General features: G+C 41.5%; 2 protein-coding genes, 2 long non-coding RNA genes and 2 other non-coding genes across 13 annotated transcripts in view; 3 read left to right on the forward strand and 3 right to left on the reverse strand.

Annotated features, from left to right (window-relative positions):
• The window catches only part of NDUFS7 (NADH:ubiquinone oxidoreductase core subunit S7), a 15117-nt gene extending 7720 nt beyond the window's left edge, over positions 1–7397 (reverse strand). The window contains exons 1-5 of one of the 3 annotated variants that reach the window (XM_007489352.3): positions 7089–7397; positions 5799–5835; positions 5091–5150; positions 4454–4571; positions 1–129 (exon numbers count right to left, since the gene is read on the reverse strand). The exon at positions 1–129 is cut by the window's left edge and continues 51 nt beyond it. In XM_007489352.3, the coding sequence (XP_007489414.1) occupies positions 1–129; positions 4454–4571; positions 5091–5150; positions 5799–5835; positions 7089–7107 (363 nt within the window). In that variant the 5' untranslated portion in view covers positions 7108–7397. Of the gene's footprint in view, positions 130–4453; positions 4572–5090; positions 5151–5798; positions 5836–6769; positions 6949–7088 lie in introns of those variants that run through there. The other 2 variants (XM_056822244.1, XM_007489351.3) reach the window with 2 other exon arrangements.
• A 229-nt stretch (positions 7398–7626) lies between these two features.
• TRNAN-GUU (transfer RNA asparagine (anticodon GUU)) lies at positions 7627–7700 on the reverse strand. Its single transcript has one exon. It is a non-coding gene; the product is annotated as a tRNA-Asn (tRNA).
• A 674-nt stretch (positions 7701–8374) lies between these two features.
• Positions 8375–8447, forward strand: TRNAF-GAA (transfer RNA phenylalanine (anticodon GAA)). Its single transcript has one exon. It is a non-coding gene; the product is annotated as a tRNA-Phe (tRNA).
• Positions 8448–12819: 4372 nt separating this feature from the next.
• On the reverse strand, positions 12820–42529 carry PWWP3A (PWWP domain containing 3A, DNA repair factor). Of its 5 annotated transcripts, none has more exons than XM_056822243.1 (15): positions 42449–42529; positions 41093–41156; positions 40610–40722; positions 40083–40174; positions 38482–38552; positions 35620–36570; positions 29760–29864; positions 28668–28738; positions 25621–25697; positions 24203–24263; positions 21361–21436; positions 20551–20601; positions 18480–18916; positions 16709–16797; positions 12820–12999 (listed from the first exon to the last, which is right to left on the reverse strand). In XM_056822243.1, the coding sequence occupies exons 3-15, from the start codon at positions 40664–40666 to the stop codon at positions 12933–12935; spliced, it is 2205 nt and encodes a 734-aa protein (XP_056678221.1). In that variant the 5' UTR covers positions 40667–40722; positions 41093–41156; positions 42449–42529; the 3' UTR covers positions 12820–12932. The 5 variants fall into 5 exon arrangements, with proteins under 5 accessions (XP_056678221.1, XP_016287726.1, XP_016287727.1 ...); XM_016432240.2 differs by lacking the exon at positions 42449–42529 and adding an exon at positions 41696–42128; XM_016432241.2 differs by lacking the exon at positions 42449–42529 and adding an exon at positions 41364–41812.
• A 97-nt stretch (positions 42530–42626) lies between these two features.
• On the forward strand, positions 42627–91777 carry LOC103103333 (uncharacterized). Of its 2 annotated transcripts, XR_465825.3 has the most exons (6): positions 42627–44028; positions 44597–44683; positions 60627–60724; positions 73706–73868; positions 86862–87036; positions 90333–91777. It is a non-coding gene; the product is annotated as an uncharacterized LOC103103333 (long non-coding RNA). The 2 variants fall into 2 exon arrangements; XR_008917369.1 differs by having other exon boundaries at positions 86862–91777.
• A 15-nt stretch (positions 91778–91792) lies between these two features.
• LOC130458259 (uncharacterized) lies at positions 91793–92676 on the forward strand. The gene is made up of 2 exons (XR_008917370.1): positions 91793–92012; positions 92120–92676. It is a non-coding gene; the product is annotated as an uncharacterized LOC130458259 (long non-coding RNA).
• The last annotated feature ends 51503 nt before the right edge of the window (positions 92677–144179 follow it).

Below are 144179 nucleotides of genomic sequence, written 5' to 3' on the forward strand. Positions count from 1 at the left end.
AACATCTGACTGACGAGGGCTGGCCCGGAATACCACCCCAAATCTGTCCATGTCATATCGGGGAGCTGCCATATGCATCATCTCTACAGCACAGCATGCTAATCCAAAGGTCATGGGCCACAAGGAACTCTAAAGAGAAAAAGTTCGCTGAGTTTAATGATAGCCTTAACTGAGGCAGTGACTGCTTTGTGGAACAGTCAAGTTAACAAGACACATGCTAATGAGATGGGAAAAGAAGGCACAGAAAGGGGAATGTTTTGTTTTCCAAGTGAATTAGATATTCTGCATTTAGGATCACTTAGGAGTCTGGGGAACAGTTATACTCTGTTACAGGGGCAGGCTTCTCCTCATTCTAAGAAAGAAATTCCTAAGAATTAGAGCTGTCTGAAAAGAAAAGGTGGTACAGTGGTTGGAGAGGCAGGTCTGTAATTAGGAAGACCCAAGTTCAAATCTGGTCCCAGACACTTTGTATCTCTGTGACCCTGGGTAAGTCGTTTAACTCTGGTTGCCTCAATTTCCCCATCTGTAAAACGAACTGGAGAAGGAAATGGCAAACCACTACAGTATCTCTGCCAAGAAAACCCCAAATGGGGTTATCACAGTCAGACATGACCAATCAAACAACAAATGAAAAAAAAAAGATGATGATGTGATCCCACATGTTCCCTATAGAGGGGATTCTTGCCTAAGCGAGGGAGCAGAGCTAGACCTTGGAGTTCTCTTCCCATTTTAGGCTGGTATAATTCTAGCACATATAGAAGATATGAGGAAAGCAGGATTTCCTTTTTCTGAAGGATCCTCTGCCAAGAAGAAGAGGTACTGGAATTCCATGCAAACTAAAATCTTGGTCAGCAAAAATTAATGGGAATATTTTAATTAACTGGATTCTCAAATTTAACTCAGGAATAAGCAAAACATTCTATCTCTTAACAAAAGTTCATCTAAAATAGTGTGCTCTTTTCAATAAGTAAAGGAGCAAGGGCCCAACATTTTACTGTGACTAAGATAGCCAATAAGAAGCAGCAGTCAGAATTTGAAGCCAAGTCTGCTGATTCCAAGTTCCCTGCTTTTTCCACTGACAAAACCTGGTAAATCCAACTGAGTCTCCTGAAGGTCTTCAGGGTCACTGTTCTGAACACTAAAAAAAAAAAGTTCAAAAGTTTAAAATATCGCTATAGTTTCCCCATATACTATCTCTTCCAGGGAGCCATCCAATATAACAAATGGTATTTTTGTAGACAAAAAAAAGAGGAAAAAAGTCAATGTAACTGATCAACATATTGAAAAAGTCTAAAAAGTACAATATATAGCCTTTCTTGATTTTCACATTGGCAAAGAGATGGGTAGAAGGGTCCTCATATCTATTCTTTAAACACTCATTTTCTTTGGAAAGGACTATCAATTCACTGATTCACAGAATAGCATTAGAAGGGATCTCAGAAAGAATTTATATCAATTCCCTCATTTTACTGATGTAGAAGCTGAGGCTTAGAAGGGAACTTCCTCAAGTTCCCATGAGAAGTTGGAGGAAGATCTGAGATCAGAAGCCAGGTCTCCACAGATTCAAAGTACAGCCACGGGGCACAAGGTTAAACCTTGGCTCTCTGAGCAAAAGTATATCAACGGAATTTCATGTTCAGATTCTCTACTTTGCAAGAGGTAAAGGGGAATGGAATAAGAGAATTGGGGATACAGGGTAGCTTGGGTAGGATTTCAGTGGCAGAAATGAATGGGCAATGAGACCCTAACTCGAAGAGAGCAAACTCAAAGGTTTGGCTTAAGACCCTGAATGTTGTGGGCTGAAATGGAGGGCTGGACTTGGAATTAGGAAGAAGGGGATTCAAATCCTGCCTCTGAGATGCTTGTGTTACTATACACAAATCAATGAACTTATTTTCTTTTTGGTTTCCTCATTTGTAGTATGAGTATAAGAGGAACCCCTATATCTCAGGATTAGGAGGAACTTTAGAGTTAGCAAATATGAATTAGAGCTCTGCAGTATAATGCTAGTTAACATTATTAGCAATAAGGTGTGTTCTTAAAAAGAAATTTAAGAATTTGAGGAGGGGAGCATGATATACAAAATAGTACATTGAGATAGAAATAGAAGCCTGATTGGAACACCTCCAGAGGAGTTCAGGAACTGGAACCCTAGCCAGGACCCAAAAAGATCCTACAAGAGGGATGAGACTTTTAATGTTCCTAGCCTCAATTAGAGCAATCCTCTCTTTACTGGGCACCTTCACAACTTGCCCAAATGATGATTTCATCCTTCAAAAGGAGGAAGCACCAAAGCAGAGAACATCTATCATGGATCTGGCTGTCTCCAACAAGGTAGAAAATAGGCTCTAGGGTAGAAATGTTGGGAATGCTGCAGGGAAGTGACTGATCCATCTTAAAATGTGGAAGAAAGGAAAGTAGCAGGTGACATGTGCCCTAGGTTGGGGAGAGCAGACTTCAAAGGACTCAGGGAAATGGTAAGGGAAGGCTACATGGATTTAAATGCTATAGGCAAAGTCAGCCAAGAAAGGATGAGAAAAGTCTAAAAAAGTGAAATTCAGAAGACATGAAGTAGAAATTCTGATAAGCAAGGAAAGGGGTAGTTGTCTAAAGAGACCGATGTGGGGAAGACCAAAAGACCCAACTTGGACTTTTGGAAGTCACATATAGAAAATAGAAACAAAGGCAGGCAAGCAACAAATGATGAATAAAAAATCATGGCATAGTCCTGTAAGAATATCATCAGGAGGAAAAAAGAATAATATTTGGAGATGAGCTGATTCTTTCAAGGGAGACCAAGAACAAAAAAAAAGTTTTATTTTTAAAACTGAACTGGGGAAAAGGAGAAAAAATAAAGGACAGGACTGTTGCTTGGAGGGATCGATTAATCAATCAGTCAGCCAACAAGCGTGTACTAAGCCCTGCTATATGGCAGGCTCTGTGGGGAGCCTTGGGGACACAAGTCCAAAGAATGAAACAATCTCCACTCACAAGGACCTTACACTCTAATGGGGAGGGGAAGACAAGTACATATAAAGTAGCTAAGTTTAAGTAGATAAAAGTGATTAAATCCCAGGGACCCTGGGAGGGGGAGAGAGAGAGAGAGAGAGAGAGCACTAGCAACTGGGAGATTCAGGAAGGACAAAAGATAGACTTGAGTTTCAGATAAACAGAAAAGGATGGCTTTGGAGGTCTGAGGATAGATGGCCTGATCAACAGTGACAGAGAGTAGGAGAATAAAGCACCTGGTTTTTATTTTCTTTGTTTCCTCTGCAAAGAAGACCAATTCTCAGACTGAAAAGGACAGAACAAGAATGACTGATATGAGAATGGATACCTAAAAGGAATGGCAAGAGGGAGAGAGGATCTAGCTATCTGTGATGATGTCAAGTCTGACAGGCAGTAGAGAACAAGTACCATGGGAGGAACAATGGCTCTGGAGTCAAAGGGCCTGGGTTCAAATTTCACCTCTGAAGCTGTCTGTATGACTTTAGGCAAGTCACTTAACATCTTGGAGTCAGTTTCTTCACTGGTAAAAGGAGGAATTGAACTAGATGGCTTCTGAGGTCCCTTCCAGGTCAACATCTGTGATACTGCAAGAGATAGCATAGGACTAGAGAGAAGCAATATCCTGATTTTCCAAAAAGGCAAGAGAACAGAATCTTCAAACAACAGGACAAAAAGCTTGACTTCAATTCCTGGCAAAATTCTAGTACATGTTATTAAAGAGATGTTAGTGAACATCTAAAAAAGGAAGTCATGATTACAAGAGTCAGTATGGCTTCAATAAGAAAAGATGAACAATATTTTCTTTTTTTGGGGGGAGGAGGGGGAACAGGATTATTAGTTTGACAGATCAAAGGAATCCTGTAGCTGTTTGACAAAGTCTTACATATTCTTCTTATGGGTAAAATGGAGAGATGTGGGTTAGACTATTGTTATAGTTAGATCCAAAGAGTCTGAATGGCTGGACTCCAAAAGGCAAACTAATGGTTTGATGACAGGGTGTCTCCTATGGAAACAGGAAACTGCTGGTAAATTTTCATCAATTAATTGGATAAAGACAGGGTTGGCTGGCTTCTCACACCTGTTACCATGAAAGAAGCATAGTCTCTATGCTGAATATGGGCACATGCTTGCTTGCACAGTGTTTTGCATATGAAATCTCATATAAGTTTTATTATACTCATTTTATAGATACAGAACTGAAGCTAAGAGAGGTTCTAAGTAATTTGCCCACAGCACACAGCTAGTAAATATCTGAGGCAGGACTGGAATTCTGGTCTTCCAGAAGTCAAGTCATTTGCTCTACTTGCCTCAGTTAAACAAGCAAAAGACAGATCCCTCTGGCACAGTGATCTAGGTGGAGATTCCCCTGTTCCATGTTCCCATGTGCCTTGTCTATGAAGATTCAGGCCTTTAAGAAAGAAAGATTGGTGTGGTAGTGACTTACCCGCCGGGCCCAGTTGATAAGGTCATCTAGTTTGGTGATCACATATTCTCCCTTGCTGCTTGGGAGTGAGGAGGATTTGGGGACAACTGCCCCACTCTTTTTTCCCTCTGGAACAGGACTGAGAAAGGGGAATAGAAAAGCAAATTGAAATGAGAAACATCAATGACATTGCAGAAAAGGGGAACACTTGAAGCTAGCATATCTTGCTAGCATGACTAGCAAGTAGATTAGTGTCTAGTGGGAACCAGACCAAAGTCATTTGTTTCATCCTTGGCTGTTTCATCCTTGGCCTACTAAGCTCTCAACCCAGTTTGTGGTCCAACTTTGGCTCTATCCTGAGAGCCCTCCAACCCCAGATGGAGTATCCCAACATGGACCTCTGGCAGAGAACTGACTATAGTCAGCTGACTTGTGAATTAATAATTCTGATCAAAAGGGGGACTGGGAGAGATGAATGGTTTAATGCAAATCTATTTCATTCCTTTCCCCTATCCAACTCCCACTGGGTCTTATCCTTCCTTTCACAACAGTCCTGGGGCACTACAATAGAGAGAGAACCTGTGATGTTCCTAGGTTAACTCCTGGAAAAGAAAAAGAGAAAGAATTAATAGACCTCTCCTAAGAAGCTACCTTTTACCTGCTTGTCTCTGTCACCGAACTCTGATGGAGCAGTTGAACCTGAAGGGCTGTGCTGGGTCTGTTCAAAGGAATAGTCAAGTATCAGGAGAGAATTAAACATTACATCCACCAAGGCAAACATGAACAGGTTAAGTTCAATATTCTCTCAGTTCATCTCTAGTCTAATTCAATTTTGGATTGTCACAGGACCATAGACTTAGGAGTAGAAGGGCTCTCTTTCAGCTAGTCTAATCCTCTCACTATATAGGTGAGGAAACTGAGGCCGTCCAAAAAGGAGAAACAACTGGCCTGAGCCTATGGCTTTCTAAAGCTCAGCTTTAATAACATTCACTGTCCTGCTCAAAAACCTTCAACAGCTTCCCACTGCCCAGACTGATCCTGACCTCTTTCTCTGGTCTTACTTCCCATTTCTCCCCTAGAGCTACCAGCTACCATTAGCTTTAGCCCAATAGTACTTCTTGCTCACCCCCTCAGCATGGTCTGAATCCTCTTATCTCCATATCTCTCCTGGAGCCAGGATGACTGCCATTAATTTGTAATGTGATACTGGACAAGCAATTTCTCTCAGACCTCAAGTCCTTATACAGGTTGGACCACAAGATTGCTAAATTCTCTTTGATATCTAAAATCCTGATTCTTTCTCTCTATTCCCATCAAAATGTTACACTGTTCTGTTGGATAAAAGATCAGTAACTACAGAACTCACCGAAAACTAAACAATCCATACCGGGCCAGGCGGGGAACTGCAGGCAGAAACCACAGGAAAATAGAAATTTAATAGCATGCCAATTTAATTACTGCAAGTGAGGCAAAAACTAATTACAATATTATAATTATCATCAATGCCCAAATTGTTTAAAAAAACCCATAGAGAAAGGCCTTCAGCACATGAATAGATGATCTATGGAAGATTTATGAGGGGACAAGGACAGAACTAAAACTGCAAAGAGACTTTCTTCAAGGTTCAGCTCCTGCGGTACCTCCTAAGGGAAGCCTTTTCTGATTCCCTAATGTGAATACTCTTCTCCTCCTACTCTACATTTATCTGGAGTGTTCTGATTTTCATACAGTCTTTACTATTAGAATCTAAGCTTCAAGAAGGCAGAGGCTGTTTTGTATCTAGAATTCACTTAATATAAAACAATCATAAAAAAAGATTGTTGATTTAAGGCACAACCAAATGGCAAAAGATTAAACTCTGGTTCTCCAAGCAAAAGTTTGCAAAGGGAATTTTATGCTCAGACTTGCCCCTTTGTAGGAGGTGGGAAGGAGTAACAGAAAAGAGATATGGGATAACTTGTGGAGAGTCTGTGCTTTCGGCCTAGTACCCGGTACAGGTAAATGGAGGATCAGAGATTAAGAGCACGAAGAGGTTTGCCTGCAGATGCTCCAGGCTTCAACTGTTAATTCTTTTACCAATTTAAAACATAAACCCTTACCTTCCGTCTTAGAATCAATACTATGTATTGGTTCCAAGGCAATAGAATGGTAAGGACTAGGCGGGTGGTGGTGGAGTTAAGTGACTTGCCCAGGGTCACACACCTAGAAAGTGTCTTTAGTCATTTGAACCCAGGACCTCCTACATCTCCAGGCCTGGCTCCAAGCACTGGGTGACCTAGCTGCCCTGACCCCTCAGTAGTTAACTATTCTTAATAATTCAATTCTCCCTCCATTTACAGATCCACGTAGGGCAAACAAGCATAGCCTGAGCACCGCTGCCTGAAAGATCCGTCTTGGGCCCCAAGGTCGCCTGGTATCCCTGGTCAGCAAGGGCAGAGGCTGGGTCGCGCGCATGCGCCGCGGGCTCCCCCTGGGGTCCGCCCCCGCGGCGTTCCACCTCGAGGGCCCCGAGCTGATCTCAGCCCACCCACGAGGCAAGGGGTTGGGGGCCCTATCTACAGTTACCCGCCGGGCTTTGGCGAACGCTATTAGCCGGGGGTCTCTGCCGCCTCTCCCGCCCCGCGACGCCCCAGCTCCGGGGTCTCGCTCCGCTCACCCGCCAACGCCGCCGCCATCTTGTACACAGCCTTCAGACGACCTCCCCGGGTCCTCCGCTCTAACCGTTCCGGGTTGGGGGGGGATGGGCGGCGGAAGTGTGTTTGGCTATATGTTCCTTGAGGGTGGAAAGGGGGCGGAAGGCATGGGGTAGGGTGGGGTGGGGTGGGGTGGGGAATGAGTGCACCACCCAAAGAGGTCCGGCACCTAGGAGTGGCCACCGGAGCCCAGCGACTCCGAGTTCCGCCGCCTTCTGCTCTGCCTCCCTAGCGGGACCCAGATGAACCCCCACTTGCTGGCTGATGGAACTGCCCATAGGCGTAGGAATTCAGGTGATGCGGCCCGCTCAATTTATTTGGAAAAATGGGTTCAGATAACTTTAAACAGCTCCCGTATTCCGAGTCGATTCCTTCCGCAGTTCCTTCGTTACCAGCCCTTATAACCTAGTCCTGTCCGAAAAGGAGCCGTCAGTCTCACGGTCCTTAGCTCGTAAATTAAGGCCTTCTGAGAAATATTTCCTGCTAAGAAAAATACTCTTACGTCCCTGGGTGGGCTCGAACCACCAACCTTTCGGTTAACAGCCGAACGCGCTAACCGATTGCGCCACAGAGACAGAGTTAGAAACCTTGTCTCCACAGCCCCTAGTCATGGATGTGCTAAGGGTGTTGCCCTGAAGGTCCGACGACTATAAAGTGGCAGAGTTTGTGGCATAGGACTGAGAATGGTAGAGCTGAGAATCTCAAAGATTCTTAGAACCTTAGGACAGAGGACAATAGAACAGGGAGGGCGCTTAGAACCCAAAATGACATCTGGCAGGACCCTTAGAACCGGGAATATTGGAGAGGTGGCACCCTTAGAACAGCATGTTAGCTAGAAGAGAATCTTTGAATCTAGGATATCAGAACTGGTAGAGCTCTGAAAACATGCATGGGATGTCAGGAAGGACCTCAGAATACTTTGTCAGCACTGGGAGAGCCCTTGGAACTTGGAATGTTACAGTTCTAGGGGCCTTAGAACTCAAGACGATCTAAGTTGGAAGACTCTTAGAACAAAGAATGTCAGAGTTGGTAGGGAGATATTCCAATTGGAAAGGACCCGATCTTTAGATCATCTCCTAAAATCGTCTTTGTCTTTATTCTGAGTTTCTAGTACTTTCGACTTAATGGAGGAAGGGGGGTAATATTTGTAGAGCTTCTTCCGCTAGACCCACCAAAAATAAAACTAGGGGAATAGCCCGGAAGTGTTGGCTTTCACTGAATGAGGATAGTGAGTCTGCTGTTTTACGCAGCCGAAATAGCTCAGTTGGGAGAGCGTTAGACTGAAGATCTAAAGGTCCCTGGTTCGATCCCGGGTTTCGGCAGATATTTTGCTCGTGTCTCGATAACTGAATTCCTTTTACCTGTAAAAGGAGACCCTTAGATGGGATTGGGATTGGGATTGGGTTCGGGACCCCGTCTTTTATTCATCCCTCCCGAGTTTTCGTCTGCCTCTCTCTCAAATCCTCTTCTCCGGCTCTCAGTTTATGGCAGTTAGCTGAGGACTCAATTTGGAATGGAACGTAAGAGTACCTCCTCGAGAGATAAAGGATGGTTCCATGGAGAGACACCAATCAACAGATTCACAGAGCATTTATTAACGAGTGGAAAGATTAACAAAAGGCAGTTTCTACCTGCCTTCAAGCGACCCTCGTTAGACCCAAATTCCTGCCCGGGCAATAAAATCACTGTCGGCAGGTGAATTAGGCTCTCCCAGGCTTTCTTCACCCTGTGCAAAGGTAACAGAAGTGTTTGAACCATCTGCCCTACGAGGTTGCTATGAGGAATGCCTTTCCCTTCTGGAGCAGGGTATATGGATGTCGACAGGAGCATTTTAAAACCTCTCCTCCAAAAAGTCTTCCCAGACTACTTCTAGTGCTGCACTCCTGCGCATGTGGCTGTCTGGTGTTTCCTGGGTCAAGGTCTGAATTTGGAGTCGGTGGACCTTGCACAGATGCCCCAGTTGCTTCCTTCTTGCTTCTGTGGCAAGTCCAGTCTTTCCCAATCTGCCTTCAGCCAGACCAACCTTTTGGGCTTGACTTGACCATGACTCCGACATGCAAACTGTCCAGGTCGAGGTCCCCTGTGCCTGGTACCCCGGCACAGGTCCCTGGCTTTGCCCCTACTGCCCAGCTCCCTTGCCTCTGCCTCCTAGGATTTCTGGCTTCCCTCAGGGTGTAATTCACACATTTCCTCAAACAGGAAGGAAGCTGGTGCTGATCTCTCAGCTGTAAGTGCCCTTACTTTGCCAATTATTTTGAATTTATTGTTGTGTGTTAGCCTCCTCATAAAATGCAAGGTCCTCGATGGCGGTGACAGTCATTTAACGTGCCTTAGCAAAAAGCTTACCTAGCTGCTTGTTCAGTAGGAAAAGATCAGGAATTCGTGGGTTTGGGTTTGAATACCAGTTTTGCCTGCTACTACCTCTGTAACCACGGCCAAGTCACTCACTGTTCTGTCTAGACTATTTCCTCATCTCTAAAATGAGGCATTGGACTATTAAACACAACCATTGTCAAAACAGTTTCTAGCCAACTGAAGGACACTACTTAGCTAAATGATTATGTTTGTGTGTTTAAAATTAAGCTTCCTTGAAAAAATACATTTCTCAACTATGTACCTACTGGCTTCATGTCTATAAAATGGGAACACTACTTGCAATATGGACCTCAGAGTTATGGGATTCAAATGAAGATAATATGCGAAGTTATGGCCATATAAATGCCAACTATTGTCAATGATCTCTGACATTCTTCTCAATTAAAACTGCCAACAGGCTTTGCCTACTCCCTCCCACTATGACCTTCTCCCTTTCCCACCAAAAAAGTCCACAACAAACTGTATCAATTATCTTTTAATTTTACACGGGGAGAATAAGAACTCATACTTGAGAGCAGTAGAGACAATTATTTTGCACTTTTAAAATGTCATACAAAAATACTTTAGAAAAAATGACCAGAATTTTTTCATTCTGATGAATCCCTTAAAAACTAACTCTCTCTCTCTCTCTCTCTCTCTCTCTCTCTCTCTCTCTCTCTCTCTCTCTCTCTCTCTCACTCCATATTTGACCTTGTTTTCTAATGGTTTTAGCATAGCATTAAAGATAGTTATGGTACCACCTCCAAGGTCAGTGATGTTTTTATCAGTACAAGGTGAACACTATTGAATTTTACCAATTTGGATTAGAAATGATTAATTTTAAAAATACGGTATCATGGACCTAAATTGTCTTGGGCTTCTTCCATAAGGAGGGGTCATAGCTTTGACATAAAGACAAGTGCCCCTGCTGCAAAACCACTGTGGGAAACACGGAAAGGTTATTCTCTTGACACAAGAAATCTCTCTCTCTCTCCCCCATCATCCCATTTCTTCCTGTGTTTGGTTTTGGGATGAAGAGGGCTTTTTTTTTTTTGGTTAACGGATGAGCTGTGATACACAATTTCAAACACTGTTGAGAGCAGCACGGCCAGATCCTTTCTGATCTGTAAATGGCTCTGCAGCTGTGTATCCAGACTAGTTACAGATTCACATTCCCTGGGAATATTAAGATGGAGACCGAGGAGAAAATGTATTTCTTTATGCTTGAGGAAGAGGAGACTGATGAGAGGATGTGGAGAAAAGTCAAAAAGATGAAGGACAGTGGTTGCTGACTCTGAGACCTCCGACTATTCCAATTCCAGGAATGTATTTAGTAGTACCATAAGCACTAAAAATACTTAAAGCAATTCATCTGGATTAAATGGCAAAGGAAAGCGAAGTAATAAAAGAAAAAGCCTCTATTGCTTAAAAATGGGATTTCTTTTTAGATTTCTTTGATTTTACTCAAGGGTATTAAAGAAAGAGACTATTTACAAGCACAAATATTCCCTGGGTTGTGGAAAGAGAACAGCACTGAAATTAACTCACATTTCTTTTTTTACTTTTTATACTTAAAAATTCACTTTGAAAATGATTAGAGTCTATTATAAGTTATCATTGGCTTATAATGATCTTGGTGTGACTCAGGCATGTGCAAATTATGTCCTCTCTCAAAAAAGAAACAATAACTTAGTGACAAATTTTTAGTGCAATTACCCAATTAGAATTACATTCACATATACTTATGAACACAAGATTCGAAAGCCATACTGAGACTGAGAAAACAGATAAGTCTACCCTATTCCCAAATCCAAAAATACAATCTTTAAAGATTCCCTAATCATTGTTAAGAGAAAAAAAGACATGTATAGGAATTTCACACACGAATATAAAAAATATACGTACACATGATAACAAATATATGTGTTTATATATGCATAAATATATATATATATACACACACACATATAGCAAGACTGTGCAATTCACTCACACAGGGATATAAAATTATATCATGTCTTTGGGTTTATATCACATTTTAGCATTCATATGTCAAGAATCTGAAAAAAAAATTTAACTTCTTTAATATTTCAAGTTCATAGAAATTAAACTTTCATCTCTATCTGGGTTGAATAACTCATTGGTTTGAGTCTTTTGTTATCAACAAAATGGTCCTTTCTAAATATGAATGGCCAAAACCTATTAGAAGCTGAAGATCCTGCTGCTTCTTTCCAGGGTCTAGTCTTGGTGCCTATTCTTGGTGAGAATGCAGAACGAAGAATGCAATTGTTTCTAATACTAACTTATCCCCCAAACAAATGGTCTAGATAAGCCCTAAAGAGGAGTGTTTGATTTTCCTATAATGCATTACCTAAAAAGCCTGTGGGGATCAAACTAAGATGATCGGGTCAAATGAACCAGTCTGCTGATACAATGAAATCTAGTTGTCACAATGCCTGAGACCAAGGCTTGCCAGGTTAAGATTCAGTCACAGCCAAAAAATGGAGATGCACATGGGAAGGTGAGATAAGTAGTGAGAGAATCTGGCCCGGGGCTATCAAAATGGTTGACAATACAATGTAATTTCATTCAGTCACACATTCTTGAAAAATGCATGATTTGTAAGCATTCATAGATCCATTCTCACTATGGATTACTTGGAAAAGCTCCATTTAAAATAGTTATGATAATATTGCAACTTATACTTTCTTGCACACACAATTGTGGTTATTCTATTAGTAATAAGAAAACATTTCTGACTCAGGTTTCACCTCTTGGAGGTAATTTCTTCCCAAAATGAATATAAAGAAAGTAGCAGCAGGGAAAATAATTAAGAGGAAGCCCAACATATTGAATATCAATGAGGCAATATTTTAAAAAGACGGATGTTTCTGGAGTTACATATCCAAAGCTTGGATTAAAAGAAAAAAGAAAAACAACCAAAAACTAAAAAACACTCTAAAGACTGATACCAGTGTTATTTTTCAATATTTAAAAAAAATCAATGTGTAATATATACTAAAGAGAACGACACAATAGTAATAAAAAAATGCTACCAAAAATGTTGATCTCTTCAGACATTAATTACCCAGCAATCATAAATTAAAAAAGGGATGGGGTAGGAAACTGGCCTGCAGTATGTTATAAAAATAGAAACACATCTTACTGACTACTTTTGTAATGGCCTTTCCAAGGAAAGAATCTCTGAAAATTCATGCAGTGCCACAGAACACATCCAAGGGATATTTACCCCCAAACCAAAAACAAATATATCCAAAATGAGAACCAAAAACACTTCAAAAGCTCCCATTGCCACAAAGTATTTTCAAAATGTAAGAATTAATTTTATACAGAATTTTACTCTTACTAACTATACCTATAAGTTGACTTAGAATACATAGGTTTCCTTTTATGGTTTTGACACATCTAGATACATTTCTGGAGAAGCTGGTTCAGTCTGCATCAGTAAAAGTTCCTTTCTTTTTCTCCAGAAGTTCTTTATTAAATATTTCTCTTTCCCTAAAGGAAACAAACATTAAGTCAGGATTCAGTTATATCAAAGGATATTTTATTTTTAAACTATTATGAATTGTCATCTTTAAAATAATAAAATTCTTCAATGAAAGCATAAACCATTACATATTTGTTAAATTTATTTATTAACTACACCCTTAAAATAATGTCTATAATGATGTCTATATGTCTATAAAATAATGTCTATAATAAAATAATGTCTATAATGTCTATAATGTCAATGAAAGCATAAACCATTACATATTTGTTCAATTTATTTATTAACTACACCCTTAAAATAATGTCTATAATGTCTATAACAAACAAGGTATATATACTTTGGAAATGATTTTCTCCTATTTCATGGAGTGTATCCCAAAGAAAAGAGTTTTGAATCAGAAAATGGGCACCTGACCTCTCCCTCTGCCACTTCCCAGATATGTGACTTTCATAGTCACCTCTTCATTTGCAAAATGAAGCTCGAGCTACTTCACAGGGTAGTAGTAAGGATAGCTTTTAAAGTATGAAAAGTTCTTTGGAACCATAAACTTCTTTATACATTTTATATTGCAGGATCAATAACCAAATTTGGTTTTATGTATGTATATGTATTATATTCAACACAACGAATTTATTGTATATTCATTCCAAGGTATTCTTAGATAAGTACATATCACAAATGTATAGCATAAAACCATCATCTGAATATCAAACTTAATTCTCTTCCCTATTCCTTTACTTTAATAGTTCATTATGGTTACTTCAGACATAATTTAAAGTTAAAAAAAAACTAAATAAACAAACAACCAGCTACCACGTTTTAGCTATAAACAATTTCACTAGAATTTCTATCCCACTTTTTCAAGTTTATATTATTATCCCCATTTTATAAAGGAGGAAACACAGGTATACTATTTATTTACTAAGTTTCTGCATTGTATTTTGTCCTGTGTTTGGTGCTGGGGGAAGAGATGCTCCAAAGGTAACAACAAAATAGCCTATTTTCTTAGCCAGGAAATAGTTGAGGCAGTGCTCACATGGACATCTTCTGAATTTTAAAGTCCCACTGTTTTGTCCACTATGCTGAGCTGTCTCCCTAATTCCTAAAGTCTAGGTCCTGCCAAGTAAGGAAATAATTTCTGGAAAAAAAAAGTTAAATTGTCTAGATGAAGTAATTTGGGGAAAGATTCCAAGTGAAAGAGGGGAATGAATTGGCCAATGTAATGCTGGGACTGGCAGCAGACTAAAGTTAAGAGGGCCTGAGATTTGAGCATAACAAGAGACCTTAGAGGTTCCCAGTCCAATACTCTCATTTTATAAATGTGGGAAATGAAGGCTCAAAAAGTAAGGGGCTGATGGGTAGCTCAGTGGAATAGGAGCCAGGCCTAAACATGGGAGGTCCTAAATTCAAATCTAGCCTCAGATACTTCTCAGCTATGTGACCCTGGGCAAGTCACTTCACCCCCAATGCCTAACCTTTTACTGCTCTTCTACCTTGGAACCAACACACTATTGATTCTAAGACAGAAGGTGGGGGTTAAAAAAAAAAAAGTAAGGGGCTGGAGCCCTAAGAGAATAGCTTCCACTTCAATGCTTTTCCCACAAGTGCATAGCCTGTCTTCAGAAGGAAGTCTTGCAATTATCATCTTACTGTTTGCAATTGTCAGCTTACTACTAGTGTGACCTAGTCCAAGTTTCTCAATGTCCCTAGGCCTCACTTCCAGCACCTATCAAATGTGTGTGAGTGAAGACTGGATTGTTCCTGAGGTCCATTGCCTATTGAGATGTAGGATATTATAACTTGAAGCAAATTGAGAAGCTTTGTGACTCAATTTCATCTGCAATATGAGGGGTTTAGAGAAGATTCCCTTCTAATTTTTTGTTATTCTTCACTAAGATTAACAATCATCTTAAAAAGAAGTCAAATTTAAGTTTTTATTGGGCAGTTTAACATTCAGATCTTAACTTCAAGAAGAGTTTCCAAGAATCACAACACTGGATTGGTTAAATCTGTTTTTCAGTGGGACCTCTTAGCTAATTAACCATCCATAATGGGTAACTAGCTGGCTATTTTCAGAAATTACACAATGAGGCTATGACTATATGATTTCAGAACTTCAAACTCATTTCTTCCCATGAAGTTTGTCCAGAGAAACAACCAATAACCTAATGATCTATGATTCTAACCCACCTGATCAACTTAACACTTTAAAAAGTCTTCTACTTAAGACTGATCAAATTCCGCTTTTGTCTTCAACCTGTCACTTGGCTTGTTAATTATGCACAGTTCACTTGAAAAGCATTGGTGATAGGCTCAAAGATTTGATTAGGCATTGAGTCCTTAGCTCCTAATTAACTATTTGAACTTAAATCCAAGACTAAACACCCTAGTTTTCAACAATGTTTTGAAGAAACATTCTGCCTGACTGATCTGGATCATTAGGAGTTTACCCATAAACAAAAAGAGCATCGCCTGATTTTCTTATTATAAACCAATATATAATGGGGACACAGGTAGGCTGGTAAATATTTAACAACCAGCTCTTAGAGTTGGGAATATATGTGCATTTTACAGTTTAATCTGCATTGTTAACATTTTCTCTTTTACTTAGTCTAGATAATCAAGACGATAACAAATCAAGTCCTGATTAGTAGCATTTGCTGATTTCTGAAGTATAAATGCTCAAATTTAACAATTGGCTCTCAGGAGCTGGCTCCAGCACGTTCCTCAAAGGGACCATTCAATCTCGATATTGTGATACTCTAATAAAAATAAATCCCCATGAAAATGAAAGAGGAGACCAAGTATTTATTAGTCCTGACTTGTTAATTAATATTAAGTATCAGTTCCAAGGCAGAAAAGGGTAAGGGCTAGGGAATTGGGGTTAAGTAACCTGCCCAGGGTCATACAGCTAAGAAGTGTCTAAGGCCATATTTGAACCAGGACTTCCCATCTCCAGGCCTGGTGCTCTATGCTCCCTGACTTTTCTTTAAGGTCCTCAACCCGAATTAATCCTTATTTTCAGAATCATATAACCCATTCTAGGAACTAACCACAGTATATGAACTACAGTATCATAACTGCCTAATGTTAACTTGAATCTATGTCTTCCTTATTCAAAAGGCTGGCTTTCTTTTTTACTACTCCACACAATCCTCTCCTTAATTAGTTAAATTCACAAAATAAATTGCCTCAAAATATTAGCCAGGAGATTGGGGAGGGGGGGAATAGTTGGTAACAATATAATAATCCACACCAAAAGCAAACCAACAAGTGGAGAAGTTAAGGTTGCCAAATTTCAAGTACTACCTCAGATAACAAATGATGGTTACAATGTATTAAGTGAAATACTTGTTGGGACAAGCTTGTGTCTTATACCTTTTATTATTTTTTTCCCATTTGAATTAGGTTATTTAGTCAATTTAGAACATTATTCCTTGGTTACAATAATCACATTATTTCCCTCCCTACCCTCCCTCCACCTTTCCCACAGCCAACGTGCAATTTCATTGGGTATTACTTGGGTCCTTGATCAGAACCTATTTCCATGTTGTTGGTGTTTGTACTAGGATGTTCATTTAGTCTACATCCTCATGCCTTATACCTTTTAGAGAATAAATAGAGATCATTCAAAATTAAATTATAATCATTGATGGAAACAAAAAATTTGGAGATTTCTTTTTAAATGGTCTGAAAATACTACCAGCTTCATACCTTTCACTCAGAGATGGTCCTTTTATGTATTTTTCTTCAGCTTTCTGGTAGTCTATTTGGTCAATCACAGATATTGCATAAATGATTGCCTGAAAAAGATAATGCATAACACTTCACAGTAAAGGGAAAGCATCATGTTTTGTATTAGTTAATCTGTGTCTCTGTGGATGCTTTTAGTTTATCTTTAAATAAGGAATTCAGAAATCCTTCACTTAGGGGAAGACTTCATAACACTGGGAATAAAAAAATCAGTGTTCATCATACTAAGAAAATGAGAGAGTGAGAATTTCAGAAGCTTTGATCATATTTGAAAATGTAAACTTAAAGAAAAAAAATGAGTAATTTGAAATTGACTTTCAAAGGTGGCTTCAGGCTTAGATTCATTTTCTTACTGCTACCCCAACCTCAGCACCCAATTCCTGCCAGCCAGAATCTAAAGATAGAGGTAGCTAGGTGGTATTCCCAGCTGTGTGACCCTGGGCAAGTAACTTAACACCAGTTGCCTAGTCCTTACTGCTCTTTTGCCTTGGAACCAATACTCAGTATTGAGTCTCAGACAGAAGGTGAGGGTTTAAATTAAAAAAAAAAAAAAAGGAATCTGAAGATAATAGAACCATTATATTTTTGCTCAGATGTGGAGTCAGGTCACCCAGCCAGGTATACAGAGTAAACTATATCAGAAAATTACAATGTCAGAACAATACTGTTTACTATACATTAAGAAGTATCTGATAATAAATACTCTGATCATTCCTAGAATTTAGTCCAACCCATTATTGAGAGAAATCTTTTCTACAACAGCCCTGATAAACATTCACCCAGCCTCTGCTTGAATAATCCATTGACAAGGAACCATGCCGAGATAGCCAATTCATATTTAGACCTCTCCAATTTTTGGTTAAGTTCTCCCTTACATTGAACTGAAATCTGCCTCTCTGAGATTCCCACATATTGCTCCATATGAAGCCAAGCAGAACAAATCTAATTTTTTTAACATGTTAACTTGAAAACACTTGAAGACAGGTAATTTCCCACAAAGTCTTCTCTTCTCCAAGTCAAATTTCTTAGTTCTTTTAACCACTTTTGTAGGAGATGGTTTCTAGTTCCCTTAATATCCTTACTCACCACCCTCCATAGCCCAGTACTTTCCCAAAATGTGGCACTCAGAACTGGTTATAATAGAGTAGATGAGGTCCCACTAGGTATGAAGATGGCTGGAATCCCATCTCCCTCATACTGGACAATATGACTGTTATGTTAGCCCATCCAAAGAGCTGCAAGAGCACATACAAGATACACCTGGCTCACTTTACTATGTCATTAAAGGGAAATGTTTAATTATAAATTGGATGTCTATTCAGTCACCAGCTGCAAAATGGCCAAGAGATTTGATATAATGGTGAAAACCCGCTTACACAGTGAAGACTTCTGATGGCACTAGAGAGAAAACAGGTTCTAATCATTGGAAAACTGATTTACAATCTCCAAAATAGATGTTCCATGCTGCCAGCATTCTAAGTTACACGTATAAGCTTTTTGGGTAAGACTGCAGGGACAGCTCAGCAGTGCCTACTTAATTAAAATGTATTTTCAAACATATTTCAGTTTCTACATAAAGAACCTTCAGACTGCTGTGCTGAGCAAAATGGTACAGCACTTAAACTCTTCAGCTCAATCATCACTTAATCCTAGGAGTAGGGGATCTTGCTGGGCCAACGGGCAGGAGAACCCCAAGCCAAAAAATCAGAATCTGATAAAGTCAGCAACTTACTTCAGGCAAAAGAACATCCAGAATAAATTTTATTCTATCGCCATTTATTAGCGTCAGCATTTTGCTGTCTATTTCTTGATAGACTCCTTGTAAATATTTCACCACAAGGTCCAACTGCTCATCATCCTCAAGGTATGTTTCAACACACGTCACATACTGACTTGAATTCAAAAATTCTTTCAGCCACTTGGATTCTTTTCTGCTTTTTAAAATAGCCAAAAGATGGTTCTCTGCCCCTTTTTCATTCACGATATATTCCACTAACTTCTCATTGGCTTTGTCTCTGGCAGCCCTCATTCGATCTGGTAGGACTTTCTTGAAGGGCTGCTTCTTGTTTGTGGGGGTTTCGGGCAGACCATCTTCTGAGTCTTCCTTGTTTGGGATGGGAAACATTGTTTTGTTGGACTCTTGTTGGATTACTTTCCTCACAGGACAACCTAAAAGGTAAACCAGCTTTTAGAGTAAAATAGTTTACCATTCAAACTTATAGCAAAAAATAAAGACATTCAGGAGGTAAACCCTAGTTTTTTCCCCCAGGGGATAAACATGATTTTGTAAACACACTGAGGTTTTCGATTTTCACAGAGAACTGCCAAGAAGGGGAAGACTTCAAGTCCTGTAGGCAGGCTGTTTCAACAGCTTTCAGCTTTTGTACTCTCGAAATGGTCCTCCAAATATCCAATTCTGAGTCATAACAAGAAGGAGCTTCTCCTACATGCAGGGAAATGGCTGTTGGCTGGTCCCTCCATATTAGCTACTACTCACATTTCTATCCTCACTTTCAGATTAGGCAGTGCAGTACTTTACTCATGACTACTCCATGAGATAAGTAGTTTCCTCATTATCTAAATGAGGAAACAGAGGCCTGGAAATTAAATGACTTGCCTGTGATCACACAGCTAATAAATGCTGGACTAGGGCCAAGTGATGAAGCAAGACTGTCAGTATACAAAGCCACTGGACTAGTCCAGATCTCTGCACATCAGCTAGAACTAGGTTTCTTGGCTAATCAGCAAGGGGCTAGCCTCCCACGAGCTCTGCTTCCTATCACCTATAGCTTTTCCAATATTCCTTTCCTCTATTCCACTCCTGCCCAAGGATGTCATGCCTACAGTCCAATGTAATTGGGGGCTGGGGGTGGGAGAATAGATGGAATAAACTCAGCTCTGGATGAATAATTACCAGAGAGACTGATTTTCTTTCTGCCCATAAACACAAAGTCCCAAATCAGCTTTCACCAGCCTGTGGTTCCCTCTAGGGAGGGGGTTGGGCTCTTAGGGAACTGGAGCCAGGTGGCACTGGTCCAACAAATATTCTCTCAGCAGTAGGGGAATCATGCCCCCAGAGAGTCTGGCTAACTTCAGTGAAGCAATTAACAGAGCAAAGTACTGCAACTAATGAAGAACTCTTCTTTTGACAGAATTCCTGATCCTTCATGAGAAGGATCTATCCACTTTTCACATTGCCAAATTAACTTCAGTGGAGTAGGAGAAAGATCCCAACATCTCAAACAACTAAATCACTCAAACTCCTTTTTCATGGCAGGAGGAATGAATGTCACAAATCAATAAGTTAGTAACAAAATTTATACAAACGTATTATGTTTTACATAAGCCCCACTCAAAATCAGGGTAACTATGAAAGATTTCATTAACTTGTTATCAGCAGAGATTTTTCTTTAAACAGTGTCTCCACTGACCACAGAGGTACATTGGGTATTTCTTACCCAGGCCTGTGAACAAGAGCCACAGAAACAGTCCTGGTGGAAGTGGCACTCCCTCCCACCTCAGCTCTGGGCAGCTAGGTTGGGGGATGTGCTGACTTCTGTGGGAATCTAGGAGGAGCCTCCACTGTGCCAAACTCCCAACCCACGCTAGAATGGAAACTGCCCTGAGGGCACCAAATTCAAACTCTGTCCCAGAGGCCAATTTACCCTGAGTAGACATGGGAAAGTCCGCAAGAACACCTGCTATGGTGACTTCTTAGTCTCTAAGAGTCCACTGGATGGCATGAAATACTTCTGTGTTTTTGAAGGATAAGGAAAGAATTAGCAAAGTGTAGTTGTACTTACTAATATCAGCAGAGTAATATTCCAGGAAAGATCCTGTGAAAGAACCACAACCTGTGAAAAAGAAAAAGGTGATGTTTATACAAATGGCTAGTTACTTAGGAAGCATTTTTTCTAAATCAAAATACCTGGTGTTTGAGTATTTGCTATTCTAAGACTGACCCAGACAGCCTTTGTCCAGTCTTAAATGAGAAGGTTGTAATAGAAAACGCTTATTATTTTGGGACTGGGCTAGTCAAAGCAATATTTAGTATTTTTTCCAAGTGTAAGCCTCCCTAGAGGTGAACAGATAGAGCAAAGCTTGGATTCAAACGTCCTCCTTGTGCAGACTTCAAGGAGAAACTAAGCCCTTTGTTTAAACCAGACTCTTCTCTTTTTTTTCAGATGGGAGCTTATGTTATTAATGCACATCCCAGTTCATTTACCTTGTCATAATGTTCTAGAATATACCATATAGTAAAATTCTAGTTACCTGGGAGATACTCTCCTGAGTAGGTCCCATATGTCCTCTAAGGCTTTGGAAAATAAGAAATGTTCACATAAGAAAAATAACCTAGAGGGATCATAAAGTATAACTCCCCACTTTTAGACCTATTTTGTTCTTAATAATTTTTAGAAAAAGGGATCCTACAATCTCCCACACCCTAAAGAGCCCTCAGTTCTCAAGAGATTCTTCTTTTCTCTAAACTAAATGAATCTAAACATACCTCAGAGCTCATTTCCTTCTGTCCTACCCTTTGTGGAGTATTATTAACAAATTTTAAAGGCTTTGATACTCTAATTTTACTAATGGCACTGCTTTCCCCTGCTTACCAATTCGAACTCTGTAGTCAGAAATCAGTGTGATACACCAGTCAACAGCCTGACTGTAATCCTCCTTGGCTTTATCCTGTAATCAAAATCCATCAGTTTAGCATTAATAAAGTCCACAAGTGACTGAGTATCTGAATAAAACACAATAAACATTTGGTATGTATGAAGTGAAAAGTGGAAGAAAAGCTGGAAAAGCTTATTCAGCAAGTGGAGAGTTCCTTTCCAATTTCATCTTCCAACAGAGAAACACAGTCTTATGCCTTGTGAAGGCTGCTTTAGTAAACGATAGCTCTAGCAAGTCTTTAAGGAAAAAAAGTCCTCTCTAAGGGTGAATTAACCCCCTCCCACACTACTCCAGGAGGCCTGCTTGTCCCAACTTGGTAAAGGGCCCCAGCGCAAGATCAATTACTGGCCTGACCCAGCTGCTCCGCACGCTTCCGTTTCCATCAACAACCTTCCTTTCACAATTCACCTAATTTCAGACAGCTTTCTTTTAAGGTTATATGCAATTAAAGCTCATCTTTCTGAGCAGCTGTTGCTAGATAAAAGCAGAGCTTGCAGCCTCAAGAAAAAGGGGTTAATCATTTAAGCTTTGGCACGTTAAGTAGCAGACACCAGAGCTGTACAGAGCAGAGCTGGGTTGCAGACAATTCACAAGGGCTGAAGAAAAGGGCCCCGTTACGGTATGGATTTCTAGAAGCATTTGCCACAGTCTGTTCCTACTGAACCTCAATGCCTACTGAATTTAGTGTGGAGGAAGAATATTGTACTGTACGCTGCAGAACTATGACAAGGACACAAAGACCCAGAAGAATAAATGGATGGAACTTCGAAGAATCAGCCTCCACATTATGTATCTTAAACATTCAGGGTAAAACAGGGTGAGTGAGTAAGTAAGCCACATCTTCAATAATAGTACTTACTTCCTGTTAATTTAACAAAGAAATGCCCCAACATTAATGATGACGTGACACAACTGTGTATCCTTAACTCCCCAACTTTCAAACTGTTGAATATTGTTTCTAAGCATAACCAGATGGCCAAATATTTGTGCCCATTTCATATCATAGTTGATTATATTGAAGAATTGGTTCAGCATACTCTACATTTTCTAGTTGGCCAAGATGTTGTTTTATTCATAGTTTTAAGGGGATAAGCATTCAAATACAGACACGGAATATTAGTGTGTAGTGCTGTCCTGGACGGCACTTCTTGTTTGGGCTGGAACAAGAGTCATATTTTGAGAAGGCAAAAGAAAAAATCAAAAGGGAATGGTACAAAGTTAGATTAATGAAGATATACAAAGTAGATTTGGTGAGGCTTAGCAGCCAAGTGGAGTATTCTGAGAAAAAGGTTACATGTTAATGGATAATTGATTATAGCAAATTAAGCAAGTGCTTTCCATCATTTTGCTTAGATATGGCAAAGATTCCCCATGAGAAAACACTTTCCCTTAGTCCTTCAGGATAGCAATCTCTAGTCTACCCATAGCCTTTTAAAGGTAAGGTCAAGTTCTCTAGAAGTACAACAAAGTAAGACAGGTCTAGAATCCTTATTCCACAATTAGAAAGAACTATATTCTCTTAAAGAGTGATCAGGTGTGCGATAAAGGAATAAGAAAAAAAAAAGTAAAATTGTTACATCCCTGGGCATGGAGATGTATTTTTAAGTAATATTATAATACTCAAGAGCTGAGATTTTTACCAGTGTGGGTATGAAACACATATCAAAGACCCTTCCCCACTTTAGTTAAATCCTTTAGGTTTCTCAAGTTTTGCTGGCCAAAAACCATTTAATTTGGGAGATCAACTTTCTGGTCCCAGACTTCTCTGCACTTAGCTGGGCTAGTCCTCCTATAAAAGATAAAAAGTACAAAGGACTGCACCATTACCTCAGAAGCCACTTTTATATTATAAAAATGAATGGCTCCTTCTACATACCTGTTAAAAAGTCCAAATTTGAAAAGAGATGAACTCCCTCCCTACAGCCAAACCTGGAGAGTCACTGAACACCAGTCATCTACTCCAAGTATGTTTACTGATGGACAAGGATGGGAGTGGAGGGGAGGTCAATCATGAATAGAGCTCAAACCAAGAAATCATTCAGTTTTTAAGGCAAGAAGTAATAGTATTGATAACTGAATTTATATTAAGCACATGATGTTTTATTGCCAGTGTGTGTAAATGGGTACAGACTCCTTTAAAAGAGATCTGGCAGTTAAGGTTGCAGTGGCAGAAGGAGGTTTTGACTGAAGTTACCAAATCTGAAAAGAGTCTGGAATGAAAATGATTTCAACTAATAGATTGTGGATCACCGTCGGCCAACAGCCAGTTGTAAAGAAAATTAATATCTTAAGCCTGGCTAAGAAAAACTGAGTGGTACAGTGGAAAAATCATGAGCTAGATACCTGGATTCTTCATCTTGCTCACACATGGGACCTCATTTGAGTTTGACTGTTTTCTCTGAACCTATTCTATAAAATGAAGGGGCTAGCCTAGTTTTGACTTGATCTAAAAGAATAAAGACCACCCCCTCTACCACAGAAGGATCTTTAAAAATTTTTATTTTATTTTTTACACCAATTACATGTAATAACAAATTCCCACACACGTTTTCCTAAGTTATATGATTGAACTTATCTTCCTCCCTCCTTTCCCTTCCCCCTTCTGGTACTGGCATGCTATTTGACCCAGAAGGATCTTGCCAACTTTCCCAATTCATCAGAGCCAGCCTTGGGGGTCTCATATCTACTTTAGACACTTATTTTATAGAGTTGCATCTTTCAGGTAATATGTTTATAAGGAATAGGAATTTAAAGAAATAAAATCTTTATCCCACCTACCATTAGCTCCTGCTTTTCTTCACAATCAAAGTGCTTTAATCTTCTAAGACCTACTGTAAACCTTGAGGAAACAAAGGCATGAAGGGGTCACAGGAGTGAATTGTTAGACAAACTAGGTAAACAGCATGGTATTTTTCTCCCTCTATTAACATGACAGTCTGAGGTCTTTTAAAATAACATTCAGTGTATTTTGCCTAAGCTATTTTCTTTTTTTCTCTACTCCCCTACTGCCTTCCCCCCTACCTGGTGGTCTTAATTGAGATTGCCTTTGGAATAAGAACCCTGTTTCTTAGAGGTGCAACCCAAAGTACCAAACAAATCACTATTAAAACCTCTTAAAGGCAGCACCAGCTAGATCTAGGCCCCGTACACCAAATTCATGAAAATGTAGTCAACAGAATTATCTAGTCAATAAGGGAGCATAAAAATTTCACATTATTTACACTGTGGCTTTTTAAAAAATGTATTTACTTTCTGGATTTATCTCTTCCCGTAGAAGGAAAGCACTTCTGGTTTTAGTATTTACTGAACTGGCAATATAAAAGTCAGAGCAAGAACAATTCCTCCAGAGATCTATGTGGGACTGCTAAGTCTGAGAGGCTCTGGTTTTTCTGTCTTACAAAGTCATTGAAGCAAGGCTTTTAAAGGCCCAATTGGCTCACAAATTACTTATAACAGCTTCACTGTTTTCTTTACTTTTCTTAGTTGTCTGGTTAAAATAACCATATTTTAAATAGTAATAATAATCAAAAGTAGCACTGATATAGCAAACATTTTGCAGATAAAATCTCATTTTCACCAAGGACTCACATTTATTCAGATGTCAAGTTTTACAAAGTTTTCTCTGATAGCCACACTATAAAAGAGGCAAGCTACTATGATGGAAAGAGCATAAGACCTGGACTGAACCCCAGCTCTGATACCAGCTGGGTGCTCTCTGGCTCTTGTGATGAAAGGGTCTCACCAACCTTAAATGTGAATCATTATTAGCAACATAATACGAACTATCAGCAGCCCCACCATACAAATGAGGACAGTGGGCTCCAAGAGGTTAATGACTTGCCCAAGCAGAGTGGTCATACAACCTAGGGCTTCTGACTTCAAACTCAATGATCAGCTCCACTACATCACAAATAACCTTTCAAAATGTGTTGGCCCTTTGGTTGGTTCTGAGTAGCTCAAAATGGTTTTTCACACCCAGGTGGGGTGCATTTGGCCATTGTAAAATTAGAAAAATTGGGCCATTTGCAGTCTTATCTTCAAATGACCAGATTTTTACACATAGGCCAAAACACATTCTTATTAGTCAGTAGTATAATCCCTGCAGCAACATGCACACAGAAAGCATTTAAGATCCCAAGATTTTTCAAAAGATGTCCCTTCAGGTGACAGCTTCCAAAAGCCATTATTATTTTTACCCTCTCTTTTTTGGATTCATATTTTCTTCGATATATAATATACTTGCTTTCTTATCCTTCCGCATTACACTTTTTACCTGTAGAAGAATTCAAGAAAAAAAGATGCTTTTATTTTTAGAAAATTGCATCATAGAAAATTACATAAGTATTTTCTGTATTATCCTACTGAATGTTATGGACAACCCCATGATATAAAGAAAATATGATTCAAATCTGCCCTCTGACACTTCCTAGCTATGTAACCCTGGGCCAGTCACTTCATCCCCATTGCCTAGCCCTTACTGCTCTTTTGCCTTAGAACCAATACACAGTATTGATTCTAACAGAAGACAGAAGAGTTTGGAGAAAAAAAAAAGAAAATATGACAAGATGCACTGTCTACGGTAAGAATAACCTCATCCACATGATCAGTAAAAAATACATCTGAGGGGGGAAGCTAGTTAAGTAGCTAAGTAGATTGAGAGCCAGGTCCAGAGATGGAAAATCCTAAATTCAAATCTGGTCTCAGCCACTTCCTAGCTGGGTGACCCTGGGCAAGTCACTTAACCCCCATTGCTTAGCCCTTACCACTCTTCTGCCTTGGAGCCAATACACAAAATTCATTCTAAAATACAAAGTAAGGATTTAAAAAAACACACTGAAACATAGTAAGGGAGTTTTACATGTTTCCCCCCTAATTAAAAAGAGATATATAACCTAGTATAACTCCTAGGGTTGGACTCATATCTAAGGAAACAGCTCCTTCACCCCTAAAATATCTTCTTCAACTAGTTTGCCATCCTATCTGAAGTTCCCTAGTCTTCATTCCCCCTGGCTAAGGTACTAAGGGGTATTAAAAAGTATAGTTAAGGGTAATGTGTTAGTCATTAACACAAACATTCCAATTCAATCAGAGATGGTCAGTCCTTTAGCAAAACTTTGGAGAATGAAATGGAATATATACTCAAGTTTTGGTTAGAAGAAGAGGCTCAGGGGCAACAGAGTGGTTCAGTGGATAGCCAGGTCTGGAGATGGGAGGTCCTGGATTCAAATTTGACCTCAGACACTTGCCAACTGTGTAACCTTGGGCAAGTCACTTAGCCCCAAATGCCTAGGCCTCAGCTGATACTTACTTAGCATTGATTCTAAGACAGAAGGTAAGGTTTTAAAAAGAAAAAAGGAAAAGAAGATGAAAGAAAATAAGAAAAAGAGGAAGTTTAAAAGATCTGAAACCTGCCCAGGATCATAGGTCTCTTGGGTCTTCATAGTAGGGGACCTTGGGCATAAGCGAGGACTAGGTGCCTGGAATAATCCTTAGCAACTTCTAAGACTAATGAGAGGTCTGGTTTGTAGAAAAAGCAAGGGCTAACAATGAACAATTCGAGTGTTGCTTCAATATCCTCCACCTAATAAAAAAATCAGAGGAAGACCTACAGAATCTCCATTGTGGAGGATTTGGGGACAAAAATCACAAAAGGTTGAAGTTTTAATGAATTCAGATCAGTAGAGAATGCATTCACATAAAACAAAGTCACAATCTATCAAAGTCAATAGCTAATAAACATTAAACTCCTACTATGGGCTAAGCACTGGGGAATACAAAGAAGAACAAGGTAGTCCCTACTCTCATGAAACTCAGTCTGATGGGGGTAGGCAACATGCAAACAAACAAGACATATACACAAGGTAAATTGGATGAATTGGAAAAAGAATCAAAGTAAGATGCCTTGTAAGGGAAGGGAGAATGCTGAAAAAAAGCCTGGAAGAGAAAAGAGAGCCTAGTGACCAAAACAAACTTTACTTACTTGACAATTGCCTTGACACCCTGAAACCTTCCTGATTTCATGCCATATTAATCAGTCATAATCTTAATAGTTATTTTAGGCTTCTTTCTCTATATTCCCTTAGTCCTTTTGGCCACAGGAAACAAATGTCTTAAGAGAAGCATTTTTTCTTGGTACTTAACAGAGCTAAATTTCCTAGGGAATAAATTTTTATTATTTGGAAGTATTAACCGAGTACTCTGTGAGTTCTTGCTTAATCAAGGTCCTGCTGTATTTTTAAAACAACAAGGTAAGCAGCCTTCAGCAGAGTCTTATGCTGTGAAAAAGCATCTTCTTGAACTGAGCAAGGCTAAACTAAATCTTTTGAGAAGACAAAAAACCAAGTGAGGGTGCTACAAATAGAGGTGATACAAGAGCAGAGGGGAACAAAATGGAGAAATAAATGAAAGTATGTAAAGCTGAGTAAATAGGGTTCATTGATCAATGTGTTGTCTGGCACATTCTAGGAAAAGAGTAACATTTGAATAGGAAAAATGTATCATAGCAAGTGTTTTATGTCTCTGCCTAGAAGTAACAAGAAGCTTAGTTCCTCAAAATCGAAACATTTCACCTACCCATGGCCCGCTGCAGTAATGTTGAACTCTAAGAGTGCAACAAAGTAGCAGGTCTAGAACTTCAGTTTCCACAATTATTTTTACTAGGGGGTTCCTTTAATATTTGAAAGAATAATTAACATAAAGATCGGAAAAATTTTAAGCTATTCAAAAATTTTAAAGTATTTGAAGACACAGCAAAAAAACTACCACGAGCCCTAAAATGACAAAGTGAGAGGAAAAGAGGAGATAAATGAAAGAAGTTCAACCATACAGTAAAAGATATCAATTCTACATTTAATTCAAACTGCAATCAATGATGAATTAACTGATGAGCACATTAACTCAACTCATGTCCTATAAAAGCTAACTGGGACCCACTGGGAGAAAATCCAGTTAAAATTATGCACTATTAAATAAGGTTCAATTTTGTTAAAGTTTTTCCAAGGCAAGCAAGATTCTGCTAGGCTTGCTTTAATCAATACAAAGAATCTGGGATTAGATTCGGCCAGTTAAATGACTCCCTGCAATCCTATTTACAATTTGCTTATAAAATTATCAATAAATACTACGAAAGTAAACTTTTGTGCAAGCCATGTCAGGTTAGCAAAATTCTCTCAGAAGGATGAAGCCCAAATTAATTAAGTTTTATTATACTTTACATTCAAAGGACAGATATGGTTATTCTTACCACTGCTGGCCAATAGGGATATTTTTGATATTTACACCAGACTAACATTCCAGCTTCTATGGAACATGGTTCTGAAGCACAGAAAAATATATGAAAAGGTGTCAGATGTTGGTCTACAAGTATCAGACAAGTGCAAATGAAAAATAGTATGACAAAAACAGTTTTTTAACTAGAAGCTAAAGTGGTTCTCCTACATTTAAAACGAAGTACTTAAAACTATAATGTAAATGGAAAGAACAAAAAAAAAAAGAAATTGAACACTGTCTAATAATATGATCAAGCAGGCTCTCCCCACCACCCCCAAGAGAGAAAGAAAACACTCCTCCCTATTTTTGCAGAGGTGGAAGGGAGCCTATGGAGGTAAAGTATTATATATACTCTCCAATTCCGGTGATGGGTTTTGGCAGTTTTGCTGAGCTACTTCTTTTTCCTCCCTTTCTTTCACTGGATAAAGAAGGAGAAGAGTATATTTGGAGATAAAGGCACTATCAAAACAACTGATACTAATAAAAATTTTAAATAAATATTTAATTATTTAATCACTGTCAATAAATGAAGCCAAAGAACCACCAATGAATGAATGGTTAAAAGAATTTGGTTCTATTTGCTTCTTGTAATCAGTGAACTGGATTAAACCCTCAATTGCTTAATTCCCTTTTGGATTGATGGACTCATCTTTCTGGATGTCTTGATTTTTAGCCATTTTCCATCGCACCGCCTTCCCACCCCCACCCCCCATAAGTTAGAGCTTACTGGACTTATATTATGTATTACATATAAAGAATAAAATCCTAACAGTGAGGGATGAATGAACTACCAATAATGATGGTAGAATTTCTTCCTTGGAGAATTTGAGAGATAAAATTAGTAGTTATTAGATGAAAATCTAAGTGCAGATCTGTATGAAATTTAGAGAACTACTAGATTGACCTTTTAAGATCCTTTACAGTTCTAGGACACTGCTAAGCAAATAAGCTAACAAGTAACGGACACCTGTCTTTAGTTTAAGATGTCAGAAATAGTTTTTTCGATATCACCAAATATACTTTAATGTTCCCAAACTCCCTTTCAATTGATCTAATTATTTCTTACCATGGTATAAAAGTATACTTGGAAGTTCTTCATCTTCGTCCTCTTCATCAACCACAGCAGTGTTAATAGTACTAAACTCCAATGACTCTTCAGAGGACTGAAGTTCTACAAATTAAGTTAGATTCAGATTTCATTTTGCCATTCTAAAAACTGTATTATGGAGATCAGTATTAAGAAAATATTTACAGATCCGTGACTATTCATGAAAAAGGAAAGGCTCTTCACTTTATATTATAGTATTAGCAGCATGGCACTGTGGGAGTGTGCTGAATTGAATCTGGAGAGGTGGGTTCAAATCTCTCAACTTTCCCAGCCAAGTGAACCCTGGAAAATGGCTTTACTCCCTCTAAGCTTTAGTTTCCTCAACTCTAAGACAGGATAATCATACTTACATTACTTATTTCATGTCTTTTATAAGGACAATGTTTTATTCTCACATTCAAACAGGATGAACAATATTAAAAAGTCAACATACTATCCCTTACTTGTACCCCTATCAAAAGGTACTAACAAGTACAAATGAAATTTGTCATTGCAAAGCATTTTCTAGATGTGATATTGAGTCTCCTAGCACCTGCTAGTGAGAGATTTCCTTTTGTGCAGACAGGATGGAATTTCACTGGTGTTGTTGCAGCCACACTATGTGAGGTAACTCTATGCTTATGACTCCTAGTTCTAGATCCATCCAGCACTAGCATTCTTCCTGAATGCCAGCCCCACCCATCTAGTGGACATTTAAAATTGAATAGGCATCTTAAACACATCTAAAATGGAACTCACATTCCCCCCTAAACCCATTCCTCTCTTCCAAACTTTCTTACCACTATCAAGGCACCACCACCCTTTCAGTCACCCAAGTTCATAACTCGGGCTTTATCCTCAACTCTTTCCACTCACTCATCCCATATATCTTTCTAAGCAGTTGCCAAATGCTGTCACTTCTATCTCCACAGGCTTTCCCCCCCTCCATTCATACAGCCACCACTCCAGTTCAGGCCATCACCACCTCTTTATTGGAAGAGGCTTCACAACATAAAGTTTTTTTCCCCAATTCAATCCATACTCCAGAAAACCATGAAAGTGATTTTTCTCTGACCATCTCTCTTACACACACACACACACACACACACACACACTTTTAAAACTCATAACCTGGTACCTTCCTACCTTTCAGGCTGTATTACACAAATTATTCACACAATCCATTGTACAGTCAAGCTAGCCTTCTTCCCATTCCTCATTTTCCATCTAGGCAACTAGGTCTTGAAGTAGAGAGCTAGGCCTGGACTCTCAAAGACCCACCTCAGACACTAATTAGGTGTGTGATCCTGGGAAAGTCACTTAGCCTTTTGACTGACTCAGCTTCCTCATCTGAAAAATGGGGATAATGACAGTACCACCTCCCAGGGATGAAGTGAGGATCAAATGAGATTTTGTAAAGCGCCCAGCACAAAGTAGGTACATAACGAATGCTTGTCCCCTCCCTGCTCATGTCCCTGTGTAGATTTCATTCCCTCCTTCTTTATCTCTCTTAGAATCTCAGGTTTTACACAGTGATCCTGGCCCTGTCCAGAGTAACCCTGTACCTGATGTGTACAGAACCTTAAAAACACATTGCTGCTCCTGTCAGAATGCCACTCCTTAAGGATGGGGCCTTGCCTTCTCCGTGGCATAGAGCAGGTACTTGCTTACTTATTATGGGGGAAACTCCCATTTAAGACAATTCCTTCATTTCCCTAGTCACTTAATAAGTAAACATTTATTCAGCAACAACTATGTGCCAGGAACCGTGCTAAGGACTGAATCCACAAAGACAGAAGAGAAACAGCCTCTACTCTCAGAGACAACATGTACACCACACAAATCCCAGAGGGACAAAATGAACACAAGGAAATCTGGGGGGTGGGGGAAGCCTACTAGTGGTTGGGTGAGAGGAGTCAGAATGAAGGTAGCAGTTGAGCCAAGTTCTGAAGGAAATCAAGGCAGGATGTGGAGGTGAGAGAGAATGGGATTCTAGGCAGAGGGGCCAGCACAGAGGAGCATCACATTGGGTCAGGAACAGCAAGGAGGCTGAACCAGCACTAAGAGCAGCCTTGGGGGAATAATGAGCTTTGCAGCCTGGAGAATCAGAAAGGACCAGGTTATGAAATCAATATGCATTCATTAAATACCAGCTATGGGTCAATACTTAAATGCCAAAGAGTGTAGATATGAACCCAGAGCCAAGAAAATCTGGGTATGAATTCTACCTCTGACCCATCTGGGCTATATGACCCTAGACAAGTCACTTAACTTTTCAGTATTCTAAGCAACCCTCTAAGACTATAAGTTGCACGGAAGGTGCTGATCCTGCATTGATGGAGGGAGTTTTCTCACTTAGGAGTTCCCTATAACAGTGAAATCAAACGAAATCCAGGAAGGAAGTGACAAGGGCTTTAATTAGGGTTGTGGTTACATGACTAGAAAAAGGAGTCTATGAGATGTTGTGAAGAAAGAAATGATAAGATTGTGAGAGTGAGGGAGAACAAGAAGTTGAGGATGGCACTGAGGTTGTGAACTTAAGTCATTACAAGGAGGCTGATGCCCTCACTAGTAATAGGGAAGAGGAGTGGTGGATTCCAGGAAAAGATAATGGGTTCCCTTTTAGACACAGTTACCTAAAAGGCATCCAGTTCAAAATATCTAAAAGTCAACTGGGGAAACTGAGGCTCAGTATTCTTAAATGACTTCACTATGGTCTGAGGTGGAACTTGACCTTCCTAAGTCCAACATATTCTATTCATAATAAAGCAGTAGCACATAAATCAAGTCATGACTAGTCTAGACACACCTTCCACAATTGTCTTCACCAGTATTATTTCACATTTATACATTCTAAGGCCTACCTTACCTTCAAGTTCAATCCATGCCATACACCCTAATTATGCATATGACTCCCAGTTCTAAATAAATCCAATCCTAGTGTTTTTCCTGAGTGCCTTCATCAGCTGATTCCTAGAGACAAATCTAGCTCAATGTAGGGACCCAATTTAAACCTTTGGTCTTCACTTGGATTGCTAAGCATAACAGAGAGATGTTCAGTATTTCAGACACTTAGCCATGTTCTTACCAGTAGCAGCCCCATTCATAACATAAAAGCTATTATATGAACTGTTTCACCTAGTTTTTTTGGGAACATGAAAGAAAAAAATCTTGAGATTTTTAAAACTTTGTAGTTCAATGCCCACAAGTTCAAAGCCCCTGGCCACTCTAATTCTTCCCATCTCAAAGTAGGGGAAAGGGAAATTTGGCTCCTAAACTCTAATCAATTATCTGCTCCCTTTAACACACGACCCTAAGGCTCATTACTTTTTCATGGAATCACATCAATTCAGAAGGGATCTCAAAGATCAGCAAGTCCAAACACCTTACTTTATTGATGAAGAAACTGAAGCCCCAGGAGGTGACAGGTAAGGGTAAGAGGCAGTATTTGTACCCAAGTCTCCTGGCTCAAGAGTCAGGGCTCGTTCCACTCTACTGTGCTACATCTTTTTTTCCCACTGTTCTTTCCTCTGGGGAGACTGAGAAAATCCTCCCCAGATGTAAGAAACAGAGAGGCTATACTGCCCAAAACAATGTCCAAATCATCTGACAATTTTCATCCTAGATAATCATAATATAGAGGTGAGGGAATTTCTGGAGAGGAAAAGATATCCCCCTTTCCAAAATGGTGCTAGATTATTTGTTTCTTATCCTTGATTGAGTTACTCCCTATTTCTGTTGGCTGCTAGTCACAAATTTCATGGGTACCTCTGATAATTTCACACACTAGATCTCCTCTCCTCAGGTCTATTTATTGTATTCAGGTATGCCCAAGTCATGGCCCAACTATTCTCAAGCATCTGTAAAGACATTAAATTTTTTTAGAATCTGAATTTTGGATCTCCAGAAATGCATCGCTATGCTACAAATTTAATTGTCTCCTGAGTTTATTTCACCTAAAGCCATGTTTTCCAAGAATTAATGCATGAACTTTAAATAGGATGTGTCTATAACTATTTACGTGAGAAAATTACTTTGGTCAGGGTATGATTTATCTACTTAATATCTCTGGTACTCTTTGCTGTAGTGAAAATAGCATGACTCTGGAATAAGAGGTTTGGGGTTCAAATTCCACCTCTAATGCTTACAAACTGTGTGACCTTGGGCAAGTCACAACTTCCCTGGCTTAATTTTCTTCCTGTATAACATGAGAGATGTGCTAGAAGACCTATGAGGTCCATTCCAGCTCTAAATATATGATCGCATGGTTCTAGATGTGATACACCAAGTTCCAAAAGGCTTACCTAAAAAGCAATATACAACCATACTGTGGCTCTCTTTGGAAAATGGCAAAATGAATGAAAATAGAAGATGCCTCTCCAATTTGTAAATGTATTACACCTAGGTCAAAGATGTCAAACACAAGGCTCTGAGTGCTGCCCCAACCAGATTAAAATGTAACTGGGAAATATCTAATAAAATAAATAAAAATACAATAAAACATTGGAGACATTACATTTTACAACTAAGACAATATACAGCCTATAGGGATTCTTCTGTATGGATTAATGGCTCCCATTTCTATTTGAACTTGACACCAATGATCTAGAGCAACACCTCTCAAATGCCAGTAAATGGCAAATGTTTCCCAGACTATAAATTACTGTTAAAAAAAAAATTTCTACTTTTCAAAATCTATACACTTAAAAATTTGCCTTCTACTCTGATCTTCCCTGAGCAACCATATAAGAAGTGTAAATGGACTGCAGGAAGGACCTTCAGGATCTCCTAGTCAAAACCCCCTATTTTTAAAAGAGGAGAAAATGGAAGCCCAGAGGGGTTAAATGACTTACCCAAATTTACACAGAGTGAATGGGAGAGCAAAGACTTAAACTCAAATCCTATAACTCCAAATTCCCCTCTCTGCCTCTACTACATCATGTTTCCTTATTATGCTGGAGAACAGCCGAGAATAGAAAATGTAAATATCTTTACAGGTCTACAGTATAGTCTGGGTTGAAAAACACTGGTTCAAAAGAGATGAGCTGGAAAAGCAGCATAATCAGAAATCACCTAGTCTGACCCTTTCATTTTACAGATGCGGAAAATGAGGCCCATTTTTGTCTATCTATAAATAGTTCAACAAAGATAGACTATTAAATGGTATCCCCCCCCCCCCAGCCCTTAACAATATAGTCAGGTGTTATCAGTTATCCCTAGATTCAAGATGAGGATGCCTACCTTAACAAACCAAGACAACACCAGAATCACAGAACCCAATCCATACCTGAAACTACTATTCAAAAATAATCACCTTTTAAGAAGTGGGTAAATCACACCTTAGATCCCAGTTATGCTTAATTGAATTTTTTTAAAAGTCACATTCACTAATGGTAAGGGAAAGGAACAATTCTAAATATGATAAATGCTACATAATGACTATTAAATATAACATCTAATCACAAAGCATACAATCAATAAATCTTGGATTTCCCTCCTCTTCCCTTTTAAATCACATCAAGGTACTTTTCCTCTATTCTTTCCCCCAAAAGAGTATTGGGAAAATATTGTATTTCAAAGTAGAAGCAACATATCCTATTGAACTAAGAACATAATAAAGAATAAAAGAATAAAAATAAACATTGGGTCACTTTTAATGGCCAAAATTAATGGTGCAAATTTCTAAAATGAATGTCTATTAGCAATTAAGAATGGTGTTAGATATAAGAGTTTCTGGTACCCACCCACCTTGCCCCACAGGTACGGATCTTCCTAAAGAAATTATGAACTATTTGCAATCACATTTTTAAGTCAAACCTCCCCAGTCATAAACTTTTACCTTCTTCATCTTCCTTAAAATCTGGAAGCTTAAGGATTCTCGTTTTAGGTGCAACATAGCCTGGGTAATCCAAACTGCAATTAGAGACACCCAGGGGAGTGTGAGATCCACTGTTGCACAGACCTGTCCCTTCTGGCTCCACACAACGGCATTCAGAAACCGCTGATTGTTTAATGCCACCTAAAACTTTGCAGTACTTCTGTGAAGGCATTTTCCCATGTTCATTTTCACACTCTGATTCCACAAAGGAACAATTAGAAGAAAAGTCCAGTGCTTTTTGGACAGGATTTCTTGCTTTTTCTTCCAAAGCTATCAATAGGATGGAGCTACTAGTTGACAAAACTGGACTGATTTCTCCAATTTCAGGACTTCTATCACCATCTTTTTTGGCTTTACAAAGTGATGAATTACTATTTGAGGTCCTTGGCCTCTTCCTGCCTTTTCCCCCAGTCTCCTTTACTTTGAGTTTCTTCGTAAGGTTCAGTTGTGAGTTTTGTGACGAATCATCTTTCTTTTGTTTCCGGTTATTCCAAGTTTTGGATTGTGACTTCAAAATCTCACAATTCTTAGGCTGTGGCTTTTGAGTGTCAAAAATATTTCTAATTGGAGATGCCAAGGGCTCTGTTTTGTTACCATGAATTCTATTAGACCTCTTTAGACCCTTTTTGCATTTATTTTCTTCAGTGGGGGAACTGGACAGTCTCTGTGGTACATTTTCTTTCTTAAAGGGCCCAGACCCTCCTATTACTTCTTCACAGACAAAAGATTCAGAGACAGCATTTTCAGGTCTCATCTGTTTTACTTTGTGAAGTTGGGGTGTAGTTAGTCTTTTGCCCAAAGAATTTATTTGACTGGCATCTGCTTTCTGATCCAAAATATCCATCGCAGCTTTAAGTGATCGTCTGTAAATTAGTTCTTCCGTAACAGGAGTATTTATTGCAACTTGGGTAACTAAAAAATATAGGAAATAATCAACATTGTTAATTTTTACTGTAACCATTCAGCACATTCTTATGATGCCCATCATAAGCACAGGAAAACTGCTGATTTTAACTACAGGCTGAATGTAATAAAAAAAAATAAAAGCACAAATGTTTAGAGAGCTGATATACCCAAACCTTATTTTTAAATTTAAAAAATTACTGATCTGGCTTAGATAAAAATAGAAATTTCTTCAAACTACAACTGATAATCACAAAATGTGTTCAAATACTTATTGCCAACTGAATAGAAATTATGCTGATGATTTATTTTCACTATTTGGGCAAAGTGATAAGATTTGTGAATGGGTAATATTTTGTCCTTTCCAAGACTATTTAAACACATTAAAAAAAAGAGAATCAGAATCTTAAGGGTAGAAAGTAGTCTTATAGGTCATCTAGACTGCCCTCTCATCGAATGCCAATTTTTTTCTGTTTTGTTTTTTTTTAAACACGGGCTTTATACTATTTATGCTAACAAAATGATTCAAACATCAATCAAAAACATTTCCCCTTAATTTTAATATTTAATTGTCCAGAAATACGAGTTACCAATAATATGCTGGGCATGACAGCCCTTCAGAGATAATACTCTGGGGCTAATGACAGACATACTTGTATCTATTATAGAGAAGCATATCTTGCTCTAATTCATAGAAAAACATGTAAAAAGAATCTTAGTAGATAACTCCATTTTCTAGGTGTTTTCCTTTTTAAAGAAGCCCAGTGCTTAATATTCTAGCAAAACAAAGCATCCTTTACAAAACGAATAATCATCCCTTACTTGTCTGTGTGTAAATTCTGATTTCATACCTGAGCTTGCTTAAAGCAGGATACATCTGTGTAAGCATGTTGCTATTGTATATGTTCTCATGCAGTGCATATGACCTTCTACCCCATGAGGCTGTTAAAGCCTCATGGGGGTGGGGGAGGGGAACACTGTTTTCTTTTTAACTACCCCCAGTGTCTAATACTACATTCTGCAAATAGTTTATAAACAATGCTGGTGACTAACCAATTATATACCATAGACTGCTGCCTTTGCCATATATTTCAACCCATTTTTATTGCACTATGATCCATAAATATAGCTTAAAATTTCTTGCCCAAATTAACATACAGGATTTGTGATCATGAATCACATGATCAATTTTTACAAATGTCCCATGAGTATTTTGAAAAACATGTATTTCCTTTCTTTCATGTCCAGCTCATTATCCTGTGTCTATAAAACCCAGTTTCAATACTAAAAACCTGGAGTCTAACTCTTTCTTTTGTCTGATTTACAGTTAAGCAGTATATTGAAATCTCCCTCTATTATTGATTTTCTGTTTGTAAATTGGGAAGTTTTTCCTTAATAAATTTGGAAACCATACTGTTAACATTTATATGCTCTCATTATGCATGTAATCTTAACAAGGCTATTTCTTTTACCTAAGAATTTTGGGAGGGGGGGAATACTTAAAAAAACACTGGCATATTCTCCAGCCTGAAGGGCAATGGCCAGGAGTGATTCAGCCCACAGCAGCTGCCCTAGATTTCTGTAGTCTGAACATAGAAGAGGAGGAAGACTAGCTTTTCTTCACGAAAGGGAAGCCCTGCACATAGAACAAGACAACCATGTGTGCTCCATACACACTGAGATCCCTGGGGTTGATTATTGGGCACACTAACAACCTTCCTTAGAGCAGAGTTGAAGCTGGGCTCTAGGAGAAAGCATGGGAAGGAAGGGGTGGGCAGGGACGCTAGAATCTTCTCCTTTGAGTTCAGGAAAAGCAAGACTGTGAATCATTTGTTTTAAGCACCAAATTTTTACAGTTCTTCCAAACAGGAATCTCTTATTTCATTAAAATTACATGTCAACATCAACATAGCCTCTTACTAAATTCTGATGCGATCTCTTCTATATGAGACTTCTCTAGAGCCTTGATTTCTGTCTTCTTCACTTTAATTCTGTCAAGACAAGAAGTCATGTTACCCACTATCACCATGAGAACATTTTCAAATAATAACTGGGGGGGGTGGAGTTTAGGGGAAATGAAAGAAAACGAAAACATATATTCTTCCTTAAATCAAAATTCACAACCCCCTTTAAAATTAAATGCCAGAAGTTAGCAATAATGATATATAAAGACTTTTATTCCTGGTCTACCTTTTAACAAAGGAAAACCTCTCCTTACTTCAGAGCCAAATAAATTCTAATTGGTTTATCTGAGGTAAATTTTACTCATAATTTCTTTATAGAGAATTTCTGTGATATTTTCAACTTTTCTGAAAAGGATCCTAAGAAAGAAATCATCTGCTTATTGCCTAGCTGGAGCTACAAGGAAAGGTTTGGGGCTTCCTACTTTTAAACTAAAATATAAGTATATCCCACTTAATGTTATTAATTGGTTTGAGATGAGGGGCAGGACTTTAAGTGAAATGGAAGGAAGGCAACTAAGTGTTCCATAATAGTTATAAATGGGAAATTGGCTAGAGCTCATCAGGGCTTGTGCCACTTGACAGCAGAATCATGGACACTTACCAACTGATATCTACCTAGCAGGGACCTTATAGTTCATTTACAAATGAGGGAGGAAATGAAGTCCCAGAGAGGTTAACAGTCATACCCAAAGTCACTCAAGTAGCAGGAGACAGAACTAGGATTTGAACTGAGGTTCTCTGGTTCTAAATCTAGCCCTCTTCCCAATGCACATTATCTCAGAATGCTTCAATGAAACAATTGCGTGAAATAGAACAGTACTCTATTTCCTCCCTCTCTCCTCGGTGAAAATATGAGCTCCAAAGCTAGGGAACTTAAAGAGTAGCAAAAGCAGTTTGGCTTAGCCGATTTATAAGAAGCAGCCTTGTTTATCCCCAGAATGGAGTAGCCCAGCTTTTCATTGCTCTCAAGTTGTAGACAAAAATGTCCATTTTTGTTGTCTAAAGTCTTGCAAATTATGAGATTAGATTATAACTTTGTTTGAACAGAAACATAAAATGCATTCCACAGTCTAATACAATATGGATATTTTCATTTCTTAAATGAGAATAGGTATAAAGTGCTTTATAAACCTTAAAGCATTACATAAATATTAGCTATCATTACTACATTTTTCCATTAATGGATATTCAAAAATAGCAGTTGATTTAAAGCTACGTTGTAAGTGAAAATTTCTTGTTTAATATTAAATTGTGATTTCATGTTTTATAACAGATTTAAACCTTTCAAGGGATTAAATAGACAAAACAGATTTGTGAAAATCAACATACTTCTTTCAAAACTGACAAGAGATCATTTATTTTAGGTAAGTTTTATCTAAGGATAATTTTTCTTTATTTGATCTCTCCAGTGTTTTTCCACTGGATAACACAAAGGGCCTTCTGTATAGAATAGACCTTTTTTCTTTAGCGATTTTTAGCAAAATGGACATAAGATTTTTTTTCACATCAGATTTTAAACAAAAAGCCACATCTGCAGGAAAAGAAGCAATACTTAACTTTTTATCTAGACTCAGTATTTCAACATCTAAAAAGGCTGCTTTCCTTTTCTGAATATGGTGTCTTCGGGAGATTCCAGTTTGGGGCAAAACCTAAGTAAAAAAAAAAAAAAGCAATTGTTATCTGTCTGTTTCTGAGAAGATAAATAGTTCTCCAAAACAGAGATTATGGTAAGGTCACGTGAAACAAAAAATACAGCAAGAAGGAAAAAATCCTTATCCGCCTGTCCCTGAGAAACTGTTTAAGGCTATTTCCTCATAAATTATAATCCTAACTCACTGAGCCTTCACAGAGCTGTCTCAGTTCACTTAAAAATGTATGCAAAATGCAAGATTTTGGAATGGTGCCCTGAAGCTGTTTGGGACAAGTTTACCAGTAAGAACTTTATGGCGATGTTTTTATGGGGGCAAACTGTACAGCTCAATCACTTTACTAAACTGAATTGTAAGCACCTGATGGAGACATTAAGTGTCACCAAAAAGTCATCTTTAATTCTTGAAATTATGAAAACAGTAACAGCTTGTCACCTTTGCTGGCCATAAACGCTTTTCCCATCTGCAGAGGACATACTCAGTATCCATCATGATGAAAATGCATGTGGAGAGTAGGGTTGAACTACTTCAAGGTCTGAGGATACAACCTGCAACAAAAGTGACAGCAAAGCTTGTAACGACTTTTTTTGCTCTGGTTTAATGATGAAATAGTAGCCAAGGGCAAAAGTTGTTTCAATTGGAAACTCAAACCTGTGATAATTACACTGAGATACTCAATAACAAAAGCTAAGACTATGAAAAGCAAACTTTAGCTTTTGATACCTAGGTAAATTTCGTCTTCATTTAAGATTTTTTTTAAAGTGAGATCTGGTTTCTGAATAAGACATTTTCAGTTTCAGGGCCATCATTGCAAGAACGCCCACTGAATCCACAAAGATTCTACTCTTCCACGACTTGGGGCTAACAAGTTAATATGTAGCAAGTTTAAAATAAGGAATACGTTAACTGGGATCTCACCAAAACTTTCACAACAGCAGACTGCTACTCATTGTCTCAGCATGAAATCCTGACTGTGGTAAGCCTGGAAATGAAACGACCCTTTTTGTTAAATTTAAAAAAAAAGGGGGGGGGTGTAAGTAGGAAACACATGTTTGTTTACAGCTTCCAGCTCAAAAGTCTGAGAAGGAAAATGTTTACAAGCTACATTTCGGGTGCTTGAACCACTTAAGGATTTTCCGCTTCCCCTCTTTTCCTAAAACGGGAATTTTAAAGTTCAGTTATTCCGCACCCTAATCTCCCCGTAAGGGGAAGCTGGAGTCTCCCACTTGGACAATTTCTCTTGCTTCCTTCCACAGTTTAACAGAAAGCGGCTTCTGGTCACTTTCCCTCTCTGGGCCTCGGTTTCCTCGTCTGCAAAACGAGGGAGCCCGACGCGTTGCCTGTTCGTTCCCCTCCCATCTGGGCCTCAGTTTCCCCATCTGCAGGAAGGGGTTATACTAGATGCCCAGAGGCCGCCTTCTACTTCTCCTTCAGCATAGTTGGGCAGCTTGGTCGACATCACGGCGTCCCCGGGCGTGGGAGGGGCCAGGGAGGCCAGCCCCGACTCTTGGAGCCTCTTACCGCGGTGGGCTGCCCGGCACCGAGCGGAGGAAGCAGGCCGAGATGCAGCGCGGGATTCCTCCAGTACTCGGGCCTCCCCCAAATTCCTGGGGCCTCTGGCCTCATGTGCGCGGGAAGCGCAGGGGCGGGGCCGGCAAGGATCTAGGCCTGGGGGGGCAGGGCCAGGGAGGGGCGAGGCCAGGGGAAGGGCGGGGCTAGGAGGAGAGCAAGGCGCGCGCCTACGCTCTCTCTTCCGGCCCCCACCTCCACTCCCTCCGGCCCCCGCCACTAGCCTAGCAGCTTGGTGGAAAAGAAGCCTTCCTCTCCTAACGGGAGCGTCCCAGACGGTGCCAGGGATTAGGGGAGTCACTGAAGTTCACAATTAGACGCCATCACATTCTGCCCCCCACCACACCTAAAACAGGATGAGGATCCCGGGGATCGGCGCGCCCCTGCTCCACCGGGCACGCGCACGCACGCGCTCACCCGCCGTTTGCGGCCACTGCACGCGGCGGGTGGGTAGGGAAGAGGTCGAACTGCTCCCGCCCCTCTGCCCACCCCGCCTTCTAGGTTTCCCGCCAGCCGCGAAGTGGATCCACCTCCCCTCCCCCATCCCTTCCTCCCTCCCTCCTCCCTTCGGTGGCCTCTCGTCTTTCTTTCTCTAGGCCTTTCTTCTACGTTCGCCTCTTTCCTCCCCTCCTACTCCACTTCCCTCTCACTCTTTCACCTCCTCCCACCTGCCTGTCCTTTTCCCAACTTCCCCTCCTTCTTTACCCTTTCCCTTCTTTCTTCTCTCCCCACCTCCTTCGCTTTTCTTTCTCTTCCCTTCTCTTAGAGCCCTTCCTTCAGCTTGGGGGGAGGGGCGGGGGCCCTGGGGTATGCAGGAGTTGCTGCGCGAGACCTGTCCCCACCCCCTTCCGGGATCTAGAGCTACAGCGGGGAGGGGTGAAGGGAACCCGAGCTTCAACTCTCACTGCCTTCCTGCTTGGTTTTGAGGGAAGCACCTTCCCTCACTCCTCTCCCCAACACTTTTTTCTTTGTCCAAATCTATCTTTCTATCTCCCCTTTCTCCTCTTTGTTAGCAAATGTTATGAACCTAGGTTAGTTGACCTGCTTGGTCTCCTTTTCTCCCATATCCCTACAGTATCTCATTCATATCGCACTTATCCCCAGTCTTCTCATGGATTTAGATAAAGGCACCACCTCAGAGGTCATCTTGGCCAATTTTACAGATGTGCAGACTGTGGCCCAAAGAAGTAACTGTAACTTGGCCAAAGTCATACATGTAGTAGTAGGTAGTAAGAGGCAGAACCAAGACTCAAATTCAGGTTGTCTAACTACCAATCAATAAATGAGAGAGCTGTGAACTGACCCCAGATTTTCTGACCAGAGATGGGAAGATGAGCTTTGTGGTCTCCCTGGCTCCCCACTTCCACCTGAGGCAATCTAAGTGGGACTGAGTAACTCACTTGCTCCTAAAGGACACCAGTCTCCATTTTTCAAATGCCACTTGCATTTCTTATTAGATGAAAAGAAAACCCTACTTATATCACCTCAGTGTCATCTGGTCCAGTTCTCTCAATAAGTCCTTAGTCTTCTTGGCCCCTTCTTCCCTATCCCTCTACAAAAATCCTCAATATAAATTTCCAGGAAGGGGCAACTAGGTGGCTCACTGGACTGAGAGCCAGACCTAGAGATGGGAGATCCTGGGTTCAAATCTGGCCTCAGGCCTTATTAGGTGTGTGACCCTGGGCATGTCACTTAATCCCCATTGCCATAGACCAGTGATGGTGAACCTTTTAGAGACTGAGTGCCCAAATGGCAACCCTCATATGGCATATGAACCCCACCCCCAGACAGGAGAGGGAGGAAGTGTTCCCATTGGGGCTGCTGGACAGAGGATGGGCTCAGTGGACACGGGCAGAGGAGCAGCCCTCTCTAGCACCTATGCCATAGGTTTGCCAACATGATCCTAGATCTTACCACTCTTCTTCCTTGTATTGATTCTAAGATGGAAGGTAGGGATTTAAAAAAAAAAAAGATAAATCTCTAGGGTAGGGGAAGAGGGGCTGGGATTTGGGACCATTTAAGGCTGACTTTTGTAGCTAGGTGACTCAATGGATAGAATGCCAGGCCTAGAGCCAAGAAGACTTATCTTTCTAAGTTCAAATCTGGTCTCAGATGCTTAATAGCTATATGACTGGACCAGTCACTTAACCCTCTTTGCCTCCATTCCTCAACTGTCAAATGATCTAGAGAAGGAAATAGCAAACCATTCTAGTATCTTTGCTAAGAAAACCTCAAATGGAATTGATGAGTGGAACATGACTGAGCAACAAGGCTGTCTTTGGAAGGTAAAAGTGATCTTGTTGGATTTTTAAAAAAAGGCAAAAGTGTCATTGACAATAACAAAGGCCCAGGAGCTAATTTATAATGACTTTACTCATCCCTTCCCCAGAAAGATCATGATAGGATTTAGATCTAGAAGGGACTTTCACATCTAGTCTATTGCCTTCAGAGAGGGGTGGGACACAACCAATCATTGTCAGAAATTGGGATTCAAACCAAACTTCCCTAACTCCAAATCCAGCGTTCCTTCCATTATAACTGCAAAACTCAATCAAAGATCTTCAAATCTGAAGCATTTAACGTTTAACTTGGACTTGAGAGAACATCTGGTCCAACTCCCTCATTTTACAGAGGAAGAAATAGAGATTTTGAGAAGGGAAGTTAAAAAGGTAATAGCCAAGCTTAGAACCCTGGTGGTCTGATTTGTATTCTAAATTATTTAACCTCTGGCACCTCAGGCTCCTCGTCAATGAATGAGGGAATTAAATGCCTTCTAATATGCTGCTTTAAAATCTTATAAACATAGGCTGCTGTGTCCAAGAATCACTTTACTAATTCAGCTGCTCTCCATAGCTCCTGCAGAATGCACAATTCACTAAAGGGAAGAGAACCAGGCTGGGAAACTAGAGACCTCCCACTGTTCTGCCTCAAGATCATTCAGTAAGTAGAATGCAGATTTGAACTCAGGTCTTATGATTCCAAGTTCTTCCCATTATCCATAGATTATTATTGCAGTTAGATTAACATTTAGTGGAAACCTTGAAGCTTTAGCAACATACCATTTGGAGATAGTACCCTAGAAATTATCAGATCCTATCTTCTTACTATGTTCTATATAGTACCTTCTGTACTCTGTCCTCACTCAGATCTCAAATGAAATATTGTGTTTACTTCTGGGCACCACAGTTTAAAAAAAAGATAGATATGCTGGAGAATATCCAGCACAGGACAAGAAGAGGAGAAGAGAGGCCTTGAACTCATTTCTTTTAAGGATTTGTTTAAAGAACTGGGGATGTTTAGCACTGAAAAGAGAAGTATTCAAGTATTTGAAAAGCTGTCACATGGAGGAGAGATTAGGTTTGTTCTGTTTGGTCTCAGAGGTCAGAATTAAAACCAATCTGTGAAAGCAGCAAAGAGGTCAATTTTGGCTTACTCTCAGGAAAAACTTTCTACCAACTGGAGCTGTCCAAAAGTGGAATGGACTACCTCAAGAGGTGATGGTTTCTCTCTCCTTGGAGGTCTGTAAGCTGAGGATGGATGATGGACCACTTGTGGGGCCTGTTATAGTGGGAATTCCTTTTGTAAATATCTTAAACTAGATGGTTGCTGAGGTCCCTTCCAAGCCTCAAATTCTGTGATTCTGATATTTTACAGGTAAGGAGCCTAAGGGGAAGGTCAGACAGGTCCTCTGACTCTTCTCACTACTTGATTCTTTCTGGTTTGGGGAACTTAGTGGCTGTTCTCCACATTCTTCTATTATGCCATTCTCATTTTTCCCTGAACACAGATAGTTGAGTTATCATCCTTTCCTGTGCTTTTGAATTTTGGCTGGTGAACACAGATGCTAAAACCACCAGGCAGGGTTGTATCTTCATTTTACATCTGTACAACACCTAGTACATTACTGGCTGTCTGAACCTGTTAAATCAGTTGGTTAGAACATGTTGCTAACAAGGCCAAGGTGAGGTCAAGGTTTCAGGTTGCATCCTCCTGTGGCCTAATTAGGGACTCCAGTGCAATGAAATACCAGTCCAGATTCCATTTGGAGAATATTTTGATGTTCCAATTTCAATCATTTTGGAAGATAGTTTCAGTTCTCCATCTAACAGTTTCTTTAAGCACCCTTTGCAAAACAAAACAAGCCTTCAGTTTGGTTTGTGGTTCAGTAAAGTGAAATAAAAGGAAGGGAAGGGGAATAAATAATGTAGGAAACCCTTTCTATTTCCGACTTCATTTTCAGACATTCTCTTGTGCACTTACTGCACTAACCCCCATTCTCCCTGAGTCGCTTACATTTCCATGAGCCTAGACCAAGATACATCTTTGTTCCTTTTCCAGCTCATCATGTCGTACCATCCACAGATGGTATCTTGACATACATAGAGTAAATCCTAAGTGGAATCACTAGCAAAAAGCAAAACAAAAAACAACAACAAAAAAACAACTTTTGGTGTACATGTCCTCATTTTAGCAGAGAAGAAAGCCCCAATGATAGTTAATTATCTAAGTTCCTTTCTACCACCACCTCTCTCTTTACCACTAGCTCTCTTTCATTAACAATATTTTAAGTGTGAGAGAGTCACTAATTTGTCTTTGAATCTTTCTCTGAAGAAGTACCATGTAGGGGAAACTTCAAAGATAGAACAAGTATTTTGAAAATATGTATTCTGGTGGGTCACCAGGTTTTTGGAGAAACAGAAATGAATTATAGTGTAAAGTCTGAGTAATTGTAATGATGGTAGAATTGAGGTTTTTAGGCTTTCCTATTTTGTTGTGTTTTTAGAAGGTTTGATGTTATTGTTGAAGGCTATGCGTAGATTAGATATGACTGTCCCGAAGGTCCATGGGAAATGGTGATTCTGAGAGAAGCCTGAACACCTTCATCAAGAACAATGGTGAAAGACCTATTTAACTCATTGTAATCAATTATCTTTCAACATTTTACCCTTTTCTCAAAATATTACAAGCACCCCTTCCATACCTCATATACTGAATCTCACTGATTGCCTTTATATCTTTTCATTAATCTCTGAGTTTTGTATCCCCTCACTAACCCTCATGGTTGGAGCAGTCATCTTCTGAGGCTTTTCTGATTCCCCATAGCCCTAAGGTTACTTTGTATAATATTTGCATATCCTTATGTATCAATCAAATAATTTACTATGAAACAGTCCCTGCTTAGAGCACTTATCTTCAAGGTGCAGTGCTAAGCACTTTACAATGATCTCATTTGCTTCTCCCAACAACCCAGGGAGGTAGATGCTATTATTATCCCCATTTTACAGATGAAGAAACTGAGGCAGACAAGGTTAAGTAATTTGCCCAGGGTCACAACCAGCTCCCTATCCACCCATTATGTATATAAATATGCAGCATCAACATTAAGTTAATACATACAGTTATATACAAAGAAATTAAATATGTCCACTTTCTATCCTTCATTAGGGCATAAACTCCTAAAGGGCAGGGATCCTTTTACTCAGGATCCCCAATGCCTAATTCTCAAAAGAACTATTAACAGCCATATGAAAGCTTGCTCTAATAACCAATAATAAGGGAAATAAACATCTAAACAACTCTAAGATTCTAAATCACCTCCAGGTATGAGGAGACTTATATAAGAAAATAAAAATATATTTATTATCAATATAAAAACAGCATATAAAACAGCTGCAAAGAAGGGAGAGGGAATCAACAGAAACAACTAAACATTGTATAATTGGATCAACCTTGGTCCCAAAGAAGAGATAAGAAAAGGCACCTCTCCTCCTCCTTTGCAGAGACAGGGGAATATGGGTGCAGAATATTGTGTTTACTGTCAGTTGAGTTTGATGTATTGGTTAGTTTTGCCGAACTGTTTTTTTCCTCTCATGTTCTTTGTTCCTGAGGATAGCTCTGTGGGGATGGGTGGGGGAAGGGACATGTAAGAAAATGCAGGTGATATGAAAACAAAAGATATCAATACAATTTTTTCTTCAAATCTCTCCATCTCGTATACCTTCATTAATCTCCTAACTTTGGACTACCCTCAATTGATTTTTGTCTTCTCCCAAGATCGGAAAAACTTCCTCCATGCTCTAACTTGGGAAAGAGCTTCTCATTCACATCACTGAGGCTCTGTTTGTTTTCCAATGTCTCTTCCCCTTTTAACTGCAAAATAAAGATGTGCCTTTAAGCAAGTACTGGGTCGATTCTTCAACATGACCAATTTCTGTCCTGTAGAAGAGATAATGAAAACATAGCCTCTTTCCCTGAGTGAAGTGGGGGAATACCAATGCAAGATGTTACCCATATGGCCAGACCCAGTCTCTGTCTTTTGGTTCTGCTTAACTTTTTCTTATACAAGAGAGATTTCCACAGGGGAGTGCGACAAAATCTGGGGAAATGACTATAATGAAAACCATACCAAAAAAGTGGCGATAGGACTAATTTTTAAAAATATATGTTCTAATTTCATAGGCCTTTTGGCATGCATTGTCTTTATTTTTTTTAAACCCTCATCTTCTGTCCTAGAATAGATACTGTCGATGTGGAATCTAGAAACCCCAAACTTGTAGCCTAGAAAGATCTGATGAACCCCAAGTTTTAGAATTAGCTTGTAAATTGGACACCCCAAAGCTTGTCCTAGTTCCTGTGAGAGTCCACCCTGAAGGGAATCTCAGACTAGCAGTTTCCCACTCAATAATAGACTGTAAAGTAAAGACTATACCAATTAGGTGGGGCTAAGCATATGCTAAGTACTCTTTTTGTCTTAGGTAGTCTTCCCCATTGTATCTGAGACCCTTTCCCTAGAAGACCTGTCTGGGCCAGGACCACCCTTTTAGTAAGTAGCCCCTTCCTTTATACCCTAGCCTTTGACTATGATTCCTTTCCTAAGCTTGATTATATCCTGTCCCTATAGTTTGATCACTCCCATTTCCTTGTAGCTCTGGTAATGTCAACCAATCATCTTGCCCTGTCCCTAGATCCCCCATATAGTATATAGGTCCCCCTAATTCTTTTGTTCCTTGGAATTGTCCAATCTAATGTGGTTGGGTTTCCCAGTGGTCAGTGACTGGAGCGACCAGGGTCTTGGGGCTCTGTGTGGAGGCCTTGAGGAAAGCGCTGAACCCCTTTCCTTAATTAAAGTGTGATTTTTTAAACTATGTGTTTGTTCCCAGTTAACAATACTAAGTACTGACTCCAAGACAAAAGAGTGGTAAGGTCCAGGCAATTGGGGTTAAATGACTTGTCCAGGGTGTCAACGTGGAAATATAGAAATCCCCAGTTTACTCAGTTTAAAGGTAGAAACCCCAGGTTTTGACCTTGTCACAGGAGAGGTTTTCCCCTGAGGGAAGGTCCCACTTCACCAGACAATAGACATCCACTTCAGCTTTGGCGCAGTAGGTAGGGCAAAGCTGAAGGTCCTGAGTTGGATCCTCAGTAAGGAGGGTGTGATATACTGGGAAAGGCTTCTGGAGACAAAAGAGCTACTTGACTTCAGATTGGATCTTCCTCCCACCTGAAGTGGATGTCTACAGTCTGGTGAAGTGGAACCTTCCCTCAGGGGGAAACCTCACCTGTGACAAGGTCAAAACGTGGGGTTTCTACCTTTAAACTAAATAAACTGGGGATTTCTATATTTCCATGTTGACAAGGGTCACACAGCTAGGAAGTTTTTGAGGCCAGATTTGAAACCAGGGCTTCTCATCTCTTGGCATGCATTTTAGAAGGAAAGTCACTTCTCCCCTGACCTCAGTTTCTTTATCTGAAAAATGAGACTGGTGCACTAAGCTTTCTAGTTTTCTTCTAGGCCTAAGTGTATAAATGAATAAATAACTGAATTGAGTCAGGCATTACATTAGGCACTAGGGATACAGATATGGTGAATAAAGTAATTCCTGTCCCCAAAGAGCTTACATTCTGTTGTGGAAATGAATGAATGGGGCTGCCAGGGACACCTAGCAAAGAAAGTTTCTGATCAACAAGAAAGATTTCTGGAGCCTCTGTGATTGATTGCTAACCTGCAGAAACTGTGGGGGGAAATGTGGCCTTTAAACCTCAGGGGGAAAAAATAATGCAACAATGTTTGTTTCACCACAAAGATTAAATTAGGCATTCCTCTTTTGGAAATGGTTGCTTGATAAAGCCGCCATTCTCAGCTGTAACAAACTGTTTGGGACTGTTAGGATGCACCCCAATAAAACCTTTGTTTGTTGAGATGCTTTGGACTTGTTAAAATAAGCAAGGTGTATGACAAACACTCATTAGTCTCAACGCAGCCAAAAAATGACATTGTTTGTCAGCTGAATATCAAGAAAAATAGTCAGGCAACATAATGATCTCTATTTTTATTTTATTTCTCTAAAAGTCTAGCTGTATAAATATCCATAACATTGAAAATGTTAACACTAGGTTGCATTCATAAATAGTGATTAGAGCACATTTCAAAAACACACCATTGAAATTGTGGCCGTACACACCCAGTATGTTTCAGGGGATTGATGTTCTCTACCAAGATCACAAGTTTACAGAATAATGTTTTTGACAAGACAAGCTAGCTAGCAATGCAATTGTGTGTGTGTGTGTGTGTGTGTGTGTGTGTGTGCATGCGTGTGCTTGTTTCCCCCCTTTGAATCTGTCCATTGTTGTGGGCTGCTCGGTATCCTCTTTCACTCCATGGGGACCTAGCCCCCTGTCCTTTAGACCAGCCAAACTCCAGTTGGAATCAGCTAGAGTTTTGCCTTCACAAAGAGGAAAGGATTAGGCCCCACAGTGTTTCCATCCTGTTTTGTCTTTGATTTTTTTTTTAAGCCTTTCATTTTAACTATTAGGCATTTCAGGGCAGAATGCCTACTGTTATCTGCATTTCAAAAAGAATTGCTGGAAGGATTTGTTTTGCTCTTGTCCCTGAGTTCCTTGTTCTTCTCCCAGATGTAGGTGATCTACAACTGTGTTTTGTTAGTTTTCTTCAAGGTCCTATATCAGAGTCTTTTACATTGTTCCCACAATAACTTTTCACTTTCCCGAAGACTAGTCCTCTCAAAGATGTTTCCTCAAAACTTCCATGCACTCGCCTTTTCGTAGTTGAGTTCCCCTGAAATGTTGAAGTGATTTCTCTACCTAGCGATGTTCACTACCCAGTCTCTTGGGATCACTCCTATATTTCTGTTTGACATAAGACACAGCAAGTTCAAATATGGATTTTGGCTTTTTTTAAGTCCCAAGATGCCTTGGGCTCAACTCATAGCCAATAATGTCCCGAAAATATCCACTGAATTACTACATACCATTACTGTATATGTGCTTGTGTGATTCAAAGATGAGTCTCCACCTTCTAAGACCTCCCATTCTTTTGGGAGGAAATGATATGTGTACAGATAAATAAACACAATGTATACAAAGGTAATATAAATCAATGGCCAATAGGAGCTCAGAGATCATGAGCAATTGGGTTTTTTCCTGGGCTGTGGGAAAAAGAAAAAAAAAAACTAAGCTAAGTCAATTAATCTTTGTGAATAGCTAGTTTCTTATGTTAACCTCATCTCTATTTTTTAGAAAGGATATTGATATGTTAAAAAAAAACATTCAGAAGAGAGCAGCTATCATTATTACGGACCTCAAGTTCATGCCCTATAATTCATGACTGGTTAAAGAAACTTAGGGGGTTTAGACTGGATAAGAATAGATTTAGGATCATATACATACATGCTCCAAATCACCAATAATAAGAGAAATACCAGTCAAATCACTGTAAGGTTTCACTCCTCTCCCCTTAATTGACAGAGGTGATGAAAAATGGGAATAGTCAATGGTGGAGGTGTTGGAGGATGGTAGTCACAGTATTAAATATACATTGTTGATGTGGCTGTGAACTAGCCTAACTTTCCTTTGGAAAAGCAAGTTGGAAGAATGCAAAGAAAGAGGCTAAAATGTTCATATCCTTTGACTCAGAGATTTCACTGCTAGGAATACTCTAAGGAGGTCATTGATTTAAAAAAAAAAGGCCCCACATGTGCAAAAATATTTATAGTAGCATGTTTTATGTCAGAAAAGGACTGGAAATAAGATAAGATGCCCATTGATTGGGGAATGGCTTACAAATCGTAGTACATAAATGTAAAAGAATATTAATGTGCTTTAAGAATATGAACATAGAAAACATACATGAAAATGAAAATAATATATAATGATTATAATTTAAATGGGAAGGAAAAAAATCTCAATTGAAAATGTTGCAGAATTACCATGAACAAACTTGACCTCAAAAAAAAAAGAAAGAAAAGATACTTTCTTCTAATTCTTTGCTGAGGTGGGAGGTTCATAGGTGTAGAACACTGCATATATTTTCATTGCCGATTTTTCCCCCTCTTCATTCATTTTTTTCTTTTAAAAATAAATTCTTTGTAATATGGGCTGACTCTTGGGGGGGGGCAACAGGGAAGATTACAAAAAGAAATTTAGACAGTGGGAAAACAAAAGGTATCAATAAAATATATTTTTTAGAAAAGAGCAGCAGAGGAACGTTAGAAGTATATTTACATATTTGATGTGGAAAAAAAGATCATTGTCTTCTGTCTGCCCAGAGAAGGCAGAACTAGGAGAATGAGTAGAAATTGCTGAAAGGTGAATTTAAATTTGATGTAGAGGAAATTTCATTTTCTAATAATCAGAGCTGTCCCAAAGTTGAATTGGTGTGCCTTAGGAGGTAGCAAGTCCTCCTTCAAATCTTGAAGCATCATTCAAAGGTTGGATCGTCATTTGATGTATACGTGGTAGAAATTGGACAGGATGGCCTCAGAAGTTCTCTTATGCCCATGAGATTCTCTGATCCTAGATAGATTTATATCTATAGGGCCATCAATTAGTGTCTAGCAAAATTCTAATTCACTTGTAAATCCTTCTCATAAGATATATTTCTCTCAAGTTCCCCTTCCAATAGCTCATTGGGGTATGGAGCAACCCTGGGTTCAGTAACAACAGAATAGTAGGCTAAAGGCAGGTCCTACCAATTTGGAAAGGCCTTAAGATCAGGCTTGATGATTTTACATTTGTCATCTGACGACCAACCCAGTTAACCAGAGAGAATGATGGGTGAATTCTGAAATAACTGAGAAATAATGGTTCAAGCTTTGGAGCATATTGATTTATTAAGCAATCCATGTCAATTGCATAACAATTTGGGACCAGGCCTCTTCAGCTTGACACTGGACCCCTAATACAGGAGGATACAGATTTTTTTATGGATTAAAAGAAAACAATAAATAGGATATAAACCGGGATACAAGATTAAGTAATCTGATTTCTAATTGGAGGAAAGATTAGGGGCTTTCCAAATTGGGAGTGGGGGAGCAAATAGGTTTAATTCCCTGAAATCAGAAAGAAGCATCCCACTCCCCTATAAGTATCTGATTTTAATTAAAGGAACAAGGAAATAATCAGTGATTGCCCAGTACCAGCTCAGTTGTCAGATAAAACATATAGTTTGCTTGATATGTATAATTGTGGGAAAAATCAGAATGAGAAATTTTCTATGCATCGCAACTCAAAATGTTAAAGTGAATAAAGAAAGTCCTGGACCAAGGAAGAACTGAATTCATGGCCTGGTTCTGTTGCTCTTTATTTGAGTGATACTGGGCAAGTCACTTAACTTTTTGCACCTCAATTTCCTCATGTGTAAATTGAAGGGGTTGTATTCATTGACCTCTAAGATCCTTTCTAACTCTATGATCTGATAATATGTTTGATTCTCTTGCACTGGCAACCTTTGAATTTTAATTTTTTATCTAGAGACTTTCTTTGTAAATAGAACAATATCAGATTACAGATTTGGGACTGCAAGAAGTCATAGAAATCTAGTCCAAACTCTTAACTGTTATCCATTTGTTAATTTTTTCATTTAATTTATTTTTAGTTCTCATATTAATCTTCATAAAAACCCTTTCAAAATTAAATTTTATTTTCAGCTCCAAATTATCTTCTTCTCCCCTTCCACTCATCCATTGAGAAGGGAAGAAAAAACCAAACCCATAAAAATATGTATTATTATGCAAAGAAAATTTCCATTAACCATATTCAGAAAGGAAGAAAGAAAAAGAAACAAAGAAACAATATATAGAAAAAGTTAAGAAAATATGCTTCATCTGCTTTCTGATTTCATCCTCTCTCTGAAGGTAGATAGCTTGTTGCATCATTTTAGCATTATGGCTAGTTATTGTGTTGCTGTTTCATAGTAAATTATCTTCACAATATTGCTACTACTGTATACAGTGGTCTCCTAGTTCTGCTCACTTCACTTTGCATTGGTCCATATAAAGTCTTAATCAGTTTTCTCTGAAACTATCCCCCCCTTCCTCAATTCTTATAACATAATAGTATTTCGTTGCATTCTTATATCATAATGTGTTCAGCCATTTCCCAATAACTGGGTATTCCCTCAGTTTCCAGTATCAACACATAAAAAAAGCTGCTATAAATAATTTTGTACATATGAGTCCTTTTCTTTGTTTGATCTCTTTGAGGTATAGATCTAGTAGCTATATTTCTGAGAAAAAGGATATGCATATTTCAATAGCTTTTGAGGCATAGTTAGAAATTGCTTTCCAGAATTGTTGGACTCATTCACAACTCCACCAATAATGAATTTGTTCTTGTTCAGTCATTTCTGTCATGTCTGACTTCATGACCTAATTTGGGGTTTTCTTGGCAAAGACACTAAAGTGGTTTGTCATTTTCTTCTCCAGTTTATTTTACAGATGAGGAAACTAAGGCAAATAGGATTAAGTGACTTGCTCAGGGTCACATGGCTAATACATATCTGGAACCAGATTTGAATTTAAGTCTTCCTGATTCTAAGCCTGGTGCTTTATCCACTGCTATATTTAACTACCCCTAACAACACATGATTTTCCCATCTCCTCTCCAGATTTTATGTTTTCCTTTTCTATCATCTTTGCCACTCTTAGTAAGTGTGAAGTGGTACCTCAGAGTTGTTTTAATTTGCATTTCTCTAATTATTGGTGACAGAGCACATGACTATTTAAAAATTTTAATAGTTTATTTATTTAATTAATTTAGGACATTTTTTCATGATTACATGATTCAGGTTCTTTTCCTCCCCTCCTCCCTCCCCTCTCCCATAACCAATGAGCAATTCCACAGGGTTTTACATGTGCCATTGATCAAGACCTATTTCCATATTATTGATAATTGCACCAGGGTGATCGCTTAGAGTCTACATCCCCAATCATGTCCCCATCAACCCATGTGATCAAGCAGTTGTTTTTCTTCTGTGTTTCTGCTCCCACAGTTTTTCCTCTGACTGTAGATAGCATTCTTTCTCATAAGTCCCTCAGAATTGTCCTGGATCATTGCATTGCTGCTAGTAGAGAAGTCCGTTACATTTGATTGAGAGTATATGACTACTGATAGCTTGACTAATTCATGTATTTTTATAGATGAGACCCAAAGAGGTTAATTAACTAGCCCAGGGTCACAAAGATAGTTCATGAGAGTCAAGATTTGAACCCAGATCCTTTGACTAAATTCAGCATTCTTTCTATTGCTAGTTAGTAACCTCATTAAAGGAATTAAAATATAAAATATATTTTTAGTTTCCATTAAATACTTCTGTGGTTGGAATTGTTAAAAAATCATTATTAACATCAAAATATTTTATATAAATTTTATATCCGTTTATATCAATAATTCATGCTAATAGCAGGGTATAGTTACTTTAGGAGAGAGAGGGATGTGGGACTGGCACTCAGTCAGAATGTTCTAGATTCAAATGCTACTTCTGATGATCTTAGACAAGTCAATTAACTTCTCAATGTCCCAAGCAACTCTCTAAAACTATCATCAATAATCAACAAATGTTTATTAAGTCCCTACTTAATAGTCCCACACTTATGGTGTGTCAGGCACCATACCTCTTTGGCAGAGATATAAACAAAAAAGACTCTACTCTCAAGGAACTTAGTGTATTTGTGTACCTGATGTAAGTAGATATAAAGTAATTTGGTTTGGGGAGCCCTGGGCAGGAACGGAGGTGGGAGGAATATCAGGAAAGTTCTTCTGAAGGAGGTATTTGATTTTGAAGAGAGGAAAATGTGGAAAATATGCAAATACATTCTGGACATTGGGGATAGCCTCTGGAAAGGCCCAGAGGTAAGAGACAAAGAAGGATAGATGGCAAGCAGGTTATTTTGGGGGGACCATAGAATGCATGGGGGTAGGAGGAATGAAGGGGAAGCCTGTGAATAAGTCTGGAACAGTAGTCTGGAACCAGATGGTGAAGGGCTTTAAAATTAGAATTTGATCCCTGAGGCAATAGGGAGCCACTGGAGTTTCATGAACAGAGGGTCCTTTGACATGGTCAGAATAATGTTGTAGGAACACTATTTTGGCAGCTGTGGGGAGGATGGATTGGAAAGGGGAGAAACTAGAGATAGAAAGATAAATAAGTATAAGAATTACAGATCATTTGCCTGAGATCTGTATCATTAGCAGGAACTTTTCTATATCAGGAGTTCTGGAGTTCTTCCTCACTGATTGAGGTTATAGAGCTGGATACACACACACACACACACATTTTTCACAATGTAAGTATAAGATCAGAACACTGAGAGAAGGAAACTTAGAAATCCTCCTGTCCAGGGAAATTAACAAGAGAGGGCTGAGTAGGTCTGTAAAGAGATTTGAAAAAGTTTGTGACATTAAAAAAATTTTATGATTTCAATATAATTTATTTCCTTTTTAAACTTATGTATTTTCTTTTATGCATTTAAAAACATTATTTTGATAAGAGGTCCACAGGTTTCATCAGACTGATTACTAACTGGGGCCAGGACACACACACACACAAACATACGTGTGTGCGTGCACACACACACACACACATACACACACACACACACACAAATTAAGAATGCCTTGTCTAGTCCAACCCTCCCATTTGTCAAGGAAACCAGTTAAGAGAAGAGACTAGACTTTGATCACACAGCCTTTGAGCAGGGGGAATTGCGTCTTAGAAGCAGAAGTTTAGAGCTGGGGGAGAGCCTTAGCAGTCATTGAATCTAACCCCCTCATTTTGCAGGTGAGAAAATTGAGGGGCAAAAAGTTAAGTGACTTGTTCTGGTCACAAGTGTAGTAATTGTCTGAAGAGCCCAGGACTTGGTACGTAGTAGATACCTAATAAATAAAGTTTATTGACTGACTGAAATCCAGTTCTTTCAGATTTCAAGGGCTTTGTTCTATCCCCTAGACTATACTACCTCTCATATCTGCTTCCAAATCCAGTGTTCTTTCCACTGCTCCAGAAACCGTTATTAAATTCTCTGCATTTGTGTGACTGTTTGTATGTATTTCTACCTCAACAAACATCGAGTAATACATTCAGTCTTTCTGACTAATATTGACCTTCCGGTCTGGTATTGAACATGTGTAATCACTAGGGGCTCCTGGTCCTCATTAGGGGAGTATTAATTTAATGACAATACCAGCAACTCAAATTTCTGTAGGTTCACGAAACCCTTTCTTGGCCACATTCCTGTGAGGTAGAGAGCACAAAGATTATGGCCTCTGTTTTATAAGAAAGATAAAGCAGTTCCAAGAAATTAATTAATTTTCCTTTTTTTTTTTATAAAGCCTTTACTTTCTACCTAAGTAATAATTCTAAGACAGAAGGGCAATAGGAAGTGTTTTGATGCCAGATTTGAACCCATGTCTTCCTGACTCCAGGCCTGGCGTTCTATCCACTGTATTGCTATCTGCCCCCACCCCCCCCCATTGTCTATTAAGTATAAAACTCAGAATTTGAACTCACCTCCCTTTGGATTTGCAGCCTTGTACTACAATCAAATAAAAGAATATCATACTTCTCTCTTTGCTCTTTAGTTCACAAGGAGGCTTAGTGATCTAGTCTATTATTGGACTTGGAGTTAGGAAGATCTGAGTTCAAATCCACCCTCAGACTCTTATTAGTTGTTTGACTCTAGGGAGGTCAGTTCAGCCTTTCTTAGCCTCAGTTCTCCCAGTTGTAATCAGGGTTAATAATAGCATCTACTTCACTAGGTCCCTTTCAGGGATCAAGTGAGATAATATTAAAAAAAAACAAACCACTTTTAGTGCCTTAATGTGCTATATACCTGCTATAAGACTATTATTATATTATACTACTATTATTATGATATTATAATTACCATAATTAAGACCCATTTTTCCAATGTAAAGTTTCAATTCTGGCCTTATCTCCCTCTGGTTATAGGGCTGAATATTTGTCTTTTTTTTTTTTTCAAACCCTCACCTTCTGTCTAGGTATTGTTTCTAAGGCAGAAGAGTGGGGGTCAAGTGACTTGCCCAGGGTCACACAGCTAGGAAGTGTCTGAGATTTGAACCCAGGACCTCTTGTTTCTGGGCCTCTCAATCCACTGAGCTACTCAGTTGCCCCCCTGAATGTTTGTCTTTAAATGTTCCTTTTCTTAGTTTTTCAGTTTTCTAAACAATTTAAAGTCAGACAATTGGGTCCCAGTAAACAGCATGTTATCTGTGTTCCGAGGTGGGAGAGGTGAAATAAATAAAAATAAACAAATCTTTTTCTCTGCATGATACCCTTCAAAGAACAGGGTTGTCCAAAGCTCACATAGAGTCATTCACTTTAAGTGCCAGTCAAGTAATTTCTTAGTCTTTATGTAAAAAGAAAAAATGACAACAACGAACCCCACCCCACCCCACCCCCCGCCAGAAGAATATGGTTTTAGGAGCCGTTCAAAGTCAAGATGGAAATCAGTCATCTTTCTATCCTGTCTGTCTGCCATATATATATATTATAGAGCACGTTTAGAAGACATTTCATCCCACCCACAACATACCACAGCAGTGGCATGTAATGGGAATGACTGACAGGTCTGTCTCATTTGTGGAGCTGAAATGTTCCTACATTGCATTTGTGTCCTCCTTTTCCAAGTAGGATTGATTCCCATCTGTCTCCCGTGCTTGAAGGAATACTTCTGCCTGAGACGGGGAGTATGGACTAGACCTCAGAAGGTCCTTTCCACTCTTATCATTCCATTACATATGCCTCCACCGACTTTCCAGTGTCATGACAGCCAGTCTGTTTCCCAGCGCCCAGATATTCATTTGAAAGCCTTATGCAGATTGTCAGATGCTAACTCGTGGGAAGGATTTAGACTGCAGTGTTATTTAAAAACAGGTCCCCAGCTCTTCGGTGGCAGAAGTCTTTTGAAGGTGAACTGCTGACGTATTTAAAAATCTTTTCCCCCATTAAAATCATCCGGCATATTGGGATTTTGCAAACCAGTGTGAAGGCTGGGATCACCAGCGGCTGCGATGGCTCAGTGTTCTTTGTTATAATGAAGGATAGTGTTATTATTCTGCCGGGCAATTGGAGGGTCTTGAAGCAACTGGAACTCGACAGCTTCTGAAAAGTGCAGACAAGGCTACAATCAGCAGGGTCCCCATGGAGAGGAAGGCCAACAGCTATGATCCACAGGGAGTCAATGATTTAAAACATATTTCTGTGGATGAGATGAAATGACTGAGGTCAGATTCAAACAGTCTCTGGCCCGACCAAAAGCACTGCATTTTCAAAGAATTAGACTGGAGACAGAGACCTCACTTCTTCCTTCCTTAAATATGCCTTTCAGGACAACTTACATTTAAAACCATGGCAAAACGCTCATGAAGACCGTGTTAGGGGCCCCTTTGGCGGAGATGAAACGTTAGGTTGTTTGTCGAGGTACCAAAGGCTGCCTTTGGTCAGGGGATGCCCTTTCTGAACCCCTGTGTCCTCTTTCTCTCTTAAGTACAGTGACTATTTCCTGGATGGGAGGTGGGGAGAGAAAAGGAAGCTTTCAACTGCTCTCTCTGCCTTATTTTCGGGGCATCTGAAGCAAATGGTCTTGACATAAAGATGGACCCTGGAGGATAGGATTAGAATTCAAAATGACCTTGACAAGTTAAAGAGGTGCCCCGTAATAAATAGCATGAAGTTCAATGGGAGGAAGGTGCAGCTGTGGGGCGGTTAGAGGAAGAAAAAAGCCAACTGCTGGGGAGGCAGCTGATGAGTATGGAAGGGGCCCTGCCTGGGAGAGGAGCCGAAAGACCTGGGTTTGAGTCCCTGCTCTGGTGCTTACTAACTGGGTGACCTGAAGTCGGGCCCAACTAGATCAGGCATTTTTCATCTTGTTCCTGTGTATCTCATGTAGCCCCTTGCAAGGCTGGTGAAATCTATGGACCCCTTTTCAGATCATATTTTTAAAAGCATGAAATCAAATATATAGGATCACAAAGGAAACCAATTATGACAGAATAGAGTTATCCACGTCGATTAAATAACATCCACCACCAAAGAAACAGCAAAACGAGTTCATGGACAAGATAGAACCCCTGGCCTGGAAGATCTTTGGTTCTCTCAGTTGGTTCTAAGGCTGATTTGATTCTGGCTTTGATTTTCTATGTTCTAAGATTTCTATGTTTTAAGTATAGTATACCAGCCTGGCAGGATTCAGCTTTCCATCCTCCAATCTCAGGAATTTGCACAACCTGCCCCACTGCCTCATGGCTAGAATATATCCCTTACTCCTCCTATTGTCTCAGAGTCCTTTGAGATGAAGCTCAAGTGCAGTGAATTCTATCCCAAGTTCAAATCCGACTTAAGGCATTTCATTAACTGTGTGTCTGGGAGGGGAAGTCTCTTAACCTCTGTCTGCCTCAGTTTCCTCACCTTTAAAATAAGGAAAAAAATAGAACTGACCTCCCAATGTTGTCATGAGGAGCAGATGAGATAATATTTGCAATGGACTTTGCAAATGTTAGTCATTTATTATGGTTATGATGATATGATGATCATGTTCCCAATGGTTAATGCTCTTTCTGTTTTCAGAAAATTGTGGCTTTGGACCAGATCTGTGATTTCACTGGGATAGGGAATTTCAGGTGAAGAAAGTCTTCCCACCAATGCAAGAAGGCATAAATTATCAAGTACGTATATATACATATTTCTGTGGATATGGGGCACCATAGTGCAGTGAGCCCCAGGCCTAGATTCAGGAAGACTCGTCTTTGTGAGATCAAATCTTCCTCAGATACTTCTTAGCTGTATTACCCTGGACAAGTCATTTCACCCTATTTGCCTCACTTTCCTCATCTATAAAATGAGTTGGAGAAGGAAATGGTAAACATGCAAAAAATCAGATACAGCAGAAATGACTGAACAACAACAAATCTACACACACACACACACATACGCGCACATGAATATGCATACTTAGTATCTATATGTGTATGTATGTGTAATAGTGCACCCCTATATATTAATATATAAACAATGTATATGCCATATAGATATTTATGTGTGGTATACACATGCCATTTTTTCATTTTACAATATTCAACTTTTATATAAATATTCCTCATATTACTTATAATTAAATAACCTATGATTACTATATCGATCCCAAGTGGTGGCAAGAGTGATTGATTACAGGATAAACTTATTTTCATGATCTTGTAGACTCTTTCTCCAAAATGGAAGCTTCTTGAGGGTAGAGAATTTCTTTTTTTGTCCTGGTTTCCCTAGAGCAAAGGTTCAGTGTCTTGCACACAGTATGGGCAGCTAGGTAGTACAGTAGATAGTAGATAGTGAGATCTGGATGTGGAGGCAGGAAGACACAGATTCAAATCCAGCTTCAGATACTTAGCAGCTATGTGATCTTAGGCAAATCACTTAACCTCAGTTTCCTCAAACTTACAAAATGAGGATAATAAGATTGTTGCAAGGATGAAACAAGTTATATTTGTAAAGTGCTTGGCACATAGTAGGTGCTATGTAAATGTTAACTATTAGTAGTAGTTAGTAATAGACACAATAAAAGATCACTGCGTTAAGATCCCTTTTCAAATTTGACATTCAGTATTCTAAATAAAATTCTTTCTGGCTCTGACATTCGATGTTCTAAGGTCTTCAGTGGTTCTTCCTGGTTCTGACATGCTATGATGTCTTCATGCTCATATTATGATGGGTTGGTGCAGAGTCGTTAGGCAAAAAGAAAGACCTTGAAGGGCCTGAAGGTGAACTAAAGATAGAAGCTGGAAAGGGCTCAACCATGGTATGCTGTTATTTAAAGAACTAATATGATACTTGGATATGCTCACAAGAATATTATGTACAAGATCCATTAGGGAATCCTTCACCCTTTCTTGAAACTGATTAGACTTTTACTGAAAATAATGTGTTGGCCTGGAAAGCTTCCTTTAAGGAAGAATGGAAGAGAGCCATACCCCAAAATGGAAAAAAAAATGGAGTCTAAAGAAAGAATACTTGGGAAGTCATGTGAAAGAGACTGGAATTATTTAATTTAGAGAGCCAATGACAATTGAAGATTAAGAATGACATTCAAGTAGGGGTAGTGGAAAGAGCATTGCATTTGAAGTCAGAGGATCTAAGTTGAAATGCTGGCTTCATCCTTTTACTTTCTGTTTGATTTTGTGTTCCCAGGGCAAAGACATGTAATAGGTAGTTCAGTGGTTAGAGCTAGAGGCCTGGAGTCAGGAAGACTTGAGTTCAAATGTAGCTTCAGGCACTTAGTAGCTATAGAACCTTGGGCAAGTCTCTTAAACTCAGTTTAACCTCTTATGGTCTCAATTTCCTTCTATGTAAAATGAAGGGGGTTACTCTAGACTAAGGTCTCTTCCAACTTAAAACATTCCAGCAGTTGGAGAAATAGGAATCCTTTGCTTCTTAACCCCTTCCTCTCTTTAATTTGATCTTTGTTTACCTTGGGGTAGGGGGAGGTATGATTGATTATTCTTCCTCCCAATTCCCAGCCTCCACTAGGATTTGTCAAGTCATGTTGTGTATAACTCTTTGTGACCCCTTTTGGGGTTTTCTTGACAGAGATACTGGAGTGGTTCGCCATTTCTTTCTCTGGTTCATTTTATATATAAGGAAACTTTGAAAAAAAAAGGAAGAAGTCACTTGCCCAGGGTCACATAGCTAATAAGTGCCTGAGGTCAAATTCGAATTCAGGAAGATGAATCTTCCCTGTTCTAAGCCCAGTGCTCTATCTAATGCATCACCTAGCTGCCCTAGGCTAGAGCAAATAGTTCAAGCACCATCTTTGGCATAAAGCCTTTGCTGAAGCCCCTCATGGCTAGTGCTCTCCCTATCGCTGACTATGTTATAGTAAACAACTTTATATGCTGTATATATATTTTTGTATGTAGTTGTTATTTTTTCCATTGGAATATAAGCTTCTTGCCAGTAGGAATTATTTCTTTCTTTGTACCTTTATTTCAACACTAAATACCTAATACAAAGAGGCAGTTAGGTGGCATGGTAGATAGAACATTGGACCTGGAATCAGAAATATATGAGTATAAATCTTGCCCTAGACCAATAATGGTGAACCTATGGTATAAGTGCCAAAGATGGCATGCAGAGTGAGCATGAGCGCTGCCCCCTCCCCCATTCGTTACTAGAAAGGCGGAGGAACTCAGGCGAAACTGCTCCCTCCCCCCCTCCACCATGCCTGATGACATTTTTTCATATCACCCTCCCCCTCTGCCCAGTAGCCCAATGGGAGTGCACAGGGAGTAAGGTGGGTGGCTCACAGGTGGCAGAGCTGGAGGGGAGCTGAATGCTCAGATTACCCCCACCCCTACACTCACAGAGGACATTCCTCACTTCCCCCATCCCTCTGCCCAGCAACCCAATGGTAGTGATTTCTCCCTTCCCTGTGTGGGGTAAAGGGAAGGCAAGGCACTGGGTAGGGTACAGGGTTTCTAAAAAGTTTGCCATCACTGCCCTAGACACTCATAAGCTGTGGGACTCTGGGCAAGGTACTTGACCTCTCTAAGCCTCAGTTTTTCTATCCGTAAAATGAGCATTATAATAGCACCTATCTTATAGGATTGTTGTGAAGATCAAATGAGATATGTAACGGATTTTGTAGACATTAAAGTGCTAAGTAAAAATAGTCTATTATAATAACAGGTTGTTTAATAAGTTCTTGTGGATATAGTAATAATTCTCAGGCTTTTAAGGCTTATTGAGCTCTTTTGTTCCTAAAGTCCAGGCACGAAGGTGGTATGAGGAGTATTATACCTATTTTTACAATTGAGACCACTGAAGACTTTGCCATGGACTATATAGGTCTTTCAGTTCCAAGGCCAGCATCTTTTTATCAGTCAATCAATCAACATTTATTAAGCACCTCGCCATGCTAAGTACTAGGGATACAAAAAGAGGCAAAAGATACTAACAGCGAAGAGATGGAATTCTGGATGCTTTGAAATCCAGTTGGTCTTTAGCTAAACCCTGGGTTGGTCCTTGAGGTCTTTTCAATCTGTCAGGTGCTTCTGGGTGGTCTTTGAGTGGCTAGTTCAGTCTTAGGAGGTCATAAAGAGCAGCTTCTCAAGACTGAGAGCTGCAGAAGGATTTTTAGCACTTTACCAGGGTCTTAAAACTCCAATGACTTATATGGTATTATGTAGACATTTAAGCAAAGAAGGCGAAATAATATGGTGGTTAGAGAGATGGCCAACAAGTGGGTAGTATGGGGAGCAAGAAAGACCTGTCTCGATCACTGAGTACTTACGTGACGCTCAGCAATGCATTCAGCCTCTCTGTGACTGGCAAATCTCTAGAATTTATTATTGTCAGAGCAGAGTTGTGATCTTTGGTAGAGGAGAATTTTCTCTGTTGATTAAATAATGGATCCTTTGGATATTGCTCTAGTTAGACATTATACATCTATCCAAAGTATAATTTTAGTTAACTTGATTTGCAATATATGTATATGTGTGTGCATATATATGTGCACATACATACATACATATATATATATATATATATATATAGTCACTCAATATAATTGACCTCATAAGTTTGTTCTACTGACATCACAATGGAGCTGATGGAGTCCCTAACACAGTCTCACCACTGGATTCAAAAGTCACTCGCCTTGGCTTGCTCAGTTGTGAAATCAGGATAACAACTCTTGCCTATATACCAAAGTTGTGAGGAAAGTATTTGGTAGAACTTGAAAGATTACATAAATGGGAATTGTTATTAGGATTTAGCCATAATTCACAGACTTTGCAAGGGTAGGGTAAGAGGAATAATCTCCCCCCCCACACACACACACAAATACATTTATCAGGTAAGTAAGAACATCTGCATTGCTCACTAGATGTGAATGAGACCTGCACACAGAAAGTCTGTTCTAATTGGCTGAGGAACTTGGCCACACCCACTGGAATACTAGTAGCTGGCAGCCCTGGCTATAGTCATAGCCAAAGACAGGGAGTGTATAGATTCTTTTCCTTTTTTTTTTACTAATCTATTTGTTGGTTACATTAAAATTCCCAGGTATCTCCCTCCCTCCCTCCCTTTTCTCCCCCACACTAGAGAAGACATCATTGGACAAAATATGTCTTTCATGTCTTAATCGTTTCTTACTCTGGAGATGGACATTCACATGTTATTCTTCAGACATTATTCTATAGCTGTATATAATGTTCTCTTGGTTGACTCATTTCATTTTTCATGATTTCTAATAGCCCTTTCTATGTTTTTTTTTAATTAACCTGTTTATCATTTCTTATGGCATGGTAGTATTCCATCACAATCGTATACCACAACTTGTTCAGTCATTTCCCAGTTCTGCCATTAGAGTCATTCATCCCTTTAAGATACATTATTAAGCATTTACTTGTAAAAAGCAGCTAGGGGGCCTAGTGGATAGTGTAGGCTTGGAAAACTCATCTTTATGAGTTCAAATCTAGCCTCAGACACCAGCTGTGTGACCTAAGCAAGTCACTTAACCCAATTTGCCTCCATTTTCTCATCTATAAAAGGGACTGGAGAAGGAAATGGCAAGCCACTCCAGTATCTTTGCCACAAAACCCCCAAATTGGGTCATGAAGAGTCATATAGGACAACACTAAAATGTGCAAAGCACTTGATCTTGGAATGGATGCTGGGAGCTGCCTTGACTTTTCTCTCTCCTTTTAGTTACTGATTGCTTGATTGCAATTCTAACCTTTTTTTTTTTTAAACCCTGACCTTCCATCTTAGAATCAATACTGTGTATTGGTTCCAAGGCAGAAGAGTGTTAAGGGTTAGGCAGTGGGGGTTAAGTGACTTGCCCAGGGTCACACAGCTGGGAAGTATCTGAGGTCAGATTTGAACCTAGGACCTTCCATCTCTAGGCCTGCCTCTCAATCCACTGAGCTACCTAGCTACCCAGCTGCCCCCGCAATTCTAACCTTTTAGGATGGGTTTACTGGTTCAGGGTCAGTATGACTAGACTAGACTGGAACCTTGGTGTCTAAGGCCATAAGAATGTTTTTTTTTTTTAATTTGGAAATTTTTATTTAATTAATTAATTTAGAGTATTTGTCCATGGTTACAAGATTCATGTTCTTTCCCTCCCCTCCCTTAACCCCTCCCATAGCCAATGTGCAATTCCACTGGGTTTTACATGTGTCATTGACCAAGACCTATTTCCATATTATTAGTTTTTGTAATATATCCCCAATCATATCCCTATCCGCCTATGTGATCAAGCAGTTGTTTTTCTTCTGTGTTTCTACTCCTGCAGTTCTTTCTCTGGATGTGGATAGTGTTCTTCCTCATATGTCCCTCAGAATTGTCCTGGATCATTGCATTGCTGCTAGTAGAGAAGTCCATTACATTCTATTGTACCACAGTGTATCAGTCTCTGTGTACAATGTTCTCCTGGTTCTGCTCCTTTCACTCTGCATCAACTCCTGGAGGTCGTTCCAGTCTCCATGGAATTCCTCCAGTTCATTATTCCTCTGAGCACAATAGTATTCCATCACCAACAGATACCACAATTTGTTCAGCCATTCCCCAATCGAAGGGCATGCCCTCATTTTCCAATTTGTTGCCACCACAGAGCCCAGCTATGAATATTCTTGTACAAGTCTTTTCCCTTGTGATCTATGAGAATGCTTTTGATCAAATATTCAAGTTGAGAAAGGGAAGTTGTTTACCTTGTTCAGGTTTACACAGTAAGTAATAGAGCCAGGATTCAACCCCAGATTTCTTGGCTCCAAGTTTGGCCAAAAAGAAAAAGTTCAAGACTTTACCTTTGCCATTGTTCAACCAAATGGTTTGAACTAAGTCCCTTCCCTTCTCTGGGTTTCAGGTTCTTCCTCTGTGGACCAGATCATTACCCAACTCTCCTAGTTGGAATGCTCCAAGTCAATAAGACATAGATAAATGCCTATGAAAATGCTTTGAAAAAAAAGAAAACTTATGAAAAAATGAAAACTTATGAAAAAATGAAATACAAAGTTATGAATACCAAGTTATTGATGTAGTGGAGTTGAAATCATCTGTAAAAGGAAGAGATTCTACTAGATCAAGGATTTTTTTTTTTTTTTTCAAATTGGAATCTATTTTTATTTATTTTTTTTTTAATATATTTTATTTGGTCATTTCCAAGCATTATTCGTTAAAGACATAGATCATTTTCTTTTCCTCCCCCCCAACCCCCCATAGCCGACGCGTAAGTCCACTGGGCATTAGATGTTTTCTTGATTTGAACCCATTGCTTTGTTGATAGTATTTGCATTAGAGTGTTCATTTAGAATCTATCCTCTGTCATGTCCCCTCAATGTTTGTATTCAGGCAGTTGCTTTTTCTCGGTGTTTCCACTCCCATAGTTTATCCTTTGCTTATGAATGGTGTTTTTTTCTCCTGGGTCCCTGCAAGTTGTTCAGGGACATTACACCGCCACTAATGGAGAAGTCCATTACGTTCGATTATACCACAGTGTGTTTGTCTCTGTGTACAATGTTCTCCTGGTTCTGCTCCTCTCGCTCTGCATCACTTCCTGGAGGTTGTTCCAGTCTCCATGGAACTTCTCCACTTTATTATTCCTTTTAGCGCAATAGTACTCCATCACCAACATATACCACAGTTTGTTCAGCCATTCCCCAATTGATGGGCATCCCCTCATTTTCCAGTTTTGGGCCACCACAAAGAGCGCAGCTATGAATATTTTTGTACAAGTCTTTGTGTCCATTATCTCTTTGGGGTACAGACCCAGCAGTGCTATGGCTGGGTCAAAGGGTAGATATTCTTTTGTCGCCCTTTGGGCATAGTTCCAAATTGCCCTCCAGAATGGTTGGATCAGTTCACAGCTCCACCAGCAATGAATTAATGTCCCTACTTTGCCACATCCCCTCCAGCATTCATTACTTTCCTTTGCTGTTATGTTAGCCAATCTGCTAGGTGTGAGGTGATACCTCAGAGTTGTTTTGATTTGCATCTCTCTGTAGATCAAGGATTTTTAAAAAATAAAATTTGTAGTTTATTTTAGATTGTTGCTTTTTTATGATTCTGTTTTTTCATTACATATAAAAACACTTTTAAACCTTAAAAACCTTTTTTGAGCCAAATTCTCCCCTTCTTCCCTTCCTTCCTTCTCCGTTCCTTGAGACAGCAAGCATAGATATGGAGTCCTTTTTTTTTTTTAAACCCTTACCTCCTATTTTAGAATCCATACTGTATATTGGTTCTAAGGCAGAAGAGTAGTAAGGGTTAGGCAATGGGGGATTAAATTAGGGTTAAGGTCATCCAGCTACTAAGTGTCTGAGGACAAATTTGAATCCTGGACCCTGGATCTCAATCCATTGAGCCACCTAGATGCCCTGAGGGATTCTTAATCTTCTTTGTGTCACAGATCCCTTTGGCAGTCTGGTCTGTAAAATAAAATCCATCAGATTACAAAAGAAATGTTTTACTGGAGTATAGTTATCTACATTTATATATATATATATATGTAAAAGAAGGGTCCTGAACCTCAGATTAAGAAATCTGATTCTCAAATCTGGCCTGTTACTTCCTACCTGTGTGACCCAGGGCAAGTCACATAACCCTAAAGTGCCAAGTCCTTACTACTCATATAGTATGGATTCTCTGAGGGAAGGGAAGGTTTAAAAAAACCCCAACAACTCTTCAACTCAATCTCTAAGGAAACTTCCAGTTCTAATATACCATGTCCAGGCTAGAAGTCTATAATAATTATCACAAAATCCTACGGTTGTGATTGCCTGGAAGCAGAAGAATAGCTTCTTGAGGTCTCACAAACCCCAGTCACTCTGTAATCTTATAACTCTTTTTTATCTTAGAAAAAAAATAGAAGTGGCATGGTATAGTAGAGAGCCAAATCTCATAGCCAGTAGGATCAGGGTTCAAGTACTGCCTCTGAAATGTATTGACTCTAATTAAGTCACTTCGATTCTCAGTGGACCATACCCCATCTACAGCAGAAATTCTGGTCTCTGGAAATGTTGGTGGCAGCCCAGGGATTGCCTCCTTGTAGTTAATTTGCTAATACAAAGGATAACCAGAGACAATAGGCCAGAAGAGGCACCTAGTCAGGTGCTAGTGCACATTCACATCTTCATACACAATTTTGGGATGTTCCCTTACTGACTCCTGACTTTTCTGCCCAGTCTCTGAGATTCTATTCATGCCCCAAACCAAAGGAGACATTGCTGTTCATTATTGTTGTTTAACATATTAGTGAAGTTTTCTTTTCTTTTCTTTTTTGCATTACAGTCATTCTGAAATACACTCTTCTCTTCCTACTCTTCAGAACAAAGAAAAAAATAGTTAAGCAAGAGCAATCAGTAAATTGATCCTGTCAGAATGATACTATACCCATTCCCCTTTCCTCCCTCTCTCCAAACTGGCATTTCCTCTTCTCCTCTCCAAGGGTCAAGATTGGTCAGTATAATGACATAGCACAAACATTGCTTTTCTAAGGAGTAGTTCAGAGACTGATGACACATGCATTCAATTTGATTCAATTTAATAAGCTTTTATTAAATACAGGCACTAAGCTGGGTGTTGAGGAAAAAAAGGAAAAAACAGAATGAAATTGGTTCCTTCCTTCAAGGAGTCCTCATTCTATCCAGGGCATGCTGAGGCCATTTCTAACCCAAGAGCAGATTGTTAAATTTTCAGTGTGAGCATTTTTATGCCTGAGCAATTGGCAGGCTCTATTAATCAAGACTTGTTTTTATTGTTTTGTTGGTTGCCAGGACTTCAGAAAGTGTTAATGAGGCAGATTAAACTTAATAAAAGGGTGTGTGCTACTTTTTTTTTTTTAAACCAGGTTGTTAAACATTTACCAGCATGCCCCTGGATTGCTCTATGAACTTTGCTTGAGTTAACAGAGGGTCAGGAGAAGACTCAGTCATCACCTGGTTGAAAGTCATTACCAGATTGGAGACCCTGTGACTTAAGGTTAATAATAATAATAATAACAGTAATAAGTATTTAGATAGTGTTTTAAGATTTGCAAAGTGTATCCATTATCTCAATTAAGTCTCTACAACACCCCTAGATATAAGAAATGTATAAATGCAAAAACAGTTGTAATTTTGCATTTAGGAAGGAAGTCTGGCAGAGTCACTTGATACAAGGAATTGTAGAAAGAACTCATTGACCAGGACAGTGCCTTAGTGGCTCTGTCCCAGCCTCCTGCTCTAGCTCTTAACATTCTGCATCTGACATTTATCGAATAAAACTCAGAGGCATATTGATGACAGCTGATTGGATTACAAGTGATGGATGCAGCCAATATTTTATAAGAGGAGAGATCAGAGCAGGGTATGCAGTTTTTAAGATACAGTTTTAGACATATTTCAACCTTGTTTGTCACGTGCGAAGAAGGGGATAAATATGATGGAAAAGGACACGTTGTAAAAGAGCTTGGTAAGTAGTTAGGCCTCCCAGGGCCTATGGGTTGGTTCTTATTCCTTACATCCTTGACCTTCAATTCCAATTAAGTACAGAAAGAGGTCCTAGAGTCCTTGGGCTTCAACATGAATTAAAGGAATAGCAAACAGTGTTGGAATATTGAGTGCAGGCAAGAGTGAGGTGAAATAAGCCCGGAAAGGTAGGCTGGAGCCAAACAGTGAGGAACATAAAATGCTGAGCTGAGCATTTTATTCTTGAAGGCAACAGGGAGCTATTGTAGTTTCTAGTGTAAGAGAATGATATGGCCAAAGGTGGACTTTAGGAAGATGATTTGGACAGCTCTGTGGAGGATAGATGGAGAGAATAGGGCAAGGAGACCAAATAGGAGGCTATTCAAATAATTGGGGAAAGAGGGCCCAAATTACTGTGGTTTTAGTGAGTGTAATAAAGGAGATGGATGGTGTGCAGCAGGTGTATGCATGTAAATTATTTAACAACCAGTTTGGGGTGGGAGGGTGGGGGGAGAATGCATGCACAGCATACTTTTAAGTTTCATCTGCATTATTAACATTCTTACCATCACTTTCTTAAATCTAGACAATCAAAAAACAATCAAACCCTGATTTGTAGCATTTGCCTATTTCTGAAAATTTAACAATTGGCTCTCACTGTGAGCTGACTGTAGCACTTCCTGGATTTAAAAAAAATGTTATGGGGAGGAATCAACAAAATTCCCCAGCTAATTGGATTGGAGGTAAGGGAGAGGCCAGAATGCTTCTGAGGTTGGGAGCTGAGGGTGGGGGGAAGGGTTTAGAGAATGGTGGTGCCCACAATGGAAACAGGGAAGATTGGAAGGGAGGCAGGTTTGGTAGAGGAGCCAGTGACTTCTATTTTAGACTTTTAATCTACCACCATACACAAACCTGACTCCATTTAGAATAGACATCTGCTGCTGGCCTAGTCAAAATTGCCTGTGGGCTGCTGAACTCTCCATGCTTATCTACACTCTCTGGCTTCTGCCTCCTAGAAGGTAGGCTGAACAGGAAGGGCTCCTGGAACCCTCCAGAAAGAAGAATTTAGGGTCTTTTTTAGTGATGCTGTATCTGATCTTTGGAACCCTCATTCCCACTCCCTCTGAGTGAGCTATTGTGTGTCTATGGTTTCCTGATCAAGTGGAAGCAGCACAATTTTCACTGCCATCTACTTAAATACAAAAACAACAAAAAATGAATAAAGAATTTATTAAGTACTTTATGCAAAGTACTGGGGTTACTAATAGCAAAGGAAGACAGGCTCTGCTATCAAGGAGCTCACATTCTAATAGGAGAGACAACACATATGGAAGGTTTCTGCTGTAAGTCAGATGGAAAGATCCCTTGGTCCTCAGGGCATGGCAGCAAAACAGATGTTAAAGCCTTTTCTTGAATAGCTTTGATTTCTATAGCAATTTTACTTGTCTGGGATGCTATAAAGGGAACTACTATCTGGGTAAGCATTAGACTAGATGACTTATTCTACCACCTACCAGGTATATGACTTGGAGGCAAGCCAGATTGCCTACCTTAATTTCCTTATCTGTAAAAAAAAAAGTGGGGGAGTTAGACTTCATGATCTCTAAGATCCCCTCTAGCTTTAAATGTATAATCCTATAGCCTTGGAGGGTCCATCCAATTCTGATATTCTATGTATGAAGGGAATATATTATTCCCATTTTATAGATGAGAAAGCTGAACTCAGAGGCTTAAGATATTTGCCCAGAGTCAAACAGCCAGCAAGAGTTAGATGTTGGAGAAAACATTTCTACTGTGTCAGCTTTCATGTCACAAGTGGCATGAAGGGCTCTATGCAATTCATCACTTGCCCAAGTGCCCCTGAAAGAGCCTTGTGCCAAAGTGCCAGGGCTTTCCTACCAAGACTGGCCTAAATTATCTTGAAGTTATTTCTATTTTCATCTCAGGGGAGGTAACCATTCTGCTAGGTGTGTCTAATAAGAAAATGGCCTTGTAGGCACAAGGAGCTGCAGAAAGACAGTTTTAAAACCCCATCAAAGGAAAAACTTCCAACAATGAGAACTACCCAAAGTTAGAATTGGTTGCAATGAAAGGTAGGGAGTTGAGTTCTACATCACTTTGTCTCTTCAAAAAGAGGCTAGAAACCACTTAGTTACATGGTAGAGAAAAAGGCATGGGATCATTTGGAGTCAGTAGACCTTGATCCTGACCCCTTCCTATACAATTAATTATCCCCTGCATAATCTTAGGCAAGTTTCCCCCTCCATGCTCTGTGATGCCCAAGGCCCCTCCAAACTTTAAATCCTTTAATGTGCTCATGGGAATTCTAGATAGAAAGGATTCACCCAGGTTGGACTAGATGCCTTTGAGAACCCTTCGAATTCTAATTCTGTAGTTCTATGATTCCTAGCCATAAATACAACGTGCCAAGATGGTTCCCTTTGGTACTTTTTGCAGGGTCAATATTAAGAGTATTAACATAGGGAAAGTGAGTTGGCATTGTGCACAAAACACCAGACTTTAAGTCAGGAGGACCTGGGTTCAAATCTGGCCGCACTTCCTATCTGTGTGACTTTGGGCAAGCCACTTAACCCTGTTTGCCTAGCCCTCACCCTTCTGTCTTAGAGCTATTGCTAAGATAAAAAATAAGGATTAAAGAAGTATCAACACAAGATACAATATGACAATATACTATGACATAATATTATATATGTATGTATATATACATATGTGTATATATATATGTATATATATACATATATATAGTTGAGCATAGTATATAAGCACAATGGATGGGTGACAGAAATAAGGATAGGACTGGGCCTGGGAGTTCATTGGTATAGGAAACCCCTGGATGAGAAAATTCCCTCTGCTAATGCAGGTAGGCATCTTCTCTGGAATTTATAGTTTGATACAAACCCCAAACAAGGAAAAGCAGGATAACTTTGGGCTCTGGGTAACCTGGACATTAACCAGCCCCCTCCATCCTCAGTGTCCAATTACCAATCCCTGGGCTAATCCAGTCCCCCCAGCAACCTGGACTATTCATAAGCTGACTTTCTTTTGATTTCAGATAGCATAACAGCCTAATAGTAACCACAAGTAGGGGTGCACACAGGAGGCCAACACTTTCAGGGAGATTAAAATGGAAAAATGTTAGCACCGAGAACAGCATGGTCCCTTGGCCTTACTTTCAATTTCTGGCAGGTATTGAACTCCTGGAGTTTCTTTTTTTGTGCCTTCCACGTGAGCCAAGTTTGCCACTTTGCCTGTAACCCAGGGGTGCCCTAAAACTGCCCTGTGGTCAGTCTCTTCTTGGGATCCAGGGTGAGGATATTTGGCCCATGACCAGAGATGAGCAAAGATACAGGTAAGAGATCCAAGTTCAAGATCCCTGTGATTGTGAATTGCATTAAGCCCTTTCTATGTTGCAGAATATGAACTCAATTTATTCTGTACCATGCTTTCCCCTTTCTCTTGCTATTTCTGTCTATGGACAGTCTACGAGTTATACAACCACTTGTCCCTGTCATCATCATCACCTTGTACCCAGCAGGCAATGTGGCATAATGGAAAGAGCAGGGGATTTGGAATCAGAAGATTCAGGTTTATATCCTAATTCTACTACTTGTGCTTTCCCGGCCAAGCCATAACTAAGATGGAGTGACCAAGGCTTTGTCTTGGGGAGCTAAAATTTAGAGTATGCTAATGATAACACTTACACTCCTTTAGTCAACACTTGGACATAGTGCTTATTAGTAAGAAGAGTTCAACAGGGAAGCTATCATATGACTGCCTGGTCCACCACTAGCCCTCTCCCCAGCATCATCTTCTCAGTATCCCAAGGTGTCTGCCCCAGGGAGCAATGCCTTGAAGTCTCTGATCTACTTTATTTTTTTTCTCACATTATGAATGTAGGTTTTATTTTTTCTCTTTAATTATTTATTTAAAAATATTCTTCCATGGTTACATGATTTGTGTTCTCTCCCTCCTCACTTACCTCCCCCCTCCCAGAGCTGACAAGCAATTCCACTGGGTTATGTAAACCTTAAAATTTCTTAGACTTATGAATGTTGGAAATTTCCCCATTGGGAAATTTCATACTTGAAAAATTTCCTATTGATAGTAAGAACTCTATTGGAATGTGAAACTCCTTGGCATGGGAGGATCCTTCTCCTCCCTACTTAAGACTACTTTAGGACAGAAACCTTTTGCTAAACAATGGAAAGGGCTTTGACCTATGCTTAAGCATAGAACAGGAAGTTCTTTGAGTCATGATTGATTTTAGAATTGATACAATAGAGATACTTGGAATGACAGAACCAGGTCTTGGAACTTACAATCTCCACCCTACTCAGAGTAACAGGATTTAGGAAGGGCTGCAGCAAAGATCAAGATTTAATTATTTGAGAATATGACCTTCAACAGGCATGTGCAAAGGAAACAGACCTCTGGGTGGTCCTGGGTTAAGCTAGAGCCACCATTGGCACAGGGGAGACATCGACAGTGATTGGTAGATGTGAGAACTGAGGGGAGGGGACTTAGATGGTTTCCTTAAAGATAGTGGGGTCTGAGGACAGGAGGAGGAGGTTTTGCTCTGAGGAGGTTTTGCTCTGAGAGGTTTTGCTCTGAAGGAGTCTGAGAGTTATACATGTATTATCCAATCTGCTTTTCCTGGGGTTTCCTATGGACCCTTCAATTTAATTTGTCTTTTTGTTTTTAACCCTTACCTTCTGTACTGTTATCAGTTCTAAGACAGAAGAGCAGCAAAGGCTAGGCAATTAGGGTTAAATGATTTGACCAGGGTCATACATCTAAGAAGTATCTGAGGTTAGATTTGAACCCAAGACCTCCTCACTCCAGTCCTGATGCTCTATCTACCATACCACATAAATGCCCATAATTTGTCTTGAAGAATTGATTTGAGAGTGTATCTTTTGTTGATTGTACAAGGCACACTCTGAGTTTTGTAAAATGAGGAATTTGTACCAGATGATCTCTAAGGGATTAAATCCAATATCTAAACCTTTTCCCCAGGGCATCACATCATAATAAAAAACTGTCATTTATAGAACAGTTTCAAGTTTGCAAAATTCTTTACATGTTTTAATCTCATTTGAGCTTGGAGACAACTCTGAGGTAGGCTCTATAGGCATTATAATCTACATTTTACAGATGAAGAAACTGAGCCTCAAAGAGGTTAAATGATTTTCCAACAGTCATATAGTTAATAGTCTCAGAAGTAAGCCCAGTGCCTGGGCACTGAGACATTATATGCCTTGCCTGGTGTTATATCAGAGGTAGAGTTTTGATCCAGGTCTCCCTGACTCCAGTACTAGGCCTCTATACTTAAAAATTTTAAAGAAGACTAAAATAATAAATGATACTAAGTAAAATATAAAATAATAAATCAAACACTAAAAATTAATAAAATGCTTTAAATACTAAAAAACATAAAAATGATTTTTTAAAAATGACTCCTCATTACCCACTTAAATCAAGTTCCAATTCCTGACATAGAGACTCAGAGTTTTCCTCTGTGTGAAGCCAATTGATGGGTCCAGCCCAATCTACTTCTCTGCTTCTTATGATAATAACTGTTTATAATAGCACCTTAAAGTTCACAAATCACATTATGGATATTATCTCATTTGAGTCTCCTAATAACTCTTTGATATGGACTTTGTGGGTATTGTCATCCCATTTTACAGATGAGAAAATTGAAACACAGGAAGAATAATGCCTTAACCACAGTCCCACAGCTGATCAATCAGAGGAAGGATTTAAATCTAGGTTTTCCAGAAAAGATTCTCTATTTGTGGCCATCACTCAGGCCTCTCTCTGTTTTTGCAGTTTACTCTCTTCAGATATATCAGCCCAGATCCTGGTAGCAGTTACCTCCTGGCCCTCCAACTCATTTCTTTCTTCTCAAGGAGTTCAGTATTTGCCTTATAGTCTTCCTTCATACATTAACAACTGCCCATATACATAGAAACTGATGTGTGCTCAAACAGCCTGGCCTTCTAGGTCCTCAGGCTCCTCAACACTCCATTCCCTCCTCAGCCACACATTGAGAAAATCATAGCTTTGAATGTCACCCACGAAAGTTCTCCCTTAAGATCAAGAATTCTGAGATTCTTATCATCCCATCTCTCCCTGTACTTCATTCCTCTTAAAACTATTCTTATACTCAACTTGACCTTCAGTCCCTCTATTCTTCAGTACTCTTTCAGGCCATCACCAGTCCTGCTGTGGGTATACTTTCTTCCCTTCCCTATACCAACCCCAGAGTTAACCACATTCAATATTGCTGTGTTTCTTACTCTTAAATCCTCTGCCCTCCTGTTTTGTCAGTATCCTGTCGTACCCTGGCATACTTCCACCATCCAACTCTTTCACCCCTACTCTTGTGCTGCTGAACAGTAATTCATTCCTTAAAGGATTGAGGGAAAGTCATGTAGGTACTATGATGACTGGATTCCCTGCAGATTTGTCACCTGGGCACTCACTGAAGCAAGGTAATCACTGCTCATAGCAGTCTCCCAAACTCTCTTCTTTTCTTAAGCACCTAACCCTCCCCTTCCTCTGTACCTTCTCGGCACAACTTACTTCATGGTCTACTGAGAAATTGACTCAGTTCCTCACTGTGAGGCTCAAAACTGTGAGATTAAAAACTTTTTGATATCATCTCTCATCCTGTCCTTTAAAAAACAAACTATTTTATGTACCATCTTGGAATCAAATGGGGGCTAAGTGGCTTGCTCAGGGTCAACTAGCTAGGAAGTGTTTGAGGCCAAATTTGAACCCAGGACCTCCCATCTCTAGACCTGGCTCTCAATCCAGTGAGCCACCCAGCTGCCCCACATTTGGTCTGTCCTCCTTTATTCCATTCTCTGATGAGGGCATAGCCCTTTTCAACAAGGCCATCCCTTCTTGCCTTCTCCAGAAGACTGCCCCCACAATCATCCTTCCCTTTCTTTAATTTTCAACCTCTATCTATTGATCTATCTGTCTGTCTGTCTTTAGCTCAATTTCTCCCTCTTCCTCCCCTCTTACTTTCTGTCTCAGTAACAACTCAGAGATAAAAGGACAAGAGCTAGGTAAATGGGGTTAAGTGACTTGCTCAGGGTCACACAACTAGGAAGTATCTAAGGCCTTCCCTGTCATCTATAAGTATGCACAAGGTCTCCCCATTCATAAAAAGGCAAAAAGAAAAACAAAGAACTCACAAAATGCTATAATTCCCTCAAACTATCATTTTATACCTTCTTTTCCCAGCCAGATTTCTAGAAAAAGCTGATTATACTCTTCTCTTCGCTTCCCCATTGCTTGTAATCTAACATCAACAATAGCTATTACTTACAGAGCAATTTAAAGTTTGCAAATGCCTTTCAAATATTATCTTTCATATTCTCACAACAATCCAGGGTGGTTGGTGCTATTATCATCCCCATTTTATAGATTAATAAAATGGAGGTGGGCAGAGGTTAAGTGACTTGCTCAAGATTCCAAAGCCAATAAAGTATCTGAGACTGGACTTGAACGCAGAACTTTCTGACTCCATTGTACCATCTAGCTATCAAAACTGCTCTCTCAATTGCCAGATCTGATGCCCTTTTCTCAGTCCTCATCCTTCTTGACCTCTCTGCAACATTTGATGCTATTGACTCCCATCATCCTGAGCATTCACTTCTTTGCACTTTCTTGACTCTCTCTGTCTTCATGTGTGTATGTGTCTCTCTGGTTCTTTGTTTGTCTATCTTTCTTTGTTTCTGTCTTCCTCCCTCCCCTCTTACTTTTTGTCTTAGTAACAACTCTAAGACAGAAGGGCAAGGGCTAGGTAAATGGGGTTAAGTGACTTGTCAAGGGTCCCACAGTTAGGAAGTATCTGAGACCAAATTTGAACCCAAGTCTTCCCAACTCCAGGCCTGGCATTCTACCCACTGAGCCACCTAAGCTGCCCACACACATCTCTCTTGCTTTTCCCCTTACTTTTCCTCCTCCTCCTTTGCTGAATGATGATACATTTCCTTTCTCCCCCACTGTGGGTGTACCTGAAGGTTCTGTTCCAGGCTGTCTTCTTTTCTCTTTTAAATTGTCTCTTGGCGATCTCCTCAGCTCTAGGAAGTAGGAAGTTAAACTATCATCTTTCCGTGGATACCTCTTGAACGTATGCATCCAGCCCTAGCCTCCTTCCTGAGCTCCAGGCATCCTGAGCCCACACCACACAGACATTTCAAACCCAGCATTTCTAAAAGAGCACTTTTTGTATTTCCCTTAACCCACCCCTCTTCAGAACTTCCTATTTCTATTGAGGGTCCCACCAATGGCCCCCGTTATATTAACTTTGGAACCATCTTCAATTCCTCCCATAATCAGTCAGTTTCCTCACACATATTCCCCCTTTCCACTCATGTTAAGACCACACTAGGTGAGGCATTCATCACTCTGCCCAGACAATGACTAGTTGGCCTCCCTGTCTCAAGTCTCTTTTTTCCCTAATCTATCCTCCTGAAAGACATCAAGGCCATATTCCTAAAGCATGTGTCTGCCCAAGTCACTTCCTTGCTTAGCCAACATCGGTGGTTTCCTACTATTTTAAACCCTTTATAATCTGTTCTGACTTATCACTCAAGCCTTATTATATATTACCCCTCTTAAAAACACACACACACACACAAAACCCCTTACTTTTTGTCTTAGTAACAACTCTAAGGCAGAAGGGCAAGGGCTAGGCAAAGGGGGCTAAGTGACTTGTCCAGGCTCACACAGCTAGGAAGTGCTTGAGGTCAAATTTGAACCCAGGATCTCCCGTTTCCAGTGCTGGCTTTCTGTCCACTGAGTCACCTAGCTGCCCCTACATTACTGCTCTTCAGTATAGCCAGACTGACCTTGCTCCTGCTCCTGCTTCTCACTCTTCATGTTTAAGAGACCATCTTCACTCTTGTGTTTTTGCCCAAGCTATCTGGCATGGTTTCCTTCATCATTCCTACTTTTTAAAATTCCTAGATTCCTTTGAGTCTCAGCTTATATACTACCACCTACATGAAGCCCTTCTTGATTATCCCCAGGGGTTTTAAAAAAAACAACTCCACAGCAATAGATCCAAAGCTATGATTGAGTTGAAACTGGGGGTATAGGAGTCTGTGGTTCCATAAAGTCCCCCGACTTAGACTCTGGTTGGAATCTATACTCCTTGAGGGCAGGGGTAGTTTTTCACTTTTCTTTTTAACCCTTACTTTCTAACTTAGAATCAATATTAGGTATTGGTTCCAAAGCAGAAGAGTGTTAAGATCTAGGCAATAGGAGTTAGATGACTTGCCCAGGGTCACACTGCTAGGAAGTATCTGAGGTCAAACTTGAACCCAGGACTTCCCATCTCTAGGCCTGGCTCTCCATCCACTGAGCTACCCAGCTGCCCTTAGTTTTTCACTTTTGCCTTCATAGCTCTACCTACCCCTTGATAGGGAAGGAAAGAAATAAGTATTTATAGAGCATTGTTTAATCCTCACAACAACCCTGCTTGTAGGTAGTTATTATCCCCATTTTGCAGTTGAGGCAACTGAAGCAGACAGAGGTTAAATGACTTGCCCTGAGTCACACAGCGAATAAGCCCCTCAGGCCAGATTTGAACTCAGGTTCCTAACTCCAGGTCCTGTGCCCTGTATACTGTACCCCCTAGCTGCCTTGGGAGTGACTAATGCCTTCAGTGTAGTGGGCATTTTGCAAATGCTTATTGGTACTGATTTGGAAACGAGCAGAAGTAGAACGAGGGAGGGGCACGTAGGACTTAGTTTAGGAATTGCTACCTTGGGGGAGGAGGGTGTGTCTTCCCCAGAGTAGTTCCCTGTGCCTTAAAATCCTCTGCTCCCTTCTGACTCCACAAGGGGGGGGGGGGGGGAAAGGAAGTCCCCAGAAGAGGACAAAGGAGCAGGGTTATGGGCCAGAAGGGGTCCAGGGAGGAAGGGAAGCAGACAGGTGACCCCCTATCCTGAGTACAACTAGGCACCCCTGGTCAGATTAGCCCAACCAGAGCCTCAGGGACCAACCCTTTCTTCTCCCTTCACCGACTGAATCTGTCCAGTACCTGGATTCCTAGATATGGCTCATGCCAGAAGAATTGGGTTTCAGTCCTGACTAGGCCAGTTACTAGATGGATGGGTGACCTTAGGTAACCATTTCCCCTTCTCAAGCCTTCTCTCATTCATAGAACAAAAATGGGACTTCTCCTGGCATTCTGTGCCCTAACCTGCATATTGAGAGATGTGATAGAGAGGAAGGAAGCCTGTCTCAGCATCAGGGGAAAGGTGTGTTCAAACCTTCCTCTCTGGTACAGTGTGACATAGTCGAGAGACTTAACTTCTCGGCTTTCTTATCCAGAAAATGGGGAGGATAATAATACTTCCTATAGTTGTTGGGAGGATCAAATAAGCTAACCTTTGGAAGGCATTTTGCATACTGTAAAGCATATGTTATTGTCAGCCTTTATTGTTGTTGGTGTCATTCTAGAGCTGATATTGTTATGTTGGAAGACCCTTTGCTGTTCTGACATTCTATGTTCTGTGTTCTAAGGTTCATTTAATTCCATTTGGTTGAGTTCACTTCTACAGGCACTCTTCTGGGAACTGGGGAACACAAAGACAAAAAACAAAACAAAACAAAACAATCCTTACCCTCCAGGAACTTCTACAAAAGACAGCAAAATAGAGAGGATAGAATTCTGGACTTGGAGTCTGGAAGCCCTGGGTTCAAGTCCTGTTTAGATACTTACTACCTGTGTGATCCAGGGCAAGCCACTTAACCCTGTACTTCCATTTCTTCATCTATAAAATAAAAAGGTTGAATTTGATGACCTCTAAGAACCTTCTCCCTCTAAATCTTTGACCTAGGAGGCAGCTAGATGGCACAGTGGATAGAACCCTGGGCCTAGAGTCAGGAAGTCTCCTCTTTCTGAATTCAAATCTAGCCTTCAGACTCTTATCTGTGTGATCCTGGGCAAGTCACTTAACCGTGTTTGCCTTAATTTCATTATCTATAAAATGAACTGGAGAAGGAAATGGCAAACCACTCCAGTATCTTTGCCAAGAAAATTCAAAATTGGGACAGGAAGAGTCAGACAGGACTGAACAACAACAGAAACAGTCTATTGGTCCAAAACCCACCCAACCTTTCAAGGGGCATCTAAGTAGCACAGTGGATAGAATGCCAGGCCTGGAATTGGGAAGCTCTGGGTTCAAATCTAGCCTTAGACATTTTCTCCATGCTGTGTGACCCTGGGCAAGTCATTTAACCCTCGATTATCTAGCCCTTGCCTCTCTTCTATCTTAAAATTGATACTAAAATGGAAGGTAAGAGTTTAAAATAAAGAAAGAAATCTATGACATCCTGAGAACTTCATTCTCATGGAGGAATCAATGTTACACACAAGTAATTTTAAGAGGGAAAGGTAGCTAGGTGGTACAGTGGAAAGACTGTACCAGGCCTGGAGCTAGGAAGACCTAAGTTCAAATCTAGTTTCAGATACTTACTAACTGTGTGGCCCTGAGAAAGTCACTTAATTCTGTTTCCTCATCTATAAAAATGAACTGGAGAAGGAAATAGAAAACCATTCTAGTATCTCTGCCAAGAAAACCCCAACTTGGGTTACGAAGAGTCAGACACAACTGAAAATGACTGAGCAACGACTATTTTAAGAGGGAGACAGTGCTAGTAATGGGAGGATGAAGGGGGAGGTGGGGAAATCTAGCCCTAAGAGTCTGTGAGTCCTAGTTCTGTCATTTAACTGGCAATGTGATCTTGGATAAATCACTTTCCTTTTCTAAGCTTTAGTTTTCTTATCTGTAAAATGGAGATGATGATGTTGAAATTACCTACTTCATAGAACTATTCTGAAGAAAAGTGCTTGATAAGCTCCTAAAAAAATGAGATATTGCCATTATTATTAAGTTTTGGGTAGGGGAATGGGGAAGGACATCATATGGATGTTTGTACATAACAGAACCTGTGCCCCCTCTTCTCTAATCAAGGAGGGAAATATGGGGTTCTGGCCATACTCCAGCTTCTCCATCAGTAAACCCTACTGGGAATTGTGTGTGAACATGTGGGTCCATTACAACTAACCATTTTCTCTTCTACCACCTTCTGGCCAACAAATCGATTCCACACCCATCCTATGCGTCTAGTCCTTTTTCGTGCAAAGATGGTGTCCTCGGTGGGATAAAATGATGGATCACTGATGGGGGCGGAGAGAGACTTCTCTGTCCATCAATGTAATACTAGGTGGAGGATCCCAAATCTCCTTCTGGGACTGACTCCCCTCCTCTGCCTTCCTTCCCTCACCCCTTCTCCCCCGCCCCACTGTCAGATGCATCCAAGGAAAGACTAGCTTGAGAGGCAATTACTCCATTTGGCCATGAATCATTGATCACGGCTGGGGGAAAGCCAGGCATCTCGTCCAGAGCCATCCTCATCCATCATCGGCGGGCTGCACTTCCGTTGCCTCCATTGGAGGGGGAGGAGGAGGCAAGCACGAGGGCCTGTGTTTTATTAATGGGCTATGGGGTTACTCACAGCCATTAGAGGGTTTCAGGAGAGACGGCGGGTGAGACACAAGCCAATTTGAAGGGTCATGAAAGGGTTTTGAAGGCGATTTAGAGGGGAGCAGAAGTGCATGCCCTTAGCAGAAAAGAGGGTTCTTTAATATAAGCAAATTCAAGCCACCTGCAGCTGGCAGTTTGTTTTGCACCACGAAATTCAGACTGGTTGGCAAATGTGACCTATGGCCCAGAACTAAAAGCTACACCCATTGGTTTTAGTCTTTGGGGCTTCTGATGCATCTTCTCTTGGTTAGTGTCCCCACCCTGGGGACAATGAACTTTACTTCTCTAAAAGGGAAAAAGGCCACTGACTCCCATGCAAGCACCCAACTGACCAAAGCACCAGACATGGGACAGGTTCTACTTTACTTCAAGCTACCTCTTTTTCGGGTCACATCAGTTCTTGGTGATGTCTTTTAAGCACAAACCACTAACACTGCCCTCCCTTTTTCTTCTGGTACATTAAAGTTTACATATTAAGTTCTACAATGTAACTGGGTGAGGGATGGAGTCCCCATCTTACAATGAAGCAAATAAGCTTAGTTGGAAAGATAATGTGCTCTGGGCAGAGTCACACAGCTAGTAGATATGTAGCAGGGCTTAGATATAAGCAGAGAGCTTCTGCTTTATGTTCAATGCATACTATATGGTTGGGTGGGTTTTTTAAACCCCATCCCTTCTGTCTTGGTATTAGTTCAAAGACAGAAGAGTAAGGGTTAGGCAATCAGTTTCTGGGGCTTGTTTAGGGTCACATAACTAGGAAGTGTCTGAGACCAGATTTGAATCCAGGTCCTCTCATCTCTTGGCCTAGGGCTCCTCTACCTAGCTTTCTCTTGAAATGTTGGGTGGACTTTTGCACATGTTTTAGACTAATGGATTATGCATTTTGCTGTTCAGTCTTGTCCAACCATTCTTGATCTCTTGTGGAGTTTTCTTGGCAAAGATACTAGAGTGGTTTGCCATTTCCTTCTCCAGCTCATTTTTCAGATGATGAAACCAAGACAAACAGAGTTAAGTGACTTGCCCAGGGTCATACAGCTAGGAAGTGTCTGAGGCTAGATTTGAATTCAAATCCTCTTTCCTCCAGACCTGGCACTTTATCCACTATGCCACCTAGCTGCTCATGCCAGCACCCTTTAAATGACACCCTGCTTCTACATATTCATCTATAAAATGAGGAACAACAATAATCCTTATCTAACTGATAGAGTTGTTTTAAGGATCAAATGAGATAAGGCATGGAAAGTGCTTTGTGAGCTCTCAAAATGTTAGCTAGAAAAGTATTTGGGGGCAGCTAGGTAGTGTAATATATGAGCATGGGCCTAGAGTCAAGAAGACCTGAATGTGAATCTGATCCTAGACCCTTATTAGCTATGTGACCCTGGGCAAGTCACTTTACCTTGTTTGCCTCTGTTTCCTTATCTCTCAAATGAACTGGAGAACGAAATGGCAAAGCACTGCAACATCTTTGCCAAGAAAACTCCAAATGGGGTCATAAAAGTCAGACATAATTGAAAAATGACCAAACAACAAAGATACATATTTAATCAATGTGAAGTCCCCTTATTCTCATTTTACAGGTGTGAGTCCTAAAGCTCAGAGACAAGCCGAGCTTTTCCTAGGGTTGCCCAGCTAAAAAGTGGGACAGCTAGGTGACACAGTGGATAAAGAGCCAGGCCTGGAGTTAGGATGTGGTCTCGGATACTTCCTAGTTGTGTAACCCTGAGCAAGTGCCCAGAATGCACTCTCTCCTTTGCTGAGCCTTTGCCCTTCTGTCTTAGAGTTGTTATTAAGACCAAAAGTAAGGGTTTAAAACAAAATAATTGAAAAATGGCAGTCACAGAAGATGATAGAGCATTGGACTTAGAGTCAGGAAAATTGGGTTTCAATCCTACTTTATTAGATGAGAGATCCTGGGCAATCTATTCTGGACTTCAGTCTCCTCACCTGTAAAAGGAGGGGGCTGCAAAGAGATCATAAGGGAAAAGACTTGTACAAGAATATTCATAGCTTCGTTCTTTATGGTGACAAAAGATTGGAAAGTATGGGGATGCCCTCCAATTGGGGAATGGCTGAACAAATTGTGGTATCTGTTGGTGATGGAATACTGTTGTGCTCAGAGGAATAATGAACTGGAGGAATTTCATGTGAACTGAAACAACCTCCAGGAAGTGATGCAGAGTGAGAGGAGCAGAACCAGAAGAACATTGTACACAGAGACTGATACACTGTGGCACAACTGAATGTAATGGATTTCTCTACTAGCAGCAATGCAGTGATCCAGCATAATTCTGAGGGTCTTATGAGAAAGAACACTGTCTACATCTTGAGGAAGAACTGTGGGAGCAGAAACACAGGGGAAAAACACCTGCTTGATCACAAGAGTGAATGGGGATATGATTGGGGATGTAGATTCCAAACAATCACCCTAGTGCAAGTATTAATAATATGGAAATAGGTCTTGATCAATGATACATGTAAAATCCTTTGGAATTGCTCATTGGCTACAGGAGGGGGTTGGGAGGAGGGGAAGGAAAGAACATGAATCATGGAACCATGGAAAAATATTCCTAATTAATTAATTAAATAAACTCAAATTCTTAAAAAAACAAAAGGGAGGGGGCTGGAATCGACAATCTCTAAGGTCCCCTCAGGTTCTAAGATCTTCTACAGTGCGATGGAGAATCTGTTAATGGGTCCTACTGATCACATCTCAAGTTATTCCTCCAAACTTGCTGTTGTACCTGAGTTGCCCATGATCATTTTCACTTCTGGGGCTACTGTAATCAAGGTTTCTTCTCTCATTGTTTTTCTGTAGCATTTCCAAGTCGGCTGAATGGAGCATTTTACATAATTTTTCCGCTCTGCAGCCGATCCTCCATCTGATGCCCTGGGGATTCCTCTAGGCAGTGTATTTCCAAGTCCTCCTCCTGCCCGGACCACCCAGTGGGCCAGCTTCATCATGTTGCTGAGAGGGCCCTCTGCTACCCGAGCCCGTCTCCTGTAGCGACTTCCTTCAGCACCGTTAATTCCCATGCCGAGGCACTGAATTGCTTACTGAGTCCTTGGCATCAAGTGAGAGAGACCTCATCCCACCATGGGGAAATGAATTCAGATTTTCAGCTCTGAACCCCGCTGTCCATGGCCGGCTCACTGCATGGGCTGAAAAATGCCTGCAAATGCAGAGGAGAGAGGGCACATTAATAAAAAGCAACAGTTAGTCCTCTGAAGCCTCCCAGCACCCAGGGCCCTGGCAGGTTAGCACTTAAGACCTGTGAGAGCCATCAGAGCCGGAGCATGTGGGGGGCCAAAGAAATGTTGCTCTTAGTTGTTGTTTTTAAGGCTAAACCAGAGAAGTACTGTTTGGACTGTTTGGTCAAGGGGGATAATAACAAAAACATTTATTTATATTGTTCTTGGAGGCAAAATGCTAGAGGTCCTGACTCTTACCAACTCCTCTGCCTGGCATCTGAGGCCCTCCCCACATTGCCCTAATTCACACCTTCTTCTTCTGAACCCAAAAGGGCAACTGGCAGCTCCATGATCTTGTCTTAATCGCTTCCACCTTCGTGTATATTCATGCAGGCGATTTCCTGTGTCCGGAATGCCCTCTCTCATTACTTTGGCCCGTTGAAATGCCCAGCTCAGGAGTCCCTCCTCTATGAAAAAGTCCTCCCCCACAGCTGAAAGCAATCTATTGGAAGAATTTTTTTCAAGAACTTTGTTTCTCTCCTGTTACCTTCATCATGTTCTCCTTTATATCCCAGAATTCCCAGAATGCCAAGACCGATAAGGAGGACTTCAGGGAGTGTCCGATCCACTGCAGTCCTGCCAAGGAATGGCCTTTAACACGCCTAACAAGCAGAGGTCATCCAGCCTTTGCTTGAAAACTCATTTTGAAGGGGAACTCATTACCTCCCGAGACAGCCCATTCACTCTTAGGTAGTAATAGATGTTGGGAAGGGTTTTCTTGTTTCAAGCCTGGCTCTCCCTTTCAGCCTTTTCTATCTGGTGCTCCTCATTCTGCTCTCTGGGGCCAAATAGAACTCTTCCACCTGGCAGTTCTTTGAATATTTGAGGATCAAAACCATCTCCTCTCCTCCTGGGCTCTCCTACTCCACAACCCCAGATCCTTCCACTGACTTTCCAAGAAGGGATAGCCATTAGAGTCTTAGGCATACAGTCAGAAAGACCTGAGTTTGAATCTTGTCTCAGACACTTACTAGCTGTATGGGCAAGTCATTTAACTTCTCTTTGACTCAATTTCCTTATATGTAGGATGCAGATAACAGCAGTACCAACCCTCATAGGTGTGCTATGAGGATCAAAATGTATGTGAGTCACTTTGTATTTTCAGCCTAAAAACACTTATAGGGGGCAGTGAGGTGGTTCAGTGGATAGAGAGCCTGACCTGGAAATGAGAGGTCTTGTGTTCATATCTGACCTCAGACACTTGCTGACTATATGGCCCTGGGCAAGTCACTTGAACCCCATTGCCTAGCTCTTATCATCAGCCCAATCAATACTTAGTATTGATTCTAAAACCAAAGGCAAGGATTTTTTAAAAATTTCTTTAAAGCAGTATTTAAATATTAGCTATTAGTAAGGTAGCAGGGGCAGATTTTGAACCCAGGTCCTATGACTGTAAATCAGTGTCCTTTCCTACTTTAACATGCTCCATCTATGAAAGTGACTGGAGGAGAGAGATTAAACAGAGACCAGACTTTAGTCACCAATTCAATGGCAAGAGAAAAGGGGAAAGTAAATTAGGCATTTCAGAGAATCACATTTCTCAGCCTTGCCTAGCTAATCAGACTTAGGGACAACCAAAGGTCAGGGGGCTCAGGGCTTTGACTGGAACCTTCCTGACATGCCAGAAGATTCAGAAGGGAAAGTCTGGGAGCCAAGGTCAAGGTGCCCTCGTCATTTTCGGAGCAGCTGGTGCCCCTGGAGGAGGACTGAGATTTGGGGAATGTAGGGCACAAAGACTAAATATCCTTCCAGCTGTTCATTCAACCGCACATCCACAGACTGGAGGCCATCAAAGGTTTCGGTTAGAGTCTGCCTTAGCCTTCAAGACCCAAACTCTGTGCTGATACAGCCCCATAAATGGGTGCAGGCTCATGGTCTAAAGAAAGCAGCCACAGACATTACCCAAATCAGTGCTAGAATCTTAGAAACAGATTTCAGAATTTCAAATCTTAGACTTGAAGAATCAGAATCACGTCCTCTTAGAACAGCGGACACAATCACAGGATTAAGGTTCTGAGCTGGAGGGAACCTTCGTGCATATTGTTGAACTCTTATGTTTTGTCTTAATAACAACTCTTAAGACAAAAGGACAAGGGCTAGGCAAATGGGGTTAAGTGAGTTGCCCAAGATCACATAGTTAGGAAGTGTCTGAGGCCAGATTTGAACCCAAGTCCTCTTGACTTGGTGTTCCATTCACTAGCACTCTTTGTGTAATCTTTTGTTTTTGTTTTAATTTTTTTTCGGTTACATATAGAAATATTTTTTGACCATTGCTTTCTGATATTTTGTGATTTAGATTTTCTCCCTCCATCTCCCAGCCCCCAGTCTGAAATAGGTGATATCAGTGCTTTCAGTAATATATATTTCATATTGCTCATGCCATGACAGAAGACACATATCACATATACATTTAAAAACTCACCTTCAGGTAATATGAGAGAATTTTAGAATCAGAGAAAATCAAGAAACCTGAATCTTAGAATTCCCAAATCTTAGAACATGGAGTAACAGCTAGCTAGTGCTTTGAGACTGACAAAGCACTGGGCATTTGTTATAGTGTTTCATCCTCGCAGCAACCCTGGGAAGTAGGGGTTATTATTATCTCTATTTTACAGATGAGGAAATGAAGTTGAGAGACTCACACAGAGAGTGAGGCATATTTTGAACTTGAGACTTTATGATTTTAGAAGCATGAAATCTTTGAATCAGAGATGTAAGGAACCTTAGAAATTAGAACAGAATAAAAGCCTTAGACTTATAGACTACAAAAACCAGGAGCACTGACTCGGAATTTTAGGCAAGTCAAGTCAACAAGCATTTATTATGATTATTTAAAAAACCCGTACATTCTGTCTCATAATTAATACTATGTATTGGTTCCAGGGCAGAAGAACAGTAAGGACTAGGCAATGGGGTGGTAGAGCTAGGACTTGCCTGGGGTCACATTTGAACCCAGGACCTCCCATCTCTGGGCCTGGTTTTCTATAGACTGTGTTACCTAGCTTCCCCTGGGCTTCTGACTTTCTAGATATCAATACCATACATCTTGAGCTGGAGGGAACCTTCGTGCATATTTTTTAACCTTTATCTTCCTTATCTTGGAACATTCAACCATCTGGCCAGCCAAAGGGAACTGGTGAGTTCCCTTTGAGGCTTCCGTTTTGGAGAAGGGTCCATACTGCCAGGGCCAATCTGGATACCCTTCCCAGCTGTGCTCTTCTACCTTGGAGCCAATACTTCAGTAGTGATCCTAAGACAGAAAGTAAGGGTTGTTTAAAAAAACAAAACAAAAGAAGAGCTCGATGACTTGAAAGGAATGGAGTTTTCTCTTTGGAAATCAAGGATCCTTGATCCCTGCCATTGATGGTGGGGCATCAGTACACAGAAATCCAATGGTACATATCGTTGGATTTTATATAAATATGTGCGTATATATGTGTGTGTGTGTGTATACATATATGTATGTACATATATAAAATGGGGAGCAATTGTGCCATTACAAAAAAGATTTCCCAGAGGATCCCCTGTAAACAGCGTGTTCCTTTCATGCATTTAAAGTAGGATTTAATTTCAGGGGGAAAAAATTCAATTTATCCACAGCTTTTTGGGGACTTGTCCATTATGTCAAGTGAGGTCTGCCTGTAATTAAAGGGGACATAACACCTGTGCAGCTGCTTGCCTTTGTATATTTCTAAAGGATCTCAAAGCTCTGTGCCCTCAGACACAATCTCACTGACACTAGTTATGTGTCAAATGGCTGTGGTAATCAATTAAACCAGCCTGAGGAGGCTACCATGTTTTGGATGCCACATGGCAAAAATGTTCCAGGTAGCTCAGGAGACTCATACTATCTCCCTGTTTTGTCTTCTCCTGTCCATCAAGAATGTTGTAGAGGAGATCCCTGCTCTGAGAGTGGGGTGGGGTCTGTATTAGAAGACTTCCACTTGCTCTTCCAGCTCAGAAGAGTCTCTGACTGTGTGTTTCAGCTCCTGAGATTCTACTCTTCTGGTCCAGCTTTTAAGAGTCTATGCTTCCCCTGGGAATACTCATGTGACCTGGGGCAGTGAAAGAAGGAGAGAACAAGGATAACAATTCGTACAAAAACAATGTCATTGTAAAAAGGAACAACTTTGAGAGCCTTAAAGACCTCTGATCGACAAGGAACAGCGATGATTGCAGAAGGCATTATGATGAAGCGGGCTAGCCACCTCCAGAGACAAAGAGACAATGGATTAAGATGCAAGATGAAACACATATTTTTGGACATGACCAATATGGGAATTGGTTTTGCTTGACTATGTATATTTGTTACAAGAGGTTTCTTTTTTTTTTTTCATGGAGAGAGGGATGGGAGAGGACAAAAATTAACGTTTCATCATTGAAAAAATTAATTAAAAAATTTCAGTTTCAAAATTCTGACTCTGATTCCAAATTTTTCTGTTTCTCACTCCAAGATTCTATGATCCTAAGAATCTATAAGAGAATTCTTTCATTCTAAGAATCAATGCTCCCCATTGCACATACTGTCAGACTGTTGGTCTGTAATAAAGATTTAAAAATAAAGATGGGAGACAGAGAAAGCAGTTCAACAAAACCAACTAGGTAACCACATCAAACATGTAGATTTGCTGAACTGCCCTTTTTTCTCCCCTCCCCCTTTCCTTTTTTCTTTTTCTTTTTTTCTTTTTGTTACAAGGGATGGCTCATTAGGTAACAGAGGAGACAGAAGGAGATATACAGAAATGAAGGTGCTATAAAAACAAAATATATCAACAACATTTTAAAAAAGATTTGTTGTTTCAGATTTTAGGCAAGATGTGATGATTCCAAGATTCTAAGTTTTAGATTCTCTGTTCCAGATTTTTAAGATTTAATAACTCTCAGATGCAATATTGTGGTTTTGAACACTTCATGTCCCCAATCCTAAAATTCTATAATGATAACATTATAGAATTCTCTAATGGAATTTTACCTCCAGAGTGAATATGAAGACTTCAGAGAAGAATGGGAAAGTTTATGTGAATTCTTGTGGAATGAAGTAATCAGAAAAAGGAACCAAGAGGGGGGGGAATGCAGAATCAGGAAAACAATAAATGCGACCATAAGTATAAGAAAGAGAAAAAAATCTCATTCAGGATGCTCTGTAGCTATAATGGCCAAGCTTGTTCCAGAAGAAGACTTGGGACGCTGTGTCGTCCCCCTTTCTTTGCAGAAGTGGGGGTCTCTAGGTGTGGAGAATTACATATTTTGTCAGACATGATTGGTACAGCTATCTAGCTGCTTTTGCTGACCTGCTTCCCCCTGCCCTCCCCCCACCCTTCGGTTTAATTCTTTGTTGCACGGGATGGCTCATTAGGTAGGAGAGGGAGGTGGGATTATTCAGAAACGAAGGTGACATAAAAAACAAAACACATTAGCAATAAAAACAAAATAAGGAAAACAAAAGTCTAGACGTCTAGGATTCCGCGTTCTAGATTCTACCCTTCTGTGGAGATTCTGTGGTCTGAATTGTGAGGTCCTCTGATTCCGAGATTCCGTGATCCAGAACGTAGCCACGGTTCTGTGTGTCTGAGATCCCGGGGTTCGAATGGAGGAGGCAATTGACACGTTTTCCCCCTCACCCTTCAGCTGCCTTCAGCTCCCGGCAGCTTTTGGAGGCCTGTAAGGTAATTTTTCTCTAACCCTTGTAATCAAATCACAGCATGTGACAAAGCCATGCCTGCCTGGGCTTTGTTTCACCCACAACACTAGCTGGGCTTTTATCTGTTGGCAGTTACTATTTGTGCCAGGAAACTCAGTCAGTCAGAATAAATCTGCTCCTGACAACGGTGTTCCGAAAAGGCCAGCGGGTCCCATTAATTCAGCACTGGCGAGTAATTGACTTGAGGGGAAGAAGAGATCGGCAGCTGATTGGCTGAAGGGCCTGCTTAAATGAGATGCTGCGGAAGCGGGCTCTAAATGGGGAAGGCACCGACAGACTTCTACCACAAAGCGACTTTGGCGAGATCTATTTGATAAAGGGAGACTTTAACTCTCGGGGTTCAGAAAGCGAAGGCAGAGCTCGGAGACTGATAGCCCGTGCTGCAAACTAATGAGGAGGAAGGTCTCCCATCACCTGTCACAGAGGCAGAAATTGCTGTGCCCTCTGTGGGCTGGTTCTAAAACGTCTTCATTTATTTTTTAAGATGGCAAATAAAAACTCCAAGAAAGCCAATTGCATGTGGGGCTTCCGAATGAGCTGTGCTGGAGCCAGGCCTGCTTACTCGACTGGAGACCCGAGTTCTAGGCCTGATTCTGCCACTTGGCTCCCTGGGAGACTTTAGGAAGGTTGAGGGCTCTCTCTGAGTCTGTTTCTTCATAAGCAAACTGGGGGTAGCAATGGCAATGGGGGGCAAGTGACTTGCCCAGGGTCACACAGCTGGGAAGTGTCTGAGGTCAGATTTGAACCTACCACCTCCTATCTCTAGGCCTGACTCTCCATCCACTGAGCTACCCAGCTGCCCCTACACATTATTGGTCTTAACCTGAGTGAAGTTTGGCCAGAGGGAAACAATTCTCATGACTCTCGTGTGACTTGGGGAAAATCACTTCAAACATACAAACAAAACCCTTTCTTTCTGTCTTGGAATATATAGGTTCCAAGGCAGAAGAGCCGTAAGGGCTAGGCAATGGAAGTTAAGTGACTTGCCCAGGGTCACACAGCTGGGAAGTATCTGAGGGTCACATTTGAATCCAGGTCCTTCCTACTCCACTGTTCCCCCTGGATGCTGATTCTTCTTCTTTTTTTTTTTAAATCCTTACCTTCCGTCTCAGAATCAATATTGGCTCCAAGGCAGAAGAGTGGTCAGGGTGATGTTTTCCGTAGCTTCTCACAGGCTATTCCAGCAGTACATGAGCTCTGGTGAGTCCTGCCATGCTGGAAAGGCTTGCACCCAGTGATAAACTATGTGTCTGCTCTCCAAGGACCAGTCTAGATACATGCTTAGAGTCTCAGCATCGGATTGGCCCAAGAGTGATGAATGCTTTGGTCACTCTTGGAGACTCTTCTCCATATTAGAGAAGGGAGACAGCCCAGAGGAGAGGGAATCCCCATAGCAACAAATCCAGGGGTATCAGACCATGCGTGAGTATAATTATGTGTGTATGTATGTATGAACATGTGTTTCTGTCTTCTACCAGACTGGAAACTCCATGCGGGTGGTGGGGGCACATCTTATCTAAACTTCGCACATCCTCCTGAAATTAGCACGAGGTCATTAATAGAGGTGTGTTAAACTGAATTCACAGACTGCCAGGATCATAGATTCAGGGCTGGAAAGTCCCACGTCTTGATTTTACAGATGAGGAAATTCAGGCTGAAATGGGTAAAAAAATGTACCCACAGTCAGTCACACAGCAAGTAAGTACCCAAGGTGGGATTTGAACTCAGTTCTTCTTAAGTCTGGAATTCTATCCACCCCGCCAAACTGCCTCTCAATTGAATTGAATGGAATGGTTTACTTGGAGACTGTGGCAGAGTAAAGACTCAATTCTAGATCTCTGGTTCCCAGGATAGACAGAGCTATTCAATGTAATTCAATAGAAAAACACTCATTGGCTCTTGAGTCAAGAGACCCTGAATTCAAATCTCACCTCTTCTGCTTACCACCCAAATGACCTTGGACAAGCCACTTAACATCTCTGGGAATCTCAGTTTCTTCATCTGTAAAATGGGGCTTACTCTAGTTGGCTTCGGAGGTCCTTTCAAATGTAGTTCTAGGATTCTATGGTTCTTGGACATCTGAGTATGGCTGGGAACTTAGGTTCTAAGATAGAGAGAAAGAAGTTTCTGAGTTCAACTCCAACCTCAGACACATCTTAGCTGTGTGACCCTGGGCAAGACACTTAACCTCCATTGCCCACCCTTATCACTCTTCTGCCTTGGAACCAACTCACGGTATTGATTTTAGGATGGAAGGTAAGGGTTTAAAAAACAACAACTTGGGTTCTAATAGCACCTACCTCTGAGGGCTGTTGGGCATGTCAAAGGAGGTAAAATATGGTCTTGGGGCGACCTCTCATCCCACACCTTGGATAGCCCCAAATAGCCAAACACAACAGAGTGAGAGCCAGGGGTTCCTCCATCCCAGCCAGGTTACCTGTGAAGTCAGATTCCTGCAACAGGAACTGCCTGTTAAAACAGATGTTTAAGTCTCAACTGCACCACTAATTTGCTAAGGGTGTGACCTTGGGCAAGTCAATCTTTCTGAGCCTTAATTTCCCTTGTTGAAAAAAGGAATCAATAATCCTTATAGTGAGAAAACAGGTGTGAAAGTGCTCCCCAATGGGCAAGCCCTGTGATTATTCATCTTCCAAGAACTGTGGCTGATCTTCTCTGTAACAGTGAGTTTACCCCTCAGAGAAGAGACTTCTAATTGCTCGGATTTCTATAATACTCTGAGGCTTACAAAGTGTTTCCCTCACAACAGCCCTGTAAGGTAGCCAGAGCTAGCTACTATTAGCTTCCCAAATGTTACAAATGAAAACGTTGAGGCTTGCCCCTGGTGTAAGAGCTGGGATGTGAACTGAGGTGTCCACTTCAACCTGTTCCCTCCAAACTCACATTACCTGAGTACGTGGAAGGGAGAAAAGATCACAGATCGAAAGCTGAGCGTTTTCTTCCATGTTATTGAGTGTGAATCCCTCATTTGGCAGATGGACCTTGTGACTAGTCCAAGGTCACTTAGGAAATTAGCACCAGAGCTGGATTTGAAGCTAAATTCTCTGGCTCCAAATCCAATGAACTGTCCTCTGAACTTCAGCTTGGCCAGAACTGGGGGGCAGCTGTCTAAGTGAATATCAACCGAAGTCAGTCAGTCATTCAACAAACACATATTGTGTGCTAGAAATGGGCAGCTAGGTAACACCATAGTGCACAGAGACTCGTCTTCCTGAGTTCAAATCTGACTTCAGACACGTACTAGCTGTGGGACCTTATGTAAGTCACTTCATCTGCCTCAGCTTCCTCATCTGTAAAATGAGTGGGAGAAGGAAATAGTAAACCAATGTAGTATCTTTGCCACGGAAACCGCACATGGAGCCCCGAAGAGTCAAAGAAGAGTGAAACAAGTGAACAACAGGCTAGGACTATAAAGACAAAAGCATCCCCCTCTCTAAGAAGATCACATTCTAATGGGGAAGAGAGCACATAAATAACTAGGTAAATACAAGATAGACATAGAGAGAGCAGATGGAAAATAATCTCAGAGAGGACGTTAGTAACAGTGCTAGGTGGAAACTAGGTCTTTGGTAGAAGGTGGGACTTGAACTGAAACTTGAAGGCAACCAGAGAAACCAAGAGGCAAAGTTAAGGCAGGAGAGTATTCTAGGCATGAGGTACAAAGGCCCGGAGAAGGGAGATGGAGGCCTATGTGAGCAGAACAGCAGGGAGGTATGTGTCTAGATAACTACAGGAATGTGTGGAGAGGAGAAAAGCATAAGGAGACTTGAGAGGTAGGGAGAGGTCAGGTGGGGAAGGGCTTTGGATACCAAATAAAGGCTTTTAGATTTGATTCTGGAGGTCATGGAAGCCACTGGAGGTTACTGAGAAGAGGAGAGAAGGGAGTAAATTTGTGCTTCTGAAACATCACTTTGGCAAATGAATGGAGGACAGATTAGAGTTGGGATGCATTTGTGGCAGATTGTGAGAGAGAGAGAGAGAGAGAGAGAGAGAGAGAGAGAGAGAGAGAGAGAGAGAGAGAGTGATGAGGGCCTGGATTAAGGTGGTGGCTGGGAGACTATAGAGGAGACATTAGGGGGGCTATTATAAAGGTAGAAATGACAGAAATTGGAAAGATTGTCTATGTGGAATGAGTGAAAGTGATGAGAGCCTGTGGGACTGAACGGTGGGTGTCGCCTCATCTGTATTTTCAGAAGAAGAATTGTTGGGGTGGCCAGGGGGCTCAGTGGATGGAGAATTAGGCCTAGAGAGGGGAGGTCCTGGGTTCAAATTTGGCCTCAGACACTTTCTAGCTGTGTTACCCTGGGCACAGTCTTTACTGTTCTTCTGCCTTGAATTTGACACTTAGTATCAATAAGGGTTTTAAAAAAAGAAGGAAAAAAGATGGTTGTGTTTTAGGGAAAGATAATGAGTTCAATTTTGGACCCACTGAGTTTAAGATGCCCATGGGTGATCCCATAACAGAGGTTACAAAGAACATTGGTGATTTGTGACTACAACTCAAGGGAGAGGTTAAGGCTGGATTGACAGATCTGGAAACCATCTATGTGGACTCAATCTTTGAATCCATGGAAGTTGATGAGATCACCAAGGGAGAGAGTCTAGAGGGAGAAGAGAAGAGAGCCCAGGAAAGAGCCTTTGGGTGGCACCATTAGCTCCTCCCCACCAGCTGCCTCCCAGGTACCTTCCATGAAGGTAACTGACGGGTCTAAAGTCATCATGAGTTAGGGGGATCTCTTCCCCAACCACGTAAGGATTCCCAGCAGAATGAACAGATGAGAACAATTTGTTCCAATGGCCTTGAAGGTGCTGTGGAGAGCTTAGAGCTTGGTCAGAGATGTCTGAGAAGCCAAGGTCCTCCACTGTATCCTAATTTTTGTCCTGTCACTGGACTTCAGTGACTCTGCCTTACCGAAATCCAGTTATGTGATATCATTGGTTGTCTTAGAAAACGAAGGGTGAACAACAACCCTCCATGAGAGTCCTCAAAGTGGAACTCAGAATGATCCTGTCTTATCTTGGAACAGTTTGGATGTTATTCATTTTGGGATGCCACACAGATAAGGTGTGTACGTGTGTGCATGAGGGCAAGTAGTCACCCATCTACCTTGTACCCAAACCCACCCCCAACTGATAGCTCTATAAAGGAACATCAGGAGAGTGGTTAGCCCAGGGGAGGTTTCCAGGCTTCAGGTCAGAGTGAATGATTCTGTTTTCGTGTAAGTACTGAAAAACAGATCAGACAGAGCCCAGAGCAAAGAAAAATTTCCATTTTATTTTCAGACAATGGTCCAAAGTCCAGAGAGGTTTAGCTTCATGAACTCGGTATCCTACAAAACATCATACTGTGATGAAGGATGGAGGAATTTGGAGGGGAAAGGGTCAGGGGTGATGAAGCCATGACTCCTTCTCCTTCCCCTTGCTAATTCATTTCAGAGAGGCTGAGAATCTGTCTGTTGCACAGAATTAAAGAATACTAGGGCTAGAATAGAGGTTCTTAACTATTTTTAGTGTCATGGGGCCTTTTGGCAGTCAGTCTGGTGAAACCTATAGACCTCTCCTCAGAATCATGCTTTTAAATGTAAAAAAGAAAATCCTTACAATTATAAAGGAAATAAATTATGTTGAAAAGGAATTTTCAAAATGTTTTTTGAAAAAATTAATGGACTCTCAAGTTAAGAGCCCTTGTAGAAGAACTCTTAGAACATAGAATGTCAGGGCTGGGAGGGCCCTTAGAACACAAAATTTCAGAGCTGGAGGGCCCTTAGGACATAGGATAGCAGATTTGGGAGGGCCCTTAGAACATGGAATGTCAGAGCTGGGAGTCACTGGCATAGAACCATCCCAAGAAATCCAGCAACAAATCTACCTGGGCCATTATGGGCCTGGAAACAGAAACCACTGGAGGTTGGAGGGTTTCCTACCCAGGAATATCCCCATGTATCTTCATTATTAGTCCTACTATCATTTGGAAAAATAATTACTTTCTGTCCTAGAATCAATATTATAAGTTCCAAGGCAGAAGAGCAGTAAGGGATACGTAACTAGAATTAAGTGACTTGCCCAGGGTCATACAGCTAAGAATTGTTTGAGGTCAGATTTGAACCCAGAATCTCCCATCTCTAGGCCTGGCTCCTTATCCACTGAGCCACCTAGCTGCCCCTCACTCTCATACTTTTTTTAACACAGAGCACATACCCCCTTCTGTTAATAGGGGCATCCAGAAAAGCTAAACAACACAAAAGTTCAATAGTCCTCAAGAACTCTGTGAAAACAAGCCCTGGAGTATTTGCTCTGAACAGTAAATGCCTGGGATAACTGCCCACTTTTTCTCCAAAGCTCTTCCTTTTTCAAAGCTTTTTCAATTCTTCTCATTCCATCAGGGAGCTCATTAGGTGCTGAGGGTCTTTAACACCTGTTAATCTCCCTTTTAACATGCTCCGAGGAACAGAGAAGGAGAGGGGGGAGCAAGAAAAGAGGTGGTAATGATCAAGGAGTAAGGGGCATTCAATAGTTCAATCAGCAAACCCTAAAACCCAGAATGAAGAGGGTTTTCCCTCCAACTTGATTAATTGTTAATTGAGTAGCACAGGCAATAAATGTAAGCCATGGGAGATTTTGTCTGTTGTGCTGTTCCCCTGCTTCTTTAAGGCCATTAAATTTAGCAGATTCATCCATGAATGTACACTTATGGAGCACCTACTATGTGCCAGGTGCCAGGAGGTGTTTGAGGCTAGATTTGAACCCAGGACCTCCCATCTCCAGGCCTGGCTCTCTATTCACTGAGCCACTTGAGATAAAAATGAAATAGACCCTTCCCTCCAATAGATGCAAAATAAGTTCAAGGTCATTTTAAAAGGGAAGGTAATAAAGGGACCTCAAAGGAAGTGAGGTTGGAACTGAGCTTTGAGGGAAGCTAGAGACAGAGATGAAGATGGATGGCATCACAGGCTTGGTGCACAGCCTATACACAAGCATGGAGGTTGGAGCTGGAATGTTGCGTAGCCGGGATAGCACGTAGATCAGTCTGTTTAGACTGCAGAATTAATGAAGGGTAGAAATGTGAAATCAATCTGAAAAAGTATATTGAAATTGGATTCTAAAGGGCTTTCAATGACAAACAACTGGGTTTTCAATGGTCCTAGAAATAAAAGGGCCTCAAAGAAGCAAGAAGATGTAAGCTTCTGCTTTAGAAGGTTCCATTGGGCAGCTGGGTGGATGATGGCCCAGAGAAAAGAGCCAGAAAGACCCGAGGCAGGAAAACAGAGTAAGAGGCAGCAGGGCAGCAATTGAGGAGGGAGGCTCAGTCGGAAGAGAGGAAGGAACAGAGAAATGCCCCTAATACTGAGCAACTGATAGGATGGGTGGGTTGAGGGTAATGATTCCCAAGTAATGAACTGAGGTTACTGGAAGGATGGCGAGGCCCTCAACAGACATTGGGAAGAAACATCCATCAAGAACCTTCTATGGACAAAGCCCTGGATTCAGAGGATATGAGGATTTTAAAAAAAGAAAAAAGGCATCTCCTGCCTTCAGGGAGTTGGCAGTCTATTTTGATGATACAATATGCCATTTTAAAGGTCCTCTCCCAGCCCAAGAGCCTCTTCCAGCTCCGATTTGATGTTCTAAGGTCTCTCCCAGCTCTGACTTTCCATGTGCTCAAAGTCCTCCTAGCTCTGACATTCTCCTGTGTTCTTGGGCTCTTCCTGGCTCTGACATTCTGTTTCTAAGGGTCCTCCCATTCCTGGCACTCTATGTTCTTTTTTTTTTTTAAAGCAGATTATCCCTTTTATTATAACTTTCTTACATAACTTTTCCAACCTAGGTTCAGGTAGGTACCTATCTCTCCCATTCAATTAAGAAGGGCCCTACATATTTCAAGAGGCAAAAAGAGAGTCTTTGAGAAAGAAAATATTTAAAATTGATCCATTACTTTCTGCCTAGAATACTACATCTGGGAGAAGGGAAGTGGGAGAAGGGGAATCGTGGTAATCAAACACCTTAGAGCCAGTTGTGCCCTTTCTATTCTTTGCCCCATGCAGGCACGGAACTGGTATGGGTACTTCCATGTGGAAGCTGCATTATGCCCTCCAAAGCCCAGTTCCTGATGATCAATTATCACATCCAAACCTCTAGCTGAACCCCATTTTAAGAAGGGTCTCACTGACACTCTGTTTTCAGAATCCGTCCAGCCCTGATTCATGTTCTAAGAGCCCTTTCAGTTCAAATTTTCCATGCTCTAAGGTCCCTCCAAGTTTTGGCTGACATGTCATCCCAGCTCTGATATCCTGTGTTCTAAGGATTCTCCCATCCCTGACATCTTGTGTTCTAAGAGCCCTCCCACCTCTGACATTCTCTGTTCTAAGGATTCTCCCAGTTTTGACATTCTCTGTTCTAAGCTCCCTCCCAGTTCTGACATTCCCTGTTCTAAGGTCTCTCCCAGTTCTGACATTCTCTGTTCTAAGGTCTCTACCAGCTCTGACATTCTCTGCCCTAAGGGTCCTCCCAGCTCTGACATTCTGGGTTCTAAGGGTCCTCCCAGCTCTGACATTCTCTGTTCTAAGCTCCCTCTCAGCTCTGACATTCTGGGTTCTAAGGGTCCTCCAGCCCTGACATTCTTAGGTTTTAATTCCGGCAATGCTCTTCTTAAGCACTTTTCATCTCTGCCCTTTGCCCTCTCCCTTCATAATAGTTATGAGTAAAAGGTCCTTAAAGGGAAGAAGCAACAAATGGAAAGTGTTCAGGTTCGATAGTAGAGAACCTGGATTCAAATCCTGCCTCTTTCTCTTGAATTCACATCTCATGGCCTCAGTTTCCTCATCTGATAAAGGAGGGTTGTCCTCACTGGCCTCTGGGGCCCCTTCCATGTGCTCCAGAAACCATTCCCCCTTTTAGCCCCCTCTGTGTCCACAGCTCTCACTGGAACTCACCCAGGCTGAGGACACTAGGACGTCGTCGGGAGGGAGAAAAGGAGGGAGGGATGGAAGGATGGAGGAATGGAGTGAGGCCCTTTGCATGAGCCTTTGGTGGGGAATTGTCGGTCCTCTTTAAGCTGGCCGTTGCTATGGAAACCCTCTCTGGCTGAACTTTACGCGGAGAAAGGGTGACCTTTCTCGGGCAACAATCCCCTGCTATTTTCCTTTGCGGCGCCTCCTCCTCCTCCCTCCTCCCTCCTCCCCTGAAGGCCTCCCCTCCCTTCTCCTCCCTGAGCTGTTCTGGGGATTTTAAAGGCATCTGTCTAAACAATGCATTGTGGGCTTCTCCGCAGGTTCGTAGTGCTGGCGCTGAATTTCAATTTGAATGGGGGGGGGGGGAGTGCCTAGGATACAATGGGGAAGATGGGAAGCCTTTGAGTGAGAGGATTCCGAAGCATCAAGCCTCAATGGAGTCTGAATTACTAGCGGTGTGACTTTAGACCAGTCACTTTCCATCTCTGGGCCTTCATTCTCTCATTTGTAAAACAGGGGGAGGACTAAGTGTATGGCTTCTAACTGCAACTCTCACTTAACCTCTTGGCCTCAGTTTCCTCACCTGTAAAATCAGGATAATAATAGCACCTACTCTTCAGGGTCATTGTGAGTATCAGGTGAGATAATATATTCCAAGGGAGTATTTTGCAAACCTTGAAACACTCTAGAAATAAATGTTAGTACTTATTACGACAGTGATCTCTGACTTCCTGAGTTTCTCTAGACCAGGAATTCTAAACCAGGGGTTTGGGAACTAGAATTTTAAAAAGTGTCTTGGACAACTATTCCATGCAATTGATTTCCTTTTGTAATCCTATGGAGTTTACTTTTTGTATGTATAAACAGTATTCTGAGGAGTTCATAGACTTCAGCAGACTGACTGCCAAAGGGATTCTGACCTCGAAAAAGGTTAAGGACCCTTCCTTGCTCTAGTCTTTTAGCACTGCCCTTGGAACCATCCTTCCTCAAGGATGTCAGATGGTTCCCAATGATATTGACAACCCACAAGCTTCTCCCTAGCTCCTGGCCCTAAATATAGCTTCTCCTATTCCTACATGATACTCATGGAGGCGGGTATGGGAATCATTTTTGGGGGCTGAAAGCATTTTCAGAAGGGCTGCAGTGCTGGATTTAGCATTAAGAAGAGCTAAGTTTCAATTCTATCTCAGATAAGTACACCTGGGCAAGTCACAACATCTCTGGGCATCAATTTCTTCATCCGTAAAATGCAAATAACAGCACTTTGGTCTTAAGGAGGCTCAAATCAGATAAGAAGTCAGTGAATCAGGGGCAGATGGGTAGCTCAGTGAATTGAGATCCAGGCCTAGAGATGGGAGGTCACTTCCCAGCTGTGTGACCCTGGACAAGTCACTTGACCCCCATGGCCCAGCCCTTACCACTCTTCTGCCTTGGAGCCAATACACAGTATTGATTCTAAGATGGAAAGTAAGGGTTTAAAAAAAAAGAAGACTACGAATCCACAACTATTTATTAAGCTTTCGACTATGTGCCTGGCACTGTGCTAAGTGCCAGGGATAGAAAGGAAAAACAAAGTGAGCTTCCATTAGAATGAGGGAGATCACCCAGGAAAACTCAATATTCTAAGTTCTTGTTCTAAGGGCCGCCCCACCTTTGACTTTCCATTTTCAAAGGTCCCCGTATTAATATAAGATAAATAGCTAACAGCTAACATTTATATGGTGTCTACTATGTGCCAGGCATTGTGATAAGCTCTGTTAAAATCAGAGGAGATGGAAGGTGACCCGGAGGAGATGTGGGGATGAGTGAGGAGATCAGGAAAGACCTCTTAGAGGAGGCAGCACAAGCAAGCTGAGTCTTGGAGGAAACTGGAGTCATTTAAGAGTGTGAGCTTGGGAGGGAGAACATTCCATTCATGGGGAACAGTTAGGGTAAAGGTGTGGAGGGTGGAGATAAGGAATCCTGGTCAATAACCAGTAATAACTGCATGGAGGGGAGTGGAAAGTAAAGCAACTGGAACGGTAGGAAGGGCTGGGTTGGGGAAAGCTTTAATGTTTCATTTTTTCCAATCACATGTAAAAGTAATTTTTAACATTTGGTTTTAAAATTTTGAATTCCAGGGGCAGCTAGGTGGATTCGTGGATTCAGAGCCAGGCCTAGAGACAGAAGATCCTGGGTTCAAATCTGATCTCAGATACTTCCTAGCTCTGGGACCCATGATAAGCTACTTCACCCCAGTTGCCTAGCCCTTACCACGCTCTTCTGCCTGAGAAGTAATAGAAGGAAAGGGTTTAAAAAATTTGCTTTGAATTCCAAATTCTCCCCTTCCCTCCCTTCCCTGTGACCCTGGTAAGCAAGAGAAAGGCTTAAAAAGTCACACATTGTTGTGCGGTCATTTTTCAGTCACGTTAGACTCTTTAAAACCCATTTGGGGGTTTTCTTGGAAGAGATACTGGAGTCCTTTGCCATCTTCTTCTTCAGCCCATTTTATAGATGAGGAAACAATGGAAACAGGCCTAGGGTCACACATCTAGTAAGTGTCTGAGGCTGAATTTGAACTCACATAAGATGTCTTCTAGACTCCAGACCTGGCATTCTAGCCTCTTGCTACCTCACTGTCCTTAAAAGCTGCAGAGTGCTATGCAAATGTAATTTGTTGTTACCATCAATGCAGATACTCAAGAAACCTGACTTTTAATGTATGTCCCAGGGTAAATCACATGACCTCTGAGCCTCAGTTTCCCTGTCTGTAAGTATAGTCTATCTCACTGGGCTTTCGGGAGGAAATAGTTATTCTTTTTACCCTTGGAGTTTTGGAGTATTGGAGTCAATACTAAATATCAGCTCCAAAGCAGAAGAGTAGTAAGAGCTAGGCAATTGGGATTAAATGACTTGCCTAGGATCACACAACTAGGAAATGTCTAAGGTCAGATTTGAACTCATGGCTTCCTTACTCCAGGTCTGGCTCTCTATCCACTGTGCTATCTAGCTGCCTCTTGGGGAGGAAATTGTCTTGCAAACCTCAAAGCATTGTCAAAATAGTAATTATTATAGAGAGGGAAGTTACTTCAAAAATCTGTAATTAGATGGGGGTGTATACCTCCTCTACCCAAGAGAAATTGTCACTTCTTTCCTAACTTAGTAGATGGTTTCCAGGGTTTCTATACCCCAAGACCATGACCAACCCAAACAGAAACTCCTCCAATAGACTAGAACATATTACTAAGATTGAATAGGAGAAAGGAAGTGTGGAGTAGTGGGAATCCCAGCTATGATACATATTGATATGTGATACCAGGAATCATTCTTAGTTGCAAAGCTGAAGCCAACCATCATTGGTTCAAAGAAGGTTCCTCATCGGGGATTCCCTATAGTCATGAAATCATAGGTCTAGTTCCCTTAAAAACTAAGAATTAGGAGGCAGCTAGGTAGCTCAGTGGATTGAGAGCCAGGCCTAGAGATGGGAGGTCCTAGGTTCAAATCCGGCCTCAGCCACTTCCTAGCTGTGTGACCCTGGGCAAGTCACTTGACCCCCATTGCATAGCCCTTACCACTCTTCTGCCTTGGAGCCAATACACAGTATTGACTCCAAGATGGAAGGTAAGGGTTTAAAAAAACAAAACAAAGCTAAGAATTACACGAGAGACTTTCGAAGGGTAAAGGATGGTGATAGTTATGTGACCAAAAAAGAAGGTGGGATGGGCAGCCTGAGTAGGGCTGCCCTACTAGGGGAGCCTGAGGAATAATGGTGGGGATCCATACAACATCAAAAGAATTAGAGGGAGATCCTCAGAAGGGGGAGTGGACCCTTTACCGAAAGCTTACAGAAAGATAAGAGCAAGAATGATGACGGACAGGAGCAGTGGGCATGGAGAAGCCGCTATCGGCATCAATGGAGGGAGTACCCCTTGGAGGAGGTTCTGTAGCCATCATAATATGATACGGCAGCCAGCCTGCAGAGAAAGCTTTCCAAACCTGCCTAGGCTGGTCCGTCCTCAGACAGTAACACAGATACAGATAACATCAGAGATTCGATCTATTATGATCAGTATTGGATATAGACTTGTTGACAGGTTGAGGTCCAGAGAAGAGTTCAAGGAATGGGTTTTCAGAGACTGTGGATTCTGACCTCACTCAGGACCATACTTGGCTTCCACTTGGGCTGGCTGGCCTGTCTCTTGAGTGGCTATTTGCACCCTGAGGTTGGTGGAAAGGGCTAAAGTTCACCCTCCAAGTCAGGAGACAGATTGTATTTATTACCCGAGTTGACCATGTTCTCCCCCTTGGACTAAGGGACCGACGGAGGCCCCAGACTTTCACTGATGTCTGGTTAATGAGCTACTGAGTGAAGCAGAAGGGTCAGTCTTAGCTATCTTGAGCTCCACACATACAGCCTGGAGGTTATCCTTGATTATTTCTTGGCTTTCACCTTTTTTGTAACTGGTAAATGACTGTGTTCTGTTGTTCAGTAATAGCTGTTATTCAATTGTGTTAGACTCTTTGTGATCTCATTTGGGCTTTTCTTGGCAGAGATACTGGAATGGTTTGCCATTTCCTTCTCTGGCTCATTTTGCAGATAGGGAAACTGAGGAAACAGAGTGAAATGACTTGCCCAGGGTCCCACAGCTAGGAAGGATCTGAGGTCAGATTTGAACTCACAAAGAAAAGCCTCCTTGATTCTAGGCTTGGTGCTCTATCTATTGTGCAACCTAGCTGTGGCCAATCTCCAATGACCTCTCATATTCTTTTTCCCTCCTCTATAATTTATACCATTGCAGCCACTTCTCAGCTACCAACTTTGATCAAAGTCATTTCCAATCCAGCTTCTACCCTACCTACTCCCCCTCTGGGTTCTGATAGATGATTTCCCACCATCACTCTCCTATCCCCACCCTTTCCAGATCCCCTTTTATTTGTTAACTACTCTCACTAGAATGTAAGCTCCTTGAGGGTAGGGACGGTCTTCTTTGCTTATATTTGCCTGGCAAACAGTAAGCACTTAATCAATGCTTTCTCTGTTTGTCTCTTTGACTCTCCATCCATCCATCCATTCATCTCCCTACCACCCTAGTACATACCCGCCCTCATTGCCACCCACTTGGGCTACAACAGCTAGCATGGTATCGTGGATTCTGGATTGGGCATCAAGGATATTAGAGCTAGGTCCTAGCTCTAGAATCTTGACTCCAAGTTTGGGGTTCCCTCCATCTTGTTTCTCTCTACTGTCTTTTCCTTGTTCTCATGCGCATTGTCCTTGGCTGGGCAGAATGCTGTCCTTAGTGATATTTGAGAGTGAGCAGAAGGGGCTGCTCCTCTGGGGATTAGGAGGCACAGCTTCCAGGAATCTGGAGGGGGAATGGTCCCACTGTACTGTGCTCTAGCCAGAGCCCATAGGAGTATGGTGCTAATTCTGGGAGCCATATTTTAGGAAGGTCATTGGTAAGCTGGGTAATGTTAAGATAGTACATCACCTTGAGTTGGTGTCATAGGAGAATCAGGCAAAGGAACTGGGGATGGTTAGCCTGGAGAAGACAAGACTTTGGGGGAAGAAGCTCCAATATTTGAAGGGTTATCACGTGGAGGAGGAATTCTATTGTGTTCTATTTGACTCCAAGAGGGCAGAATCAGAGGTTGACGATGTCAAAAAGCTTCCTTTCACTCAGAACTGGCCTAAAGTAAAACAGGCAGCCTCTGAGAGACCTGACCTCCTCCTCATTGGAGGTGCTCAAGAAAAGGCTGAGTGAAGTGGCAGAAAGGTAGCTAGATAGAGCACCAAGCCTGGAGGCAGGGGGACTTGGGTTCAAATTTGACTTCAGACACTTCCTAGCTGTGTGACCCTGGGTAAGTCATTTAACCCTAGTTGCTTAGCCCTTGATCCTCTTCTGTCTTAAAATTGGTACTAAGATCTGTGTGACCCTGGGCAAGTCACTTGACCCCCATTGCCTAGCCCTTACCGCTCTTCTGCCTTGGAGCCAATACACAGTATTGACTACAAGACTGAAGGTAAGGGTTTAAAAAAAAAAATTGGTACTAAGATAAAAAGTAAAAAGAAAAGGCTGAGTGATCATTTGTTGGGAGTGTTGTAGAGAGACTCCTCCTTTGGGTCTTAGTTGCACTAGGTGACAACCAAGAATGCTTTTGAATTCTGACAATCTGGGTTTCCGTGTCTTCTGGATACCATCAGTATCTACTATCAGTAGTGGTCAGAGAAAGCAGGCTCCAGCTTCCTGAAATGGTGGATCGAACACCCCCCACCCCCGCCCCCCAAATCCCAAGATCTTATAACGGAAAAGAACATCCTTTCTGGAATCACAAATGCATTCTACTTCCTTTCCTGTGAAAGGCAGAGTTCTGGACTCCGTCAAGCCATGGGTTCAAACCATGTCTCGCTATTTGTTCTTGGGCATGAGTTTTCCCGTTTGTAAAATGAAGTTGTACTGGATGACCCCTGCCCTCCACAGGTTCTGAAATTCTCTGTTCTAAAGCGCTTCCCAGGCTTTATATTCTATGTGTTCTATGTGTGTTCTAAAGGACCTCTGATACTGTGTTCTAAGGGCCCTCAAGATCCTGAAATTCTATGTTCTAAGATCCTCTCAGATTTGACATTCTGGGCTCTCCAGGCCTTCGCAGCTCAGACATTCTCTGTCTAAAGGGCCTTCTGCACTGACATTCTGTGTTCTTAGATCCCTCCCTGCCCTGCTAGTCTTCATTCTAAGGGACCTCATACTTCTTACATACCATGTTCTAAGGACCTGTCTACATCAAAATCTTTAACTAAGTGGCCATCCAGCCTATTCTCAACCACCTCTCTATCATGCCAGCCAAACTGCATTTAAAGGCTACCCAACCGAGAAAGTTGCATTACCTTGGACAACACCCTTTTGGTAATTAAGCCTCAGTTTCCTTCTCTGTAAAGTGGGGATAATACTCAAGGCTTTCTCTGCCTCCCAGAGTGGAAGTATTGACAGAGCTCTGTAAGTCAGAAAACACAATAGGAATGGCAGTCATTACTTTTGCTATAACAACAACAACTCCTCTGGGGATGGAATTGTCATTCTTTAATGAAAGGGCGATGGCTTTAGTTCAAATTCCCACTCTTTCAAGGTCCTAACAAGCCCCACATGGGCCAAGCTCCGTCTTCCCTCTTCTTTTGCTGTGATAGAAAGCTGGCCTCCAAAGGAAAGGGACTGGTGTCAGCTTTGTACCTACAGCCGAGACTTCCAGGATCTGTTTGCCCCAATAGGGGATGCCATGCTTAATGTAGAAGCCCCTTTCCCACAAGCCTGCAAGAGGGGAAATGGGATCAATGAAGCAGGGCAACAGACATAGGGCCACACCCAGACTGGCCAAGCCTACATGGAGACTTCCATCCCTGACTCATTAGATCATTTGGTAAGAGGGAAGTCTGGTGCAGGTTGGGGTAGCAGAGAGAGGGTTAGACTTGGGAGTCAAGACGACTCCTCTTTGTGAGTTCAAATCCAGCCTCAGACACTGAGTAGCTGTGTGATCCCGGGCAAAGTCAACACGGTTTGCCTCAGTTTCCTCTTCTGTACAATGAGCTGGAGAAGGAAACAGCAAATCACTCCAATATCTTTGCCAAGAAAATCCCAATTTCACAAAAGTTGCAAAGAGTCTGACATGACTCAGCCACTACGACAACAATAATCTGACTAGACATGATAATAGAACCAGTGTGGGAGCTGTTGGAGACAGAGAAACACAGAAAGGAAGGGAGAGAGAAAGAGACAGAGAGTCAGAGAAACTGGATACCATAACCTCCGCGCCTCCCCCCCCCCATCCACTCATGCATAACCTCACATGTGCTTAAAAGTAGCTGAGGTAGGATCTGAACCCAGGTCTTCCAGACTCAAAGTCCAGCAATTGATCCAATATGACCCTTAGATTTTCTTTTTGATTTTCTGAAAAGTGCTTTTTCACATGCAAAGCTTATTCTCCCCACTTGACAGAGGATAAAACTGAAGCCTTGAGTGGTGAAAATTGCCCAAGAACCTGTAGCTAATTAGCAGCAGGATCAGAATTTGTAATTTTAGCTTGAGGTCTCTAACCTGATTTATTATTATTTTTAACCCCTTACCTTTCATCTTAGAATCAATACTGTGTATTGGTTCCAAGGCAGAAGAGTGGTAAGGATGAGGCAATGGGGGTAAAGTGACTTGCCCAGGGTCACACAACTGGGAAGTGTCTGAGGCCACATTTGAACCCAGGACCTCCCATCTCTAGACCTGGCTCTCCATCCACTGAGCCACCCAGCTGCCCCCTCCAACCTCATTTATAATGTTCACTTGCTTTAAGTTTTCTCCAAGGAGAGATTTAGGAGGTGACTAGGGGAGGAACATTAGTGGGGAGTCAGTGTGGGTTCAGGATGGAAGACACCCCACTGGCAACTCGTTTTATTGGGGGGTTCAGATGATTGCCTTGGGCCAAGAAAGGGGAAGGGCCATTGGAGACCATTTGGCCCTGTTCCTCATACTACAGATGAGGCCAAGGATGCCCATCCGGTCCAAGGTCTTGTGGAATATAAAAGGGAGAGAAGGGATTCAAACCCAGATTCTGTGACTGTGTGGAGCTGCTTTGGAAATGGTGGGGGTGTGGGGGTGGGAGGGAGCCGCCAGGATCGGGTCAGGGCCAGCTCTGACAGATTAGGAAGGCATCAAACGCCACGGCTGGATATTCAGGTGGGGGGAGGAGGGAGAGCCAGTGGTCTGACTTTTTGGATTGATGGGGACCTGCCTCCAGGGTGAAGAAAGATGGGAGCGTGTCCCCCGAGGCAGAGTCCCCTGTGTCCTGGTGGTAGATGGCAGCAGCTGGGAGGCTGGCCTCCATAGGTTAAGGACTCCCAACGTCCCGGGGAAGGTTCACACAGCTCTTGTCCCGTCCCCAGCTCCAGGATCAGAGCAACCTCGGAGCAGCTTTCAAAGATCTCCTTCAGTTTGATCTGAGGACGAAAAAAAGAGAGAGAACCAGAGAGAGAGAGAGAGAGCAATCAGAGTTCCCAGCAAGGTCTGGTGACTTTCTCTCTTTTTTCTCTCTCACCTCCTTCCTTTTATTTTCTCTTGTTTCTCCCTCTTTGTGCCTCCTTTCTTCTCTTTCCTCTCTGCTTCTTTTTCTCTCCCTCTTTCTTTCCCCCTTTCTCTCTCCTCTCTATCTTTTTCTCTTATCTCTCCTCCCTTCATCCTCCTTCATCTCCCCTTTCTCACTTTTCTCTTTATCTCCCATATCTCCACCTCTCTTCTCTCCCCTCCCCATCTTCTGTCTTTCCCCATCTGCCTTCTCTTCCAAAATCTCTTTTCTTCCTGTTTTTCCTCCCTTCATCCCCCTCTCCCTTCTCTCTTTATCTTCCATCTTGCCTCTCTTCCCTCCCCTTCTTCTATCTTTCTCCATCTCCCTACTCTCCTAGATTCTCTTCTTTCACTTTTTTTCTACCCATCTCTCCTCCCTTCATCTCCCATCTCTCCCCTTCTCTCTTCATCTCCCATATCCTCATCTCTCCTCTCTCCCCTCTCCATCTTCTATCTTTCTCCATCTCCCTTCTCCCCCAGAATCTCTTTTCTCTTTCTTCTTCCTGGCTCTGGTCTCTACAGATCAATCACCTTTTTCCTTCCTCTCTCCTCTCTCCATCTTCCATATCCCCATTCCCCCATCTCCCCTCTCTTCCTGAATCTCTTTTCCCCCTTCTCTCCCCTCCCATCTCAGTCCCCTCTCTCTCCTCCCTTCCCTCTCCTTCCTGTCACTGGTCTTAAACACCTTGGGTCTGCCTTGCTGAGAATGAGAAGCATAAACAAAGCCGATGGCTAGCTCTGGTTTCCCCATCACATCAATTACACAGCTGAGAGAACAGAATTGAATTCTAGACCTCTGAGAGCAAGACGGGCCCTTAGAAAGCATCTAATCCCACCCCTTCATTTAACAGACGAGGAAACTGAGGCCCAGAGAGGAAAAGTGACCTGCCCAAATTCTTCCATTGGGGAAATGGTAGAGCTGAGACTAGAGGCCAGGTCTTCTGACTCTCAGCCCAGGGCCCTGTCTACTTCCAACTTCCAGCCGATATGGCAGCAGACGGTGCCAGCCCTGTGTCTGGCGTCAATCAATACAGTCCCTTAACAAATTTATTCTTTTATAAGATCCTGAAAAAGCATTTTATTTGAGAGGTGGAGGAGGAGCAGGCTCCCTCCAATGTACAGCTGTCAGAGAAATGTCAGACACTGTCCACATCTTACCAGGCCTGAGAGGCAACCTGTCTGCTGTCAGCCACCTGCCCTAGTGGCCCGGCTTTTTGTCTTTAATTACACAGCTTGGGCATGCTGTTTGCTGCACATTACTCAGTACTGACCATGGAGACAAGAACCATAATAGTTCTTAATATCCTGTGTTCTAATGGCCCTTCCTGCTTGGAGATGCTCTTTTCAGAGGCCTTTTGGAGCGCTGACATTCTATGCTCCATATTCTAAGGGCCCTCCCAGCTCTGACAGGTCCGGGAGGTCTAGGAATCGCGTAGATTTGAGACCATGTGTAAACATTAATTTGGCAGCAGTAGCAGCAGCAGTATGCTAGGCTTGCAAAGAAGTCTGAGATTCTTTTGCACTCATTGCTTAACTTTTTGTTTGTTTTCTTTTTTAATTAGTAGAATTGATTTGCATGTGTTTCAGGCCCTTCCTGCATCACAGAAGGCATCATCTGGGAGGCAGATATATGCAGAGAAATTATATCTTTCCTATTTTCATTTGTTAGTTCATTCTCAGAAGGTAACATTCACAAGTTATTCTTTAAATCTTAAATCTGTAGCTGTGTATAATGTTCTCTTGGTTCTTCTCAGAAGTCTAAGATTTTCAAGAGGGAGTGTGATATAGGCAATAGACTTCAAAATCAGAAAGGCCTGGGTTCAGATCCTAACTCTGACAAATGCTGTATGACCCTGGAAAAGTCACTTAATTTCCCAGTGTCCTGGACAACTCCCTAAAACCATCAAGTGATGAATGAGTAAGACCAAGGGAGTTTCCTCACTGAGAGTCGAGTTCACTATATGAATGAGATGACAGGTTAGTTCCAAAAAAATTCTTACAGTGCCCGCTACCCAATAAGCCTATTAGGTAGATAGTACAAAAATTAGTGCCCTCATTTTACAAGAGAGGAAACATGTTAGAGAGTTTAATGATTCGTCTAAGGTTGCAGGAACATAGCTTTGGAGCAAGAAAGGGCCTCAGAAATTATTTAGCTTCACTTCCTGATGTAACAGAGGAAAGAATCTGGGCCTCAAGAGGAAAAGTATCTTGACCAAATCAGCGAAAGAGTAAGCTGCAGATCTGGGATTTGAATTCAAGTCCTTTGCTCCAGACCTTGTTTCTCTCTCCCCCATGCTTACACAAGCTCTCAGATACTGCTGTTGGGATTTAAAATTCTGTCTCCAAGTCCATACCATGATAGCTCCTAAATATTCTAAATTCAAGACCTTTGTCCATTGACCAATATGTCAACATAGTGCTAAAGGAGCTCAACCTACCGCCATATTGACATTTTCATTGTCCATGAAACTAGACGACATAAATACACTGAGCTATGTGGAAAGGCAGATTATAGGTTCTCTTGGGAGAGGAAGAGAAAAGAATTGGTAGCATTGGTTTTATTGGACTCCCAAAGACAATAAAACACATGATTTTGTGGGTCTTCAGTCATTTTTCAGGTGTGTTTGCCTCTTTAGGATTCCATTGGGGATTTTCTTGGAAAGGATATCCGAATGGTTTGCCGTTTCCTTCTCTAACCCATTTTGCAGATGAGAAAACTGAGGAAAATAGAGTTAAATGAGTTGTCCTGGATGACTCAACTAATAAGTGTCTAAGGCTGGATTTGAACTTGAGAAGATGACTCTTCCTGACTCCATGCCCAATACTGTGTCTATTGCACCACCTAGCTCTCCTGACTGTTAGATTCTTGGTCATATTTTCATTGATTATGAGGAGTCAAGGCAAGGGATCCACTGTGAAGACAATTATAGCTTATTTGCCAGCACCTACCTGCTGCAAAGAATGAATAAATAGAGAAAAATTTCCAAAGATTCAATCATAAAATCATTTCTTTAGAATGGAAAAATCTTAGATGGCATCTAATCCAGCCCCCTCATTCTACACATAAGGAAAGTAATTCCTGAGAAGGTTCAATGATTTGTTCAAGGTAACACAGGTAGGAAACATCAAAGGCAGGATTTGAATCCAGGTCCCCTGACTCTAAAAACTAGTGATGAGAACCTCTAAACCATATCTACATATATCTTAATGGTGAGAAACTTCAGTATAATAATGTGGATACAAGAAAGAATAGGGGGAAATTATATTGGAAAAAATGAGTTGTGATCAAGAAATAATAGAGGCAGGGGCAGCTAGGTAGCACACTGGATAGAACACCAGGTCTGGAGTCAAGAGGACCTGGGTTCAAATCTGACCCCAGATACTTCCTAGTTGTGTGACCCTGGACACATCACTTAGCCCCAGTTGTCTAGCCTGTCTCTCTCTTCTGTCTTAAAATTGATACTAAGATAAGCAAGATGATTATAGAAAAAGCTGGAAAGATCTACATGAACTGATGCAGAGTGAAATAAGCAGAACCAGGAGAACACTGTTCACAGTAACAGCAATATGATAACTTGTCTACTTTCAGCAATGCAATGCAATGATCTAGGATAATCCTGAAAGACTTATGACAGGGAATGCTATCCACCTCCAGAGAAAAAATGGTTAGAGATGGAATGCAGATCAAAGCATACTATTCATATCAGTGTATTTACGGTTTTATTCTGCGGTTTGGTTTTGTATGAGTGTGATCTTCTAACAATGACCAATATGGAAGTGGGTTTTGCATGATAATAAAAATAAAAATTTAAAAATAAAAAAAATTGATACTAAGACAGATGGTAAGGGTTGTTTGTCTTTAAAGAGAAAGAAAGAAAGAAAGAAAGAAAGAAAGAAAGAAAGAAAGAAAGAAAGAAAGAAAGAGAGAGAGAGAGAGAGAAAGAGAGAGAGAGAAAGAAAGAAAGAAAGAGAAAGAGAGAGAGAGAAAGAAAGAAAGAAAGAAAGAAAGAAAGAAAGAAAGAAAGAAAGAAAGAAAGAAAGAAAGAAAGAAAGAAAGAAAGAAAGAAAGAAAGAAAGAGAGAGAAGAAAGAGAAAGAAAGAAAGAAAGAAAGAAAGAAAGAAAGAAAGAAAGAAAGAAAGAAAGAAAGAAAGAAAGAAAGAAAGAAAGAAAGAAAGAAAGAAAGAAAGAAAGAAAGAAAGAAAGAAAGAAAGAAAGAAAGAAAGAAAGAAAGAAAGAAAGAAAGAAAGAAAGAAAGAAAGAAAGAAAGAAAGAAAGAAAGAAAGAAAGAAAGAAAGAAAGAAAGAAAGAAAGAAAGAAAGAAAGAAAGAAAGAAGAAAGAAAGGAGGGAGGGAGGGAGGGAGGGAGGGAAGGAAGGAAGGAAGGAAGGAAGGAAGGAAGGAAGGAAGGAAGGAAGGAAGGAAGGAAGGAAGGAAGGAAGGAAGGAAGAGAAATAAGAAAATCTACAGCTTGTAAATTTAGCCAGATCTTTGTAGCAGAATGTTGTGTTTCTTTTTTTGTTTTAAAAATGTCTTTATTCTGAACTTAACACATGTCAAAACAAAATGAGCATTTCATAAATATTTTCTTTAAGAAGAAAGTTGAAAGGTGCTGGTCATGATGGGCCCTAAATAACATTACAAAAGATGAAACTGACTATATTTTAAAATATAGGAAATTATTGGTTTCTGATGTAGATATTTTTGAACCAGCTGTCTCTATGAAGTCAAACCACTGACTTGTTAGACCAAAGGTCAAAATCAATGCCACATTAAAAGAAAGGATAAAGATGAGAAGATGGCGCTAGGTGCAATTATAGGAGTCTAACCTGACCTGTTTTAAATAAGTCAGTGACTAAAAAATGGGTAATGGATAATTGTCAAAACATTGACTCTGAATATCAACATTTCTTGGGGTTTAGCTGGTCTAAAACAGCTGCCACAACAGAAGGGATAAAAAAAGCCCTAGAAACCGTCCCAACTACCAACCTCCCAAGGGGGGGGGGGGGACAAATGGTTTAATTTTTAAAAGTTCATTCATAAAGTCACCCATTGTCAAACAGTTCAGTATTTTGTCAGTGGAAATGACAATGAAGATGAAGTAATAACATCTGCTTTGTCATTGTACCCTAAGGACCATAGGACTTCTCCCTCTGCTTTCTTCACTGAAACCTTCCATATGTGTTGCCTCCCCCCGTAGAACATAAGCTCCTGGAGGGCAGAGAACTATTTTACTTTTTTATTTGTCCTCAGTGCTTTGAACAAAATAAAAATTTAATAAATACATCTTTCATTCATTCATCAAACATTAGGGTGGAGGTGTATAGATCTAGAGAAAGAGATAGGACTTAAGAGGCCATTGAGTACAACCCCTTCATTTTACAAATGAGAATACTGAAAGCTTGGGAGGTCTAAGTGATTGGCTAAAGGTCCCAAAGGAAATAAATGGTACAGGAGGAATTCAAACCCACACCCTCTTCACTCCAAAGCCAGTGTATTGTTCTATTTTTTCCCATTGTACCACATTGCCTCCTGATGGAAGATAATTCACAATACTATTTTCATAAAACAATAAAAACAGTGGAGAGGGGAAAAAAGTCTTGAGAAAAGTTTGGCATGGAACCCAGCTACACCAGACCATCATCCCCAAAATATCTATAGATGAAACTGGAAAGAGAACAAAAAAACAGTCAAAATGGGAATGGATTTGCCAACGTTTCTAAAGCAATCTCTTCTTGTGAGCAGGACAGTACCACTACCCCACTTGGGTTCTAAAACTTTAATTCCTGGGGTCTTATAAGAATGAGTACAAATGGTACTTCTGATGGAGCCAAGAGAAGCTACTGAACACAAACAAACATTCACAAAAGAAATCTGGCCTGGAAGTGACATACTTTTGAAAGTACTCAGGGCCTGATTTGTCAAGAAGGACCAGAGAAGGGCACATTCAGAACCGATCATGATGATGAACAGAACAGATAATGATGATATTTGTTTAAAAAGGTAATTGAATAGATATCAGCAACTGACAACTCAATGTTCTCACTTTAAAAATCTTTCAGAAAAAGGTCTATGCATGAATCAAGGATAACCTGGATGAAAGTATGAGAAGGGATCAAGTAGACTATTAAAGATAGTTTTCTGTAGCAGATCACATCTCACAGTTGACTTTCTCTAAATCAAGTGGGATCCTTGACCTGCATATTTCTATCTTACTGGCTTCCTTAGTAATAAAATCATTAGAGCTAGCATTTGATAGTACTCTGAAGTTTGCAAAGCACTTCACATATGTTAACACATTTGATCCTTACAACAAACAACCCTGTAAGGAAGAAGTTACTATCATCACCATTTTATAGGTGAAGAAACGGAGGCAAAAAGAGGTAAAGTGATTTCCTAGGGTCATACAATTATAACAATAATAATAACTAACATTATTAGGCACCTACTCTGCCAAGCACTGCACTAAGCAGTTTACAAATATCTCATTTGATCCTCACAAGCCTGTGAGGTAGGTGAAACTATCTTCATAGATGAGGAAACTGAAGCAGAGATCAAGTGACTTGTCCAAGGTCACACAGCTAATAAGTATCTGGATCTAGATTTGAAGTCAGATCATCTTGACTCCAAACCCCAAGCTCAATCCACTGTAGTTTGTGCCCCCATGCATTTTGTTTTATGTATTTTACAAATATGATTCTGAGAAGAAGGGGTCCATAGGCTTCATCAGATGCCAAATGGGTCCAGGTCACAAAGAAGGTTAAGAATCCCTGCTGGGGCTAGTGCTTCAGTTTACTGGTGACATTATTCCAATTGCACCAAGCTTCAGAATACTAAATGGTCTCCTCAATGAGATCTACAAGTATTCTAACAATCTATACAGGAGAAATCAAATGGATGAAGAATATTCTTTACCCAGATTATTGTCTATAGTTGGCCTGGCAATACATCCAGTTCATCCATTAGTACATGTATCTTGGAAAGACCTGGAAAATAGACAATGAGTTGAGTCTAGGAGTAAAGAGGAAGAAATTGGACTATATTGCATTAGGGAATTTTCACATCACTTTCAATGATCCCAAGTTAATTGACACAAGAATATATCTTTTAAAAAATATATATTTGATTACTTTTGGGGGGTTATTTTTTACTCAACAAACTCAAGCCTTATTTACATTTCCAAAAAGGAAAGATGTCAGCTAGCATCTGCATTATATACAACTGGCATTTATTTTTGAGATTATATAATAAATTCCACATGTAACTATCAAAGCTATCCTTGTTGGTGTCTCTTTAATCTCCTTTTCTTTTCCTTCCTTCTCTTCCTCCCTTCCTCTTTCTTTCTCTTCCTTCCTTTCTTTCTCTCCTTTCCTTTCTTTCTCTTCCTTTCTTTCTTTCTCTTTCTTTCTTCCTTTCTCTTTCTCTCTTTCTTTCTCTTTCTGTTTCTCTTTCTGCCTCTCTCTCTTTCTGCCTCTCTCTCTCTCTCTCTCTCTCTCTCTTTCTTTCTTTCTTTCTTTCTTTCTTTCTTTCTTTCTTTCTTTCTTTCTTCCTTTCTTTCTTTCTTTCTTTCTTTCTTTCTTCTTTCCTTCCTTCCTTTCTTTCTAGCTCATACCTATGTCTTAGTATCAATTCTAAGATAGAAGAGAGGCAAAGGCTAGTTAATCAGGGTTAAGTGACTCTCCCAGAGTCACATAGTTAGGACGTGTCTGAGGACAGATTTTAACCCAGGTCTTGACACTTTTTTTTAACCCTTACCTTCCGTCTTGGAGTCAATACTGTGTATTGGCTCCAAGGCAGAAGAGTGGTAAGGGTAGGCAATGGGGGTCAAGTGACTTGCCCAGGGTCACACAGCTGGGAAGTGTCTGAGGCCAGATTTGAACCTAGAACCTCCCGTCTCTAGGACTGGCTCTCAATCCACTGAGCTACCCAGCTCCCCCCTTGACACTCTTATCTATTGTGTTAACTAGTTGCCCCTTCCTTCTGTTATTTCTTGTTCATTCTAAAAAATGCTTCAATAACTCTCTTTTCTTTTGGCATTACCACCATCACTAGTCCCTCTTTCCCTCCTAAATTCTACCCCAACTTTATTATCTCATTTTGTGTCTGCCAGTTTATATAATATTCTAGTTTTTAAAAAATATTTATTTCCCCAATAAATGTAATAAGAATTTTCAACACACATTTTTTGAAATTCTAAGATCCAGATTGCTTCCTTCTCTCCCTTCCCTCCCTACTCCTGGAGATGGTGAGCAATTTAATTTACTACTCCCAATTAAAAAAAATAAAACTTTTGAAACAAATAAATACAATCAAGAGAACTAAATCAGCACATTGGCCATATCCAAAAATATATGTCTCAGCCTGCACTCAGAGTCCCTACCTCTTTGTCAGTCGGTGGGGAACACATGTCATAGCCAGTTCTTTTGAGTCATGGTTGGCCATTTCATCAGTCAGGGTCCTCAGGCCTTTTCAAATAGCATCCTTTTCCCAAATGATACCACATAGTTGTGACTCATGGACCGCCACAACTTCAGAGGATTAAACATTGTGGGTGACCCAAAGGGCACTAAAGAGATGCACAGAGGGGAGGGTAACAGCAAATTACCAATAACAACTTGTATAAAGAAGCAACATAGGAATCATCAAGGAAATGGACAGTCAGAAAAGAAGGTGGGCAAGGTATGTAGTAAGAGACAGGTGGATGGACAGTCCCAATTCTGCACTGACACTCTGGTGCCCACAAAATATTTTTTTAAACCAGAGGAAGACCTCTACCACATTATAGAGGCTTTTAAGGTTTGCAAAGCACTTAACAAATATTAACTCATTTGATCCTCACAACAATTCTGGGAGGCAGGTGCTATTATATTCTTGCAAAGAAAGAGGGAGGGGCATCTAGGTGGCACTAGGGTAGAGTGCCAGGCCTGAAGTCAGAAAGACTCCTCTTTGTGAGTTCAAAACTGGCCACCAACACTTATTAGTTGTGTGACCCTGGACAAGTCACTTTACCCCATGTGCCTCAGTTTCCTCATCTGTTAAATGAGCTAGAGAAGGAAATGGCAAACCACTCCAGAATCTCTACCAAGGAAACCCCCAAAGGGGTCCCAAAGACTCAGACATGACTGAAAAATAATTGAATAACGTCAAGGGCAGACAGAGGTTAGGTAATCTGCCTACGACTAAGTGAGGCAGGCAGGATTTGAACTCGGGGCTTCCTGACGCCAAGTTCAGTACTCTATTCTCTGGGGAGTGTTTATAGACAGAAATAGACAAGAATCACAGAGCATGGATACATGTGGATTGATTGTGAATTCCCCCAGAGGAGGGAGATCCTACATGGACCAGATCATAGATAGACCCACAAAAGAGAAAAAGGCACAAAGACCAGATCTATGGTTTCACTGGTGTGAAGAATGACAGGGTGAAGAGACACACTCTGCCAGGGCAGGTTGACAGCATCACTTAGAGCATCGAGAGTTTAAATGGCCTGTTCGGGGCTACACAGGCAGTATGTGTCGGAGACAGGATGTGAAACTGGGTCTTCTTGACTTGGAGGTCAGCTCTGCTTCCATTCCACCAGACTGCCCCCTTACTATGACTGATCATGATGGCGCTGATGCTAAGAATGAGAGCTAAGGTTTAAAGAGTAGTTTGAGGTTTACTTTGCCTCAGTTTCCTCATCTGTAATATGAGCTGGAGAAGGAAATGACAAGCCACTCCAGTGTCTGCCAAGAAATCTCAACTATAAAAAAATGAGGTCTGTTATTTCATCCATAGAATTAAGGAAGGGAGGTCCCTTCCTACCCTGAGTCTCTAGGAGATAACACTGATCTTCGTGCCACACTACCCCTGTTAGGGTGCCTTTGACCCTAGCCCTATAGAACTCCACGCCAGCTCTGAATATGCTTTCTCTATCTCCATCTCCAAATATACTCAGTCCTGCTGTTCCCTAGATTTGGAATGAGCCAGCTCCCTTCCCCAGCACCACTTATCAGAATCCTCCCACAATTCTTCAAAACCCAGCTGAAAGGCCACCTCCTCCAGGAAGCCTCTTTTGATTGTAGTCCTTCCCTTTTCTTCTAGACAGAAAGCATAAGGAAGGGAGGCATATGAAATGAGGGTGGTGTCAGATTGCAGAGGGCCTTGAATCCTAGCCCACTCTTGCACTGAGTAAATAAGTCTCTAAGTGGCCATCTTCCCTATTCTTTCCTTAACCTCAGAGGAATTTTATTTCTGTCCCTACCATTTAACTGAAACTGTCCTCTCCAAGGTCACCAATGACCCTTCAATCCCCAAATTCTCATCTCATCCTTCTCGACAGCCCCTGCAGCATCTGGCACTTCCCAGAGACAGAGCACACAGGAAAGGCAGAGAGGTACAGAGGACCAAACACTGCTGAGACTTGGGTTTGAATCCTGTCTTTGTCACAGCCAGTGACCATTGTAAGCCATTCAGTTTCTCTGAGTCCAACTTTCCCCTTCAGTTAAGTGGGGATATAATATACTTCCAGCCCCTGCCTCTACGCAGATGCCCCCCAAATCTAGAATTTCATTCCCAGTCTCTTCTCTGAGCTTTGGATCCACATATTGGACTGCTGTCAGAAAACTACCACCTGGGGTAAATGCTCCTCCCAAATTAAGAGAAGCACAAATTCCAAGGACATCATCTAGTCTAACACTCTCATTGTATAGGACACCCAGGGAAGTAAAGTGATTTGTCCAAGGTCACATAGAGCATCTGAGATGGAATTTGGACTCAGATCCTCTGCAAGGACAGCTGGGTGACATAGTGGATAGAGCCCTGGGCTTAGATTGCAACAACTCAACTTCATGAGTTCAAATCTGGCCTCAGACACTTACTAGTTATGTGACCCGGGGTAAATCACTTAACCTTATTGGCCTCAGTTTCTTTATCTGTAAAATGAGCTGGAGAAGGACATGGCAAACCACTCTAGGATTTTGTGCCAAAATGGAGGCCCAAAGAGTGAGACATGACCGAAATGACTGAACAACAACCTCTGACTCCAGAAGTCAAGCTCTTGCCTCCCTATCATTCTGCATGTTCCAAACTGGACTTGGTATATTTCCTCCTTCTCACCTTGTTTCCTGGGTTCTTAGGTTCCACCAAGATATCCAAATGTGAAATATCAAATATTTCTGAGTCTAAGACTTCAAGTTACCAATCAATCAAACAACCAACATTTGTTAAGCACCTACTAAGGTTTTTTTCTTATTTAAACTTTTTACTTTTTCAATTACGTGTAGACATCAATTAAAAAAAAAACCAAACCCATTACTCTCTGTTTTAGAATCAATCAGTTCCAAGGAAGAAGATCAGTAAGGGCTAGGCAATGGCAGTTAAGTGATTTGCCCAGGGTCACATAGGGAGGAAGTATCTGAGGACCTCCTGTTTCCAGTTGGCTCTCTATCCACTGAGCCACCTAGCTACCCCTAGAAACAATTTAATTTAATTTTTTATTTTATCTTTATTTTTATCGTCATGAAAAACATACTTCCATATCAGTCATTGTTGTAAGAGCAAAGTCATATATGACCCAAATCCCAAATAAAACCAAAAATAAACCAGTGTGAAAGATTGTCTGCTTTGATCCTCATCTATCTGACTCCAACAGTTCTTTCTCTGGAGGTGGGATGGCATTCCCCATCGTAAGTCCTTCAGGGTTGCCCTGGATCATTGCATTGCTGAGAAGAGCCAAGTTTTCACAGATGATCATCATCCAGAATTGCTGTTACTGTGTATACTGCTGTGTACAATGTTCTCTCGGTTCTGCTTATTTCATTCTGTATCAGTTCATGCAGATCTTTCCAGCTTTTTTTGAAATCATCCTGCTTACCGTTTCTTACAGTACCACAACATTCCATCACCAACATTTTGTTTGAACACAATTTGTTCAGCCGTTCCCCAATGGATGGGCACCCCCTCAATTTCCAATTCTTTGTCACCACAGAAAGAGCAGCTGTAAATATTTCTGCACAAGTAGGTCCTTTCCCTTTTTTTATGATCTCTTTGGATACAGACCCAGTATCAGATCAAGGGGCATGAACAGTTTTATAGCCCTTTGGGCATAATTCCCAATTGCCTCCAGAATGGTTGGATCAGTTTACAATACCAACAACACATTAGTGTCCCAATTTTGCCACATCCCCTCCAACACGTACCACTTTCCTTTACTGCCATATTGGCCAATTGGACAGGTGGAACCTCAGCATTGCATCTGAGAAACAATTTTAAACAACTGTTTTCTGACATTTGTGATTCCGATTCTGTCCCTGAGATGGTAACTCATCTGATACAGATTATATCAGAAGCACCTACTATATTAAGCAGTACAAGCCCTGGGCTACATGCTAGGGGCACTGGAATTCCAAAATTCTAATGCCACAATTTACCAAGATGTCATGATTCTAAGATTGCTCTGTGGATACTCTAATGTTCTAAGGCATTCCTTCTGCCTTCCTCGCACCGAAAAAATTCTAGAAATTTGCTGGTGTTGCTATCACAAGTTGCCAAGATTTCATGATTCTAAATCTATGATTTATTAAAATTCTCAGATTTCAAGACTCTAATGTGCAACATTCTGTGATCATCAGGACTCCAACTTCCTGAGATTCTAGGATTTGAATCGGCTAATTTACAGAATTCATTGATTCCAAGACTCCTACCTAGTTAACGAGATTCTCTGATTTCTGGCCATCTCTGTTTCCCACACCCATTGCCAACTGAACCTCGGTGTGGGCATTTTGTGCTGAGACGACGAGCCAGGGATTAGTGGGGCCTCCTCACAATGTGTCCCAGGCACTCTCTATATTGATATATTTATGGAAAACGGAGCCTTTCACAGGCGTTAGGGCTTTTGTGACACACTGAATTTCACGCAACTCTCATCATTCCCCTGGTAGCTGGGGTGAGGCGCATGGGGACCCCAGCGCACAAAAGCCAGCCTCTAAGCCCCTCGCATCATTATTCTAATACGTGGGAGCCTCATCACTTCCCTATTAACTTCAAAAGTCGGCAATCCTATTATCGCCCAGCGCCAAGGCTGGGTCGACTGACAGCCAGCCCTCACGTCAGTCCAAGAAATAATGAAATAAAACAGGCCCTTCATTCTGAGAATCGGTGGGAGAGAGCAAGCAAGCGATGGAGAGAGAGAGAGAGACAGACAGAGACAGACAGAGAGGGTCAGAGAGATACAGAGACACAGAGACAAAGACAGAGACACAGAGGCATACAGAGACAGAGAGAATGAGAGAGGGACAGAGAAAGAGAGACAAAGACAGAGGCACAGAAACTGACAAAGAGATAGAGAAACATACAGAGACAAAGACAGAGAGAGAAATAGGAGTAGAGAGAGGAAGAAAGAAGAGTAGGAAGAGGAGGGAGAGAGAAGAGAAACAGGAGAGAGTAGAGAAAGGAGAGAGAGAGAAAATAGGAGTGAGAGAAAGAAGAGGGAGAGAGGAAGGAAGGGAGCAGTGAGATATAGAAAGAGAAATAAAAGAAAAGAGGAAGAAAGGAGGGAGAGGAGAGAAACATAGAGGAAGAGAGAAAAGAAAATAGGAGAGGAACGAGAAAGAAGGGGAGAAAGAAGGGGAAGGAGAGGAGAAAAACAGGGAATGAAGGGGAGAGAGGGAGAAAGAGAGGGAGGGGAGAGAGAGAGGCTGAGAGAGAAAGAGAGAGGAGAGATGCTTGTATATGTACATATAAAAATGTTTTGTATTGGGGAAGCTGGGTGGCTCAGTGGATAGAGAACCAGGCCTAGAGACAGGAGGTCCTGAGTTCAAATTTGACCTAAGACACTTCCTAGCTGTGTAACTCTGGGCAAGTCACTTAACCCCCACTACCTAGTCCTTACCACTCTTCTGTTTTGGAACCAATACACAGTATTGATTCTAAGACAGAAAGTAAGGGTTTAAAAAAAAATGTTTCAATCCTCAGATGGAAACTCAGACATGACCATTTGTATATTTTCTGTTTCTGAAGACCCAGAGGTTCCTTGATTCACTTGATAGAAGTAGAAAGGGCCCTGGATTTGGAGTCAGAGCAAGTTCTATCTCTTGTTGAGCCTCAGTTTCTCCCCAAATGAGGAGGTCATATTCAGTGTGATCTCTAACGTCCCTCCCTGCCAGGTTTGACATTCTGTGCTCAAAGGACCCCACCAGCTCTCCACTGAATGATCCTGTGACCATTTCAGCTGCTTCAAAAAATAGTGACAAAAATGTCCCTGCCCTTTGACTCTGAAATCCAATAGCCAGGCACATACCCCAAGGACCACAGAGGATTTATAGCAACATTTTTTTGTAGTCACAAAGAACTGGAAACAAAGTAGAGGCCCCTCAACGGAGGAATGGCTAAACGAGACTTGGGTAGATACAAACTGATGGAATCTTCCCACTCTGAAAGAAATGATGCAAACCACTTCAGAGAAGCATAGAAAGATGTGGGGAAACTGAGGCCATGTGACATCATGAGAAATGGAGAAATGACACACACAATGGTAATAATGGAAATGGAAAGAGGAACAAGAAGAGATCATAAAAACCGGAAATTGATCTTTAATTATAAGGATCAAGCACAGCCCTAAAGTAGAGATGTAAGAATGTATCTGCCTGTATTGAAAAGGTGGAGGACTATGGATACAGAATGCTACATATACCAGTGTATCTCTTTGTTTCGATAAACTGTTTTCTCTTTTTCTGTTTTATTTTGTCATGAGAGATGGCTCTCTAACTTGGGGGGAGGAATATCTGGGGAAATGAAACGAAGTAAAAACAGAAGAGAACAACCAAAATTGCTTTAAACACCCATTCCTCAACAAAGCCAGTGAGAATAACAGCCCAAAGGAGTTATAATGCACTTTCTTCTGGGCAAGACAGCGATTATAGCTCTATTTTATAGATGAGGAAACTGAGGCTCAGATTGGGGAATGACTGGCATAGAATGAGAGAGTAATCAGCTGAGCCAGGATCGGAACCCAGGCCTCTGGAATCTGAAGCCCTTTCTACTAAACTGCAAGGAGCAGCCCTTTTCCTCTGAATTCAGGCTTCTTATTGGCCTGGAACTGTGTATTTCAGCTGGTCACACAGAAGTCTGCCACAGGATATATGGCCTGAGCAGATGGAAGGGGTCCAGGAAATGTCTTGGATTTGGAGGGAATGGAGAAGGGCACGCTCCTGCACCTTGGGTTCCGTTGGTCATGGTGGGGTCAGGGCTCTGCCTGGGACCATGAAACAGTCCAACTGCCCCTCCCCGCCAAGCAAATCAAAACTGTACTTTGGACACTTTGGATAGCAGTTTCTGCCTTCTGTAATGACTGGCCTCACACCCCAGGGTCCCCTGGAGGTCCCATGGAAACATGCTAACTGACATCCTTGCCTGAACCTGGAGTCAGGAAGAGTAAATTCAAACCCTGCCTCAGACACTTCCTAGCTCTTTGTCCCTGACAAATCATTTTGGCTCTGTCAACTTTAGTTTCCTGGGGCAGCCAGATATCTCAGTGGTTAGAGCACCTGGCCTGGAGTCAGGAAGACCTGAGATCAAATCAGACCTCAGATACTTGGCAGTTGTGTGATCCTGGGCAAGTCACTTAACCCTGTTTGTCTCAATTTTCTCATCTACCAAATGAGCTGGAGAAGGAAATGGAAAACCATTCTAGTACTTTTGCCAAGAAAACTCCAAAGGGGATCGTGAAGAGGCAGGCACAAGTGAAAACGACTGAAAAACAACACTTTAGCTTCTACTTCCATAAACTAGAACCGATAACTGTGACTCTATTCTAATGAGATGATAGATATCAAGTGTTTTTCTGACCTTAAAGTGCCTTTGAAATGCTAACTGTTGTGATTATTATTTACAACAACAATAATGATAAGGTCAGTCCTGGAGTGAGGAGATTTGGGCTTGCGATGTTGTCCTGACATTTACTACTACTGGACTTTAGGAAAAGTCCGCCTTACCTCGCTGGGGCTTCATCTTACCATCTATAAACCAGGAACGTATTTGTATTATGACTTCTTTTCCAGGGCTCCTATGAGAAGAGCATAACAATATCTGAAAGCCAAGTGAGATGCTCTACAAGACTGGAGGTACTGTATAAAGGCTATGGTTGTTTTGTTACTATTATTATTGTAAAAAATAAAATTATCTACAACAATTAAAATGTTATATTTTATAAGATTTATTAATGATCACTAGAAGTAACAAAATAAAACCACGTGCCCATGGCTAATCTATTTGTTCAAACAGCTCTCTCCACCAATGTCTGGACCCAGGAAAGAAAGAGAGCTAGAGACGGAAGACCACCCTATTTATCCCCTGTCTATGTCATTACATAACAACAGGAAGTCAGTGGGCTCCTGGGAAATGTAGTTCAAGGGCACAAGATTTCCAATTACACATTTATTACATCCCAGGGACAAGAGGGAGCTACTGAAGATTTCTGAGCAGTAATGACATGATCAGGATTGTGTGTTTTGTTTTAAACCCATAATCTTCTGTCTTAGAGTCAATACTGGGTATTGGTTCTGAGACAGAAGACTGGTAAGGGCTAGCCAAAGGGGGTTAAGTGACTTGCCCAGGGCCACACAGTTTAGGATTATGTTTTGAGGAAGTGATTTTTATAGCTATATGGAAGATGGATTGGAGAAATGAGGGGTGGGAAGCAGGGAGACCAGTTAGGATCTAGTACTGTAGTCTTGGCAATAAGATCCTGAACCAGAGAAGTAGCTATGAGTGGAGAAATGAGAAGGGTCATGGTAATTTTATAAGATTTAGCAATGGGTTGGATGAGCAGCAGGGTGGCACAGTGGATAGAGTACTGGGCCTGAAATCAAGATTTATCTTTGTGAGTTCAAATCTGGGCCACCTGTGTGATCCTGGGGAAGTCATTTAATACTATTTCCCTACGTTTCCTCATCTGTAAAATGATCTGAAGAAGGAGATGGCCAACCACTCCAGTATCTTAGCTATGTGACCCTGGACAAGGTCAGTTAACCCTGTTTACCTACTCTAAATGGGATCACAGAGTGAGACGTGTTTAAAAAATGACTGAATAACAAAATGGGTTGGTAATAGGGATTGAGGAAGAGGAGTTTAGGATGACTGAAGCTGTGAACATCAGTGGAAAATAGTGGGGTCCTTAACAGAAATAGAGACATCTGAGGAAGGGCTAGGTGATTGGGGGGAAGAGAATGAGTTTTCTTTTTGGACGTGTTGAGTGTGAAATGTCTGTGGGACATCCAACTGGAACTATCCAAGAGGTAACCGAGGATGGGACATGGGAGGCCAGGAGAGAGATGAGGGCCGCATAGATAGATTTAGGAATCACCTGCATAAAGAGAACTGAAACTCAGTGAGCAGAGATGAGAGAGGGAGAGAGATGGGGGGAGATTCAGAGGGAGAGGTGGGGAGAGAGAGACCAACAGACAGAAAGAGAAAGAGAGAGTGAGAAGGAGGGAGAGAGAAAGAGAGGAAGAGAGAGACAGAAAAAGAGAGGGAGACAGAGAGACAGAGAGAGAGAAAGAGAAGGAGACAGAGAGAAAGAGACAGAAGAGAGAGAGAAAGGGGAGGGAGGAAAAGGGAGAGAGAAAGGGAAGGATGGAGGGTGAGAGGGAGGAGTAGGAGGGAGAGAGAAGAGAAGAGCCTACAGGACAGAGCCTTAGTAGCCAGGAGGCTGACGATCCAGAGGAGGAGACAGAGAAGGAACAGTCATATAAAGAGGAAGAGAACTAGGAAAACAGTCATGAAAGCCATAAGAGGAAAAATGTCTAGGGGAGGGGACAGATAGTCAGCACAGTCAAAGCCTGCCAAAAGATCAAGTAGAAAAAGGATTGAGTAATAGCCATTGGATTTAGGAGTTAGTACCCCATTGGCAGCCTTGGAGAAAGCAGTTCCAGTTGAATAGTAAGGTTCAAAACATAATAGCAAGGAGTTGAAAAGGCAGAGAGGACTCTTGCTAGGAGTTTGGCTGTGAAAAGGAGAATGTTGTTCAGTCACATCTAATATTTTGTGACTCCATTTGAGATTTTCTTGACAAAGATACTAAGAGTGGTTTGTCATTTCCTTAACCAGCTCATTTGACAGATGAGGAAACTGAAGCAAACAGGCTTAAGTGACTTGCCCAGGGTCATACAGCTAGGGAGTATCTGAGGCCAGATTTGAACCCTGGTCCTCCCAATTCCAGGCAAGGCACTCTATCCACTCAGTCATCAGATGCCCCTGACATTTTTTTTTTAACCCATACAGGATTCTGTCTTGGAATCAATACTATTTATTGGTTCCAAGGCAGAAGAGTGGTAAGGGCTAGACAATAGGGGTCAAGTGACTTGCCCAGGGTCACATAGCTGGGAAGTGTCTGAGGCCAGATTTGAACCCAGGACCTCCCATCTCTGGGCCTGGGTCTCAATCCACTGAGCTACCCATCTGCCCCCACCCCCCATTTTTTTCTAATGAAAAATCATAGCAGTGCAGATTTAGACTTCAGAGGTCATCTAGTCCAACCTAGGCACATTCATGGATAACAGGAAAAATACAATGGTTAGAAGAGTATGAGTTTGAGAGAAGGGGCACAGCCAAGAAGGCAGACTACCTCTCATCAGTGTCAGGAGTCAAGGAGAGAATAAGGGCCAATGAAGAGGGATTCTGAAGAGTACAATGGGGTAAAAAAGCTCAGGACAGATGGACTCCTTTTTCAACAAAGCAGGTGAGATCCTCTCCTGAGAGGGAGGGGGCAGGAGAAATATTAGAGGATTGAGGGAAGAGATGATTCTGAATAAACTACAGAGGGGAATGTAAAAGGAAGTCATTTGGGGGCAATGGAAGGATTGCCTTGCAGCAGTGAAAGCCCAATTGAGATTTAGAAAACATCAATCTAGAGGCTCCATTTGGTACAGTGCTTTGAACTCCCATTTTGATATAGTAGAAAGAGCATTACTTTTAGACTCAAAAGACCTGGATTCAAATCCTTTCTCTGAAATTTAACTGTGTGATAATGGATGAGTCTTAAATTCTCTGAGCTTTTATTGTCTCCATGTAAAATTAAAGAGATTGGACTAGATGATGCCTAAGGTCCCTTCTAGCTCTGGGCCTATGTATAGTCCTGAGAATGCCTTGACAGTCACTCAGCCATCTGTCACCCCTGGGACCTCATCACTACTTGAGACCTGAAACTTCAAGATCATGAGCTCAGAAACTGCTCCTTCTGTTTACCCTGTTATTGTTCTCTTTCCATGGTTGTCATTGTTGTTCAGGGGCCGACTCTTTGAGACCCCATTTGGGGTTTTCTTGGCAAAGATACTGGAGTGGTTTGTCATTGTTTTTTCTCCAGTTCATTTTACAGATGAGGAAATGAGGCAAATAGGGAGATGTGACTTGCCCAGGGTCACACAGCTAGTAAATGTCTGAGGCCAAATTTGAACTCAGGTCTTCCTGACTCCAGGCCTGGGTGCTCTCACCACTGTGCAACCTAGCTACCCCTCTTCCTTCCATATGTTATGCCAACATCCAGGCCTTTGATTATCTTCTATTCTCCCAGTCTGTCAGCACCATTCTTCCCTCCTCAGTCCTGACTCTAAGGTAACCCATGTGTCAGTGATGTTCTCTTTCCCATTTGGTAAGAATTCATACAGTAAATCATGAAGTCAGATTGACTGGGTCTGCCTCAAATCGAGGTTGTCTCACTTCAAAAATTCTCTCATTGCAATTTTGAAAATTCCTTTATTGGCTTTTTTACATCTTTTTCACATAGATGAGATTGGAGAGGTGGGGTGTCAGAGTGTCTTCAAAAGTAGACTTGGAGGGGGCAGACAGTGGATTGAGAGGTCTGGAGACAGGACGTCCTGGGTTCAAATCTGGCCTCAGACACTTCTCAGCTGGGTGACCCTGGGCAAGTCACTTAACCCCCATTGCCTAGCCTTTACCTCTCTTCTGCCTTGGAACCAATACCCAGTATTGATTATAAGATAAAAAGTAAGGGTTTTAGAGGAGAAAAAAGTGGACTTGGAGTCCAGAAAACTTGGGTTTGAGTCCCACATCACACAGACTCTGAGCAAGCCTACAGTCTTTGTTTCAGTTTCTGTTAGCCTCAATCTCCCTATCTGTAAAATGGGGACAGTAATAGTTGCTATCTCACATACAAAAGATCATGTCACAAAGATCCAACAAGATAATGTATGGGTAGTATAGTGGATCAAAGGAGGAAACTTTTCATTAGGAAGAACTGAGTTCAAATCCTACCTCAGAAATTTACTAAGTGTATGAACCTGGCCAAAGCACTTCATCTCTCCTAGTTTTATTTTCCTCACCTATAAAAATGGAGATAGTAATGATAGGGTTGTTGTGAGGATCCCATGAGAAAATACGTGTAAAAGTTCTTTGCCAACATTAAAGACCGTATAAACGTTAGCCATCGTCATTCTTCAAGTGCTGTGCAAACCTTTAAGTACCATGTGAACGCGAGCCTATCTCGCGTCCTTCCTCCTCTCCCCTCACTTTGACTTGGCCTCACCTCCCACTTTCCCGACTCTGAGCTCTCCTCTTAGGCTCTGAAAACCACCTTTCATCGCCCCCCACCCCAGCCTCTGAGGAAGCAAACGGAGCCCTGCCCCGGACCCCAAGACCGGCTCCTCCCGGTTTCCCCTCTCCGGCATCTCTCATCTCTCCCTCTTCCTAGCATTTCCCCTCAGCCCATACACATGCCCGCATCTCGGCTGTCCTTTCAAAGCCTTCCTTGACCTTGCCATTTCCACAAAACATTACCTTGGGCCCTCCTCCGCACGACTGCCCGCTTTGACACAAGAGCCGTTTATGCTCCCGGCTTCCACTTTCTCATTCGCACTCCACTGGGCCTCCGCCACTCACCACCCCGCTCCATCCCTACAGCTCGCTCTCTCCAAAGCCTCTAATAGCCTCCTCAGCACTCAGATCAACGGCCTCTCTTCTGTCCCCGGCTTCCTTGACCTTTCTATGGCAACGGTACTTTGTTCCACCTCCCTCTTTTCAAATACCTCCTCCTTCCTGCCTTCCCTTCCTCCTTCCCTCCCTCCCTCATTCCTTCCTTCTTTCCTTCCCTCCTTCCTTCCTTCCTTCCTTCCTTCCTTCCTTCCTTCCTTCCTTCCTTCCTTCCTTCCTTCCTTCCTTCCTTCCTTCCTTCCTTCCTTCCTTCCTTCCTTCCCTCCTTCCCTCATTCCTTCCTTCTTTCCTTCCCTCCTTCCTTCTTTCCTTCCTTCCCTCCTTCCTTCTTTCTTTCTTTCTTTCTTTCTTTCTTTCTTTCTTTCTTTCTTTCTTTCTTTCTTTCTTTCTTTCTTTCTTTCTTTCTTTCTTTCTTTCTTTCTTTCTTTCTTTCTTTCTTTCTTTCTTTCTTTCTCTCTCTCTTCCTTCCCCTCTATTTTTGATAATATATTATGTTTTCCAAAATACACATAAAGAAAAATTGTTTTAACATTCATTTTCTAACCACCTTCAAGTTTCAATGATCATTTCTATGCTGGAGACTCTCAGGCCTCTTTCATTATCCTCTTTTACTACAACCTCTTCTAAGAGCTCTAGTCCCAGATATCCAACTTCCTTTTGGAAATCTCCACCTAGCTAGGTGCCCAAGTGCTGCCTTAAACTCAGTAGGGCCAAATCTGAAATCATCTTCTTCAAATTTACTCCTTTTCTTGATTTCCCTGTTGGTACCCCTGGTACAATAGGCAGAGTTTGGGATTTAGATTTAGAGGATCTGGGTTTGACTCTCATTCTACTTACTCCCTTTGTGACCTTGGGCAAGTCACTTAACCTCTCTTTGCCTCAGTTTCCTAATCTGTAAAGTGAGAGCATTGACCTAAATAGCCTTCTAGACCTAAGCCTATGGCCTTATGATCCTCTCAGTCAGCCTAGTTTGTAGCCTTGGAGTCATCTTTAAACTCTTCCCTCTCCTCTAAGCACTTGTACTAGAAACACGATAAAAAGAAAACAATATTTGCCCTTTAAATTTTTTAAATTTAATTTTTTAGACCCTTACCTTCCAGCTTAGAATCAATAGTAAATATTGGTTCCAAGATAGAAGAGAAGAAAGAGCTAGGCAGGCAATTAGAGGTAAGTGACTTGCCCAGTCATACAACTAGGAAGTTCTGAAGTTAGATTTGAACCCAGGACCTCCTTTCTCCAGACCTAGCTCTCTATCTACTGAGCCACCTAGCTGCCCTTCATTCCATTGGGGTTGGAGTAGAAACTCTACCTCTCTTTCATTCATTTCCTCTTCACATAAAATTTCACACTTATTTAAGCCTTCATTTCTATTGGTTGGGACTATTGTAATTGATTCCCTGAGCATTTAGGTGGTAAAGTAGATAGAGCCCCAGGTCTGGAGTCAGGTAGAACTGAATTCAAATCCAGCCTGAGACACTTGCTAGCTGTGTGACCCTGGGCAAGTCACCTAACCTTATTTGCCTGTTTCCTCATCTGGAAAAAATGAGCTGGAGAAGCAAATAGCAAACCACTTCTAATCTCTTTGCCAAGAAAACTCCAAATGGTGTCATAAAGAGTCAGACACAATCGAAATACTTTAATAACAACAAACTAAACTCCTCCCTGGTCTTGCTTTTTCCAGATTCTCCTGTCCTGAAACCCAAGAATTCAACAATCTAGCCAAATTGATCTTCTTGTTCTTCAGCCATAATATTGATCTCCCACCTCTATGCTTTTGTCCTCCCCTCCCCCCTATTCTCATGCTTGGAATCCCTCCCTCCTTACCTTTATCTCTTAGAAGCACTAGCTTCCTTCAGACTCAAACTCCACCTGATACTCAGGGATCTTCTGAAAGCATGGCTATGATCCCACATCTCAGAAACCTTTCATTGATTGCCCATTGTCTGTTGTTAAGACCTTTCAGTGATATCTGACTTTTCATGACCCCATTTGGGGTCTTCTTATTAAAATACTGGAATAGTTTGTCATTTCTTTTTCCAGTTCATTTTACAGGTGGAGAAACAGAGGCAAACAGGGAAAAGTGACTTGTCTAGGGTCACACAGATAGGAAGAGAGTCTGGGTCCACATTTGAACTCAGGTCTTCCTGATGTTGGGCTTTGTGCTCTATCCACTTCTCCACCTAGATGTCCCTGGCATTTAAGATTCTTCAGCTTCTAATTCTTTTTTTTTTTTAACCCTTACCTTCCAGCTTAGAATCAATACTAAGTGTCAGTTCCACGGCAGAAGAGCAACAAGGAGTAGGCCATTGGGATTAGGTGACTTGCCCAGGGTCACACAGCTAGGAAGTATCTAAGGCCAGATTTGAACCCACAACCTCCTGTCTCCAGTCCTGGATCTCTATCCACTGAGCCACTTGGCTGCTCTTTCCTATTGGTTTTAGAACCAAATATAAAGTCCTCTCTGTCATTTAACGCCCTCGCAGGTAGGCTCCAGTCCACCTATTAGGATAGATTGCACATTTCACCTACTGGTGAGTTACGGAACTCCAAGCATGCGAGGACTTCTTCCAATGGAATCAATGGGTGAGAGCAAGTCATTTCAGCTGCCAGGAGGGAGGCTGAAGCAGGCACTGTAGAGCACCTAGAATTTAACCAGATATCCAAGACACCAAGATCATCCATCCTCTGCATCCCAAGTCATCGCCAGTCATCCTGATTTTGGTCTGGCCACTCGACTTTCATGACTCTGAAAGAGAGAGAGTGAGGCCAATGACTTTGTACAAATCTGCCTCCCTTAAATCCAAACTCACCCACAAGTCAAGGTACCTTCCCTGATGTCATCAGTTGTTTTTGAAAATGAAGGATGAACAACAACAATCCCATACATGGATTGTTCTAACTGATCCAGCCAATCCCTCCACACCCAACTTCCATCATCTATCTCCGTGTCATGGTACTGGCTGTCCCTCAGGCCTGAAATGCTCTCCCTCTTTGCCCCCACTTCCTGGAATCAGCTCAGGAAACAAATTCTTTCCTAGATGTGCATCCCTCTCTCTAGCTGCCACATATTTCCCCAAACTTACCTTATCTAGGCTTTGTGTGTGCTTTGTCTGCACTTCCATATGTCCAAACATCTCTAGAACAGGAGCTCCCTGAGGGCAGAGATTAATTCCCCTTTGCATCCTGAGTACCTTGCATAAGGCCTAGCATTTTTTAAAATTAAAAAAATATATAGAAGGACAAGTGATGATGATGTCCATTTCCAGTTGGCTCTTTAAGGTCTAACAAAGTGTTTCTTCCAATAATCCTGAGGAGTAGGCAGTAAATAAAGTAGAATCCTCATTTTACATTTGAGGAATTTAAAGTTTAGTCAGTCAACACGCATTTATTTAGTGCCTACTATGTACTAGAGGCAGCTAGGTGGCTCAGTGGATAGAATGGAGAGGCCCTAAAGTCAGGAAGACTCATCTTCCTGTGTTCAAATTGCTTATTAGCTGTGTGACCCTGGGCAAGTCACTTCATCCTATATGCCTCAGTTTCCTCAGCTGTAATGAGTAGAGAAGGAAATGGCAAACCACTCTCATATCTTTGCCAAGAAAACCCCAAATGGAATCATGAAAAGTCAGACCTGGTTGAAAAGACTGAACAACATGTTGAATGAATGAATGAATGAATGCATGTACCAATTCTGTCTCTACCCACAAGACAGATGGGCTTTCGGGTTATGATGATGATAATAATACCCACATCCATTTAGCCCTTTAAAGTCTAACAAAGACTTTTCCTCCCAATAATCCTGGGAAGTAGGAAGTAAATAGTTTTATCACTTTTATAGATGAGGAATCGGAAGCTTAGTAAGTCAGTTAACAATCATTTATTAAATGCCCACTATGTTTTAGGACACCCACCCTTTCAGAGGGGTGGGTGATGTCAGAAATGTCCTCAGGAGGGGGGGAGTGGGACAGCCCAGGCATCACATCCCTCTAACTTTCTAATAAGGAACTCTAGCAAACTGTGCTGGGGCAACAGTGTGCGTGCCCAAAGAGAGGGCTCTGAGTGTTCCCCCTTTGGCATGCGTTGCCATAAGTTCACCACCACAGTTCTAGGTGACAGTAGATAAAAGTATATGATTAGGAATCAGGAAGATTCGTATTCCTGAGTTTGAATCTAGTCTCAGATATTTACTAGCTAGTTGGCCCTGGACAAGTCACTTCACCCTGTTTGCCTCAGTTTCCTCATCTGTAAAATAAGTTGGAGAAGGAAATGGCAAGTTATTCCGGTATCTCTGCCCAAAAATCCCCCAAACCCAAATGGGATCATAAAGAATTGGATATGAATGAAACGACTGAGCACCAACTCTGTGCCAGGCACAGTGCTAAGTATTAAAGTTAACAAAGAAGAAACAAAGCAGTCCCTGCTTTCAAGGAACTCCTAGTCAAATGGGGAAGATGGTGTGGACGTTGTGAAATTGTTTCTTAATTACTGATTATTGGTTACTGGATTTATAGCTGGGTTTTATTCATTATACTAATAATCATTAGATCTTCGTTTTAAAAGCTTGTATTCAAAGCATCTCAATAATCGAGCAAAACAAGTATGTCCCATGAGGGACATAAGAAAGATGGATGAAGGTTATTCTACCTTGTCACAGGATGTTTTTCTAGGGCTGGATTCCATTGGTACAGGGAGGGGTAAATAAGAGACCCAGGAGAGAATGTTCCCGGGAGATGACTGGTTCTCTGTGTCCCCACACCCCCATGACACTATGGACTCTGGAAGACCTCTTCCTAGGAGGTTAATTGGTAGTTAGCTTTCACAAGGCCTTCCAAGAGGATGTTGGCCAAATTTGGGTTTTCCTGTTGCCATAACAGATGAAATTCTTGGTCAGACTGTAAGATAATGTGATTAGGAACCAATCATGAAGGCAGCTGGGTGTTGCCCAGTGGATAGAGAGCCAGGTCCAGAGACAGGGGTCCTTCCTAGCTGTATGACCTTGGGCAAGTCACTTACCCCACATTGTCTTAAAAAAAATCACTGTCTTTGTTAACTTTGTGTCAATGGGCCTTTTGTAACCACTAAACTATTTTTTAAAGCTTCTCTGATGGTTTTAGGGCTCTTTGGTTACTGAGGAACCATTGATCTCTATTATTGGTAACTGCCAATCTTGCCAAAGGTTGAACTTGGATGTTATGCCTCAGTTTCTCATTATCAAAGATTTATTGCAACTCATAACTATGTATGAGCAAAACATGATCATGGAAAACCTGGCAATAATCAAAAGGGCAGTTAGGTGATTGCCACAGTCATATTGCTAAGGATAAGGAGGCAGGATTCAAATCCAGGATTTCTGTCTACACCAAGCTGTCACCTCCTCCACCCTCACCTTCCATCTTAGAATCAATACTACATATTGGTTCCAAGGCAGAAGAGTGGTAGGGGCTAGGCAATGGGGGTGAAGTGACTTGCCCAGGGTCACACAGCTGGGAAGTATCTGAGATCAGATTTGAACCCAGAACCTCCCATCTCTGGACCTGGCTCTCCATCCACTGAGCCACCCAGCTGCCCCCTCACCTCCACCATCAGAAAGGATTAGGGTAGATAAAGGTGAGCCTCCATATGTCATAGGGCCATAGGGACCTTCAGTGAATCTTCTCTCTGAAATCTAGAGTTGGGATTTTTTATTTTTGGAAGCCCAGAATGAAGCTGATAGGGTACCCAACCTTGGGTAAACTGAGCCAGGCCAGGGGAGGGGGAGGGCTCTGTGACCTACAGTTTTCTGCAGAATTCTGATGACAAATTACTTTGCCATCAAAAAGATCCACAGCCCCCCAGAGGCACCTTCTCCAACTCCAGCCCCAACCAGGAACACAAAGACAGAAGCCAACCACCTGCTCACCCCTTAATTTTGTTCCCTGCTTTGTGTCAACCCTCTCTGGAAAGCTCACAATGTTTGGCCCAGGGAAGAGCCCTGGGCTGGGAGGTGGAGATCCAAGTGACCTTGAATAGGTCACTCCTCTTCTCAGATTACTTTTGATTGACTCTGTAGATAGGCTAAGCATAAATTGTTGTTTGAATATAGTCTCCTCTACCAGGATATATACTCTCTGAGGGCGGCCATGCTGTTTTCTGCCTTTCTTTATGTTCCTAGCACACACAGCCCCCTTTAAAAAATAAACCTTTACCTTCTGCCTTAGAATTGTTCCTAGGTATCAGTTCCAAGGCAGAAGAGAGGGTAAGGGCTAGGTGATGGAAGGTAAGTGACTTGCCCAGGGTCACTTTGCCCACACAGCTAGGAACTGTTTGAATTTGTATTTGAATCTAGAACCTCCTCTCTCCAGGCCTGGCTCTAATCACTAAGCCACCTCCCTGCCCCTATCCCCAACTCTTGACATAGTACCTGCAATATAATAAGTACTTAATAAATGTTTAATTGACTTCTCTCCAGCCCTCAGTTTCCTCATCTGTTAAAGGAAGTGGTCTACATCTACAATTTCTAAGGTCTCTCCTAACTCTGGCATTCTGGTTTCTATAGTCCTTTCCTCTTTCCTTAGTGGGAAACTAAGGGAAAACCCACAGAGATACCCTGAAGGCAGTGCCAGGAACTTTCCTTCCAAGGCCACATGAGAAGAGATGCCTGAGGGCAGGGGCATGACTGCTTTCTGCCAGGCTCTAAGCCCTTTTCACCTGAGAGATAACAGAAAAGCAGCCAGGACACAGCTGAGGGGCTGAGGGGCAGCAGCGGGACAGCCCCCAGACCTCTCCTTGAGTCCCAGATAGGGCAATGGCCACCCTTTTGTGTGTGTGCCTATGAGCTCGTGGGGAGCTAAAGGCAGAAGGAAGGACAGCTATGAAGACAGGGCCAGGGCCAGCTCCTACCTGCCAGGCTCAGGGCCCGTGTTGTAGAAATGTTCCTGGGCAGCTTCTCCATGGGGTCAGGGGCTCAGACCCAGGCATCCTGCCTCTGTTTGGGGTGGGGGCTAGTGAGGAATCCAGGGCTCTATCCCTGCCTCAGTACCTCAGTTCTGGGGGCCCAGGGGAGCCATTGTGGGTGGGGTGGGACACCCCTAGACAGGAGGGTTCTGTGGATAGTTTAAAAAAACTGCTCCAGTCAAAGGCAGCTGAGCATTACTGGATGGCAGGGTTCCCTTAAATCCCAGGCTGCCACTGGATAGCAGGGCACCTCTGGGTGGCTGGACACCTCTGGATAGCAGGGTACCCCTAAATCCTAGGCTGCCACTGGACAGCAGGGCACCTCTGGGTGGCTGGACACCTCTGGATAGCAGGGTACCCCTAAATCCCAGGCTGCCACTGAATAGGGGGCACCCCTGGATGGCAGAGCACCCCTAAATCCCAGGCTGCCACTGGACAGCAGGGCACCTCTGGGTGGCTGGACACTTCTGGATGGCAGGACCCTCCCTGATGGCAGAGCGCCCTCCTTGGCTGGGCATGCAGGAAGAGGCTGGAACTCCCTGCTGGGCTTACTTCTCCTTTCTGGGGGCTCTGGCGCCGCCCCCATACTCCACCCCACCCCCTCCCCTTGTCCAGGACTCCAGGGTGCAGTCACTGTTTGGCTCCAGACTGACCAGGGGCTGCGTCTGAAGCCCGGACCGGCTCTTCCTCTCTTCCCAGCCGGCAGGCCCAGTCCCGGGCTCCTCGGGCCCAGCAGCCACTGACCCTGGTGAGAAACTCGAGACACTTGTCGCCCACCCCTCCTTCTCCGCCGGCCTGCTCGCTCCACCTAGTGGCCGCCGCCCTCGCCTTTCCAGAAGCCACCCGAGGAGTTGCTGGACTGTCTGAGCTGGAGGCCCCCTCCGACCCGGCAAGGCTCATTCCTTCATTTGACAGGAGGGGAAACTGAGCCCCAGAAAACGATAGGGAATCACCCAAGGTCACCCGACAAGTCAGAGGCCAAGCCAGGACTAGAACCCAGGTCTGCTGACTGATTCCTAGCCCAGGGTTCTTTGTATCTCACCTTATTCTATTTGCTACTGTCTAACAAGAATGTATCATAGAGATCTGATCTAGAGTGTGAAAGATTCTTAGGGGCAATCTAGTGCAGCCCCCTTGTTTGACAAGAAAAGGAAGCCCAGAGAAGTTAAGGGACTTGCCCAAGCTCACACAGCCAGGGACAGAAGTAAAATCCAAACCCAAGTCCTATGATCCAAATCCAGAGCTCTTTCCAAAAATGACTGCCAATTGAGAGGTTCATGGGCTGTAGAGGGGCAAGGTGGATTGGGGGTCATCTAATCTAAGCTCTTCATGTTACAGATAAGGAAACCAAGGCACAGCAAGACTTGACCAAAGTCACCCAAGTGACACAGATCCTGGGCTTCTGAAGCCAGGCTCTTTCCACTAAACCATTCTGTCTTTTCAATTCAGATTTATTTAAACTAATTTGGGCAAACATTTATTAAGTGCTTACTATGCTTGCAGTCCAGTGCTCAGCCTTGGGGATACAAAGATGAATGGGACTCTGGTTCCTTTCTTTTCTTTTTAGTTTTTTTAATTCAAAGATATTTTATTTCCCCAATTACATGTAATCATAATTTCCAACATACATTTCCTGAAATTATTAGATCCAAAGCATCTCCCTCCCCTCACTTGGAGCTGGTAAGCAATTTGATCTGGGTCACACATGGATTATCAAGCAAAACTCACTTCTGTCTTGGTCACTGTCATAACAGCACACTCCTACAAAACTGAACCCCCAAATAAAACCCGAAAGATAGCAGGCTCAATCCACATCCATCAGACTCCAACCGTTCTTTCTCTGGAGGTGGATTGCATTCCCCAGCATAAGTTCTGGCTCCTTTTTGAAGAAATTCACAATCCAAAGGAGTTGGAGGGACAAAGGTAGAATAAGGAAGGGCAAAGAAGAAATGAAAAGCATTTATTTAGCACTTTCTATGGGTTAAATCTGATGCTATTTGCTAGAGGATACAAATAGAAAACCAAAAACAGTACCAGCCCTCTAGGAATTTGAATCAGAATGTGGAGGCACCACATGTAGGGAGGTTGTGGCCAAGGGTGTGCCCTTTGTTCAGAAAATTACCTATATTCATGATAAGAAGGGCCATAGAAAAGTATATTGACACACCCCATCCATGGACAGTGACCACATTGATTTGGTCCTGCCTCATAGTTCCAGAATTGGAGTCAAGGAGGGAGAAGGAAAAGGGGCTTTTTTTAGGAGGCTGGTGAAGAGTTTGTACAGGGAATAAAGCAAACCTGTGCTAGACTTTTTTGAGATAATGTTGTGAGTCCTAGGACAGAAGTTCCTCCAGGGCATGGTCTCTGGAATGGTCAACAGGAAGCTTCCAGTGTCAGAGGTGGACAGAGAGGAGGGAAGTAGACAGAGGCAGGCATGTGAATTCTCTGTATTTTGCATGGGAACAGTGGAAAAACCTGCCTCCTAAAGAAGTGAACAGGGACCCCAGGTCAAGAATCCCTGGCCTTGATGCATTCCAATTTGTCATTTGGAGGCTCTAGATGGGATTCCTAATATTGAATCATGGGACCAATCATCCAGGTAACCTTTGAGGTGACTGTCTCCATCTGAGAGTGTGTAAGAGGGTTCACATCAAAGGTTTTAGAGCTGGTGAACATTCTAATTCAACCCCTTACTTGACAGGTGAGGAATAGGTGACCTATAGGAGTTATATATTGTTTTCTTTCCCCTTGCTAGACTACAAGCTCTAAAGGAAAGGATATAGTTCTTATTTAACCTTTATACCTCCCCAGGGGGGCAGGACAAGGGAAACTGCTGGAATTGCCATCAAAAGTCCTATATTCAGGGGGCAGCTCAGTAGCTCAGATAGCCAAACCTAGAGACAGGAGGTCCTGGGTTCAAATGTGACCTCAGACACTTCCCAGCTGTGTGACCCTGGGCAAGTCACTTGAACCTCATTGCCTAGCCCTTGCTACTCTTCTGCTTTGGAACCAATACACAGTACTGATTCCAAGTTGGAAGGTGAGGATTTGAAAAAAAAAAAAAGTTCTTTATTCAAACCCAGGTTTGCTATCTGTGTGACCCTGGCTGAGTCATTTAACCTCTACTCACTCATCCCTCTCAACAGTTCTCTGGTCCATCTCCTCCTCATCCCTAATATAGTCACCCAATCTACTTTATGCCTTCATCATCTATCACTTGGATTCGTGATAACCTACTAAGTGGCCTTGTCTCTCCCCTCTCCAATCCAGCCTCCACTCAGTTGTCAAAGTAGTAGCCATGTCTGACCCTGATTCTCCCCCGTTCAATAAACTTTGAGAGTCTTAGGCATGTCTAGGAAAAAAATGTAAACTCCCCTGTTTGGCATTCAAAGCTCATCGCAGCCAGTCCCAGCCATTTCTCCAGCCTAAGTGGCTCACACTGTTCATTCATGACACCTGGACTCCCTTCCTTTCTCACCTCTGCTTCTTTTTTATTTTATTTTTTCAACTCTTACTTTCTGCCTTAGTAATAACTCTAAGACAGAAGGGCAAGGGCTAGTCAATAGGGGTTAAATGACTTACTCAGGGCCACACAGTTAAAAAGTATTTGAAATCAGATTTGAACCCAGTACTTCCTGTCTCTAGGCCTGCCATCTAGCTGCCCTGTCCTTACAGTTTATAGAATCCCTAGTTTCCTTTTTTTTTTCCTAAACCCTCACCTTCTGCCTTAGAATCAATACTATGTATTGGTTCCAAGGCAGAAGAGCAGTTATGGCTAGGCCATGGGGGGTAAGTGACTTGCCCACGGTCACACAGCTTAGGAAGTCTGAGGTCAGATTTAGGAGACTCATCTTAAGTGCCACCTTCTATGTGAACCTGTCTGCCCCCCCTTGACCCTAGTTACTAGTGCCTTTCCCCCGCCCTAATGATTTTATATCTACTTTGTATATATGTTGTATATATCTAAATACAAACTTGCCCCTCTTGATAGAAAGAAAAGTCCTGATTGGTCCATCAGTGTCTTTGTATCTCCAGAGCCTAGCCTAGTGCTTGTAACATTGCTTGTTGACTGACTGCCTGCAGATGGAAATCTTTGGAAGGACATGAACAAATTGAAATGCATCAAGAGCAAAGGCGCTTTTTTGAAACTTCTCCCCCCTCAATGAACAAAATCCTATTTTCTTTCCTTACCAGAGGAAAAAAAAAGGAAGAAAGAAAACTCTTGTCACAAATATGCATAATCGAGCAAAACAAATTCCCAAATTGGCCACATCCAAAATATACGTCTCCATCCGAGACATGTGTTGATCCCTTGTTTGTCAGTCGTCTGTTTGATCGTGGATCAAAAGAGAGAGCACGTGTAAAGAAATTGACAAACCTAGAAGTGATCTGTGTGTGTCTAGATGTATACACCAGCTCTCATAGTGGGTCTTCTGGAATCCTGGGCTGCCATCGCTGAGCTGAGAGTCATAGAGTGTCTCAGAGTTGTCTACCTTTACTCTACCGTGGTGGTTGTAGAAGTTGTTCCCCTGGCTCTCCTAGGCACGAACGCTTCACCAAGGGTCTGTGAGCTCAAAAAAACCAAAACTATTTTAATAAAATGATATTACATTTCATGGGGAAAACAAAATGTCTTTGAATTTAAAAAACAATTTCAAGAACTATATTTCAATAAAAGCAGTTTCCTTGGTAATCCAATGCATTTTATTTTATGCATTTAAAAGCATGATTCTGGGGGGCAGCTCTGGTGGATTGAGAGCCAAGCATAGAGACAAGAGGTCCTGGGTTCAAATATGGCCTCAGACACTTCTCAGCTGTGTGACCCTGGGCAAGTCACTTAACCCCCTTTGCTTGGCCCTCACCACTCCTCTGCCTTGGAACCAATACATAGTAGTGATTCTAAGACAAAAGGTAAGGGTTTAAAAATAATAATAAAACAAAAATAAAAACATGATTCATAGAAGGGTTCTATAAACTTTACCAGACCACCAAAGGTTATCTTAGGGACACAAAAAGAGAATCATTCCCACCCCTGGACCAGCCCCACCTCACCTAGAGGAAGGTATCCAGGAGGCTGGACACCTAGGGGCAGCTAGGTGATATAGTAGAGAGAGAGCCAGGCCTAGGATCAGGAGGACTTGGGTTTGAATCTTGCTGCCTAGCTGTGTGACCCTGGGCAAGTCACTTAACCCCCATTACTTAGTCCTTGACTTTCTATGTTTTAGTTATTACTAATGAAGGAAGAATTGGGGCTGGGGGAGAAGCACCTACTATGTATGTGCCAGATACTGTGCTAAGTGCTGAGGATAAAAAGAAAGACAAAAACAAGGCCCTGGCCCACAAGGTATATACATTCTAATGGAGGAGGCAGGATCTAAGATCTATACAAGGAAATGGAGGTAATATATATGCCTAGATATTATATTTACTTAATATACATACATTATTGTAGTTGTTAATTGTTTAAGTGTCCGACTCTTCATGACCCCTTTTGGGGTTCTCTTGGCAAAGATCCTGGAGTAGTTGGCCATTTTCTTCTCCAGCTCATTTTGCAGATGAGGAAACTGAGGCAAACAGGATGAAGTGACTTGCCTAGGGGTACATAGCTAATAAGCTATTTGGGGTTTTCTTTTTTTTAATTATATTTTATTTGATCATTTCCAAGCATTATTCATTAAAGACATAGATCATTTTCTTTTCCTCCCCCCCATGGGGTTTTCTTGGCAGAGATACTGGCATGGTCTGCCATTTCCTTCTCCAGCTCACTTTACAGATAGGGAAATTGAGGCAGACTAAGGCAAGAGACTTGCCCATGGTCACACAACTCAGATACAAAATGTCTGAGGCTAGAGTTGAATTCAAGTCTTCCAGGCTGGGTGCCCTATCCACCAGGTATCCACAAGTGCACATCCTATGTGGATACAGGATCATAGAAACAGATTTAGAACTGGAAATCATCTTGGAGTCATGAATGAAACACCCTAATTTTTTTTTAATCCTTACTTTCTGTCCTAGTGACAACTCTAAGGCAGGAGAGTGGTATGGGCTAGGCAATGGGATAACTTGCCCTAGGTTGTGCATCTTGGAAGTATTTGAAGCAGATTTGAACCCAAGTCCTCCCAACTCTAGGCTACTGAGCCACCTAGCTATCCCTGCCCTAATTTTTTTTTAAACATTATTTTATTTGGTCATTTCCAAACATTATTCATTGGAAACAAAGATCATTTTCTTTTCCTC

This window comes from Monodelphis domestica, chromosome 3 (genome assembly GCF_027887165.1).
Source record: "Monodelphis domestica isolate mMonDom1 chromosome 3, mMonDom1.pri, whole genome shotgun sequence".
Lineage (NCBI taxonomy): Eukaryota > Metazoa > Chordata > Mammalia > Didelphimorphia > Didelphidae > Monodelphis > Monodelphis domestica.

Bases quoted from the DNA above. Each gene is read 5' to 3' on its own strand.
- PWWP3A (XM_056822243.1), bottom strand. From the start codon at position 40,666: ATGATGGATACTGAGTATGTCCTCTGCAGATGGGAAAAGCGTTTATGG. The intron at 18,917-20,550 runs GTAAGTACAACT...TTTACCTTTTAG, and splicing joins ATATTACTCTGCTGATATTA to GTTGTCCTGTGAGGAAAGTA. The intron at 13,000-16,708 runs GTATGAAGCTGG...TGTTTCCTTTAG, and splicing joins GGACCATCTCTGAGTGAAAG to GGAAAGAGAAATATTTAATA.